General features: G+C 39.4%; 2 protein-coding genes across 5 annotated transcripts; one reads left to right on the top strand and one right to left on the bottom strand.

The window, feature by feature from the left end:
• Positions 1-24,194: 24,194 nt before the first annotated feature.
• On the top strand, positions 24,195-32,357 carry C1QL3 (complement C1q like 3). The gene is made up of 2 exons (XM_036908028.2): positions 24,195-25,525; positions 31,142-32,357. Exons 1-2 carry the CDS (start codon positions 24,938-24,940, stop codon positions 31,319-31,321), a joined length of 768 nt encoding a protein of 255 aa, XP_036763923.1. The 5' UTR covers positions 24,195-24,937; the 3' UTR covers positions 31,322-32,357.
• Positions 32,358-32,498: 141 nt separating this feature from the next.
• On the bottom strand, positions 32,499-118,260 carry PTER (phosphotriesterase related). Of its 4 annotated transcripts, XM_036908025.2 has the most exons (7): positions 118,178-118,253; positions 114,518-114,584; positions 56,751-57,218; positions 55,166-55,431; positions 38,663-38,803; positions 34,620-34,762; positions 32,499-32,898 (listed from the first exon to the last, which is right to left on the bottom strand). In XM_036908025.2, exons 3-7 carry the CDS (start codon positions 57,180-57,182, stop codon positions 32,777-32,779), a joined length of 1,104 nt encoding a protein of 367 aa, XP_036763920.1. In that variant the 5' UTR covers positions 57,183-57,218; positions 114,518-114,584; positions 118,178-118,253; the 3' UTR covers positions 32,499-32,776. The 4 variants fall into 4 exon arrangements, with proteins under 4 accessions (XP_036763920.1, XP_036763921.1, XP_036763919.1 ...); XM_036908026.2 differs by lacking the exon at positions 114,518-114,584 and having other exon boundaries at positions 118,178-118,260; XM_036908024.2 differs by lacking the exons at positions 114,518-114,584; positions 118,178-118,253 and adding an exon at positions 101,891-102,028.
• Between the last annotated feature and the right edge of the window lie 25,635 nt (positions 118,261-143,895).

Below are 143,895 nucleotides of genomic sequence, written 5' to 3'. Positions count from 1 at the left end.
ACTAGGTCCTTGCAAAATATGAGGACACATAAAGGAAGGATCAATTAGGACCTAGAGGAGAACTGAGCTGCACACAGAGAGAATCAGGGAAATGAGACTGGATACTTGAGAGAGCACATAGACGCAAGAATATCAAGCCCATCTTTGAAAACATCTTACCTCCTGATGGTTTTTGCTCTGGTCCATATGTGTTTTTATATTTTTATGATATGCATCCTTCTGCTTCAGTTGCTGCAATGGACATCTGTTCCTTCTTTCAGAAAAATCCTAGTCCCATAGGTACTACTATAAGCAACAAATAGCTTAACTTAATCCTAGGAACAGTACTGTCATTATTCTTAAATATCTCATAAATGTGCTCTTTTTTTTTCTCACTAATTTTCCCTTCACCAACTTTACCCATCCCTATTCCCCTCCCTTATGGTAACCACCAGTCCATTCTCTGTGTTTATGAGTCTACTTCAATTTTGTTTGTTCGTTTGTTCCATTTTTTAGATTCCACATATATGTGAAATCATAAGGTACTTGTCTTTCTCTGACTTATTTCACTTAACATAATGCCCTCTAGGTCTATCCACATTGTTACAAATGGCAAGATTTCATTCTTTTTTATGGCTGAGTAATATTCCAGTGTATATATGTACCACCTCTTCTTTATCCATTCATTTATTGATGAACACTTAAGTTGCATCTGTATCTTGACTATTGTAAACAATGCTGCAGTAAACATAGGGGTACATATATCTTTTCAAGTCAGGGATTTTATTTTCTTGGGGTAAATTCTCAGAAATGGAATTGCTGGGTCATATGTTATTTCTTTTTTTAGTTTTTGAGAAACCTCCATACGGGCTACACTCATTTGCAATCCCACCCACCAGTGTAGGAAGGTTCCCTTGTCTCCACATCCTCATCAACACTTGTTATTTCTTGTTTTTTGATAGTAGCCATTCTGATTGGTGTGAGGTGATATCCACTTTGACTTTAATTTGTATTTCCCTGAGGATTACTGATGTTGAGCATCTTTTTATGTGTCTGTTGGCCATCTTTGGGAAATGTCTACTTGGGAAGATGTCTGTTCAGGTCTTCTTCCCATTCTTAATTGGATTATTTGGTTTTTTTGGTGGTGAGTTGTATAAGTTCTTAATGTATTTTAGATATTATCCCCTTATCAGATACATAATTTGCAAATATATTCTCTCATATAGTAGACTGCCTTTTCATAAATAGACTCTTAAGCCTATGTGGAACAAAGATGACCACTTTTCATTTTCACTTGGTACTTTTGTAAACTTGATTTCTGGGAATAGATTATTTCTGCCATATCAGCACTTAACAGATGATTAAACAGATTTCCAAAGAATATAGTGACCTGGCACACATCACTTAGAGAACCAGGTGCACCAGAGACCTCAGGATGGTGAGACACACTGATATCTGTTTGCTTATGTATGACTCTTCTTTTTACTTAGGCATCTTTTAAGTAATATTGGAGAAAATATAAATAGAAAGATCACTAAGTTTAGATGAAAAGGAAACAGCAGGGGGCATGTGGCATTTCAATCCTGTGGGAGGTACGGGCACCAATATAGAACTGGTTTTGGATAGTGTTGCTGCCCCCTGGCCCCCAAACCCTGTGAATTGCTCATAGAAAATAAAGGAAAGCTATGAGGTAATTCTCGCCTTTAACCTGAGGACAGGTGGTACAATATTTGTGGAAGGGGGCCTGGTGTAGAACAATGAAAGGAGATCTATGTACATAGAATGGCATAGTGTCACATGCTTAGTTCACTTATTCAACAAATATTTACTGAATTCCTAGCACAGTTTCAGGTGCTGGAGTATAGCAGCGATGGGAATAAAGTGGCTTCCCTTATGGAGCTTATATTCTAATTCAAGGTATCTCAAAGTATGACATACAAAATGCTAGTCAGTGCAGGGCCAGCAGTCAATAGCGAAAAGGGGGTCCTCTGATTTTAAATGCTGGAAAATACTTGGTTGAATGAAATCAAATGGGTTGCGCTACAGCAGGTCCTCAAAGCCATATGCTAGGTCCCTATGCTAGGGCTGCGCAAACACAGCACCGCAGGCTGGGGGCCTCAACAGCAGGCATTCTTTGCCTCACATTCTGGAGGCTACAAGTCCAAGATCAAGGTGTGGGCAGGAGTGTTTCTCCTGAGGCCTCTCTCCTTGACCTTCTTCTCCTGGGCTTTCCTCTGTGTGTACCTGTCTTCATCTTCTCTTCCCCAGTTGTTATATTGAATTAAGGCCACTGCAGTGACCTCATTTCCCCTCAATTCCCTCTGTAAAGACCCTCTCTCCAAATACTGTCACATTTTGAGGCACTAGGCATTAGGCCTTAAGACTTCAATATATGGATTTTTGGTTGAGAAACAATTTAACCAGTAACAACAGCTTTGTTAGGCCTGAGTCTTGTAAAATGGTTCACAAGTCCATGCCAGTTCCATCCCTCTGCCTGTCTTGGGGCCCTTTTAATGCAAGAGGGAACCCTAAGGTTTAAACTATGGACTTTAGTTAATACTGTATCAGTATTGGTTCATCAGTGGTAACAAATGCACCCCACCAATGCAAAGGGATCAATACGGGGGAAACTGTGTGCAGGGGGAGAAGGGGTTTATGGGAATTCTGTACTTTCTACTTTATTTTTCTTTACACATAAAACTGCTCAAAAGAAGTACTTTTAAAAAAAGTACATCCTATATAAACATTAAAAAATGGCCCCCTGAATGGTGGCATGTTACCAGAGACTTTGGGAAGTTGTCCCTTCCTCCCTCCCTGTCCTCTCCCCACTCCCGCACCTGCCATTCAAGCTCACTGACCTTCCTGCTGCTTCCTGAGGGTCAGGCGTTGTCAGCCCCCGGGGGTCTTCCCCTGCCTATTGCCTCAGCCTGGGTTCTTCTTTTTTTTTTTTTTTTTTTATTTTTTTTTACTTATTGCTTCCTCAGACAGGTCCTCCCTGATCACTTGTCCTGAGCTGTCCCACAGGGCACTGCCCCATCCCCCTGCTCTTATATGATTCATAGGATTTATTCTTGCAGGTAGGTTTTGTTTCTGTGTCCGTGATCTATTTCTTCCTTCGATGCCCCTGGGTTCCTGTTCTCACTGAGCCCTCCCTGCCTGCTTATCCCTGTTTCCTCTGAGGCCTCCCAGGCTAAGGTGCCATCTGACCTGATCTATTGCAGCAGCCTCCTAACTGGTTATCAATAAGATATAAATGAAGATGGGTGGGAGTCCTTGAAGATGATTCCAACAATTTGGTCCTTTCAGTCCAATGTGGATTTAATTTCATACACAAGGATTTCCCCCTCCCCCAAACCTTTTTCTCACGAGAGGTGTAGCTGTAAACACAAGAAAAATAAATAAATGAACACCCTTCTTTCCACAGAGATCTTTTTTTAGTATTTAAGATTTAACATCTTGGAACCGTTAGGGTAACCACCTGAGTTGATCTCAGCTGGTATCGTTGAGAAAGGTGATCCTGAGAACAGCGAGAATTTATGAGGCAATTTAGAAAAAGATAGATTTAAAAACATTAAGTGTTCCTGGTGGATTTTGGAGCACAGGTGTACTTTCTTCTGTTTGGTAAGAATTGCAAGAAACGCTGTCCAACACTGTACATAGCTGAGGCATGACAGCAGCCCCTCAATTACTTCAAGTACATGGGCTGTGGTGGGGGATTTGAGAGGTAGGGGAGGAGCCAGGGATTTTTATGCCTCGGTTTTTTTAAGAGAATGACCTCCCTTTATCAGCACCTGTCACAGAGGTGAATGAGTTAATGGTTTTGTTTGTTTTATTTTATCTTTGTGTGTTTTGTTTTGTTTTGTTTTGCAAGAATTAGAAACAAACAAACCAATTTAAGCAAAGAAGGGGGCGTTGATGACGGGGCTAAAGGGCTTTGTGGTGGAAATGAAGCGTAGAAGTGAAGGTTGGCTCCAGGAAGCTCCTGGTAGCCCCGGGACCCCGTCGCTGCTGCTCTCCGCTCTCCGCCGGACTGCATACTCTTGGGCGCTCTCTGTGAACTGCCTTTACTTCTCTATGCCGCAAGGTGGGCATCAGTTGCCCTCCTTTCATTGCCTTGTATCCAGAGATAAGTCCTGCAGCCAGATTCATGTGTCTCATGGTCTCAGTCCACGTTCCTGGGAGAAGGAATCTAAGTAGCACAGGATCCGTCTCTGGTCCAGGTAACTGCGGCCAAGGGGAGGAGGGGAGAGGCTCATGATATAAACTCGCCTCCTTCCAGCTCCACGCTCTGCGCAAGATGGAGGAGAGATGAGGGGTAGGGAAGTGAGACAGCCCTCGGGAAGGGGAGTTGCACTGATATCCTCAGAGCTCTGCTGAGTATGTTAGTCATTCATTCATTAAAGGTTTATTGAGTGGTTACTGCCAGAGGGCCACCTTGCAGGCACTGAGGCCAATCCCTGCCCTCTAGAAGCTGGGAATCAAAACATATATGTGTGGAAATGGTCAGGAAACATGTAAATAGGATGTTTTTGGGTAAAATATTCATTGAGTACCTACTATTTGCAAGATACTGAAGGTCATTAGGGAGTGAGAGTGCTAATAACCAGTTCTCCTCCTCCTCGCCCAAGTCTCAGACAAGTGAGAAATAAAAATTAGCAAGCAAAGACTGAAGTACTACTTTTATTACTGGTAAAGGCTGGGTGTAGGTTTTTTTCTTGGCTAAACCCCAATAACAGGTAGAGGTGGCTGGAGCCAGGCATATAAAACAGTGTTCCAAACTCCATTTATTGAACATGTACTGTATGCCGGCACTGCTCTAGATATGGGGATGCAGCAGTGAACAAAATTTTCTGCCGTTATAAACTTGACTTTCTAGTAGGGGGAAAAAGACAAAATAAAAATGTTAGCTACTAATAAATACATCTGTATTCGTTTGCTAGGGCTGCCGTTTCAATGTACCGCAGACTGGTGGCTTCAAAATCAGAACACTTGCCTACAGTTCTGGAGGCGGAGGGCTAAGATCAAGGTGTCAGCAGGGCCAGTTTCTCCTGGCAGCCGCGAGGGCAGGATTAGTCCCGGGCCTTTCTCCTCGGCTTGCAGAAGGCTGTCTTCTCTCTGTGTATTCACTTGATCTTCCTGTGTCTGTGTGTCTGTATCCTAATCTCCTCTTATAAGGACATCAGTCTCATTGGACTGGGGCCCCCCCTAAGGACCTCATTTTAACTTACATCTTTAAAGACCCTATGTCCAAATACAGTCATATCCTGAGGTACTGGGGGTTCAGACTTCAACATCCAAAGGGGGGACCACGATTCAGCCCATGACAGTGCCGTAAAGAAACACAAAGCAGAGTTACGGGACTTTGATGGAGCACTGTTTTAGATGGAATGGTCAGGGAGGATGTTCGAGGAAGTAAAATGTGAGTAAAAGTTTTCTTGTACTGATTAGTAAGTTCCTTAAGAGCTAGGTGGGGTATTTGAAGACATTCCAGATAGGATAACATGAGCAAGGACTTGGGCATGAACCAAGGGGAAGAGAGGAAATTGACATGGGGGGCTCGGAGGAGTTTTTTCGGTAGCACTAGAAATTAGTCATCCACAGGGTGTAGTGAGGTAATAAATTGCACTTAGTGTGAAGTTAGGAATTTGGGATTTATCCTGAGACAACTAAGTTGAGGATCCTTTGAAGATTCCAGGAAATGACAGGAGCAGTGAACATGGTCTCTTGGGAGGAAGAATCTGAACTCCGTAAGCAGAATGAATGAGAATGGGGACAGGCTGGAGACCAGGGGATCATGCAGGAATCTGTTATGACAGTCCCAGCATGTGGTCACAAAGACCTGCTCAAATAGCAACTGGAGAAAGAAAATTCAAAATTAGAGATAATTTCAAAGGAAGAGCCAACTGAGTCAAAATCAGCATTCAAATCTCTTAGTTACATAAAATAAGTCATACTCATTAAACTCCCTGGAAATGGTAACCTGGAACAGAGCTATGCCCTTATCTATAGTTCATCTGTACTGCAATTAACATGCAGGAAGTGCAGCCACACTTGGATTGGAAATGCTGAGCAGGTCTCCAGGCTCAAGGGAAGGCAGGGTCCTGGCGTGCTCGAGTGGGGGACTGTCATTGCTCTTTGGTCTCTGAGGCATGCCCACACCTAGATCACTAGTTATGGGATGAATTGTTTCCCCCAAAATTTGTATGTTGAAGTTGTAACTCCCAAGTGCCTCGAAATGTGACAGTATTTGGAGATAGGATCTTCACAGAGGGAATTAAGGGAAAATGAGGTGACTGGGTGACCCTAATCCAATATAACTACCATAGTGTCCTTTTAAGAGGCAATGAGGACAGAGGCACAGACAGAGGGAAGACCATGCAAAGACACTATGAGAAGATGGCCAAGGAGAGAGGCCTCAGGAGAAACACTCCTGCCCACACCTTGATCTTGGACTTGCAGCCTCCAGAATGTGAAGCGATAAATGTCTGCTGTTGAAGCCCCCTGTTCTGTGGCAGCCTAGCACAAGAATATGCTGTTCTAGTCTGATGACTACTCCTGAGCATGCCAGAGATGTCCAGGAACCTGCCTCGATCATCTTTTTCTGCAGTTTTGCTCAAGGTCAATGCAGAGCCTCATTGCTCCAATTTAAGTACCTTTTTCTTGTTCTGTCTATAAATAGAAATAAAAGATTCTGGCCCATCCTCCTCATGGCTGCCTCATCTAGTGCATGACTGCTAGTCACTGATGGTTATTTAAACTTAATTAAATAAAATTAAAAATTCATTTTCTCTGTTGCACTAGCCACATTTCAAGTGCTCTGTAGCCACATGTGCCTTAGTGACTGCCTTCTTGGACAGCACATAGAACAGTCCACATCACAGAAAGTTCTCTTGGACAGTGCTGCTATAGAAGAAAGTCTAACCCTTCTTTAAAGCCCCCACCTGGTTGTGTTTGTTAAAGTTCTCCCAAGTGTAATCAACACAAACCCACTTGAGGCAGAATGAGTTTTAAAAAAGAAAAATGAAATAAGAAGGTGGTGGTGGTGGAGGTGGGGGCGCTCTTTGGCAGATAGAAAATATCCCAGTGATCAAAAGGGCAGTTGAAGGAAACAGGCAGAGCTCCAAGGACGTAGGCCTCTGTGGACCTTCCCTCATGCGTCCAGCAATTCCACATCCTTCTATTTCACATCTCAAAATCAGGAAAGAGAATGTGAGTGGCCCATTTTGAGACAAGGTCTGCGTAGCCAAATGTGGCTGGTAAAGAGATGGCAACAGAGGTGCAAGGACAGCATGCCACGTGGTGTCCACCCCATTGTCTTCCCAGTGATCCCAGAGGACAAGGCATCACTGTTCGTGGGGCTGCCACCTCAGCCAGCATCCACTGGTCTCAGTAAATGTGTCTCTTTAGTGGCTGATCCAGAACCTTCCTTTCATAGTAAGTGTTGTATATGCTTTTATCTTTACTTTCAGTAGGGCACAAGCAGCAAATATGGTGGTTCCCTTTACCTATTTTGACAAATATTTTTTGAGGATATACTTGGGGCCTGGGTGCTAGTATAGATGCTATGGGACATGTAAAACAAAACATAAAGTATGTTTTGTTAAAAATATATATAGTCTCTTAATAGACACGTGTTCTATACAAAATTAATTATTTTGAGAACTGAAAAGAGTCTGGTTTTCCTGGATTCTTTGTCCCTTATTTTCACAACCTCAATAAGAATTTTTATTCTTTTGTTGCTTTGTCAGTATGAAAAATTATACAAAACAAGTAAGTAGCCCTCAAACCTCATGCCCTCTCTTCCAAAGCAACCATCTCCTTTACTTTAACCAGTTCTTACTGCCAAGATCAGCTATAATGACATCTTGCAGAAGCCCACAATTTTATGTTACTGAGGAAAATCCTGTAATTCTCTACTTTCATGAAGAGTTCACCCAGAAAGAGTTCTCCAACTTCAATGTTGTACATTTAACTTAAGTCAGCATACATATACCGCAATCATACTATAACCCTGAGCTCTGTGATCACAGAGAAATTCCACGCAGACTTCAGATGCCACACAAAGACTTTAGCATATACTGACTACTATAAAAAGGCCACTTCACTTCAGAGAATTCAGTTAGGTTGAACTGTCTTGTACTTTCAATTAAAAATGTTACACAAATGAACCATTAAAATAATTGCATTTGTGGCTGAAAAATTAAATCACTAATGACTCCAACATTAATAATCAGGAAACAAAGGGAGGAGTGTATCAAATGGATGACAGCAAAAATGAATCTCCTGGCCAACAAAAAAGTGAAGATTTTAATTTGGAGTTGCCTACTGCCAGCTATCTATTCATAATGCACATCCATCAAGTTCCTGATGGATATGAAGGGCCACCATTTATTATGCCATCAGAGCACTAAGGATATCCATATGTTTTGAGTTGGTCAAAGGAAATGGCAGTCACCTATATGGTGACTGTCGGCCATTCCCCTCATTCCTCCCTATTGCTTATTTCCAATTGTACTGATAAATGGTATAATTGTCATTTCAAAGTGATTCCAGTTTTTTAGATAGGCCAACATTGCTTCAAAATTTTTCTGTGATCATGACTAAATGTTAATGCTGGACTTACATGGGCTGCCATATTTGAAACTTGAGTTATTCTCAGATGGCTGGTGCATAATGCCCTCGAAGGAAGAAGCCAGCATGTCATTTTTCTCTCATTCAGATTCTCCTTTATGAGTTTAAACCACTTATATTTATTCTTGCATTTTTTTCTCCCTGGTTCCATTTCCTTTTGTGTCATGAAAGAGTATTTATTTTTCCCCTTTGTTTCATGTACTGTTTATCATTTTGTAAGATCAGTTTGCCTTTTATCTTGTGCTGATGGGGAAGTACCTTTGGAGTGGTTTCTGGTCTGGGAATTAACTAATGTACCCATCACAGGGATGGCATTACCATCCACTGAACCCGTTTCAAGTTCATTTGCATTTCACTGTAATAGTTTCATATTTTTGTGTAGATATAGAAGGAGCTGAAAACCATTAAAATTCGTACTATACTGCATGCTCAAAAATCTTCAGAAAATTCACTGGCTTTCTCGGGAGTACTGGGATGCTTTTCTGTTGCAGACACTGTATTTTAGAGATTGTGAGTGAATATCCAATGACTTACTATAGACTTAATTAAGGAGTTACTGGGGTTGAAATACTCTACATATTAACCAATGAAATGTACAGGGAGAAAGGAACAAAACAGTAGCCAACTCACAGAACCCAAGAATGGACTAACAGTTACCAAAGGGAAAGGGACTGGGGAGGGTGGGTGGGAAGGGAGGGATAAGGGGGGAAAAGGGGCATTACAATTAGCACACATAATGTAGAGGGGTGGGCACGGGGAAGGCAGTATAACACAGAGAAGACAAGTAGTGACTCTATAGCGTCTTACTACGCTGATGGACAGTGACTGTAATGGGGTATGTGGTGGGGACTTGATAATAGGGGGAGTCTAGTTACCATAATGTTGCTCATGTAATTGTACATTAATGAGACCAAAATAAATAAATAAATAAATAAAAGAAATGTATGTGCAGGGAGGAAAATGAGTTTTGTATTTGCAGTAGACAGACCAGTGCTTGCCGTTCGTAGGGGTGCAGTTACAAAATTTTAATACAGATAGTTCCTGATGTTTATGAATATTGTTATTAATTGTACATGCAGTCATTTTCTATTCCTAAATATAGGTGTGGTTTAGTTATCATCGTATCTGCTTTCAAAGTTGTGTTTTTACTATATGAGCAGTAGCACTTTTCTATCTGTACTAATTCATGGGGCGAAATACTGTAGCATGACATGACTGGGGAACACATCTGTGAAGTGGGTTTAACTGTTTGTTTTTTTTCTGTAGCTATCATATTTGTCTGATCTTTTCAAATGATATACTAAAAATTTGAAACATAAATGTGGAATTTATTTGCATTGGTTATCCCTGAGCTGTGTCACTTCAGGGAAAGCATTTATTGCCTTTTGATTCTTATTTGAAAATGAGTTGCATCTCTTCTGCTGTAGACTCCACTCTGTGCTCTGCATCTCATTAATTGTGTTCTTGCTAACTGTGTATTTTCTGGGAGTAGTACTTGCCTCTTACTCAGTATGTCAGTTTTCTTTGAATTTCAAGACATACTAGAGTTGGTAACTTGAATTTGGTTTGGGCCACTTTACTTCCTCATTGGGGAACATTTCTTCATTTCCTGTGAAGCTGTCTTTGACTGTTATCCATGATACAGTTTCATAGTTTCACTTGATAAATCCTTCTTAGAATTCTGTGATAGAAAAATTCTCTTTCCCATGAAACACTGAAATGTTTCTTTTAGTAAATTGTACAATAAAGATAACTCACAGGGGAGGAGCCAAGATGGCAGCATGCGTAGGGCAGCAGAAATCTCCTCCCAAAACCATACATATTTTTGAAAATACAACAAATACAACTATACCTAACAGAGAGACCAAAAGATACAGTACAACAGCCAGGCTAAATCTACATCTGCGAGAACTCAGCATCTCACAAAAAGGGTAAGATACAAAGCCGTGACCCGGCAGGACCCGAGCACTCCCCCCACCCCAGCTCACCGGCAGGCGGGTAGGAGTCAGAGTGGGGAGGGAGTGGAAGCCCAGGACTGCTAAATACTCAGTCCTCGTAATCCGCACCGGGAGCACAGACACACATTGCATGGTATGCTGGATATTAGGGAAATGGAAAAGTAAAATCTGTGAGCGGGTCCCCACAGCTGGCTCCCCTGGGACAAAAGAAAATCGGGTGCTTTTTGAAAGTCTTAAAGGGACAGGAGCCTCACAGCTGGATGGAATCGTCCTGGCACACTCAGCCTAGGAGGCTGGGAATCCTAAAGAACTTAAGGCGTCCTGACCCCCTGGGTGGCAATGCACCTCTGAAGCCCCTCACAGTGATAAGCAGACTGCCATTCGTTCCCCCAGCCATCGCGGCACCACCACAGCAGCAGAGCAGCTGGAGAGCAGGGGAACCCACAGCAACCGCCCAGGATCTCCTCCCAGTGCACAGCTACCCAGGCCAGACCCAGAGGCTGCTGCCAGTGCACAGATGCCCAGCATAGGCAAACAAAGCTGGGGCAGGGCGCAAAGGGGCGCCATTCTCTCAAGAGAGTACAGCTGGCATGCCTGCCACTCCCCGCAGGGCTCTGGGCTACCCCAAGGGCTTCCCCGTCCATGGCAGCTCAGGGGATTAACCCAGAGGCTGCTCCCGGTATGCAGGTAACGACACAGGCAGCCGAGAAGGGCAAGGCAACCAGCAAGCAGGAAGGGACTTTGTTCTCCCAGCTGACACATGCGCCACCCACCTATGACTACCTCTATCACCATGAAAAGGCAGAAGAATTTGGTCGAGTCAAGAATCACCCAGACAACCCCAGAGAGAGGGCATGGGGACATAGATATAACCAATCTTCCTGGAAAAGAATTCAAAATAAAGGTCATAACCATGCTGATGGACCTGCAGAGAAATATGCAAGAGCTAAGGGATGAAGTCAGGCGGGAGATAACAGAAATGAAACAATCTATGGAAAGACTTAAGAGCAAACTGGATGAGGTGCAAGAGACTGTTAATGGACTAGAAATCAGAGAACAGGAATACAAAGAAGCTGAGGCAGAGATAAAAGGATCTCCAGGAATGAAAGAATATTAAGAGAACTGTGTGACCAATCCAAATGGAACAATATTTGCATTATAGGGGTACCAGAAGAAGAAGAAGAGAGAAAAAGGGATAGAAAGTGTCTTTGAAGAAATAATGGCTGAAAACTTCCCCAAACTGGGGAAGGAAATAGTCTCTCAGACCATGGAAGCCCACAGATCTCGCAACACAAGGGACCCAAGGAGGACAACACCAAGACATATAATAATTAAAATGGCAAAGATCAAAGACAAGGACAGTATTAAAGGCAGCCAGAGAGAGAAAAAAGATCATGAATAAAGGAAAACCCATCAGGCTATCATCAGACTTCTCAACAGAAACCATACAGGCCAGAAGAGAATGGCATGATATATTAAATGCAGTGAAACAGAAGGGCCTTGAGCCAAGAATACTGTATCCAGCATGATTATCATTTAAATATGAAGGAGGGATTAAACAATTCCCAGACAAGCAAAAGTTGAGGGAATTCACCTCCCACAATCCACCTCTACAGGATATTTTAAAGGGAGTCCTCTAGATGGAAGCACTCCTAAGGCTAAATAAATGTCACCAGAGAAAATAAAATCACAGCAAAGAAAGCAGAACAACCAAATAATAAATAAAGGCAAAAAATAAAATGAACTATTCACAAAAGCACTCAAAGGAAACATAAAAGGGTACAGAATAAATCACCTAACATATAAAGAATGCAGGAGGAGGAATAAGAAGGGAGAGAAATAAAGAATAATCAGACTATGTTTATAATAGCTTAATAAGTGAGTTAAGTTAGACAGTTAGATAGTAAAGAAGCTACCCTTGAACATTTGGTAACCATGAATCTAAAACCTGCAGTGGCAATAAGTACATATCTATCAATAATCACCCTAAATGTAAATGTACTGAATGCACCAATCAAAAGACACACAGTAAAAGAATGGATAAAAAAAGCAAGACCCATCTGTATGCTGCTTACAAGAGACTCACCTCAAACCCAAAGACATGCACAGACTAATAGTGAAGGGATGGAAAAAGATATTTCATGCAAACAATACGGAGAAAAAAGCAGATGTTGCAGTACTTGTATCAAACAAAATAGACTTCTAAACAAAGAAAGTAATAAGAGATAAAGAAGGACATTACATAATGATAAAGGGCTCAGTCCAACAAGAGGATATAACCATTATGAATACATATGCATCCAATATAGGAGCACTGACATTTGTGAAACAAATACTAACAGAATTAAAGGAGGAAATAGAATGGAATGCATTCGTTCTAGGAGACTTCAACACACCACTCACTCCAAAGGACAGATCAACCAGACAGAACATAAGTAAGGACACAGAGGCACTGAACAACACCCTAGAACAGATGGACCTAACAGACATCTACAGAACTCTACACCCAAAAGCAGCAGGACACACATTCTTCTTAAGTGCACATGGAACACTTTCCAGAATAGACCACATAGTAGGCCACAAAAAGAACCTCAGTAAATTCAAAATGATTGAAATTCTACCAAACAACTTCTCAGACCACAAAGGTAAAAAACTAGAAATAAATTGTACAAAGAAAACAAAATGGCTCACAAACACATGGAGGCTTAACAACATGCTCCTAAATAATCAATGGATCAATGACCAAATTAAAACAGAGATCAAGCTATTTATGGAGACAAATGACAACAACAACACAAAGCCCCAACTTCTGTGGGATGCAGCAAAAGCAGTCTTAAGAGGAAAGTATATAGCAATCCAGGCATATTTAAAGAAGGAAGAACAAACCCAAATGAATAGTCTAATGTCACAATTATCAAAATTGGAAAAAGAAGAACCAATGAGGTCTAAATTCAGCAGAAGGAGGGACATAATGAAGATCAGAGAGGAAATAAACAAAATTGAGAAGAATAAAACAATAGAAAAAAATAATGAAACCAAGAGCTGGTTCTTTGAGAAAACAAACAAAATAGATAAGCCTCTAGCCAGACTTATTAAGAGAAAAAGAGAATCTACACACATCAACAGAATCAGAAATGAGAATGGAAAAATCATGACGGACCCCACAGAAATACAAAGAATTATTGGAGAATAGTATGAAAATCTATATGCTAACAAGCTGGGTAACCTAGAAGAAATGGACAACATCCTAGAAAAATACAACCTTCCAGACTGACCAAGGAAGAAACAGAAAATCTAAACAGACTGGTTACCAGCAATGAAATTGAATTGGTAATCAAAAAATTACCCAAGAACAAAACCCCTGTGCTAGATGGATTCACCGCTGAATTTTATAAGACATATAGAGAAGACACAATACCCATTCTCCTTAAAGTTTTCCGAAAAATAGAAGAGGAAATACTTACAAACTCATTCTATGAAGCCAGCATCACTCTAATAACAAAACCAGGCAAAGATCCCACCAAAAAAGAAAATTACAGACCAATATCCCTGATGAACATACATGCAAAAATACTCAACAAAATATTAGCAAACCAAATTCAAAAATACATCAAGAGGATCATACACCATGATCAAGTGGGATTCATCTCAGGGATGCAAGGATGGTACAACATTTGAAAACCCATCAACATCATCCACCACGTCAACAAAAGAGGCATAAAAACCACATGATCATCTCCATAGATGCTGCGAAAGCATTCAACAAAATTCAACATCCATTCATGCTAAAAACTCTCAACAAAATGGGTATAGAGGACAAGTACCTCAACATAATAAAGGCCATATATGATAAACTCACAGCCAACATTATACTTAACAGTGAGAAGCTGAAAGCTTTTCCTCTAATATTGGGAACAAGACAAGGATGCCCACTCTCCCAACTGTTATTCAACATAGTACTGGAGGTCCTAGCCACAGCAATAAGATAAAACAAAGAAATACAAGGCATCCAGACTGGTAAAGAAGAAGTCAAACTGTCACTATTTGCAAATGACATGATATTGTACATAAAAACCCTAAAGACTCCACTCCAAAATTACTAGAACTAATATCTGAATTCAGCAAAGTTGCAGGATACAAAATTAATACACAGAAATCTGTTGCTTTCCTATACACTAATGATGAACTAACAGAAAGAGAAATCAGGGAAACAATTCCATTCACAATTGCATCAAAAAGAGTAAAATACCTAGGAATGTATGTAACCAAGAAAGTGAAAGAGCTATACTCTGAAAACTACAAGACACTCTTAAGAGAAATTATAAAGAGGACACTAACAAATGGAAACTCATCTCATGCTCTTGGCTAGGCAGAATTAATATTGTCAAAATGGCCATCCTGCCCAAAGCAATCTACAGATTCAGTGCAATCCCTATCAGAATACCAACAGCATTCTTCAACAAACTGGAACAAATTGTTTTAAAATTCATACGGAACCACAAAAGAGCCCGAATAGCCAAAGCAATCCTGAGAAGGAAGAATAAAGCAGGGGGGATCTCGCTTCCCAACTTCAAGCTCTATTACAAAGCCCCGGTAATCAAGACAATATGGTACTGGCACAAGAACAGACCTACAGACCAGTGGAACAGAATAGAGAGTCCAGATATTAACCCAAACATATATGGTCAACTAATATATGATAAAGGAGCCATGGACATACATTGGGGAAATGACAGCCTCTTCAGCAGCTGGTGTTGGCAAAACTGGACAGCTACATGTAAGAGAATGAAACTGGATCACTGTCTAACCCCATACACAACAGTAAATTTGAAATGGATCAAAGACCTGAATGTAAGTCATGAAACCATAAAACTCTTAGAAAAATCATTGGCAAAAATCTCTTGGACATAAACACGAGCAACTTCTTCATGAACATATCTCCCTGGCAAGGGAAACAAAAGCAAAAATGAACAAGTGGGACTACATCAAGCTGAAAAGCTTCTGTACAGCAAAGGACACCACCAAGAGAACAAAAAGTCATCCTACAGTATGGGAGAATATATTCATAAATGACAGATCCGATATAGGGTTGACATCCAAAATATATAAAGAATGCACGCACCTCAACAAACAAAAAGCTAATAATCCAATTAAAAAATGGGCACAGGATCTGAACAGACACTTCTACAAAGAAGAAATTCACATGGCCAACAGACACATGAAAAGATGCTCCACATCGCTAATCACCAGAGAAATGCAAATTAAAACCTCAATGAGGTATCACCTCATTAAGGATTGCCACCATCCAAAAGACAAACAACAACAAATGTTGGTGAGGTTGTGGAGAAAGGGGAACCCTCCTACACTGCTGGTGGTAATGTAAATTAGTTCAACCATTGTGGAAGGCAGTGTGGAGGTTCCTCAAAAAACTCAAAATAGAAATACCATTTGACCTAGGAATTCCACTCCTAGGAATTTACCCTAAGAATTCAGGAGCCCAGTTTGAAAAAGACATATGCACCCCTATGTTTATTGCAGCACTATTTACAATAGCCAAGAAATGGAAGCAACCTAAGTGTCCATCAGTGGATAAATGGATAAAGAAGATCTGGTACATATACACAATAGAATATTGTTCAGCCATACGAAGAAAACAAATCCTACCATTTGCTACAACATGGATGGAGCTAGAGGGTATTATGCTCAGTGAAATAAGCCAGACAGAAAAAGACAGGTATCAAATGATTTCATTCATCTGTGGAGTATAAGAACAAAGAAAAAAACTGAAGAAACAAAACAGCAGCAGATTCACAGAACCCAAGAATGGACTAACAGTTACCAAAGGGAAAGGGACTGGGGAGGGTGGGTGGGAAGGGAGGACAAGGGGAAAAAGGGGCATTACAATTAGCAGACATAATATAGAGGGTTGGCGGCATGGGGAGGACTGCACAACACAGGAAGACAAGTAGTGATTCTGTATCATCTTACTACGCTGATGGACAGTGAGTGTAATGGAGTATGTAGGGGGAAATTGGTGATGGGGGGAGTCTAGTAAACATAATGTTCCTCATGTAACTGTAGATTAATGATACCAAAAAATATATATATATATATACACATAGATATATGTGTGTGTGTGTATATATATATATATATATATATAAAGAAAACTCACAGTATTTCCCCTTTTGCCTTGGCTGTTGGGGAGCACCAAGCATTTTATTTTCTAAAGAGGTAATATCCTTAAAGTAATTCTTTTCCATGATTTTTTCTCCCTCATCGCCAGTGTTTTTTCCTGTCATACAGCTTTTGTTCTCGTATTTTTATTTTAAAGGAACTATTTGATATGTCTTTTTGTTTTTTGTGTTAAAGACTCCAAAACTTCTTTGAAAATAGGTGAATTTTCAAGGAATTAATATGCTCATGTTGTATTTTAGAAGAAATAGATTGTGTCCTTTTCTTCATCGCAAATAGCATATAGGAAGAATAATTTTCCACAAATCTTAAGGAAATGAGGGAAGAGCCCCTTAGGAGATCTGCTAGGGTATATAGCTTAGGTGGTTTGCATGGCCACCCTCTTGGGCAGAAATCCCAAGTAATTTATGTTCCCTTCAGTGATGAATTTTGGTTCCCTACCACGCACCTGATTAAACAAATCTAATGGTATTTAAAAATTATTAGAACTGCTCCTACAAATATCACTTCCTGCACTGCAAACACACATTAGGTCTGACATCTAAGGCCCTAGGATACTTGGAATCTCAACTCTTGGACAGGTTATTTCTCAGTTCTTCTCTTTGCTTCTTTTATAAAGAATTGAGAGTAGTCTGGCGCTACAGCTAACTCTTTTGGCAATTTAAAGGGTTTTCAGTCTTTTAGGGAAGTCAAGACCTTGGAAATGTCTAATTTCTAGTCCAAGCTTATTCACTATAGGCAGATTCCTTAAATCTTAAACAGTTCTTTTGAAAAAACAGTGCTGTTTATTCCCAGCTCTGCAATTCAAATCAACAAGCATGTATTTGGAACCTGGTAAATATGTCTTTAACGCCTGTGGGTGGGAGGCCAAAGAGGAGAAGACCTGGTGTTTTCCCCAGTAACAGGAGAAAGGACAGGGGCCTCTAACACAGCTAACAGAGAGACCCAACAAGCCAGAGGAGCCCAGAGAAGAAAACTGCCAGACAGTGGGAGCGACAGGGGACAGGGATAAGGAGGTGGCTTTGCCCTGGGGCTTTGAAAGAGGGTAAGTGTCAATAGGAGGAAGAGGGGAGGAAGGAGGCTGGCTGAAATGGTAGAGGAGAAGGCAGGATGCAGGGGGACATCATGAGGCCAGTTTCAGCCATGATTAACTGATAAGCAGAGAATGGATAAAAGAGGGGGCTGGTTATAAAAATGAAGGTTGGGAAGTTAAAGAGGCCTTGTGGCAATGTAAAAAGCCCATGCTTGCGTAGTTTCTGACCAGGCTGGCATTGAACATGTTGTTCCTGGGCAGAGTGGTGACACACCCCGAGCCAGCTGAGGGAAGATGATGGCAAATGCCACGTGTGAGGTGGCCTGGAGGTAGAGAGACTGGAGGAAGAGGAAATGCACAGCAAAGCCCAGTTCTTTTCTTGCATGGTTTAAATTAAATTGAATGAAATTAAACATATTAATGAGAAGATAATAGGAGTGATTCACCCAGAGAATTCCTTCTAACTAGCGCATTCAAACACTAGATAAAACATTAGGTTAGGGCCTTCAGAGCTTGTTCTGAATTTCTGAAGTTAAAGTTAATTATGTAGTTTAGATGCAATGCATGATGTTCTCTGAGAGCCACACTTTTCCTAAAATTCCTTTTAATTAGCTCCTAATTTATTTTCTCTTTTCTGTTCAAGGCTTTTTAAAAAAAAACCGAGTGGATGCCACCCTCAGCCCTGGGGGTAATGGACAAAGAGGGCCAGTCAGTGGTCCATGCAATGCTCAAACAAATGTGCACGTGCGCTGGGCTGCTGGTATGGGCTTCCCACGAAGAGAAAACGTCACGGTTCCTTGTAGTCCATATCTGGCTATTGATGCCTGATGCCCAATCACAAAAACAAATTCTTAAGAATACATGTAGAAGAAATATAGATATATATAAATGCATACTTATACAAAATCATAAATATGTATGTCTATATAAATTAAAAATTGGGAACATATACACATGACTATAAATACATAATGGCAGTGTTCAGATAATCCTCTAATTTAGCAAATAGTTTTAAAATTTTTCATGAAAGCAGCCATGGGTGGTAAAATGAGCAATTTTGCCTCTGCCCCTGCCCCTGTGAAGTTCCTGGCATGCTCGAATGCTCCAAACAAGGCAGAAGGAGACAATGAAAGGCTAAGACACCCAGAATGGCGAGCACCTGTGGAGCAGCTCACTGTCAGACTCTCCCTGCCTGCTGCTAAGCGTCTGAAGGGCTTCAGTAAAACCATAGAACCTTTCTCAATATTGACAAGTGGAAGGATGGCCACTTGTATCTTGAACTATACAGGAAAAACACCAAACCCTCATCTAAATAGGACCAACTTTTACTATTTCCACTTTTCAGAGCCAAAGATAAAGTAATTAAATTGTGAATTGTTACAACTACTTTAAATGAGAAACACTGAAATATTCAACTACTCATACTGAACATACAACTCCTTCCAATTTGTTGGTTTTAGTTTTTTTCCCTCATGCTTATTACAAATCTAAACTACTTCCATATTTTAAGATTATGGTTTTAGGATTTTTAGGATTATGGTTTCAAATCATGTTTATTTTTACATAGTTTAAGACTGTTCCCAAGAGATTGCCTACATTAGGGGAAAGCTAATGTATATTCACATATGGATAACCAAGGGGCACAGTATTTATTCCCAGGACATATTGTTCATAGTTGAAGATCTGCTCTGGGGTTACACTCATGTAGGAGTGGGACTGACTGCACCTGCCCTTGGCGTTCACATCTCCTCCAGCCTGATTACTCTTAGAGCCAGATTCTGGACAATCAGATGCTTTGGGCAGGGTCCAGCTCTGTTGGTGGCTCTTGGTAACCACTCTGTTAGGATGCATGCTGCATTTGATTTTCAAAACAAAAGAAACACAACAATAAGACTACCACAATCCTTATCGCTGCCAGCTCAGTAGATCTGACTGTGCCCCTCTATCTTTTGTTGAAAAATTCCCTGTAGTCGAATGGCAGCTGCTTTTAATTTCTTAAAACTAATCTTCCTTGTATGACTGATTTATCATGACCAAAACTTAGGAGGACTTGCTGATCACTCACATTTCATCCTTGGTAACTTTCCCTTCAATTCAACATCAAGAAGGATCATAGGCACTGAACAGTCTACCCATGGAAAACAAGGATAAAGTATCATATCCATCCTAGAGGTTTTATCCTTCTATAGATTGATGTAGTAAAAATCTGAATCCAACTTGAAGCTATACATTGTAACTGAGTCTCATGTAACATGCTAATTACCATCTCCTTCTAGCTATTTGATCATTTTCTGACAACTGACCTGCTAAAATGGCTTTCCAACTTGCTTTCTGTGGCGAGTTATGGTTATGACTTGGGTATCCTTCAGCGTGACGGCTCTTCCAGCCAACCATACCGAGCAGCCCTCTCTGGTGTGTTTGGGGTTTTTTTGAGAATTATCCACAGGAACAGGTCCTGAACACCCACCTTGATGATTTTTAAATACACTTGCAACTTGCTGACTTGGGTAACTTTCCAGAGGGCAAAAACACATTTTACTGCTTCCCATTAGGTTGGTCTATGATACTGCAGTTAACTCAAATGCTCTGGTTATAGAACTTTATTTTCTTTGGAGCAGGGTAAAGTGGTCCTTGTTGTGAGTTTTGCCTTACTTTGTTTTACATCACAGAAGAGTGCACACAGGCAACTCTTCTGGAGAACTTTGGTGTTGTTTCTGTTTTGTCTAAGTCTGTAATACCTATTGTCCATTTGATGCCTTTTGTATGAAGTCTGGCCCATTAGCTTAACTTCCTTTACTAAGCCTGTGTTCTACCACCCAATTCACAAACACATACACTACTTAGCAGTCCTACAGGATACGGAGATGAAAGTTGACATTTACTGGTCTCTGGTTATGAGTTGTGTATCATTGTAATTATATGCATTAACTCAAGTTTCACAACAATCCTATGATTTAGGCATTAGTGTTATTTCCATTTTATAGAAAAGAAAATTAAGCCTCAGGGAGATTAAGCAGCTTTCATAGCTTTTAAATGAGAAAACTAGGATTCAGATCAAGACCCATACTCTCAAGCAGACCCCTTCTGGCTGGAAATCTGCAGTTCTCCAGTCAAAGAAGTGTATCTTATGAAATACAAATTGGAGACCCAGAAATCAAAGATGAATTGTTGGTTCAGTCCCTTTTTGTTTCTTACATTTTTTATCTTTAGTTCTCTACATAAGCCTTGGGTTTGTTAATTTATTTTTCCACCCTTATAAGAAATGCTATTTCTGTTTAATGCTGCTGGATTTGGGAATCATTCTCATGACTAAATATCTGTTTGCCTGGTAAGAGCCAGCATAGGGCTAGGCTGCCAGTGGGTGCTCAATAAAGATTAATGGATGGCCCTGCATGTCTGTGTGGGAGTCATGTGCTTAGGATCTGCTCAGTTCTCCGAAAGAGGCAGAAATGATGTGGGCAAGGTGAAAAATCACAGGATAGTCACCCAGCCCAGATCTGGAGTTTGTGTATCATCTGAAGGTTCCCCAAGGCACAGGAATAGAAGGAATGAGTATATTTTCTTGAGAAATGATTGTGCCTTAAAAACTAGATTCCAGGGCCTTCTTCCAATATTAATATCAAATGTGGGAGAAAACTTGGTTCTATGGTGAGGACTGAAGAGAATCAAATATTTTTTTTAATTGACACATTTTCTATTATTATATACATATAGAGATGAGTAATATGCCATATCAGATGGCTTATTCAAACTGTCAGAATAAGGGCTGAAGCGTGAGTAACTTTCCAGAGAACCTTCTGAGAAATTCAAGCTGTGGAAAGTGACAATAACCAGCCATAAGTTCATTTACTACCCAGTCATCCCTGAACATCTTGGGGGAACAAAAAAGTGTCTTACAGAGTACATAGTGGGATATTTTTAGAGAGAAGGAAGGGAACAAATAATTTGAACTTACTTCACTAAAAAACCTAATGTACACACGCTGCCCAGGTTTGTACGCACAATAGAAAGACAGGTCAGCCATGTGACCTGGGAGATGTGGTCTTCATTATGAACAGTGACTTCTGAGCAGCTTTCCAAATGTCAGTAGAACTTGAAGATGTTAGTGGCCTCACTTGCAAAATCAAGCTCTGCTTTGGCCTTAGAGAAATTGGAAGGAGAAAAGCCTCAATTACTAGGCCCAATCCACAGGTCTTAGGCTGGGATATGGCAGTGTAGAGCAAAGTGTACCAGCAAGGACACTGGGTGACCCTGTGTCTACTCATATCTGTGTGTCTCAGACTCATCATCTGCAAAGTGAGCAGGCCAGTCCACCTTTCTAGGATCCACTCTGACTCTGCTAGTTCATGCTGTCTTAGATGGAGTCATCTTGAAAATAAGCATTTGTCAATGCAACACTCCATGTGTCATGAGGTGTGTGGTGAGAAATTATTTATGCATCTCTACCTTTTAAAAGGTCTCCTTTTATCCACTACTAGCCTCTCTTTAGCAATAAAAAGGGTCTTATGAATTTTGATAATTTGGTGCATCAAAAATAGCTTATTTCATTAATACCTTAACTTCACCACACTTTGCCATTTTGTCCCCCAAAGGAAAGGAGAGTTTTGCAAACCAGAAGGTGTGTTAGGAAAATAGATGTGGCCAGGAAAGAACATACTATGTGTTTGATGCTTAAATATATGAAAATAAAATAGCTCATGTGAACAAAATATATTCTGAAATAGATATGCAATTATACCCTAGACATAGATGCACATTAGTAGGACCACTACCCCACAATAAAAATTTAAGGTTGAGAAGTAGGAAAGACTAGTTTCCAGTAGCAGGAGCAGTGGTTCCCTGGGCAGCTAGAGGAAGAGAGAATGTGGAGACAATGGACGGGCTGAGCCCCACAGCCCAATGCCCTGGAGTTGATTTTCCCAGGGAAGACCTGGAGGAGCTGCTGACAATTCTCGTAAAAGAATCAATGAATCTTTGTTTCCTTTGGCCTGCTCATTTGACCTTATTTTGTCTTGAAACAGAGAAGAAGGAAAGAAAGAACTAAACTAGTGGGGTGGGGTGGGGGGAGGGCAGAAGGACAGAAAACAAGATATCCATCCTGTGGAGCTCCCGACAGGATCATAGGCTGCTGAGGGGTACCTAGGATGTTACTGTTGCCTTGCTGGAGTCTTATTTGTTTTCTGCCTCTCATTTCAGATTCTCACCCTGATGTAATAAGTCATCGTCTTCCCAGGCATCATCCCCATATTGACAAGCAAATGTCACCCACATTTGACTGACATCCATTGCTCCTGAATGCGAAAGTATGATTTACAAATCAATTCTACTTGTTTTTTTAAAGCTGTTCTTGTGTGTCTTATGTATTTGTTGGTGGGGTAACTTGCCTAATATCTACTCTGGGGGCTTTCTATTAATATTATAAATCCAGGCTGTTGTTTCTCCTCCAAGTTCCACTGCAGATGGGGCTCTTCCTTCTCATATTTTTCCCGTTTTCCCCATCTCTGAACATACATGCAGGCCGTGTGCTATGGAGCTTATAGGACTCTTTCCATATCTTAGGAAAAGATCTTAGCTGGGACTTTGTAAAGGCTGCTTGCTTTACCTTAAGACTTTTGAAGGCATTTTGACATGTGATATAGCATAAGTAAATGCAACTTCAGGTCCAGTAGTAGTATCTTCTGGAAGGTAGCTAAAATTGTAAGCTTGTATGTAGAGTACATATGTATACACTTACCATTTGCAGCATTTGTAAAAAGGACCCTCCGCCCCCTTTTCCAGTTAGCATGTCCATTTAAATTCCCTGAGAAATGTCCTTTGGCTTTTCAACACACCTTACTGTTCTCTGGGTAACATCTTATTTTCATTTTAAAAGGCTGGTGAGAAAAACCATAAGGTTAAAAAAAATAATTACACCTACCATCTGGAAAATTCAAAAGGGTCGTTGTTATGTTTAAAGTGGCATTTTGAAAAACACCTGAAGCCCTGATAGTGGGTGAACCAGTGGAGAAATACTGTCAACCAAGCCACCCTCCTTTCAACCTTCACCTCCCCCTTCAACTGGGGCAGCTGGCAGTGGGGAAATCGGGGGCTGCGGTGTGACCCTTGAGTTCCGGCACATCTGTCTCCCTCCCGCCAGGTATGCCCAGTGAGAGCGCTGTCATCGCTTGGGTTGAGCAAGGGAGTATTCAGGATCTCACTGATCATCCATGTGCGGAGATGGAAAAAAAAGAGAGGCCGGCGGGGGGGAAAAATCCCACACTGTCAGAGTAATGCCAAACTCTCTCTGAGTGGGATGAGCAGAGCAGATGCTGCAATGAGATGCCAAAGCGGCTCCCCTTCCTCTGTGCCTTGGGTGCCTATAAATTGCTCCGGCGCGCGTTTGTCAGCCTCCTCTTCTCCTGGCAGGTGGTGCCCAGGCGGATCCTGCGTGCAGTCTCTCTCGCGCTCCGCTCCGGCCGCGCGGCGCCCGCCGCTCGCCAGCTCCTCCGCTCCAGCCCGCAGCCGGGCCCAGCCGCTGCTGCTCCGCACCCAGGGGGCGGCCGGCGCAGGCTCTGCGCGCGCCCGTTTGAATTGTGGTGGTTGCAAAGGAGGGGGGAAAGGCAGGGGAAGGGCGAAGCGAGCGAACGAAAGAAGAGAGAAGGAGGCAGCAAAAGGCAACTTCAGACGGAAAGTTGGTGCGAACTGGCGCAGTCGGCAAAAACGGAAAAGTCGATCGCAGGCTGCGGTGGCATAAAAGTGTGAGCGCCCGGCGAGCACGACAGGCGGCCGCTGGCTCTGACCTCGGGTGGCGGCGCGGCGCCGGCCGCAGCTACAGGTGCGCAGGGGCTCGCAGGAGGCGAGAGGGCGCCCCGCGCACCCCGCCCCCAGTCCCCACCCCCAGCTGGGACTTCGGCTCAAGTCACTTGGCGGCCGAGCTCCCTCCCCAGCCGCAGCCGCAGGGGGGAGCGGAGCAGGAGCAGGCGGAGCAGCCGGCGCCCGCCCCGGGGACTTGGGGTTCGCAGGGGGTTGTTTTCGGCTCTGAGGAGGTCCCCGCCCAACCTTCAAAATTTTGTCCAAAAGCAGACAAGAGGATCGCCCCGCGCTGAGCCGGCTGGTGGGCAGCAGGAGGCGCCTAATCGCCGCCGGGGCGCTGGGGGTGGTGATGGTACTCCTGCTGGTCATCCTCATCCCGGTGCTGGTGAGCTCGGCCGGCACGTCGGCGCACTACGAGATGCTGGGCACCTGCCGCATGGTCTGCGACCCCTACGGGGGCACCAAGGCGCCCAGCACGGCTGCCACGCCCGACCGCGGCCTCATGCAGTCCCTGCCCACCTTCATCCAGGGCCCCAAAGGCGAGGCCGGCAGGCCGGGAAAGGCGGGGCCGCGTGGGCCCCCAGGTGAGCCGGGGCCGCCGGGCCCTGTGGGGCCCCCGGGCGAGAAGGGCGAGCCCGGCCGCCAAGGCCTGCCGGGCCCGCCCGGGGCGCCCGGCCTGAACGCGGCCGGGGCCATCAGCGCCGCCACTTACAGCACTGTCCCCAAGATCGCCTTCTACGCGGGCCTCAAGCGGCAGCACGAAGGCTACGAGGTGCTCAAGTTCGACGACGTGGTCACCAACCTCGGTAACCACTACGATCCCACCACCGGCAAGTTCACCTGTTCTATTCCAGGCATCTACTTCTTCACGTACCATGTCCTGATGCGCGGAGGGGACGGCACCAGCATGTGGGCTGATCTCTGCAAAAACAACCAGGTGAGTGCGGGGAGGACAGGGAGGGAGCGCGGGAAGGTGCGGGCGAGAGCGAGGAGACCCCAGACAGAGGGGTGGGCGCCCGCGGAGGAAGGGCGCGGCGGCCCAGCTCCGAGCCACGCCAGGGGCCACGCTGTGCCACCCGGAGAGGCTGGAGTCGTATGCCAAAGAGCCCAGGACCTGCGCTCGTTGTGAGCGCGACCCGCTTGGAGTGAGAAGCCGGGGCGCGCTTCCGGGGCCTCGTGTGCGCCCAGGAGCCCCGGAGCGGGAAGCGACGCCCGCTGTGGGACCCCGGGGAATAGGGTCGCTCTGAGGCTTTGCGGGGAACGGGAGGGCTGGGGGACCCCGGAAAGGGCGTGCCAGGGTGACAACCCCGGGGAGACATACAAGGGCCCAAGGGAGAAAAGAGGACCCGAAAGAGCGAGTCCAAGGGGGACAACGTCCAGGACCAGCCTAGGACCCAGGCACCGGCGGTCTCAAGGCCACTCTGCCTTGTCCCAGACCAAGGCACTCACTTGGAGTGAAATACAGATGCAAACTCCGGTTTAGTTTCCAGCCCGAGGAGACCGGGGAGAGGTAGTAAGTGCTAACAAAAGGAATAGTTGAGACTTCTGCATTTTGTCTGTAAAATACACGGCCAAACACGGAGCCCAGATTCCTGGTGACTGGAGTGGGACGTCCAGGCAGGTGGCAAGGAGGGCGGCGGCCCAGCGCATCCAGCACCAGGGCGAGGGTCTTCCAACCCAGCCGCGTCTCACGGGCTGCGGCATTGGCCCTGACTGGGAAATGGCCTCGGATGGGCCTCAGCCGGAGAACTTGCTCCCCCGAGCTGGCTCTGCTGCCACAGGGGCCACCGATAGGCAGTTTTGTGCTGGGCCCACTTCACTGTTTGCTTGAGAAATTGGCCGTCACTGCAAAACCAAAATGTGTCAGATCTCTTAGTCAGAAGAGGGAAATAATACTTATAACTCCCTAAAAGTGTAATCGGACCTTCTGCACGGGCTTGATCGGCAGCCGTTCCAGGGGAGGCCTTGCACCCTCCAGCCTGCAGTCTGGGTTCAGTTCTTGGATTTTAACTTGCTTTTCGGGCCGCACAGGAAATAGCTCCTATCTTGCCTCAGCTAACTTTGATTTAACAAAAGCTATTGGGCTTCAGGTCACTTGCCCCTTGAATTCAGACCTTTTTAGCTATAACCCAGGTTTCTGTTAAGCAGCATTAAAGCGCAATTTCTTCCAAAGACCTAGTTCAGTGTCAAAATTATTTCAAACGTCAAAGACAAATATCCAAAATGCATAAGAGAAAGGACAAAAAATCCCGTACCTCCCCTTCCTACCACCCACTTGTAAAGGAATTTCTAAGTAAATAGTGTAAGGGACAGACCCTCAGGAAGGATAAAACAAAACAAGGGAAAATGGCCACCAGGAGGCACTGACAGGGTTGTTTATTATAGTTAATATGTGTGAAAATAATATTAAGATAAATAAAAATTACTCATAGGGAAGTGGGATATAGGTAAACGGCTAAAAAGGGCATGAGTCATTGTACCAAAATAGAGCCATTGTGTCACCCTTACAAAATGGTTTTTGAACAGCCCCTCAGCAGGCAGCAAGGAGGCACCCATTTATTTACAAATAGGCTCTCTTCTGACGCAAAGGTTAGGTCTGGAATATACAGTCAGGCTTAAGAGATTGTTTTTATAGGTAAATGAAATAAGATTCAAGTTTTATCAACCAATGTGTAAAAATGCTTGCTTTTTAAAATATCTAGAAGTTGAAATTGCATGGAAAACCAGGGATCAATACATTCAAATTAGTTTGTATGCTGATAGCTAGACTGCTGAGCCCAGGTATATTGCAATGATTCCAAAAAAACCATTCCATATATATACGTTCTATATGTATTTTGTTTGGAGTGTAGAATGTTCCTTTGTGTCACCCTAGTATGCACAGTCTGTGAGGATCAGGGAAAAAAATAAGGCAAAACAGCTGACTTAATCATGTATAATGTTTTGCATTGGTATTACTAAGCTGCTACTTCTGAAAAAGGTGTGTGCAACAAGTAATTTAGAAAAATATAGTAGCAAACAATGTATTTTCAAGTTTATCATGGACCATTTTGGAAAACAGTTATTATAATATTACTGTTCAAGAAGTTTAGAAAAAATTACTTTGCAAAGTCTGTTCCTCAGGCAGTTGCAAATGAGAAAGCTTGTATCATACTTTTAAAAATTAATATTAAATAGTTTACCCTTAATTTTCAATTATGCTCTTGTCTGATCACTTCTTAGAATAGCAATTTCCCCCTCTGAACTGACCCAATTTGTTTTCATAAAACAGAAACTCAGAGATCCATGTCAGTGTAATGTTCTGTGGATTAAGTGAATTTGAGAGGCACAAAAATTAAGCTAAGAATGCACCTCATTCTAGGATAGAGGAAAGCCTCTGGGCCTCAATCATATGAGAACCATTTTATTTATGCTTTGTGCTCAATGCAGGATCACAGATGGAAACATCAAAGGCCAGTAAATTAACCTGATGTACCACTTAACCTTTTGTTTATGATTCCACAGAAATACAATGAAAATGAAATTATGAGAACATCAGTAACAATTACTTAAATTAGCAAATGTTACCATAAATATTGTGTCTAATGATCAACCCTCACTAATAAGATAATGCTAAAGCTATATATATAACCTATTATGTTCTCACAAACATGCCACTAAAAGGATCACAGTTCTCAAATTCCCCATGAAGCCATCAACCTAAATTTAATCTTAACCATTTTTTGAGAGCACATGGCAATGCATATTAAAGGTAAAAGTTGGATGCAAATAGCTTCACATACAGAAGAAATTATTTTAAACATTTGGATACTTTAGCAGAAAACTTTAATGAAATATATTGCCATTTGAATACAGTCACTATAATACAATAAAATAAAAACCAAAACTGGCTGAAGATGAGAACTAAAAAATAATTAAAGACCAATTTTTGCTCTAAGAATTTATGAGTTATAGCACCAGTGAACATGAGATATATTGGAAACAATGAATAGTTTGTGGGTTGATATTCATTTATTAGCAAGATCAATGAAGTGCCAAGTTAACTATCCTTTTAGGGGCTAGGAAATGTGCACTAAAGATCAAGCAAAATCTAAAGAGTTAACTTACAATATGAAAAGATATTAGAGTGCATTTAGGTAGAAATGGTTTATATCGGGCTGAGGAAGGGAAGCATCATATTCTTAAGAGAAAATGCTGAAATCAGTGTACATTTAAGAACCTGAAAATAGCCTCTAGGGTGGATGCATTACCTTCTTCAATAGTTTGATGGCTTCAAGGACGAATCAGTGGAAGTCACTGAGCTCTTTACTAGAGCTTGAAATTTCAAGTCCCATTAAACTTCAGGGTCCAATCAGGTGAGCAGGCACACAAAAGTCATGCAGAGTACACCTGAGTATGGCAGTTATTTCATTGGGAAAGTCTGTGGTCCAGGATAGGTTAAAAATCATAGAGAATCACTTGCATTAAAAAGCAGTCACACAACAAAGGAAGTGAAAACCATGTGGGTAACTGTCCAGTGTGTGAGATCACACTGATGCATCTGCAGGTTTTTGTGGTTACACCTCGTGAATACAAATGGTGACATTTACATGGTTTTGTGGTTGTACCCTATAGAATAAAACTGCATTTTATATGTATTTAAGATTATTGTCTCTAAATCAAGTGGTTTTAATAAGTCCTAGTTGCAAATGCCTTCGTGTAGAAAACAATGTTAAATAAAGCACAATACCCATTGAACCATATACTAAATACAGTATGTGTCTGGTTATTAATAATAACTGAGAAGCATATTATGGATTGATAATATATCACTAATATAGCTAACTAGTATTTTGCATTTTAATTTTTTCTCATCCATTAAAAATCCACACATTAAAAAGAATATCAGGTCATAATAGCACTTTACTCCTCCTCGTAGGTTTTTTTCCCTGGGAATTAATGACTAGGTGAAATTAACGAGTCAAGGCATTCAACTCCTACAAACTTGTGATTAATTTTTAGGAAGTATCACGGCATGACAATGTATTAGTAGTTAGTGGTCAAAATCGATCACCTCTCTAAACCGGTATACACACTTGGGTCAGTGCTTCAGAGCATTATTGCACGCTGCATTGCTCCTACTGTTATTAGTGTCAGTTAACACGGTTTCAAGCAATTCTAAATCCTTTAAGCCCTTTTCTCCTTTTGCTATATGATATCCAGAAAGAAATTTTTAAAACACTGCTCAAATTACTTTACAAGTTCAGCAGTGTCAAAGAGCCTTCTCCTTTTTTAACATTTCAGCATTAATGTGAAAACACACCACATGAAAATTAAATCTGAAAACCTATCATTTAAATTTTGAAAGGAATACATGGAAATTCTTGACATGTCTCATATCCCTCATTTTGTCAAGTGATAAAATCCAATATAATTTATTACATAGTACAGGTTTACAAAACCACTAAGTCACTTGCTATGTTATTCAAGGATATATCAATAGAGTGGAATAGAAACAAGCCACAAAGTAGAATATGTTTTACTGAAATAAATCAAATACAAGTCTGCCTACTGACAATTTTTTTCCAAGGCAGAAGCAAAATATAGCTAAATGAATATGAAGCTTAATTTGAGTTGAGGATGTGACAGAATGTCCATATTATTTGATATGCTAGGCAATTTGACTGTTTGCAAATGCCTGTCAACTCACTAATGAGATATAGGCTCAACATACCCGGATTATAAGCAACCTCCATCCTCAAAGAAAACCATACATTTAGAATCAGCTAAATGTAAAAGGGTATTCAATCCATCGTGAAAAAATCCAAAAAACTGAGCCCTCAAATTATGGAAGTTTAGTTCCTTCTATAACTTGTAGATATTTTGAAATGAAATAATTTAAGTACACACATCCCAGTTAAGTGGTAAAAAGGCACACATAGAAAAATTAACTCTGAATACATGGGTAATATAACCAAAGATCACTTGCTCAAACTTGTGGTAAAAAGGGCTTTACTTGAATTGGATTTCAAAAGCCCCAAACTGAAAAGCTTTCTTCCTTTTTTTCTTTCATACAGTAGAGTTACGGCAGTGGTATTTCTCTGAGTCTTTACCTATGGTGAATCTCAATTTTCCTCTAATTGTGAGGACCAACTGAAGTTTGGATTGAACTTCTCCACTTGCAAACAGAATATTGCGATTTGGCTTAAATTAAAATGCAAGAAGTTACTGTTATTTCCATTTTAAGAAGTGACTGGACATATTCAAGGAATTAGAAAAAGTGCTGATTTAGGAAGGCAACAGATTGGTATGCATTGTTTACAACATACAGGAAGAGGAGACTGCTGGAACAACCCTCAGGAAAGCACTATTTTCTGCTTTCCATCCCTCCTTTCCAGTAACACAGCTGAAACTGTTCCAAAGATATCCTCATAAAGCTCCAAGGCCAACTAGGCTTTCCTGTGCTGAATTCTGTGCTGTGGTGGCAGGTCAGCTCATGCGGCTGCGGGAATGGCAAAAAAGACAACTTGAGAATTCTCTTTTTCAACTTGTAATTCTTGTCTGTTTCACATAGGTGCGAGCCAGTGCCATTGCCCAAGATGCAGATCAGAATTACGACTATGCCAGCAACAGTGTGGTTCTTCACTTGGAGCCAGGAGACGAAGTCTACATCAAATTAGATGGCGGGAAAGCCCATGGAGGAAACAACAACAAATACAGCACATTTTCTGGATTTATTATTTATGCTGACTGATAATGCAGAAACGAAGCATATCATCCCAGTTTAGACACTGGATTCATATGGCCAACGTTGGTGAATCAAGGATCCCGCGGGCTGCCATCTGAAGGGCACCTCAGCTGTGTATATGTGGGGGAATTCAAATGCTACCTGACTCACATCTGTATTCTCAGAAACATGTAAAAAATATTAAAAGCAAGATAAGCAGATGTGTCATTCACTACCGCCAAAGCAAATAGTCCTTGTCGTTAGTGTCCATGTGAATGAAGTCTTGGATAGATCACACATTTTTATAGAAAAATCTAAGACACTGAATTATTTCTCCAATATATATGATACTTTGGTGTCCTGTGATCTTGCTGCTTTTATCCATATGTCAGCTTTGGTTCTTGTGAGTTTTCACGCTTATTATGGTACTTGGAGTCCATTCACAGAGTGGGGGGAGAGTGATTTTACCCTGCAGGGGAAGGTCTAATTGAAATTATGCTGCTTGTCCCCAAAGAAATTATTTGCCTTGTACTCTTGTGAACTTTAGAGCTAGACCTGGGAATGATTCAACTTCAAGCCTTAACCTGGAATTTTCTGGATTTGAGGGAATTCCCAAGCCTATGATCATTTTCACATTTTCTTTTTCTTATGAACTTTCCTTTCTCTCTCTTCTGGTGGTAGTCTTTAAAAATAGAGATTGAAATTGTATCATAGGATTACCCTCTAAGTGTGAAAATGTGTAATTATGTATGGTATTTAGAAAATCCCCTATGTGTCCATTTTGTCAATAGAATGTGTTTAGATTTACTTGGAAAGACAGAGAAATTTATTCTTTGGTGTTAAATCAGACTAAGGCTTTTGCCTTCTTTGGAACAAAACATTATTCATAATCCAATGCACAGAGGTTTAATTTGAGCTACTGCATGCGTCACCAAGGGGACCCTAAGTAAGGCCTTCAAATAGTTACTACAAAACGTGGCCTGAGGTTATTTCAAAATGAACTATTTCACATGTAACCAATATGACAACAAAATGTTTATATATTTTATATAAATACCTGCTACATATATATGTGCATATATATATGTTAGATGAAATATATATATGGCTTCAGATCATGGATGCAGTGGCTGGATAGCCTCAAAATTTTAAATTAAAAAGTTGTATGTCTGTACACACACACACACACACACACAGAGACATGCATATTGCATAAATTACTTGACTTATTTTGGGTTGAAATATATTTTGGATGACAAAAAATATATGGAGTAGCAAAATAATTTAAATGACTTCTCTTTTAAGAGTTATCCCAAACATTAACTTTTATTAGATGGAAATTCCCTATACATTGCATGTCTGTAAATTAACCTATGGCTCTTTATGACCACACACCAATCAATATTTTCACTGCATTCTGTGGCAGACTGTTAATATTAGAACTGCAGACACAAAGCGGCTCTCCTTTGCAGTGCTCCTGAATTACATCCGCCTGAAGTACGGTTTTTTTTTTTCCTCAGGTGGATTGAAGCTGACGATAAAGTAGATTTTGAGAATAATGCAAATCCTTTCTCTCTGGTGAAAATACACTGCCAAAGCCATCTCTTTAAGAAAAAGATTAAAACTGCATGTTGATATATCCTGTCAGACAACTTCCACTATTACAAACAAAAACTCTGCCCCCCTCTTAGTTGCCTTGAAGACTCTTTGACAAGTAGATTTCAAAAACAGATTTAAAAATCTGCTTGCTTTACTGGTGAAGGACATTTGCATTTTTTCATTTACAGGAATTAGTTTGTTCTCCTTGCTCATTGCTCGTGGGTACCTTCTGTTCTAATACACAGAAAGCTTGATCATCTTTGATCCACAGAAATATCTTTTATTTAGCAAACTTCCAACTTTCCAAAAGGCTTATATATGGCATTCCTATCTGAAGGTTCTGTTTGCTTGGTTAAAATGCCTTGATCTGAGTAACTGTTGTGATTTATATGATTAAACCCACTTAGCTCCATACATCAAGAATAATGACTAATTCTATTTGGCCTTTCTAATATGTAAGATAACTCATAAAGAAGTTGCAATGGATTTTATTTCTATTCAACAATATATATTCATCAAAGATGAACTGGCAGCAAGGGTTTGGAGAAGTTTATTTTGGATAACAACAGTGAGGATTCAACCAAAAGACTAATTTATAAAGAGCACTGCATGTCAACTAAGAGCTTTAAATAAGAGTTTTAAAAAAAGGCTTTATTAACACAAAATATCAGGGCTTGGTACTTCTTAAAGTGTAGGCTTTAGAATCAGACTGTCATTTCTAATAGATTTGACCTTTTCTTCAGAGAAATAAGCATTATTTTTCTCCATTTAGGCCCAAGGCAAAAGCAAATAATAGGTAAAGGAAATAAAGGGAATATATATGTAAGGAAAACATTTTTCTTTTTTTTGAATTATATATTATTAACTAATTAAATTGTGGCCTTTGTTATTATAAATGTAATGATTCATTAAACTATATTATATAATATATTTTGCCTTCTATGGTTTAATTTTTATAGTTCTATGTTATGTGTTCATGCCCCTTTATACAAATTTTTCAAAACACAACACAATTTACAGCAAAAATGGATACTTGGAAGCCACAGGCAATAAAAGTGATTTATTTTAAGTATATAGAGATAGGTGTACAGCATATAATTAACCTTCCATAACATCTTTGTCACTGTGAATTGGTGACTGTATTACAGTATCCTTTCAAAAAGAAGTCACAGAATGTAACTTCCTTTGCTGCAGAAGCTATTTTAAAGTGCTATATTATTCATTAAGCATTAATTAAAGAACAGCAGGAAAATTAGTAGGATCATCAATATTACAAGAAACATTAGATTCCTCCAGAAGGGGGTAATTTAACTAGAAACACTTTAAATTTTCTCAAGTAGTACAGCTGATAGATTAAGAAAACAAAACAAAACAAAACTCCACTAAGGGGATATAGAATATAAGTCACTGTTTGGAAATAGGTACTCCTGTATGTGTATTTTGTTAAGGCAAGACAATAGGGCTCAGTTAAGCTCAGTAACTCTAAAAGTGCAGATGTAATAGTCTCTGAAAAGGCAAAACTCTTCTAATCCTCATAAAAAGGATATGATCCGCCATTAGTCCTACATAGCTCTGATTAGTATGTTCCAGTGGGTTTGAAATCACTGAATGTTCTCTGCACGTTTTATACTCAAGGTATGAATTCATGAACAATTATCCTATTTGAAAGTTAGCCATAGCTTAGGGTTCTTTATTAGTATCTTATCCAGTGCATTCTCAGTTATACCTCTAAGCAGCATTTTAGGAACAATGTTGGTGAGAATATGAGAATAGCCGTGACCTCCGTATTTCATCAGCCGATGCTTCGTATGTATGTCATGTGCCATCAGGATTCGATCTTCATAGCCCTCATCCACCAGAAGATGTACCCTATGAAAAATGTGATGGCATTTGGCTCATTATGTGGCATTTGTCTCATTTAAAACTTTCCTGGTGCTTTAAACTTTTCACTCAAAAACCTATTGTGCTTGTCGTAAAGATACTGCCCTCCATGTGCCATGTGTACTTGGAGACCCTTAATAAACATTACATGGTGATGATAAAGATATTATTGAATCTGAGTAGGGACATGATCCTTATTCCATGCGCACAGAAATTTCTAGCCTGTGATATTTATGATAGCTCCTAATAGGATGTGCCAGTTTAAATGAATGGCCACTTTAACATTTCACTAAATAACTTCACTCTCGATTTGTGTCCAGCTCTCCACTCTAAGGTACTTTTCTTAGTGGGCCCACTTTTCAGATCTCATTCTCTCTCTCCTTTTTCTAGCAAACAAAAATCAATGACTGGTTAAAATAAGGAAACAAAAGGAATCTTTGTACAAGTAAGACATTCTGAGAGTAACATCAGGTTTGAAACTGAAGGGCATATGATAAGCTAGGTAGCTGGTTTAAAAAGGTCAGCAAAGGTGCCTCTCCATTTGGACATTTGTCCTTTGGAGTCTGTGAGAACTTTGACTTGATTGTAGTCTTGGATCACTGGATCAAATTAAACCATGAAATTTACTCTGTTTTCCTTCCATTTCAACAAAATTGCTATACTTATGAGTTGTTCCTTTAAATATGTAGTCACTTGATTAAAGAAAGGCTTCATGGACTATTATCTAAACATCTAATCCTCTTTGCTTTGTGAAATACAAATCTGTAGTGTGAGTCACCCTGACAGCCACCATCTGTACACATCTGGGCCCCAGGTGGTGTCCATCAGGGCTTCTGTGGTTCTCCAAGGCAGTGGATGCAACGTGGAGACATTGCCTCTTCTATTGCATCTTCCATAGTCTCACCAGTCTCCAGGTTCCCAAATGGGTCTAGACAGATAGACTGCACCTTCCGCCAAGGTTAATTATTTGAAAGGTATCCTTTTGGTTTCAATAGCATTTTGTGGTATGAGTCGTATTTAATGACTACGACAGTCAGCAAAATGTGGGGCACTAACTACACAAACAACTCCAGCACAAAACCCTGCCCTCTGAAAACATACCTGTTAAAATAAATGATAATTGAAGGTTAGATCTTGTGTTCTCAGGTCAAAGGAATACAACTGCCAGAGAAGAAGGGCCAACCTGGGCATTCTGCCTACAGAGTTGCATTCATGTTGCATGTACCCCATGCGTGTCCTACAGGTACATGGAATGCAATTTGTGCCAAGGATGTCTCTTTAAAATTTGTATAATGTCCAAAAGTTCTGATCTGAAGTTACTTTGGGGACAAACTCTGTTTTTAGGAATTCCCTAGGAGAGTTACAGGATCATTTAAGAAGAAGGAGAAAGATTTGACAGAATGCATGCACTGGGCTGAAACTACGTGGTAAACCTTGTTCCACAGCTGAAAAATGGTATCACATTATACGGCATTTTAGTGTCCTCACCCCCTTACATTTCCTGAGCATTTCCCAAAGTTTTTGTCTTTTTTCCTTGCCTGAGAAAAAAATGCCAATCCTATTCCTCCACATGGCGCATGGATAACAAATTCCTGTGGGAAACCTCGCATCATACTCTGCAACACAAAGTTATTGAATTGTGACGTAGTAAGGAGAGAATGTAATGGAGAATATACTCATGAAAATGGGAACTCTTAGAACTCTTAGAACTTAAGTCAAGAATCTGGAGACTAGTTATCTCATAAGCAAGATAATGCTATGGCTCTCAAAAAATTATTTCCTGACTCTCAAGAAAACTGCCTGGTCCCTCCTGAAGTAAGGGCTCATCTCTGTGCCGTGCCACTGCTGTTCCAGAGATCCCACCAGAAGGAAGGAGCCACTACAGATGAGAAGACAAAAAAATCATAGTAATTATAGAAATACAAATGAGTTAGTGTTTTGCAAACAAATATTAGAGAGAGACTACAAAGTGTGAAAAGGCAGAGATATAATAAGATTTGAGAAATGGAGCATAAGACTGGAAACAGGTGTTAGACCTAGAATTTCTGGTGCTGAAAACCAGAGGTAGGCAGAACCGTGCTTCTGTGTTCTGGTGCTTCAGAGCTTTCAGACTCCCAAGGCCCAGCCCAGGACTGCAGATGAAGGATGAGAAGCAAACGTCCAGGAGGTGGAGGACAAGGGGGTTCTGGGCATGCCCTTGACACACGCCAAAAAGTCATTCAGTAATTACTGTGATCTGTGCTTGAGTCAAGTGACATAATGCATGATTTTAATTTAGGGAAGATTAAGGATATATGCATGCACATAAACATAGATACACATAAACGTGCACATATACATTGTGTATAATTCTTCATGCATTTCCATACATCTTGAGTGTTTACATTTGCACAGTGAAAGCTGATCATAGTTAAGTTCTTGTTCTTGAATTAATAGCCAAAAGGAGTCACGAAAGGGATAGTGTAGGAGCTGTTGGTCAGGTCATGCTTCCCCATATCTTCTTCTTAGGTCTCTTCTGAAGATTCCCCCTCTTTTATTCCAGAAGATCTGAGAGCCTCATGGGAGGCATAGGAGTGCAAAAGATGCACCTCACTGCCACAGAAGGGCTTAGAGAAATGAAGCAGCTCCTGGGAGCAACTTCCTGTTTCCAAGCTGGATTGTAAAACGCGTTGAAGGCATTCATCAGGAAATCATGTTTTTGAGATTATGGAGACTGAGGAGGACCTACAACATCACCCCATTTTAAATTCCAGAGAACACTTGCTTCTGAGTCAGTCCTGAGCTCCAAGGGCCCTTTTCTATGGGGACCGTGCTTCCCGATCATGAAGTGAGCATCTCCTGACTGTGAAAGCCGACAGACACTTGCTGGTCCTCATCCCGCTTGATGCTGGCCTCCTATTCCAAGCATTCACGCCCTTCCCCTTTAGGCATCCTTCTCCACCGACTTCCATAACATATGTCCCTAATACGCTTCTCACTTGGAAAGCTTCTCTACCTGTCCTTGAGTGACTGCTCCTGAGCTCCCTCCCCCTTCAGTACTGGTGTTTCCCAGGGTTCTGTCCTCATTTTCTTCTGTGAGTGAACTCACTCATTCCGAGGCTCCCACAGCTATCACACACGAACCAACAGTGTCTAGATTTATATCACAGTGCAAATCTCTGCCCTGGGCTTCACTCCTGAACCCGAAGGCCCCACTGGATTGCAGCACTCAGATATCCCCAAAGGCATCCTTGTCAATCCCAGATCTATTTCTCCTTCTAGACTCCCTAACTTGGCACATTCAGTGTGTCTATCACCACGTAACCAAGACAAACCAGGTAGCCATCCATCCTTGACTCCTGGAATTTTTCCCTTGCAGAGAATGACTTGTACAATTGTTTACTTTCACCATGTATTAGACAATTTTGAGAGGTTGTATTTTATATGATGTTTGGCCTTTAGATATTATAGCATTTAAGTTGCATTTCCCTATGTAGTGCATATATTTACTAGAATGTTTTGAAACTTCATTGTAGGAGGTTACCACTTCAGTGTGGTCAACCTAAGAAAGAAACCACTTATTTCATTGGGAATAAAAAGAGGAAAATGTCTTTTGTTCTGCCATTGCCATGACAGGGGTCAAGTATTATCTAAGTTTCTTGTCAGCTGCCCATCTGCACTGAACTTCTAAGGCCCTGCTAAGCTTTTGCCTACTTCGGATGACTCATTTTCCTCTTGAAATAATATATAGAGATTTTCTCCCCAAGACATCACTGATACATTTTTCTCTGCAAGTCTCTGGTTCTTGCCTGCTTACTGTTTTCTGAATCTTTGCTAATATCCACCCACATATTAAAATCAAAAAGGGCTGGTAAAAGGGAACACTGTAAGAGATTTCATCATATTTACCTTCTAATTCTTTTATTATCATCGGGCATGTCAATATCTGGGTTGAATTGGTAATGAAGGAGCTCAGTACCAAAGAGATCATATTCCAAGTAACAGCCAAGCTGAGCAAACTCTAGCAATTCCTTCTTATCAAGTATAGTCCTAGAGACAAAAAGACAGGAATGTTGTCATTAGCAAAAATGTTATTTTCCACATATACAGATTAAAAGCTTTAAGTACACTATGTACTGGAACATAGTTTATGGAAAGTAACAAAGTTTTGAATTGGCTCTTCTGATGTGACTCTAAAATAGTATGTTCAATTTGTTACCAGAAATAAGACAATTTACCCATCCAAAAGGGAGTTTTCCCTTCTAAAGTACTTGGGAATCATAGACATTTTAATTGTCTTGTCATTACTCAAAAACACTTATAATTCTCCTCAGACAGGTTTTCAGGATATGTTTCATGTTCTTTTGAAGATCCCGGTGGACTGCCATGAACTATGGATACCCTCAAGGGACATTTGGCATCAGATCTGGTGAATTAGGTGAGTTATACTGATCTGGGTGAAAAATAAAGCTAAGGTAAGATGAGAGAGTGATTTTCTTGTGAAGACAGTAAAGTGGTTCTGAAGCTAATTCTAAAGCCTGTGTTAATATCACTGCAACTTCTTAAAAAGGGATAATACTCCTACAGCTATTTATGTTCTGGCATGCCTCTTTTTAAAATAGAATTTATTATTTTATGGTAACATCTATGGATCTCTTTTCATTTCAGTAGAGATCATAGTAAGAGTAACACTGCTTTATGATGTAAGACTGTGTAATTGCATGGGAAAGGAGGGATATGTGGGTAGGATAAGAGCAGGGGAGTATAGTCTGGAGCAACAGTAGACTACTTCAAGAAATTTAGGTTATAACAAGTAAAAAGGGATGTGTTAAGCTAACCCCAAAAATATCATGGTAGAAATTTAAACACATAGAGAAATAAGAAAGAAAAAAAATTCTATCAGAGGACTATATAGAAAAAATGTGAGGGAAAAATACAACCCCTTACACATTGTGTAAAGCAAGTTAAGGACCTAGACAAAGGAAATGACTGTTTGGGATTCAAAACTGGCCTGGGGAAGAGCGGGAATATCAGGGAATCACTGTTTTATTAGGCTGGTATCCACTCTGATATTCTATTATTTTGGCAATTCCAAGATGCAAGGATTAAAGCACTATTACTTGTCTATAAATCTGCTTCTAAGACTATTTTAAGGTATTTTCTAAGAGGTATTTTCTAAGTCTTTCTTCCAAACCATAGGAGGATAAATCCAGCTTCTATGTGTCTTGAGTGCAAGACGTTTCTGCTGTCCTGGGTGTTCCCCAGAGGTGACTACTGACTTTCACTCTGAGCAATCTCACTGTGGTTGCCTCCTTCGTATTCTGTCCACTGGTTTAGCATAACTTACAGTTCACGATGCTGTTTTAGGCAGAGAGGCTAACATATCTTTCCTTTATACTATAAACTGTGCATTAGTTCCATGTCTTCTATTAATACTCTTTTTCCATCTTCTTACCATGGAGACCATCTTTTGCTTCCAAAATTACTAGGCTAAAAGAATATGTGTTTTTCTATAGTAAACATGTTCTGTTTTCCTCAAAGGACCATGCTTAAAAACAAAATGTGCACAATTAAAATAACATAAGGGAAAGAGATAAGTTTAGTATTTTTCCTCTTGAGTCAATTCACTCAGTTTGTTAATACCCACATAGGCAAGGCCCTGGGGAGGTGGGGCATCAAGAAGGGGCCTGAAGGGTCCATGACAGATGGGATCAGTCTCTTATTTCTGCTCCCAGTGCCTTTTTTCCATCATTTGGCCTAATACCTTGAGACTAAGTTTTCTCAATTTTAAGTGATATATGAAGACATGTATTTGATGGAGAGTCAGTAGTAAATGAAAAGCCATAGGAAAATATTTAGTCTTAGTTCTAACTGAAAACAAAAAGTAAATTTGCTTCTCTTCCTCATTATCATAATTGCTAAAAATGATAAGAACTACACTGTGGCTGGCACTGTGCTAAGTCCTTTCTATTAGCTGAGTTCATATTCTCCATAATCCTGTCTGGTCTCAGTCTTACAGATGAGGAAACTGGGACTTGAGAGTTTAGTTACTTATTTAAGGTGATGTACTGGAATATAGACTATAACATGTATTTCAAGGCTAGGATCTACTATCTTAACCATCATACTATATAACTTCTCCTATTGCTAAATATTTTGTATTCAAAGGGCATTTTACAGAATTACATCGATTGTATGAACACATAGTGTTTTTTAGCTTTTATTCTGAAATTTAATTTCCTCCCCTCAGTACCCTCATTGAAAAATGGGGAATTGCCCATCAAAGTGCACCATGGGGGCAAAGGAATGATAAACCCAAACAGTAAGAGACGATTACTTTGTGGAGGTCTTTAATTTCTATCTCACAGTGTAACTATACACACTAGGCAGTATTTTGAACACACAGCTACTTTGAACAATTCGAATGACATGGTCAAAGGAGGACAAGGAACTATATTAATTACGACCATTGCTTATTTTATGACTAGGAGCCTGATATTGCTCTAAGCCTCTTTCAAGTATTAAGGGGCACCTGTTAAGGGTCTTCTATCATCAGTACAGACCTCTCTCCTGAAGTCCAGACTTGCATGTCTAATAGCTTGGTTGCCATCTCCACTTGGATGCGTAATAGACAGCTCATGTTTGACATGTATGGGACTAAACCCCTCATCTGCCACTTAGACAAGCTACTCCAACACTCTCCCCCATCTCAGTTGATGGTAACTCCATCCATCCACTTGCTCAGGTCAAACCCTCATAGTCACCCTTGACTGTTCTCCTCCTCTTTCACTCCACATCTAGCCTATCAGGATCGCCTTTTGACTGGGGCTTTCAAAATGTGACCCAAATCCAGACATGTCACCACCTCCCCTGCTAGCCTACTGGTCCAAATCACTACCATCTTTTGCAGGATCCTTGCTGTAGATTACCAACCACTCCCCTCTGTTCCACCTTTACTCTACTACAGTCTATTCAAATATGGCAACCACAGCCCTATTTTCACACCTAAGTCAGATCAGTTCTCACCAATGGCTTCCCATTTCCCTCAGAGAAAAAGCCAAGGCTTTATAATGGCTCATGAGGCCCTGCATGATTTCTTTGGATGTGGTCTTATAACCGCCTCATCAAAGACAAGAATGGGGATTGTAGGGACCTTGTTCTCCAGATGTCAATTATATAACAATGCTACCCATATTATAAATGTTACCTGAAGACTATCACCATATATAGAGGTATCTTTCTAGAGGAAACCTAACATGTTCATTAAGATTCATCTGTACATGTATGTTCCAAAAGTAATCCCTGGGAATTCTTATCCTGTAGAACAGCATATAGAAGGGAGTGTGATTTTGAGGGAAATTATCCCTCAAAGTAAAAGACTTAAAAATTTGACAATTACATGTAGAGGAGAAGATTTCTTCAGAAGAGAAGCAATTAAGTTGATATTTTGGACATTAGGAAAATATAGTTTAAAAAATGAGGCTCACAAATTTGCTGTCACTAAAAAGCCAGGAGACAGACAGACAGGTAGATATAGATGGACATATAGATATCTATTATATATAATTTTCAAACTAATATTTGGTGATAGACACCCTCTGGATAACTAAACATTAGTGAAGGCAATTAATAAATGAATTCACTTTAATTCTCCTTTCTGAAGTGCAAAATCTGGAGGGGAATGTAGTGTCAGTGATCATGCATTATTTTTCAGAGTCCTAAAAAAAATAGAACTTAGTATTGTTAATGAGGGCTAGAATTGGAGAGGTACTTTAAAACAGCCCTGTTTCACTGAATCCATTCAAAAACTATGTGAGGAGGGTACAGTCATCCCCATTTTATAGACAAGGAAACTAAGTCTCCAAAAAGTTAAGTAACTCAGCTTCCAAAATGAAGAGCTATGAATAAACCTGGATTAGTCTAAGAAGCCATGTTTATAAACTCCACTGCCCCTCCCACCCAGAGGGTCTCCATTCCCTCACACCAGCTGTTGCCCCTGGAGAAATAGACCTCATCACAAAGACATCTTTACACATGCTCCAAGATGTCTAACAAGGTGACTTAACTGCATTGAGTAGACATTCGGTTGGATGACATCCAGGGACTGTCAAGGTGCTACTGAAGTTGCATTTATGCAAGTGACTTTTTTTCTTTCATTTGGAGGAAGGAGTGACCCCAAATGTCAGAGTGGTACCATGGGAAAGTACAATGTGCTTGACTTCTCCCAGGTGAGGATTAAACAGAGGTCCTGCCCCCCCCAGTCTTCAGCAATCTCATAGCACTTCTCATATGCCTGGACGTGTCAGCTTCAGCCTGTTCTATTCATTCTATATTCTACATCCATGAATAATTACATTCTTTCTTATTCCAATCTTCCAAAGTCTTTAAGGTATGTATTTTTAGCCTCTTGCCCTAAACAGTCAGTCAGATGATTGTGAGATGCAGGAGAACTACTGCATTTCACACTAGACAAAGTCCTTCTTCAAGGTGGATGAAGTGATTGCAAAGTCATTTGTAAAGTCTCCTGGGACTTTTCAGGAGGAAAATGAGATTTTTGTATTAAATATTTGTTCTGGGCATTCATATTATAGTATTTCTTCTGTTGCATGTTTTACACTTTTGCTCCTCATCTAATAAACAAATTATACCTATGTAAGGAACCAGCATAAATTTATGACAAACATATTGCCATCAGCTAAGAAAATGGTATCTGAAATGAGTCGGCTATCTTTGTTTTCAGAATATGATTATCATTTAAAGCTCGAACTAAAATGCAAGACAGTTGATTCTGTTTTTCAAACTGCTTTATATTCTAGATCTTATCCAAGTGCTGAGGGGTTTAGTTTAATGTCAAAATGCACTCTGAGTAGGAGCAAGGAAGTCTGTGCAAAGTGATAATTTAGACAAGGGTCTGTGAGCCATCTAGTCAGAAAGTGCTAAGGAGCAGAGAAAAGGTTGTGATTCGTGGGTGTGATCACCATGATAACAATACCTAACATTTGTCTTGGGCTTTACAGTTTCAAAGAACTCTCAAAAGCATAGTTCATCTCATACATTCAGGCACACCTCCATGAATTAATTCAGCAAACCTACTGTCTTGTCCTGGGAATACAATTATGAATAAGGAATTTAAGTTGTTGATTTAGGAACTTAAAGTTTAGGGAAGGATATGGATACTTAAGCTAATACTTACAACTCAGTGTGTTGAAAGCTTTTTATACTACAAATAGATACAAAGTATTATGAAAGAATAATAAAGGGGTGGCCATGTGAGTTGAGTCTTGAAGAAGACTTTTCAAATAAAGGTTGTGGGTTATTGGGTGAGGGATGGATGATACAAAAGAAATCTGTTGAGAGGGGAAAAACATGAAATTGCTGTTTCTGAAGATAAAGCTGTAATTATCAAAGCTGAACTGCATGAGGGAAGAAGCATCCATCCATCCAACAAGAACTTGTTGATCATCTACTAGGAGACATGAGCTGGCAAAACAAAGACAAATAACATAGTTATCCCATCCTTCCATCCTTCAAGAAGTTCAGTGTCTATTAGGGAAAAGAGACATGGAAACAAATGATTTCTGTACAGTCCTTCCCAAATGTGTGGGATGCAAGGTAATAATAAATAAATTACAAGGAACTGGGCTGGCACAAAGGAGATAGAAAACACTGCTTGGCTCGCTCAGGAAAAGCTTTGTAGAGAAGAAAATCTCTGATGAATTGCACATTGAAGAAAGACTGCCATGTAGGAAAGGGAGAATCAGGTGCTCACAGCAGAGGGATTAGTTTGTGTTAAAGGCATGTGAGAACAGTAGCACAGGGCACTCAGAGACAGGGTTAGTGCATATACTAGAGAAAATGGGAAATGAGGTGGAGGAATGGGTGGGGAAAAGAGGACCAAGAAGTTTGCATTCTGTGAAGTTGAAGGGCAGCCATTTAACAGCTGCAAATCTGAGTGGAAGGATGTAATTGGATTTGCATTTACAAAGATCAAAATGGTGGCCATGTGGATGTTAGATTCCAGAAAAGGGCTTAATTCCTGTTTGGGGACTATTAACAGTAGTTCCGGTGGCAAATGAGACCCTAAATTAAGTTAACCGAGGAATGAATCAGAGGGGTTGTACTGGGGGTTTTAGCAACAAAGACTGCTCTTATCACTTGGAGGTGCAGGGAGGGAGGCATTTAAGCTAACTTCTCGTTAAATAATGTTATCACTGGCCAGCACTGGGCAAGCAGCAGGAAGAGTAAGTGATGAGGCACCATCCCCGCGGTTAACAGCGATAGAGAAGGAGCTTCAGGGGCTCGTCTTGGGCAGTTGATTAGACATTGGCATCATTAAATGAAACCAAGAACATGGTAGGAGCAGGTTTTGAAACTCACAATTAACTGGTGAAATAATTATGCTACATATTAATGTTATTGTATAAATGAGGAAGTTAAAGCCTGGATCTTTGAAGGAATCAAGGGCCCAGGTATTCCTCCTCATAGTATGAGTATGGCACACTTTCATTATAATGCACTGTGACTTTGTAATAATTCACCAGCAGTTCCAAGCCATGAATTTCTGGGCCTACAGAGTTGGCACTATCAGGGTAGCACTGATTCCAGACCAGCCTAGCTCAGGGCCTGGTGTGTACAGAAGCACGGAATACATTCAACGCTAAAGCTTATGAACTTGACCAAGTCATTTTTTTAAATTGGCATTCAAATACAATAATAAAAGGATGCTTATATACAACTGACTTATTAAAAAGGAAGTTGAATTTCAGTGGCTGATTATTATAGAAAATTGTTACCACAAAAATAATTCCCAAAAGCCTACTTCCCCACTGGTTTCCTCAATTTAAAACCAATGGATATTTGTATAGATAGTATTTTGTGGGATTATTTATTATTTATGAGGGTTTTACTTTTAACAATTACTGAAAAGAATTACTAAACTTACCTACAAGTATTTATATAATAACCTAAAATGGTTTTAAAATATTTATAATGCAATGTTTAAAAGAATTAGTATATAAACATAATCAACTCAATGTTAATATAATTCTGAAACACTATTCATGTATATTCCTATATTGCTTATGGCAATTCCACCTTAAATATCAAATCTGAAAAATTCTTAATTTATATATTTCAATTTACTTTTAATGTCAAAATAGAAACTAAATAGGATGACATAAGTTTTTCACATGTGGGCTAAACATTATCTATGGTTAGAAAGCATAATTTGTTACTTCAATTAAATATTCCCCAGAAACTTTGATTTCACACAAACTGAAAACCATCAATTAGAATGGTGTCTTCAGATTGGTATACTAGTTTATTCCCAAACATGTAGGTATTTAAAGATCATTTATATTTTTTAATAGGATCCTTTTTACATCAAGGCATTACTTTTATGGAACAATCTTTCAATATTAGGAAAATAATTGGGAGTGAAAAGCAATAGAAAAATAATTCAGCTTGCCATGTGTTTTACTTTTTTAACAAGCATCTTCCTTCCACATTAATCTGTCTCTGACTGCTTGAGTCCATACCATAGAGATGTTTAATGACATCATAGGAAGGAATGATGTCACACTTCCAATATTATGACTTAAGTGTAGGCTTATGCAAAAGGAACGGATGGCTGCAAGAGAGAAAAGCCCTTATTTAAATCAGACCAAAACGAGAAGTTGGCTCCAAATTGCAAAATGTAATTAAAACTTGATTTTAAAATACATTTCACAGTTTATACACCCTAGGAAGAGCTTTTTACCATATGAACTTTCCAGCTGCCACACAGCACACAGAAGATGTTGTGTTTCTCACATAAGGCAATACACAGTTCAAGGAATGATGGTATTGAGGAGAGTGAAGATAAATCTTATAGACATGGCAATCCTATTTGTTAAAATGTCACATTTTGTGGGAATGGTGTCAGAGTCATGAAAAATTGCTACCGAAGAGAAAAATTACTAGCGGAAGGTTATGGTGGGTAAAATGTACTAGAGAGAATATGTGGCCAGTGCCTTCTTTTGCCCTGAGATGGGATTGGTCTGCCCAGATGTCTCCATTGAAGAGTGCAGTCTGGGATACTCAACAAATACCAATCACCAGCATATCTTACTTGCATTTTTTTGGACACTACTTTTGTGCATTAAGAAGGTTTGCCACCTATCCGTTTCCAAACATTTGTCTGAATTTTCTTTTTAAAAAGGTCCTGTAATGAAAGGAAATCCATGATAAATGATAATAGGGAGCATCCTTACAAAATAATTTAATGGTTAAAAGTAATTTTCTTAATCCCTTTGGCTAGATGAGCAAAAGCTTAAGTAAAATTGCTCAAGGTCACAAAGCAAGTATGTCCTGGTGTCAGAACTAGTGCTTAGGCATCCTGACCCCTATTTCTCCACTGTCCCACATGGACTTAGAATATGCATTGCATTAATTAATAAAAAAATAGCCACTGCCAGTGTCATCAATTTCAACCTGAAACATATGGTAAGTTTCTGTTTCTATGTCAGTGAGTACTCTTTACAAACCAATGTAGATTTATATGTAAAATAAGCCACAGTCAAACCCAAGTATATACAAGTGGTCATGATGACATATTTAAATCATCTAGTTTTGCTTATATTTTCCTAGTCTGCCACAGTGAAGACAGAAGAAATGTCAGTGGACATTAGTACATGGAAAATGGGAAGTTTTATTAGTAAATATATTCTTCTAAAATTTTCCATTTGCGTATCAGGCCCCTACTTTGTTGCCTAAAGTAATCTCTTTAATTTTTCATTCTGCGGTTGATCCAAGCCAATATGACTAAATAAGTTGTCTTTAACATCATAATGCACACAATGTTTATATACTATAAAATGCATATGCATTCCTCCCATGGCCTATTATACATTGTGCACACAATGTAGGCATATACATGATTCTAATAATAAACTATTAAGAAATACTGCATTGTAGGCAAGGACTGTAAATGTTATAAACCATTTCTTGTGCAAAGCACTCCAGTTCTTTTCAAAAAGTGCTGTCATACTATTTGAACATATAAAGATGTTTTGCTCTATTTAAGTTTGCCAAACATTTGCCTGGAATTGTTTCTGAATGATTTCATATTAATTCACTCATATCCATAGGAATTAAAAGTGTACAGTTCCAAGAATAAGTTTTTTTTGTGGCTTTTCAAGGACCTTGAGGTTAAAAGTCACCATAATTATAATTAAATAATCATTTCGAAGGCAGAGAATGGGTTGTGCTCCCTGCTGCATTCCAGTGTCTGGTATATGGTAATTAGATACTCAATAAGTATTTGTTGAATGAATGAATGAATGAAGTGATGTTCTACCCTCTTACTTCATCTAATTAAAGGCATGAAGAAAATGCATCAAAATTGCGTCCCTTTACAGAATTGGGAGAATATGGCATGAATAATCAGAGGTAGAATGTCATCCCACTGTGCTTCCTTCTCTTTCAGAAACCCTTGGATCCAGTTTTTCTATCTTCCACAGGAAACATTTTGTAAAAAGAGAGCTATGCTCTTGTCCTGCACTCAATTATCATTGTGCTCCTAATCAAACTTTTAAGCCCCAAATTTCCATCAAAGCCCTTTGGTTTGTTAAATAGATAACCAAGTGTAAAAGGGAACCAGGCATAGCCCCTGTGTATTGCCCTCCCCTGGGCTCAAAATTTAATCAATAAGTAGTATTCATATAACTTCTAGTCATGTGGTTTTACCCAACTTTTCTTGGAAAGAATTATGTTGTCATAAAAATACATACAGCTACTCTAGAGTAACATTGAGAATAACATTTCCTTGGAGATCAATCACAAAAAGACTATCTGTGGGGTGTCTTCTTCAATCACATATACCTTGTATTAGGCCAGGGACAGAGTTGGTATTTCCAAATAATGCTGTCTGGAAATGTAGATGGAGTTTTAACAGGTAGTAAAATTATAGCAAATGATTAAAAAGCATAAATCCTTTGTGGATTAAAAACCTGAACAGAACACTTAAGTGCTGGTGTTATGTTCCACTAAATGTTGACTTTGGGTGGCTATAACTGTCAAGGGCAGACCCCCATGATGTTCCCTAGGGTTAAATTCAGAGCAATCCACCGGCAGGGCCAGAGACCCATATTTCTTAAAGAGAACAGATGGTTAGGGGAGGGACTAGATGCAGCAGCAGATTTACTTGTCAGGCTGTTATCTCCTAGTAAATGACCTTAAGCAGCCCACAGATGGTCACATGACAACACTGTGATTCAGAGGTGATGGCTGTTCATTAACTCTTCCCTCTCAGAGTCCCAGCTGCCCCTTTTGGATAGGTGTGTAGCAGTTGTGTCGCTGTTGCTGGTAGTGGTGGTGTGTCTGTGTATGCATATATTTTAAGGTAAAGTGCCTTATGCATGAAAGCTGGTGAAGATTTGTATACCTTTAAAAATATTTATTTGTTTCACTGTGATTGTGGACATCCGGGAATATTTTATTTTGCATTCTCAAGTGATAGAAATCCTGCATTTAAGGGAATAAATGAACCAATCTAACAGGTAGTCAAGGCCGAGTGTCAGCCCAGTGTTCTAAAAGGGTCTGCAGGCAGAGCGCCTTGACTTGCTACGTGCAATCAGTCTGTAGGTTGAGATCCTTCTCTTCTATGCTTAAAAAGGCCTGGTAGGCGAAATGAAATTATTTTCTGTTTTTTTTTCCTGGAGGCCCTGTTTTTAGGATGCTCTTCTTTTTTTGTGTATTGTCTGTGCATTTTATTGCATGAAATACATGTCTTTTTGTGATTTGTCCCCATTATAAAAGCTGAAATCCTTGCCCTTTCAGTACAGATCAGACTGTGTGTACTGCCCAGCAGACGTCACAGAGTCTGTGAAAGGCTGACCTAGTCAAACTTTAGCCTGGCAACTGTCTTGCTGTGAACACTCACATCAAAAAGCTAAAGTTGTCTGCATCTGCCTCCCTGATTTTTTTTTCTCTGTTACTTTATTTGGTTTGTTTTGCCAAATGAACTACATTTTCTAAAGCCATTTTCTCTAGTTGCCTCTGCACTGAAATGTTCATACTTCCATGTGTTTCTTTTTCAGCCACTGGATCCCTGCATAATACCTGACGTAGGTACAGAATGGGTAGCTGCTCTAGAAATGGTCTCAGGGTTTTTCTAGGATGCTGAGTTTGTCTGACATCAGGTCAACCTCTCCACTCCATCCTGAGCTACTCTACAGGGAGGCATTGAAATGGCAGCCCATGAGAATCAGATAGCATAGCTTTATTGTTTAAAAGACATATACATATGTGTGTAGACATATATGTCAACATATATATGTTATTTTTGTGAGCAAGAATGTCATACTGTGTTAGGAGTTAAGGTTAATTTCATAATTTCCTGCAATAACTTATTTTCTATTAATGGCAAGAATAAGTTTCTAACTTATCTCCATGTCTGACTGTAAAAAGAGTTAGATTCCTTAATAATTGTGCATGGGTTCAAGCAGTATGGCAGACTAAACATTCACAGGAAACCTGTCCAGCATATTACATGTAAAATACTGAATAAAATGAAAGGAATAAGAATTCATATATGTAAATGCTTGGTTAAGCTGATGGGAAAATGAAGGGCTTGCTTGCGGGGAGAAACAAAAAGAGAGCAGAGAAAATGGGGAGTAAGGGGAGACCCAGAGCTACCATTTGCCAGGGGTTATAGGGATTAATGGGCCAAGTGAGACAGAGCCAAGGTCTGGATAAGGCAGGAGATAAACTGGAAACACAGCCTCTGCCAGCACAGAAAGGGGGTGCTCCTCTCATCTAAGACAACACTCATGTGGTGGGCGAGGTACAAACTTGGTCCACAGAAGGAATCTTTGGAGATTATATGTCTTTGTCAGTCTTGTCTTCTGGTGAAAGGCGGCCAGGTTAAGAAAAATGTCTCCCCTGAGAATCTGTAACTACAAACCTGCACTCACTTGAGTTTAGGGTCCAGAATTTAAGGCAACTGTGCGGTTCTAACCCCTCAAAAGTTTAAGCAGTCACAAAAAGACAAATACTGTATGACTCCACTTTTATGAGGTACCCAGAGTAGTTACATTCATAAGGACGGAGAGTAGAATGGTGGTTGTCAGGGACTGGGAGAGGGGAAATGGGTAGTTCCTATTCAGTGGGTTCAGAGTTTCAGTTTTCCAAGATGAAAAAGAGTTCTGGAGATGGAGGGTGGGGATGGTTTCATAAAAATGTGAATGCAATGAACACTACTGAACGTTACACTTAATAATGGTTAAGATGATAAGTTTTATGTTACGTGTATTTTACCACAATTTAAACATTTCTTCAAGTTTTTAAAATTTCATTTAAAGAAGTCCCAGTTTGGTAGTAACCCTTAATTACCAATAAGAAACAAACAAAAAAATAGGAATCAAAATCCTCCAAATCAGAACTCATAATAATTTCTAAGGAATCTAAGATAACAATAAAGGATCATACACCATGATCAAGTAGGATTTATTCTAGGAATGGTATGATGATTCAACAATTGTCAATCAACCAACATGATATACCACTTTAGCAATAGGATAAAAATCAAATCATCATCTCAGTAGATACAGAAGTGACATTTGACAAAATTCAACATTCCTTTATGATAAAAACCTCTTGACAAAGTGAGTATAGAGGAAATGTACTTAAACGTAATAAAGGTCATATATGACAAACTGACATCTAACATCGTACTCAGTGGTGAAAAGTTGAAAGGCTTTCTTCTAAGTTCAGGAACAACAGAAGTATGCCCACTCTCACCACTTTTATTAAACATAGTATTAGAACTCCTTGACAGAGCAATTAGGCAAGAAAAAGGAAATAAAAGGCGCACCCAAATCAGAAAGAAAAAAGTTAAATTGTCATGATTTGCTGATGACATGATACCATACATAAGAAACCCAAAAAGCTCCATGAAAAACTGTTAAAGTAATGAATTTAGTAAAGCAGCAGGATACAAAATCAACATACTGTGATATTTCTGCATCTTAATAACAAATTATCAGAAAGAGAAATTAGGAAACTCCCATTTACAATTGCATCAAAAAGAATAAAATGCCTAGGAATAATTTTAGCCAAAGTAAAAGACCTGTGCACTGAAAACCATAAGGCATGAATGAAACTGAGGACACAAATAAATGGAAAAATATTCTTTGCTTATGGATTGGCAGTATTAATATTGTTAAAATATCAGTGCTGCTCAAAGCAATCTACAGATTCAATGCAAAATCTATCAAAATTCCAATGGCATTTTTCACAGAACTAGAACATATAATTCTAAAATTTGTATGGAACCACAAAAGATCCCAAATAGCTAAAGCAATATTGAGAAAGAAAAATAAAGCTGGAAGCATCACCCACCCTGATTTTAAATTATACTACAAACCTAAAGTAATCAGAACAGTATGGTATTGGCATTAAAAACAGACACACAGATCAATGGAACAGCGTTGAGAGCCCACAATTAAACACACACATATATGGTCAGTTAATTTATAACAAAGAGCCAAGAACATACAATGGAGAAAGGGCAGTTTCTTCAATAAATGGTATTGAGAAAACTGGACAGCCACATGCAAAAGAATGAAACTAGACCACTGTCTTACACCATATACAAAAATCAAAATGGACTTAAGACTTGCATGTAAGGCCTTAAATCATAAAATTCCTAGAAGCATATATAGGTGGTGATCTCCTCATCATTTGTCTTTGCAATATTGTGGAACTGACTCTAAAGGCAAGGGAAACAAAAGCAAAAATAAACAAATGGGACTACATCAAACTAAAAAGCTTCTTCACAGTAAAAGAAGCCATCATCAAAATGAACAGGCAATGTACTGAATGGAAGAAGATTTTTGCAAATTGTATATCTGATGAGGCATTAATATCCAAAATATATAAAGTAGTCATATAACTCAACAACAAGAAAAGGACTCAATTAAAAAACAGAGGATCTGAGTAGACAGTTTTTTAGAAGGCATACAGATGGCCAACAGGTGCATGAAAAGATGTTCAACATCACTAATTATTGGGGAAATGCAAGTCAAAACCACAATGAGATATCACCTCACACCAGTTAGAATGGGTATTATCAAAAAGACAAGAAATAACAAGTGTTGACAAGGATGTAGTGAAAAGGGAACCCTTGTCCACTGTTGGTGGGAATATAAATTGGTGCAGCCACTATGAAAAACGGTATGGAGGTTCCTCAAAAGTTAAAAATAGAACTACCATATGATCCAGTTATTCCACTTTTGGGCATTTATCCCGAAAATATAAAAGCACTGATTCAAAAACATGTACTCACCCCTGTGTTGACTGCAGCATTATTTGCAATAGCCAAGAAATGAAAACAACTTCAGTGTCCATTGATGGATGAATAGACAAATAAGACATGATATATACACAATGCAAAACTACTCTGCCATATAAAGAAGGAAATCTTGCCATTTATGATAACATGGATGGAACTTGAAGGTATGCTAAATGAAATAAGACAGAGAAGACAAATACCATATGATTTCATCCATATATGGAAGCTAAGCAAAACAAATGAACAAACAAAACAAAAACCAGAAACAAACTCATAGATGCAGAGAACAGATTGGTTACCAGGGGAGAAGGGGGCTTAGGGAAGGAACTAGGTGAAGAGGGTCAATCATCTGATGATGGATGGTCACTAGATTTAGATGGTTAGTAATTAAAGTTTAAGGGTTCTAACATTTCTATATTACTAGGAAGGATGGTAAAAATATTTATTTAAAATTTGTTATGTTAAATACACACATTAAATTTTCTATTATAACCACTAATAGGCTAAAAATAGTATACACGCCTTCCAAAGAATTAAAGGGGCAAATAGTATAAGGAAGTGAAAAAAAATCGACAAATCAAGATAGGATAACAATAACTTTACGAAAAGAAGAAATGGAACAAGCATAGCAGTAAACATAGTCAATGTAAATAAACTCAGAAGATGCCTGAAGATGGCCAAGGATGGACCTTGGTACCAGCCCAGTTGCCAGGAGAATTGCCTCTACTTTGATGTTCCTCACTTTCCCCATTAATACTGGCTTCTCTGTTCTGCCACAATTACAACTTGTTTTATTTTTTTGCTGTGCAGGATTTTACAATATTCCTATTAAGTAGAAGCATTTTGTCAATACATTTTGTAGTTTAATTTGTCAATACAGTTTGTTAGTTTATTAGACATCAGAATGTCAGGTGTGATGATGAGGATTTATCAGTCTGTTAATATGGCTTTATTCCTATATGCAAGAGAGAAGTAATTGTAAGGTATTATTAGTCTCATTGGTACCATGTTAAATCCTTAATTCAATCCAAAGGCTAATGTCTAGCCTTTGCAACACTGTTAGACTTCTGTATAAAACTAACTGCAGCCAACATCTGTTTATATAGTTAATTATTTTGCTGACCCCTATTACATTTCATATAATATGGAGGGTTGAGTTGTGGACTCCAAAGACATGTGTCCATAATTTAACCCTCTTCACCTCTAAAAGTACCTATTTGAGCAAAGGGTCCTGGTAGATATAATTAAGGATCTTGAGAGGAGATCATTCTGAATTATCTGGATGGGCACTAAATCTAGTGACAAGGGTCCTTATGAGAAACAAGAGAAGACGCAGACAGGAGGAAGTCATGCGAAGACAGAAGCAAAAACGGAAGTTATGTAGCCACAAGCCAAGGAATGCCTGAGGCAACCAGACAGTGAACGAAGCAAGGGAAGATGATCCCCTGGAGCCTTTGGAGGAAGCGCAGTCCTGCCAACACCTCAATTTCAGACTTCTGGCCTCCAGAACTGTGAGAAAATCAATTTAAGCTATTTAAATTTGTTACAGTGGCCATAGGAAACTAAGACATAATACCACCAAATTATATACCTATTATTACTTTTTTTTACAATTGCATTTTCCAAAATTCAGTCAATTCAAGCCACCAGTTGCAACAGTAAACTTGAGCATTTATTATTTGTGGTTTTCTTCTCAGGGTTAAACCATTCACTTTCCCTTCCCTTACTTTTGCAGATGAATTTATCACTCTAACTACTGGCAAATGCAGCTACTGTGACATCTGACCCTGAGACAAAGAAGGGAAGTACACACCTACTATGAAGAGTTATGAAGGGTTAAGTAAATTAAAAATAAATGACTTACACAAAATAGCTAGGATACTGTCCAGATGCAAAGTAGAGACACAAAAATGGTAGCACTGATGTTGATTAATGCCTATTGTAAAACTTTATAAATACCATCTTCCAGGTGGTTAGTGGGTTTCTCTTGGTGATGAGTATTTCATTGATCTGATGTTTTATTTATTTGATCACCCATAATCATCTGGGGGTTTGCACTACTTTGTAGACAGTTTGCTTACCTATCAAGATGTGACATAACGGTTTTGGAGATGTCTGCACCAGCTTCTTGCAACACTCGGATAATCTGAAATGGTGCCCTTGGACTCCTCCCAGGGTGAATAATAACAGGACAGCCCAGCTGAGCCTGGGCATGAGCTGTTGCCTGAAGGACCTTTCTCTCACTCTCAGTCAGAGGCCAGGAGCAGCCAATTTCTCCAATGACACCACACTTGATACTGGTTCCATCAGCTCCACAGAGAATATCATTAGTGAGGACATCAGTAAGCTGAGGAAGAGTGAGGATGAAAATAGTATATAGACTGTGGAATTTATCGACACAGAGTCACCACAGTATGTGAATTAATTTATTCAGTCATTCATTCTTTTAAAAATGTATTCAATATCCATTCAGTTAGTATTGGTTAATGAGAATGATGTTTTGCTAGGCAAATCTCAAACTGAACAAGTTATTCTAAATCAAAGATTCAAAAAAATCTTACTGTGATTATATCAATGAGAAACTCATGGCTTTAGAAAGCTACATGGAAAAAATGTGACTTAATGAAAGTACATTCAAATGAGAATAAGTCCATCATTTAACCTGAGGAGCATCTAAAACATAAAAAGACTGCCCTTGAATCTACATCTGCTGCATCAAGTAATTCTTTAATTCTCCCTTATTATGCAGTCCTTTATTCTGTACATCACAAAATACTAATATTACATTTTTTTGTTCATATGCATATTTGCTACTAATAGTAATTGGGAGAACATGTATTAGTGGACATCAGGATCATCTTCAAAGAATGTAAATATATAAAAGGTAAAGGTCTGATTGGAAAACAATGCCAATAAAATTTTGAAGTAGAAAGTATTTTAAAGATTAACAAATTTTTTGCAAAGAGTACAAATGATGTTCTAGATCCATCAAACAATGGAAGATAAATACAATGGAAGAATATATGCAATATGTACAAATACATATAGTTATGTATAGAAAGAGGGCACATACATGTGCAAAAAAGCTTTGTGGCTTTCTCCTTCTCTTCTTTCCCTCAAAGATTTACTTCCTTCTGCCCATTCTTGCTTAAGATCATATTATGTGTGACAAAAACGGGAATGGATTTTCTTCCACCCCTCCTGTTTTGTAAAAGGAGAAGGAAACATTTTAGCAAATGGGCCAAATCTCTGCCTGCCAAGTTTCTCCCTACAGTGAATTTTTATCTAGTTATTATAAAATCTGGAAAGAAAATCAAGGTTATATAACTGAAGCTTATAATGGAAAATTGAGGCTTATAAACAGACTGTGCCACCACTACTGAGCATGGCTCCGATATATATGAACCTAAATATTATATTGAGTTTTTCAGTGACCAATGTGTTAAGATCTCTTTCATAAACATTTTTCTTTATGAAATGAAATGTTCCTAGTCTTGGTCCCGATTGGCAGATATCTGTGCTAGCTAGCAAATTTCTGAGCATGCCAAGCTACCTCTGAGTCTATGACATTGCCCAGTGGAGATGGCATGTAAGGATAATATAACACCTGAAGTCTGGCTATTCTGAATTTACTCAAATATTGTCAAAGAACTTAGGGCTTTTTACCTGTTCCACTGACATGGCTCTGGTCTCTGAAGAGTGAGTTGCATCCACATAAAACCCAGCTCCGGATATGATATGGACACCAGTCTCCTCTGCAAGCCATTTCAGAGTCTCCACGTCTCGGCTGATCCCGATGGTTGTGTTCTCCACCAAAGCCCCTCCACCTGTGGCTTTAAAATGCAACAGCTCTTCCTTTACGGCTTCCATCTCCTGATTCAACTGAAGATTCTCTTTATGGGAATAAGGGTTTTTCTGAATCCAAAATAAATTTTTCATCATAATAGGTTCCTTAGAGGTAGCTGCATGATATGGAGGAGGTGGGCAGTAACAGCAGTCAAAGGTCATTGTCAAATGTTCATGGGTCAGGGTGCGGCCCAGTTTGCTTGGCTCCACAAGGCCCAAGACAGTTTGGACTTTCCCACTTAAGGAAGACATGCTGACTGTACCAGGATGCTCTAAAAAGAGTGTTTTCTGGAAAAAAGAAAGCTATAATCAGAAAATTTAACACACACATAAATTCTATCCATAGGGGAGGGGAGGCTCCATATGTATACCTGTGTAAGAAGGAGAATCAATGCAACTAGAGATATGATCTCACTTATCATCCTGCCAAAGCCAGAGTTTGTTCCTTCTAAATTGTGTAAGTTCACTGCAGCTCTAAGTGACATGCATGGTGTTAAATGTCCCCAGACCACTTCCACTGGGACTCCTCTGCCTGATTTAATCCCAACCTCATCTACTGGAAATATTTCTTGATATTCAGTTCACATTTTTCTTTTGCTTAATTTTATCTCATTAGTCAGAGCAATGCTTCCTTGGATAATTCAACAATAATCTCCACTAAGAAAAAAAAACTCTACCTAATCAATAACATATCAAAGCCAGCCATGTATCAGAACTGTTTCATTTGTCTTTTTTCAGCTAAATTAAACATACTGAAGCTACTGATGATTGCATTACTCATCCACTATCCAAGTGAATGAACTGCTGTGGAAGGTCCACCATATGCTGGAAATTGGAAGTACAAAGAGGCATAAGACAAAATTTCTGACCTTGATCTCACAGATTAGTTCCCCCAAAAAACAACTATGGTGGTACACCTAGGTTTAATAAAAAAAAAAAACCTTCTACATTCTGTATGGAATCTAGGGTACACAGTCAGAAATATACTTCCAAAATCATTAAAAGCAAAAATCCTCAGTCATAATGAAAGCGATTATGATTTATTAAACTGAAATCTATCTCTAAAAAGAGTAAATACCTCCCTATTTATCACTTATTTACTTTCATTTGTAACAAAAATGAGGTATTCACCAAGTTTCTATCAGTGACAGCAAGAACCCCAATTCCACCACTTTAATTTGAAAGTACGTCTCTTAAAGGAGGGGATTGCACCTGGAAAGAAAAAGGAGTCGCTGGAAGAATAAGACAAACACCAGCATCGCCAAGAGCAACCCCTCGCAGAAATCGTGCCCCCAAGGAGCACCCAGCAGATGCGGGCAGAGACCCGTGGGTTGGAACTGGGTAAGAGAAAGTGTGTAGAAGCTCTCAACTTGCTCCTTTAAAAGACATTCTGAAATCACTTCCACCCCCCGTCCTTTTGAGGACCTTCTCTGACTTTCTGAGCACCAGTTTTCTCATCTGTAAGTTAGAATAACAACGCACATTTCATACGCTGTCAAAGAATCAAATAAGATGCCCCAGGTAAGTGTTTGGCACAGAGCACACAGTCGACAAACAATGGCTTTGTTATGCTCACTTTAGGATATATTTTTTGAGTCCTAGGTTATTTCTTTTCAGAGGAATTTGTTGATTAGAGGGGAGATAATTTGGGGGAGCATAAGACAAGAGGAACATAAATCAGAATTGGAGAAAAGGTCGTATTCAGAGACCAAATTAAATCAAGCCACTACAATTATCTGGAACTCAGGTGTTTGATATTCATTGGCTCACAATATGGAAATGATTGATTTAGACTATTTGGACAGGGAACTTTAGGACTTGTGGTTAGCATGGCCATTAATTTTTGTTTGGTGGTGGTCTTTTGTTAGCCAAGCTTGCAACACCTAAATAATTCACATGGTGGCCCTGATGAAAGAAGGTGGTATGTGTTTAGAGAATCACTATGTACCTGCCAGTCACTATGCACAGCAATATTTTTCACTGATGCTGTCTAGGAACTCACTGTTAAATACTTTATTCCCTATTATTGCAAGCAAGGAATATGTTCAGTTAATGAAATCACAGATTTCATAGAATCTGTGATTAAGCAGCATCTATTTCATAATAGATTCAGCCTTCCATATGGGGTAATTTGCTCTTTCCTTCTTTCTGGCTGATAGTCTAACCAATGTGCTCTTAGAGAGTCACTGGGGGCCAGAAATATGGATAAATTGATGAAACACTATCACTTTTCCTAGAAAAGTACCAAACTGCATATTTAACTTATATAGATTTGAAAGAGCAATGTTGGTAAGTTTCAAGTTCACAACCTGTGAGTCTTTATGGGAAAAAAAATCACCTAAGAAATATCATCTCTTCTGGGAAATTCCTCAAGCTCTCTCAGGCAGAACTAGTTGGTCCTTCTTATGATCACACACTATGTAACCCCTACTTAAAGGATAAAAGATTAAAGAACAACTGTAGCCAACACTGCTCTATGCTGGAATTTGTCTTTTTAGGGGGATAAACTATGCATGTAGAAAACATGGTTCCTGTGCAGCTAGGGAGTGCTCTGTGGTCCACCTTGAGCCTAGAAGTTGTTTTCTTCTCAATATTCAGACAAGGGACTATTAATGGTCTTCAGCCAAAGAGATGAGTAAGGAGGGAGGTCAGGGACAATGAGCGCTGTAGTGTACAACCGTGCAGCAGAAGTGACCCCCCCAGCCAAACAAGCAGGCTTCAGGCATTGTGCAGAGCACCCGTGGGGAACTTTAGCATTGTGCACACCTGCAACAGAAGGTAGTAGGAAAAGGAGAGCTGAAGCTGTAAACACATTTGCCAAAAACTTTGTACTTCAAATGTGAAATCTGAGCAGTCGAGACTGAGGAGAGTCTGCAATTACTACCATAGCCTGGTCAAAGGAAACATTCCCTCTAATTGCAATGGATATAGAATGCAAAAATAACATAGAACTTTGATAAAATTTGTAAAAGTTAAGGGGAAGAGAATCAGTACTATGGCACTGAGCTGGAAACTAGTCTGTATGTAGCATCTGGCATTTTTGAAAATATATGTATTTATAAGTTAACTTTTATGAAATATATAGCAAATTTGCCAAACTATTGGAGACTGGGGATGGGCGGTTAGTTTATGGGCAATTTTAGTTAAGTTCATTGAGATTTTACCACAGTTACTTGACCCAGGCCATATGCTAAGATTTTGCTATCTACCTAGGTTGAATACCCATTTCAGTTACACTTCACATTTCAGAGGGTAGGACTTCCTGGTTATTTTACTATGAAAGAGTGGAATTTCACTTCAATGCATTACACTGTCCTTCCGATTTCATAGACTTCTGCCCTTTTCCTGCCACTTCATCACTGCAGCCGGTCCTACACCTGGGTCAGGGCACCTGCTGTACAATTTTACATGCAGAGGTCGAGTTGGCAAGCCTATGTTTGGTGAATTGATTTTCAGTTCACTATTCTAATAACCGTGCACATTCTAATCCCTGTAATAAATCCTTGTTCCATTTCACTTATAGTTGTTTTCTTTCTCTGATCAAACCTTAACATAAAAAATGGAAAGGCATTTCCAAGTTTTATGTAGGAGAAGATATGAGCTGAATAACTTGGCAGCTGTGTGTAGAGCGGATGGAAGGGGGCCCAGTGTGCCTGCAAAGAGACCAGCAGGGTGTTGCTAGAATCTGGGAAAAAATCAGGTGCTGGCTTAGTCTGAGATGACATCAGAGGAGACAGTGAGAAAGCAGAAGCCATTAGCAGTAGAGCAGATGGAAGCTCCTAACGGGACTTGCTGGTGCTACAGAAGAATCCCCTGAATAATGGACTTCTAAGAAAAAAAGGGTCTGTCTGGAGCAAAGATGTGGGCGCTCTTTTTATGGGTTACATCACACGGAGTGGTGGTATGCTATCAATGCTGCGCTTTAACCTGACACTTGATTTGTGACTAAAATATTTCTAAAACCACACTGTATTTCTTAAAGCTTGTCTGAATATGTCCAGCATGTGCAGATTCAGACATTTGATACACCTTCCCTCTAACAGCATGGGTCTGGTGGCTGAACAACAGTGACACAGGACTTCCTCCTTGCAGACATCTCTTGCCCAGATATTTATGGTTAAATGGCTTGACTGCATGGAGATTTATACCTTTTCATATTAAACATTGTCAAAAAATCAATAATCATGCCTAAATAAAGAGAAAGAAGTCCAACCACTTCAGTGCACAAAGCAATAATGGGGCCCACCAAGTTCTTCAAACTGTGACATAAATAAAACAAAGCCACTTTGAGATACAAATGAGCAGCTTGTATCTTACATTTGGAGGAAAATGCTGGCTTCATTCCCAAGCTTTTCTTTTGTTTGTTTGTTTGTTTGTTCCATTTGACTAAGAAAATAGAAGAGACAGTCTGAGGATATTTCCAAATTCCAGATAACAAAACACGGAGACAGTGATAGAGATGAACCCAGTAAATGGTGCTCCTAGAAATAGGCATTCACAGATGGGTCTGCCTGGGAAAGGTTCCCTCCTCTGGGTTGGCCCAGGCCTTCCCTATCCTGTGCTCCTGGATCTGAAGAGTTCATCTAAACTGATCCATCAATTCAGTCAAGTGATTTTTAACATCAGAAATCACATCAGGCTGCTCGACTGCCACAAACAAGCCTAGTATTTTTTTAAATTGAAGTATTATTGATATACAATCTTATATCAGTTGCAAGTATACAACCCATGGTTCAATAGTTACATGCAATATTAAATCTTCACCCCAACTAGTGCAGTTACTATCTGCAACCTAGGAAGACGTTACAGAGTAATTGGCTATATTCTCCTTGCTGCACTTCCATCCCCATGACCAACTTTCATTATGATTGAGAATTTTTGTGCACCTTTATCCACCTGCCACCCCAGCCTCTCCTGAGTGGCAACCACCAGTCACTTCTTAGTGTCTATGGTTCTACTGCCAGGTGAGAATGTGAACAGGATGTGGGAGGTGCTGCCATGGAGGGTCTTTGGTGGAAACTGAACACCTACTGTGTGCACATGGTAGGGCACCTGTAAAATGAGATGATGGTGCCCTGGGAGGTGAGTAAGGAGTGAAGTACCTTAGTTGTGGAAATTATCTTCCAAGAAGTGTCCCACCGTGACTGGGCAAGGGGAGGGCTTGGCATTTTTTGTTCATTTTGTTTTGTTTTGTTTTTAGATTCTACAAATAATTGAAGTCATATGGTATTTGTCTTTCTCGGCCTGGCTTACTTCACTTAGCATGATACCTTCTTGGTCCATCTATGTTGTCACAAATGGCAGCATTTCTTTCTTGTTTATGGCTGAGTAATATTCCATTGTACATATGTATCACTTCTTCTTAATCCATTCATCTACTGACAGACACTTTGGCTGCTTCCATACCTTGGCTATTGTAAATAATGTGGCAATAAACATAGGGGTGCATATGCCTTTTAAAATCAAGGATTTTTTTCAGTAGCTAAATGGGATTACTGAGTTATATGATATTTCTATTTTTAGTTTTTTGAGGAATCATTCCATACTGCAAATTACATAGTGGCTACATCAATTTACATTCCCACAAACAGTATAGGAGGGTTCCCCTTTCTCCACATCCTCACCAGCATTTGTTGTATCTTATCTTTTGGATGTTGGCCATCCTAATTGGTGTGAGGTGATATCTCATTGTGGTTTTAATTTGCATTTGCCTGATGATTAGTGATGTGGAACATCTTTTCATGTGCCTGTTGGCCATCTGAATTTCTTCTTTGGAAAAACGTTCAGGTTTTCTAAATCAGGTTATTTGTTTTTTTTGGTGTTGAGGTGTATGAATTCTTTATAAATTTTGGATGTTAATCCCTTATCATATAAATCATTAATGAATATATTCTCCCATACTGTAGGTTGCCTTTTTGGTCTGCTGATGGTATCCTTTGCTGTACAGAGGTTTTTCAGTTTCATGTAGCCCCACTTACTCATTTTTTATTTTGTTTCCCTTGCCTGAGAAGATGTGTCCAAGAAAAAAATTGTTCATGCTTATATTCAAGAGATTTTTGCCAATGCTTTCTTCTAACAGTTTTATAATTTCATGTCTTACATTTAGGTCTTTGATTTATTTTGAGTTTACTTTTGTGTATGGAGTTAAACAGTAATCCAGTTTCATTCTCGTACATGTAGCTGTCCAGTTTTCCCAACACCAGTTGTTGAAGAGACTGTCTATTCCCCATTGTATATTCATGGTTCCTTAATTGTATGCTAATTGACCACATATGTGTGGCTTTACATCTGGGCTCATTATTTTGTTCCACTGATCTATGGGTGTGTTGTGCTAGTACCATTCTGTTTTGATTATGGTTGCTTTATAGTATAGATTGAAGTCGGGGAGCATAATAACCCCAGCTTTGTTCTTCTTTCACAGAATTGCTTTGGCTATTTGGGGTCTTTTGTGGTTCCATAGGAATTTAAGGATTATTTGCTCTAGTACTTTGAAAAATGCTGTTGGTATTTTGGTAGCAATTACATTGAATCTGTAAATGGCTTTGGGCAAGATGGCCATTTTGACAATATGACTTCTTCCTATCCATGAGCATGGGACAGATTTCCATTTGTTTCTTCTTTAACTTCTCTTATGAGTATCGTATAGTTTTCAGAGTGAAGGTCTTTCACCTTCTTGATTACATTTATTCCAGATATTTTATTATTTTTTGATGCAGGTATAAATGGAGTTGTTTTCCTGATTTCTCTTTCTGTTAATTTGTTGTTAGTATATAGGAACACCACAGATTTCTGTTTATCAGTTTGTACCCTGCAACTTTGCTGAATCCAGTTATTAGGTCTAAGAGTGTATTGGTGGAGTCTTTAGGGTTTTCTATATATAATATCATGTCATCTGCAAATAGTGACAGTTCACCTTCTTCCTTACCAATTTGGATGATTTTTATCTCATGTGATTTCTGTGGCTAGGACTTCTAGTACTAGTTGAAGCAAAGTGGTGAGAACGGATATCCTTGTCTTTTTCCTGATCGTAGAGGAAAAGCTTTCAGTTTTTCACCATTGAGTATTATGTTAGCTTTGGGTTTGTCATATACGGCCTTTATTATATTGAGTATATACCCTCTATATACCCTTGTTGAGTTTTTATCATGAAGGGATGTTGAATTTTGTTAAATGCTTTTTCAGCATCTATTGATAGGATTGTGTGGTTTTTAACTTTCTTTTTTCTTAATGTGGATGTAGACTGACTTAGGTATGTTGTACCATCCTTGCATCCCTGGAATAAACCATGATGGCCATGATGGATGATACTCCCAATATATTTTTGAATTCAGTTTGCTCATATTTTGTTGAGGATTTTTACATCTATGTTCATCAGCTGTATTGGTCTAAAATTTTCTCCTTCTGTAGTATCTTTGGTTTTGGTTTTGGAGTGATGCTGGTCTCATAGAATGAGTTTGGAAGTATTCCCTCCTTTACTACTTTTTTTGTTGTTGTTGTTATCATTAATCTACAGTTACATGAAGAACATTATGTTTACTAGGTCCCACCTTCACCAAGTCCCCCCCACAAACCCCATTACAGACACTGTCCATCAGTGTAATAAGATGTTGTAGAATCACTATTTGTCCTCTCTGCATTGCACAGCCCTCCCCATACCTCACCCCCATATTATACATGCTAATTGTAATACCCCTTCTTTTTCCTTGCCCTTATCCTGCCCTTCCCTCCCATTCTCCCCAGTCCTTTTCCCTTTGGTAACTGTTAGTCCATTCTTGGGTTCTGTGATTCTGCTGCTGTTTTTTTCCTTCAGTTTTTCTTTATTCTGATACTCCACATATGAGTGAAATCACTTGGTATTTGTCTTTCTCTGCCTGGTTTATTTCACTGAGCATAATACTCTCTAGCCTCATCCATGTTGTTGCAAATGGTAGGATTTGTTTTCTTCTTATGGCTGAATAATATTCCATTGTGTCTATGTACCACCTCTTCTTTATCCATTCATCTGCTGATGGACACTTAGGTTGCTTCCACTTCTTGGCTATTGTAAATAGTGCTGCAATAAACATAGGGGTGCATCTGTATTTTTCAAACTGGATTGCTGCATTCTTAGGGTAAATTCCTAGAAGTGCAATTCTTGGGTCAAATGGCATATCTACTTTGAGCATTTTGAGGAACCTCCATACTGCTTTCCACAATGGTTGAACTAATTTACATTCCCACCAGCAGTGTAGGAGGGTTCCCCTGTCTCCACAACCTCACCAACATTTGTTGTTGTTTGTCTTTTGGATGGTAGCCATCCTTACTGGTGTGAGGTGGTATCTCCTGGTGGTTTTAATTTGCATTTCTCTGATAACTAGCGATGTTAAGCATCTTTTCATGTGTCTGTTGGCCATCTGAATTTCTTCTTTGGAGAACTGTCTGGTCAGCTCCTTTGCACATTTTTTAATTCTATTATTTGCTTTTTGTTTGTTGAGGTGCATGAGCTCTTTATGAATTTTGGATGTCAAGCCTTTATCTGATCTGCCATTTATGAATATATTCTCCCATACTGTAGGGCACCTTTTTGCTCTATTGACAGTATACTTTGCTGTACAGAAGATTTTCAGCTTGATGTAGTCCCACTTGTTCATTTTTGCTTTTGTTTCCCTTGCCCAGCGAGATATGTTCACAAAGAAGTCACTCATGTTTATGTCCAAGAGATTTGTGCCTACGTTTTTTTCTAAGAGTTTTATGGTTTCATGACTTACATTCAGGTCTTTGATCCATTTTGAATTTACTTTTGTGTATGGGGTTAGACAGTGTTCCAGTTTCATTCTCTTACAAGTAGCTGTCCAGTTTTGCCAGCACCATCTGTTGAAGAGACTGTCATTTCTGCATTGTATGTCCATGGCTCCTTTATCATATATTAATTGACCATATATGTTTGGGTTAATGTTTGGGGTCTCTATTCTGTTCCACTGGTCTGTGGCTCTCTTCTTGTGCCAGTACCAAATTGTCTTGATTACTGTGGCTTTGTAGTAGAGCTTGAAGTTGGGGAGCAAGATCTCCCCCACTTTATTTTTCCTTCTCAGGATTGCTTTGGCTATTCGGGGTCTTTGGTGGTTCCACATGAATTTTTGAACTATTTGTTCCAGTTCGTTGAAGAATGCTGTTGGTAATTTGATAGGGATTGCATCAAATCTGTATATTGTGTTGGGCAGGATGGCCATTTTGATGATATTCATTCTTTCTAGCCAAGAGCATGGGATGAGTTTCCATTTGTTAGTGTCCTCTTTAATTTCTCTTAAGAGTGTCTTCTAGTTTTCAGGATATAGGTCTTTCACTTCCTTGGTTAGGTTTATTCCTAGGTATTTCATTCTTTTTGATGCAATTGTGAATGGAATTGTTTTCCTGATTTCTCTTTCTATTGGTTCATTGTTAGTGTATAGGAAAGCCACAGATTTCTGTGTGTTAATTTTGTATCCTGCAACTTTGCTGTATTCTGATATCAGTTCTAGTAGCTTTGGAGTGGAGTCTTTAGGGATTTTTATGTACAATATCATGTCACCTGCAAATAGTGACAGGTTAACTTCTTCTTTACCAATCTGGATTCCTTGTATTTCTTTGTTTTGTCTAATTGCTGTGGCTAGGACCTCCAGTACTATGTTGAGTACAGTGGGAAGAGTGAGCATCCCTGTCTTGTTCCCTATCTCAGAGGAAAAGCTTTCAGCTTTTTGCTGTTTAGTATGATGTTAGCTGTGGGTTTATCATATATGGCCTTTAATATGTTGAGCTACTTGCCCTCTATACCCATTTTGTTGACAGCTTTTATCATGAATGGATGTTGAATTTTGTCGAATGCTTTTTCAGCATCTATGGAGATGATCACATGGTTTTTGTCCTTTTTGTTTATGTGGTGGATGATGTTGATGGACTTTTGAATGTTGTAAAATCCTTGCATCCCTGGGATGAATCCCACTTGGTCATGGTGTATGATCCTTTTGATATATTTTTTAATTTGGTTTACTAATCTTTTGTTGAGTACTTTTGCATCTACGTTCATCAGGGATATTGGTCTGTAGTTTTCTTTATTGGTGGGGTCTTTGCCTGGTTTTGGTATTAGGGTGATGTTGGCTTCATAGAACGAGTTTGGGAGTATTCCCTCCTCTTCTATTTTTTGGAAAACTTTAAGGAGAGTGGGTATTATGTCTTCTCTGTATGTCTGATAAAATTCCGAGGTAAATCCATCTGGCCTGGGGGTTTTGTTCTTGGGTAGTTTTTTGATTACCGCTTCAATTTCTTTGGTGGTAATTGGTTTGTTTAGATTTTGTGTTTCTTCCTTTGTCAGTCTTGGAAGGTTGTATTTTTCTAGGAAGTTACCCATTTCTTCTAGGTTTTCCAGATTGTTAGCATATAGGCTTTCATAGTAGTCTCTAATAATTCTTTGTATTTCTGTGGGGTCCGTTGTGATTTTTCCTTTCTCGTTTCTGATTCTGTTGGTGTGTGTTGATTCTCTTTTTCTCTTAATAAGTTCGGCTAGAGGCTTACGTATTTTATTTATTTACTCAAGGAATCAGCTCTTGGTTTCATTGTTTTTTTCTGTTGTTTTATTCTTCTCAATTTTATTTATTTTTTCTCTGATCTTTATTATGTCCCTCCTTCTGCTGACTTTAGGCCTCATTTGTTCTTCTCTTTCCAATTTCGATAATAGCGATGTTAGACTATTCATTTGGGATTGTTCTTCCTTCTTTAAGTATGCCTGGATTGCTACATACTTTCCTCTTAAGACTGCTTTTGCCGCATCCCACAGAAGTTGGGGCTTTGTGTTGTTGTTGTCATTTGTTTCCATATATTGCTTGATCTCTATTTTAATTTGGTCATTGATCCACTGATTATTTAGGAGCATGTTGTTATGCCTCCATGTGATTGTGAGCCTTTTTGCTTTCCTTACACAATTTATTTCTAGTGTTATACCTTTGTGGTCTGAAAAGTTGGTTGGTGGGATTTTTTTTAATTTAGTGAGGCTCTTTTTGTGGCCTAGTATGTGGTCTATTCTGGAGAATGTTCCATGTGCACTTGAAAAGAAGTGTATCCTGTTGCTTTTGGATGTAGAGTTCAATAGATGTCTATTAGGTCCATCTGTTCTAGTGTGTTGTTCAGTGCCTCTATGTCTTTACTTATTTTCTGTCCGGTGGATCTACCCTTTGGAGTGAGTGGCATGTTGAAGTCTCCCAAAATGAGTGCACTGCATTCTATTTCCTCCTTTAATTCTGTTAGTATTTGTTTCACATATGTTGGTGCTCCTGTGTTGGGTGCATATATATTTATAATGATTATATCCTCTTGTTGGACTGAGCCCTTTATCATTATGTAATGTCCTTCTTTATCTCTTGTTACTTTCTTTGTTTTGAAGTCTATTTTGTCTGATACTAGTACTGCAACACCTGCTTTTTTCTCCCTGTTGTTTGCATGAAATATCTTTTCCCATCCCTTGACTTTAAGTCTGTGCATGTCTTTGGGTTTGAGGTGAGTCTCCTGTAAGCAGCATATAGATGGGTCTTGCTTTTTTATCCATTCTATTACTCTGTGTCTTTTGATTGGTGAATTCAGTCCATTTACATTTAGGGTGATTATTGAAAGATATGTACTTATTGCCATTGCAGGCTTTAGATTCGTGGTTACCAAAGGTTCAAGATTAGCTTCTTTAGTATCTTACTGTTTAACTTCACTCGCTTATTGAGCTATTATAAACACTCTCTGGTGATTCTTTATTTCTCTCCCTTCTTATTCCTCCTACTCCATTCATTTATGTTGGTTATTTTGTTCTGTGCTCTTTTGTGTTTCCTTTGACTACTTTTGTGGGTAATTGATTTTATTTTTTTCCTTTAGTTAGTATTTGGTTGGTCTGCTTTATTTGCTTTGTTTTTATTTTCTCTGGTGACGTCTATTTAGTCTTAGGAGTGCTCCCATCTAGAGCAGTCCCTCTAAAATACCCTGTAGAGGTGGTTTGTGAGAGGCAAATTCCCTCAACTTTTGCTTGTCTGGGAATTGTTTAATCTCTCCTTCATATTTAAATGATAATCATACTGGACACAGTATTCTTGGTTCAAGGCCCTTCTGTATCATTGCATTAAATATATCATGCCATTCTCTTCTGGCCTGTAAGGTTTCTATTGAGAAGTCTGATGATAGCCTGATGGGTTTTCCTTTGTAGGTGACCTTTTTCCTCTCTCCAGCTGCTTTTAAAACTCTGTCCTTGTCCTTGATCTTTGCTATTTTAATTATTACGTGTCTTGGTGTTGTCCTCCTTGGGTCTCTTCTGTTGGGAGTTCTGTGTACTTCCGTGGTCTGAGCAATTATTTCCTCCCCCAGTTTGGGGAAATTTTCAGCAATTATTTCTTTAAAGACACTTTCTATTCCTTTTTCTCTCTCTTCTTCTTCTGGTACCCCTATAATGCAGATATTGTTCCTTTTGGATTGGTCACACAGTTCTCTTAATATTGTTTCATTCCTGGAGGTCCTTTTATCTCTCTCTGCATCAGCTTCTCTGTGTTCCTGTTCTCTGATTTCTATTCCATTAACAGCCTCTTGCACCTCTTCCAGTCTGCTCTTAAGTACTTCCAGAGATTTTTTCATTTGTGCAATCTCGTTCTGGACTTCTTCCCTTAGCTCTTGCATATTTCTCTGAAGATCCATCAGGATGGTTATGACCTTTACTTTGAATTCTTTTTCTGGAAGATTGGTTAGGTCTATCTCCTTCTCAGGGGCTGTCTCTGTTATTTTGGTCTGGATCAAATTCTTCTGCCTTTTCATGGCGATAGAGGTAGTTGTGGGGAGCTGGTGTGTGTGTGTCAGCTGGGAGAATGTCCCTTCTTGCTAGTTGTGGCCTTCCTCTCCTGGGAGAACAGTGACCCCTAGCTGCTTGTGCTGGGCATCTGTGCGCAGAGTGTCTGGTCCTTCCCTGGCCACTGTGTAAGAAGCTCTGCCCAGTTGCTGTGGGAGTGGCCACTTCCACAATGGTGGAGTTGTGCCACAGGGGGAATGGGCGGGCGGCTGTTTATTACCCTGAGGGGCCTCCGAGCTGTGATGCCGCCCAGGGGGTTGGGGTGCCTGGAGTTCCCCAGGATTCCCAATTACTGGGCTGATTGTGCCGGGGTGCTTACATCTAGCTGTGAGGCCCCTGTCCCTTTAAGATTTTCAAAGGGCACTCGCTTTTCTTTGTCCCAGGGGCGCCAGCTGTGGGGACCCGCTCGCAGGTTTTACTGTCCATTTCCCTAGTATCCAGCACACCACACAATGTGTGTCTGTGCTTGCGGTGCGGATGGCTAGGGCTGCATGTTTAGCAGTCCTGGGCTCCCTCTCCCTCCCCACTCTGACTCCTTTCCTTCTGCCAGGAGCTGGGGTGAGGGGTGCTCGGGTCCCGCCGGGCTGCAGCTTGTATCTTACCCCCTTCGCGAGGCGCTGGGTTCTCGCAGGTGTAGATGTAGTCTGGCTGTTTCCTGTGTCTTCTGGTCTCTCTTTTAGGAATAGTTGTATTTGTATTATTTTCAAATAGATATATAGTTTTGGGAGGAGATTTCTGCTGCTCCACTCATGCTGCCATCTTGGCTCTGCCCCCTCTTCTACTTTTTGGAATACTTTAGTAAGTGTTGGTATTAGCTCTTCTTTAAATGCTTGGGTAGACTTCAGCTCTGAAGCCAGCTGGTCCTGGGTTTTGTTTGTTGGGATTTTTAAATTCCAATTCAATTTCATTGCTGGTAGTTGGTCTATTCAGATTTTCTGTTTCTCCTTGGGTCAGCCTTGGAAGGTTGTATTTTTCTAGGAATTTGTCCATTTCTTCTAGGTTATCCAATTTATTGGCATATAATTTTTCATAGAATTTTCTAATAATTATTTGTATTTCTGTGGTAGCTATTGTGACTCTTCCTTTTTTGTTTTTGATTTTGTTTATTTGTATTCTCTCTTATTTTCTTGATAAGTCTTGCTAAGGGTTTGTCTATTTTGCTTATTTTCTCAAACAACCAGCTCTTGGTTCCATTGATTTTTTATATTGCTTTATTCTTCTCTATTTTATTTATTTCTTCTCTTATCTTTATTATGTCCCTCCTTCTACCAACTTTGGGTTTCATTTGTTCTTCTTTTTCTAGTTTCTTTAATTGTGAGTTTAGACTGTTTTGCAGAGATTGTTATTATTTCTTGAGGCAAGCCTGTATTGCTGTATACTTTCCTCTTAGAACCAGTTTTGTGGCTTCCCACAAATTTTGGACTGTTGTATTTTTGTTTTCATTTGTCTCCATGAATTGCTTGATTTCTGTTTGATTTGTTCATTGATCCATTGATTATTTAGAAGTATGTTGTTTAGCCTCCATTGTGTTTGTGGGCTTTTTGTTTTCCTTGTGTAATTCATTTCTAGTTTGATACCACTGTGGTCCTGAGAAATTGCTTGAGACAATTTCATCTTTTTAAATTTATCGAGGCTCCTTTTGGGCCTACTATGTTATCTGTTCTGGGAAATGTTCCGTGTGTACTTGAGAAAAATGTGTATCCTGCTGCTTTGCATGTGTTCTGGAGATATCTGTTAAGTCCACCTAATTTAATGTATTTTTCAGTGCTTCTGTTTCCTTACTTATTTTCTGCTCGATGTACTGATAAAAGTGGTGTGTTACAGTCTCCTATAATGAATGAGGTCCAATCTATTTCTCCCCTTAATTCTGTTAGTATCTGAGTTACATATTTAGGTGCTCTTATGTTGGGTGCATAAGTATTTATAATAGTTATATTCCCTTGTTGGAATGATCCCTTTATCGTTATGTAATGCCCTTTGTCTCTTGTTACTTTCTTTGTTTTGAAATTTTGTCTCATGTTAGTACTGCTACTCCTGTATTTTTCTCCCATTATTTGCATGAACTTTTTCTATCCCTTCACTTTTAGTCTGTGTATGACTTTGGGTCTGAAGTGAATCTCCTGTAGGCAGCATATAGATGGGTCTTGTTTTTTTACCCATTGTGCCACACTATAACTTTTGATTGGTGCATTCAGTCCATTTACATTTAAGGTTATTGTTGATAGGTATGTACTTATTGCCATTTTATTAATTCTTTTTCTGATTGTTTTTGTAGTTCCTCTCTCTTCCTTTATTCCTTTCTTATGCCCTTTTCTTGTTATTTGATGGCTTTCTTTAGTGTTGTGATTGGATTTCTTTTTCAATTTTTATGTGTTTATTATAGGCTTTGGGTTTGTGGTTACCAAAGCTTTCTAAATATGGATAGCTTCCTAACTATGTAACAGTCTATATTAAGTTGATGATTTCAAACACAACCCAAAAGTACTTCTTTTTTATTCTTCTTCCACCTCCACACTTTATGTATTAGATGTCATAATCTGCATTTTTTTGTATATCCCCTGACTGATTTTGGGTATAGTTGGTTTTACTACTTTTGTTTTTTGTTTTAATTTCATACTTGCTTGGTAGATTATTGGTCTATTACCTCTACTGTGGGTTTATTTTCTCACTGCTGAAAGCTATTTAGACTAAAGAATATTTCCATCTACAGAAGTCCTTTTAACATATCCTGTAATTTTGGTTTAGTGATTATAAATTCCTTCAGCCTTTGTTTGTTTAGGATATGTTTAATCCCTGCTTCAAATTTAAATGATAATCTTACCAGGCAGAAGATTCTTGGTTGAAGGTCCTTCTGTTTCAGTACTTTAAGTATTTCATGTCACTCTCTTTTGGCCTGTAAAGTTTCTGCTGAGAAGTCTGCCAGTAGCCTGATGGGGTTTTTCTTATAAGTAATCATTTTTCTCTCTCTGGCTGCTTTCAATACCTCTCCTTATCCTTAATCTTTGTCATTTTTATTATTATATGTCTTGATGTTGTCTTCCTGGGGTGGCTCTCTGTACTTCCATGACCTGGGTGTCTATTTCCTTCTCCAAACTGGGGAAGTTTTCAACAATTATTTCTTCAAACAGACTTTGCCTGTTTCCCTTGTCTCTCTCTTCTTCTTATGGTACTCTTATTTCTGTGAATATTGTTTCATTTGAAGTTGTCACACAGCTCCCTTAGCATCCTTTTGATTCTAGAGATTCTTTTTTCTCTGTTCCTCAGCTTTTTTGTTTTCATGTTCTCTCACTTCCATCTCATTGATTGTCTCCTCTACTTGCAGGAATCTCTTATTCATTCCCTCCTCTGTATATTTCATTTCAGTTACTATGTTCTTCAGCTTTGAGTGCCTCTTTTTCAGTTCTCCTTTCTTTGTATGGAAGTCCTCTCTGAGATCTTCAATGCTTTCCTGCAGATCAGTCAGCATATTTATGACTGTTACTTTGAAATCTTTATGAAGAAGATTGGTGATCTCTGTTTCATTTATCCCTCTTTCTGGAGTCTTATCCTGTAGTTTTTTTGGAACATATTCCTTTGCCTCCTCATTTTGTCACAGTTTCTGTGTTTCTTCCCTTGTGTTAGATGGATCTGCTACGCTTCCTGGTCTAAAGAGTAATGGCTTTATGAAGAAGACATCCTGTGGTACCCAAAGGCTCAAGACTCTTTACTCTCCAGTGCCTGGTTCTCCTTTGTGGTGGAGCCCTAGCTGCTGCTGGTGAGCTATGGCATGGCTGCCTTTCAGTATGTCTTCTGTCAGTGGTCTACCTCATTCTGCTGTGAAGAGCAGTTTGCTTCAGCTGGTCTTTTGTTAGCAGAGCAGCAGCACTTCTTCTGGGATCATTGTGAGCGGGGCCACCCTCTGCCCTGCAATGGTGGCAGTGCTGTTGGGCTAATGGGGTTTGCAGGGTGGTCATGCAGCTCTGGGGCATTAACTTGTGGCACATGGTGCAACAGGGTATGGGGGTACATGGTAGTGAGTTATGTGGTGGCAGGGCATGTGGCACCAGTTTGGGCCCCATAGAGGAGGAAGGAGTTCTCAGACCTGGCTCTTACAACCACCTCTCCAGCTGGGAGAGCCTCCCTCTGCCTTCCAAGCAGCAAAGTCTGACACTGGTGGGCCAAGAAGGCTGGCCAGCTGGTGATACACAGGGAAGCACCTCTGGGCTGGGTGAGCCACTAGTAAGGTGGATGGAGCACCTGTGGCTCCCTCAAGTTACCTAGCTGTTAGGCCAAGGGAGAGCTGGGGAAGTGCCATCCACCTGCCCTTTCTCCTGCACAGAGAGCTCTGTCCAACCCTTGGCCCTCTGGCACTCCTACCACTGCTGGCAAATCTTTCAAGTACCCTCCTGTGTTCTGAGTCTCAGTGGGACTACTGGAGCATGCCTGTCCTCCACAAACAGTTGGAGTCTCAGCCTCCCGGAGTGTTCCCACTCTCTCTGATGTCCAGCCTTACCAACCACCAAACCCAGTTTAATGTGGGGGTGTTCCCAGAGCCAATCTCCAGGGCCAGGTGTGCAGAGTTCCTGAGTGCCTGTCCCCTCCTCACTGCATTCCTATTCCTCCCACCTTTGAGCTTGGATGGGGGAAGGGCTTGGGTCCTGCTCAATCCTGGCTCTGACACTTTACCCTTCTCTGTGTGGTCTTCTCCTCTTCCTCAGATGTAGGTGGTCTGTTCCGTAGTCTTCAGGTCGTTTTCAGGCTTAGTTTTATTTGCTGTAGTTGCTTCCTTAGTGTGTGGGAGGGAGGTTTCCATCTTGCCTGCCTACTCTGCCAACATTGCCCTCCCCTTCTTAATGGACCCCTTAGTTGTGTCAAACAGGTGCTAACTGGTCAGCCTTTCTAGATACACTCTGACTTTGGTAAATGCAACCATTGTTACTGCTGCCTTTATAAATTTATCTGTTTAGTTAGCAAAAAGAACATTTTCTCCATAATAAATGAAAGGGAGGGAGGGGCAAGGAGGGAGAGGGAGGAAAAGCCAGTTCTCTATTCAGGTCAAAATGCAGTGTGACTCACTACTTGGAGTAACATTTGAGAGGCAGGACAAGTAAGATATTGTCAAATCATGGTCTGTAGAACTGACCTTTATGTTTTTATTCATTTGAAAACAGATCTAACTCATCTCAGGCATTCCTATTCTCAGAAGGAGATTCCAAAGTCAGTGCTGTGAGAATGTTTAATGTCAATTTCTCAACTTTGCTACTATATAATACACATAGTACATACACCATATAATCCTAGAAGTGAAACAGAAACCAAATTACTTGATATAACAGCTATAACTTCACTCTCTTCATAAAGAACTTTACACTGAAGTTATTTCCCAGATTTTTTATAGAGGGAAATTTTCTCTTCCATGGATTCCTAGCAATAGGTTGTCTCCCAGAGACAACAATATTTTGAGTAAATTGAACAGCTGGTACTTAACTGTATTTAGTCATTAAAGAACTTAAAATTTGTGTTATTTTTAATTCCTTGGTAAATCACAAATTAGTGTTTTAAACATATAAAATGTTTATATTCCTCACACAATTTCATTTGCAAGGCTATTCTTGAGGTGGCTTGATTTAGATGGAATAGCAGCAGATTCAGAGTCAAAAGCTCTTGGCTCTTCCACTAAATAGCTGTGTGACTCTGGGTAAGTAATTTAGGCACTCTGGGCCTGTTTGCTATCCATGAAATGAGGGAGTTGGACCAGATGACTTCCAGATGACATCCATGCTTTTATGATATCCTTTAACTTGAAATGAATATTACTGACTTTCTGTAGATCATTAACTATCAGTGAAGGTTATACTTTAATAAGTTTTAAAAAGGTATAGTTTATATACCTATCATTCATACATAAATATACTTGCAATAAGAGAGAATAAATGAACTTCATTCATTATATACCAGTTTCATTCATTAACTATCAATGAAGGCCATATTTTAAGAATGATTTTTAAAATGTATACTTTACATACATGTGAATACATACATACATGCACCTGGAGAGAGAATGAATGAATTTCAGTTTCAGATCCTAATAAGTTTATCAGAGAGCTCAAGGAGGGATGGGAAGTTTGAAGAAACCTGAACCTGGGAATTCTGGCTCCAGTGTTTCCTACCTGTGAGATAGTGGAAAATTTCTAAGTTTATGGTGAGTTCATTTCTTTACTTGAAAACTGTAATATATGTCTGATCTACCATATAAGGTTTCAAATGAAAAGCAAACAAGACAATACCTAAAGTCACCACTTAAATTATAAAGCACCAGACAAATATTCAGAGTTATTACTATATGCCAAAACTATAATTTTTTGAACTATGCTCCAAACATTTGTTGAGTATCCTTAGGCAAAGGAACCTCAACTTATTCTTCAAAAAAGAGAAAAAGCCCCAACAATAAGGGGCTAAAGTTTATTAATCAAACCGAGGCTCTAATTTGCTTATAAATGAATTCCTTCTCTTGACGTCTGTGATTATTAAAAGCAGACTGACTGTTGCAATTGATATCATGACTCATTAGGCCTTTGGAAATGACCCACCGAGGTGATTACAGCTATAGGAGACCCTCATTATCCACATATAACTGGTACTGGAAATGCCTTTTTAAGTAAAGGCATGTCATAAAGTGTGTTAGCTGGTCTCTGTGGTTGGTTTTTGGTGAACTGTGCCATCCGACATGCATGTCTTTGTGCAGCCCCCTTCCATGTTGAACCTGTGCTGGCCTGTGACTTGCTTTAAACAACAGAATGTGTTGGAAATGATGCCAAACCAGTTTGGGACTCAAATCTTTGGAAGTAGAGTCTGCTTTTGTGCTTTCGGGAAACTTGCATAGCAATGTAAGAAGTCTGGTTACTCCCTTCAAGCAGAGAAGGAAAGGCCCTAAGACTACATAGGGAGTGAGAGAGCCCCCGGTCTCCCGAAGTTCTCCACTGAGCTCAGCCTCACACTGTCCCTGTAAAGGTACCAGACAAGTGAGGAAGTCATCTTGAACATTCTACCCCAGCCAAGATCCCACAAGACTACAAGCCCAGTTACAGCCATCCAGAAGAGTCTTGCCAGCCCACAGATTTATGGGAGATAATTCAATGGTTGTTGAAACCCATGGTTTGGGGTGGTTTGTTACACAGCAATAGATGACCAAACTAAAGAAACCAACATGGAATATTAAACCAAATTTGGTAACGGATTCAAGATGGTGACATAACAGGTAAGACAGACAACTCCTCCCAAAACCACATATAATATGAAAATATAGTTAAGACAACTAATCCTAAAAGAGCAACAAGAAAGAAGGCTGCACTAGACTGCATACACCTGGAGAACAGACCAGACCTCAAGAAACAGGGTAACATACCAAAGCCTTGATCCAGTGGGACCCAAGCCCTTCCCCCACCCCAGCTCACCAGCAGGAGGAACAGAAATAGAGTAGGGAGTAGGTGGAAGCCTAGGACTGAACACCCAGCCCTGGAAATCTGCTTTGGGGGCACAAACCTACATTGCATGGTGCTCTGGAGATTAGTGAGGTTGGAAAGCTAAGACAGGTGGGATACTTGAAGAGAATCCACATCCAGCTGCTCTGGGACAAAGGAAAGGCAGGCAGACTGAGAGGGTTCCTAGCAGCGAGAGGTCTTCTGAAGGGGTGGGGTTTGCACAGAGCTTGCTGCGTGAGAGAAGGGATAGATGGACAAGGTTGTCTGGGTGTGCTCTACCCAGCAGGTTGGGAACTTTCAGGAGCTTCAGGCACTCCATCACCATGGCTGGCTACTCAGCTCCAAGGCCCCCGACTGTGATATGCAGTCTGTTGTGCCTTCCTCCTGGCAGGCCAGTACTGACTCACAAACTGGCAGTCCCTGCCCTGGTGTCAGGCCAGCCAGAGGGAGGCCCTGCCTACCACAGCTACAGATGCAAAGCTCAGAGGCTTACACCTGTGTGCTCAGCCCACTGGTTTTGACAGTGGAGACAGGTACTGCAGGTGGGAAGCAGGAAACAGCTCTTTCCTCCCCCCAGGCACCAGCACCACACCCTTGTGATCCCCAACATCACTCCAGGGGATGAGCAGCTCCAGAGGCTAGAATTCCTGGGTACTAAAGGGTGCCACATACAAATATGAAAAGTCAAAGGAACCTGGTTCAAACAAAAAATCTCACAAACGCCAGAAAAGGGCCAAGTGAAACTGAACTCATCAATCTTCCTGAAAGAGTTCAAACTTAACATCATAAACATGCTCATGGAGGTACAGAAAAATAATAACTCAGGAATGAATTTAGAACAGAGATTCAATCATAAAGAAATTACATATCTGAAATGATTCAATGGAGGGATTTAAAAGCAGATTCGATGTGGTAGAAGAGATGGTAAATGGAATAGAAACCAGAGAAGAGGAATACAAAGAAGCTGAGGCACAGAGAGATAAAAGGATCTCTAAGAAAAAAAGAATATTGAGAGAACTGTGAGACCAATCCAAACTGGACAATATTCACATTATAGGGATACCAGAAGAAGAAGAGAGAAAAAGGGAATGTGTCTTTGAGGAGGTAATTGCTGAAAACTTCCCCAATCTGGGGAAGGAGCTAGCCTCTCAGGCCATAGAGGTGCACAGATCTCCCAACACAAGGGACCCAAGGAGGAAAACACCAAGACATATAATAATTAAAATGGCAAAGATCAAAGATAAGGACAGACTTTTAAAAACAGCTAGAGAAAAAAGATCACATAAAAAAGAAAACCCACCAGGCTATCATCAGACTTCTCAGCAGAAACCTTACAGGCCAGAAGGGAGTGGCATGATATATTTAATGCAATGAAGCAGAAGGACCTTGAACCAAGAATACTCTACCTGGCAAGATTATCATTTAAGTTTGAAGGAGGGATTAAACAATTTTCAGAGAAGCAAAAGCTGAGAGAATTTACCCCCCACAAACCATCTCTACAGTGTATTTTGGAGGGATTGCTACATATGGAAGTATTCCTAAGACTAAATAGCTGTCACCAGGGGAAATAAAACCACAGGAAATAAAGTAGAACAATTAATTACTAAGCAGAAGCAAAATCAAATCAGACAAATGAGGAAGTCATCTTGAACATTTTAACCCAGCCAAGATCCCACAAGACTACAAGCCCAGCTAATAAAGTAGAACAATTAATTACTAAGCAGATGCAAAATCAAATCAACTACCCCCAAAGTAAATCAAGGGATAGACAAAGAGTACAGAATATGATACCTAATATATAAAGAATGGATAAGGAAAATAAAGGAGAAAAAAAAACAATATTTAGGCTGTGTTTGTAATAGTATACTAAGTGAATGAAATTAGACTGTTAGATAGTAAGGTAATTACCCTAAAGCCTGCAATGGCAATAAGTGCATACCTATTGATAATCACCCTAAATGTAAATGGTCTGAATGCACCAATCAAAAGACACAGAGTCACTGAATGGATAAAAAAACAAGACCTGTCTATATGCTGCCTACAAGAGACTCACTTCAAACCCAAAGATATACACAGACTGAAAGTGAAGGGATGGAAAAAGATATTTCATGCAAATAATAGGGAGAAAAAAAGCAGGAGTTACAGTATTTGTATGAGACAAAATAGACTTTAAAACAAAGAAAGTAACAGAGATAAAGAAGGACATTTCATAATGATAAAGGGGTCAGTTCAAGAAGAGGATATAACTATTATAAATATGTATGCACCCAACACAGGATCACCTAATTATGTGAAACAAATACTAACAGAATTAAAGGAGGAAATAGAATGCAATGCATTCATTTTAGGAGACGTCAACACACCAGTCACTCCAAGGGACAGATCAACCAGACAGAAAATAAGTAAGGACACAGGAGCACTGAATAACATATTAGAACAGGTGGACCTAACGGACATCTACAGACCACTCCATCCAAAAGCAACAGGATACACATTCTTCTCAAGTGCACATGGAACATTTTCAAGAATAGATCATGTACTAGGCCACTAAAAGGGCCTCTGTAAATTCAGAAATATTGAAATTGTACCAACCAGCTTCTCAGACTACAAAGGTATGAAAGTAGAAATAAATTACACAAAGAAAACGAAAAAGCCCACAAACGTGGAGGCTTCATAACATGCTCCTACATAATCAGTGGATCAATGACCAAATAAAAACAGAGATCAAGCAATATATGAAGACAAATGACAACAATAATTCAACACCACAAAATCTGTGGGATGCAGCAAAGGCTGTGCTAAGAGGGAAGTATATTGCAATACAGGCCTACCACAAGAAAGAAGAACATTCCCAAATGAACAGTCTAAACTCACAATTAACAAAACTAGAAAAAGAAGAACAAATGAGGCTCAAAGTCAGTAGAAGGTGGGACATAATAAAGATTAGAGCATAAATAAATAAAATTGAGAAGTATAAAACAATAGAAAGAATCAATGAAAGCAGGAGCTGGTTCTCTGAGAAAATAAACAAAATAGATAAGCCCTAGCCAGACTTGTCAAGAAAAAAAGAGAGTCTACAAACATAAACAGAATCAGAAATGAGAAAGGAAAAATCACTACAGTCACCACAGAAATACAAAGCATTATGAGAGTATACTATGAAAAATTATATGCTAACAAATTGGATAACCTAGAAGTAGACAACTTTCTAGAAAAATACAACCTTCCAAGGCTGACCCAGGAAGAAATAGAAAATCTGAACAGACCAATTACCAGCAAGGAAATTGAACTGGTAATCAAAAACTACCCAAGAACAAAACCTCCAGACCAGATAGCTTCAGCACTGAATTTTATCAAACCTTTAGTGAAGACCTAATACCAATCCTCCTTAAAGTTTTCCAAAAAGTAGAAGAGTCGGGAATACTTCCAAACTCATTCTATGAGGACAGCATCACTCTAATACCAAAATCAGGCAGACACCATAAAAAAAGAAAATTATAGACCAATATCCCTGATGAACATAGATGCAAAAATACTCAACAAAATATTAGCGAACTGAATTTAAAAATAAATCAAAAAGATCATTCAACATGATCAAGTAGGATTTATTCCAGGGATGCAAGGATGATACAACATTCGAAAATCCATCAACATCATCCACTATGTCAATAAAAATAAGGACAAAAATCATACAATCATCTCCATAGATGCTAAAAAAGCATTTAACAAAATTCAACATCCATTCATGATAAAAACTCTCAACAAAATGGATATAGAGGGCAAGTATCTCAACATAATAAAGGCCATATATGACAAACCCACAGCCAACATTATGCTGAACAGCATGAATATTAAGCCATATTTGAAGGACTTAATTGTGATTTCAAATTTGAAACATAAAATAAATACTATAAAAATAAGTCATAATTATAAATATATGCTAGTTTTTAGAACAATGAATTGATTAAATGTTGGCTTAAGGCGGGGACAAAATTATGTCATGTGACATCCTTTACTTGACTTTTGCCCTCCAGTGATGAAAAAATGTTATTTTTGCAAAAGCAATTCTGAAGGCTTTATCATTTTTTTACCAAAGTCCTCTCCTAACCAGCTGTTATGCAACTTATTCTCTTTTGAAATACTAATCTTGACACTGCCCATTCCATGTTCTCTTGTTGCGTTCTTATGGGTCTAACTCTGTCACATGCTCATTTGGCTTTGTATGCAGCTTAGCAATTCTCCAATACCATGTTCACTGACTTCATGACAGACTATCTTTTTTTCCCTAAGGTTTTCTATTTTCCTTCACAATCTATTTGTGTCACAGTCCTTGATATTTATGAATATTTACAGCCATCAGCCAGAGATAAAGGAAAAGATACTGAGATGCTAGGCAGGCACAGAAATTAGTATGAAGGAAACAGGAATGCTTGAATGAGAACTGGGTTTTGAGTGGTCAGTTCATTAGTGTATAGATTTCATTTAAGTAGCCTGGTAACTGAGGGGAGGGGCACTTACAATAAATATGTCATATAATCAGATTCAGCAGTATGTCCCAGCACATGTCACATTATACTGAATTTATCTGTTAAGGGACTTCTCTCTATTTGATTGTGTGTTCTGTGTGTGTACAGGTGAAGGGTTTGGGGGGTCTCTCTTTTATCTCCCATACTTTTATATAATATTTAGCACTTGGTTTGTATCTGTGAAACTTAACTGAACTGAGTAGAAAGAAAAAATAGAGAAAGAGCAGAGAAAAATAAAGTAATTAGCTTGTGCCTTATTTAAAGAGTAAGTGAAATAGCCAAAAGTTTCATTCTAAAATGAAAAAGTAAAATTTCCTATAATTCCAAAATTCCAGTAAGGTTAAAAATTCTCCTCTTTTTTTTTTGGGTGAGGTTTGCAAGTGGAACAGACAAATAATGTGTAGAATCAGACTTCAAATCCCACTGGATTAAAATATCCTACAAATAATTACTTTTTCCTTTGTATACAAACAAAAGTAACAGTCTAGTTTAAATTCTGTGTTCTTAATGATAAGTGAAGAGAGCAGCGGCTACATACATAAAATTCTCATGTTTACAAACTAAACCTAGAGCTTGATGTATTTTAATCTCTCTCCGTCAGACTTTGAGCCCCTTGAAGGGAGAGTCCATGTCTATTTCTCTATCCTCAGTCCCCTGCAGTGTCTGGCACAAAGTCATTACTTAACATGTATATGCTTGCTTCTTTGAATCCAGCCTTATTCCACAAAGAATCTGAGGCAATTTGCACAAAAGATATATAAAGTGAAGAAAACAACTATTAAAGCAGGAACAAGGAAACTATAAATGGAAATAGAATCAGGACCTGGAAGGAAAAAATCGGTTAACAGTCATTAGCCAAGGGCCATAAAATTATCTTAGCATGTTTATTGAATATATATATATATATATTTCTGACAATAGATAATTCTGAAATCAAAGCACACCCCTTTTATGGCATATTGCATTGTTTTCCTAAAATCAAAACAGCTAAGTATTAAAAACCATGGAAGATATTTCCCGAAGAGTTTGTGGGCTTTGAATTTTGAAGCCATGCTTTCCTGTATCTTTGCACTCCAATCTTTGAGCAGATAGTTAACATGCCATTTTAGCTTAATCTTCTGCAACCCAACACAGTACGATCAAGGAATACATATACTTTTTCTTAAAACTTCCCTTTACTAAGGGCAAGATACTTCAACATATAACCACAACAGCAAGTGAGTTTATCTTCAAGGACGTTTCCTACCTGAATTAGTAGAAGCCAATTATAAATCAGAAAACTAAAAATACTTAGTAAAATATTACAGCTGGTTCATGGCAGTAGCCACTCTTTTAAAGGAGTAAACTGGATAATGACTCTTAAGGCTAATTTTTTACATGTATAGACCAACAACACTCCTTTCTCTTAAAAAAAATTTTTTTTTTAATTACGGTATCATTGATATACACTCTTATGAAGGTTTTGCAAGAAAAACAATATGGTTATTACATTCACCCTTATTATTGAGTCCCCCCAACCCCATGCCCCATTAACACTCCTTTCTTTAAGGCAGTTTAGTTTTAAAACAATCTTCCTTGAATCACAGAGAGCCTTTCAATTGCACAAATAACTATGCATCTGTAAGCTATTTTCCATAAAATCATCTCAGGTCTTTTATTTTGAAGACCACACAGTGAACTTTCTTAAAGTCTTGAGTTTCGCTCCCTTGCTTGCTAGTCCAAAGTTAAAAAGAATCAGTGCCACGTATCTGCATTTTTTAGGTCAGGCCTTGCCTGACATTTTGGTATAAAAAATGGTAGTCATGCAGAGAAAGGTCTGAGGGCCACAGCAAGGAGGGCAAGAGCCTTCCAGCCTGATTCTGGCCATCCTTGTCTTGTTCTAGTGGCTTCCAGAACATGGACTGCTGCCTCCATGGACACTTTACTAGAAATGCTGCACCATGCTTGATGGAAAGGAGAGTCATACGTACAACCAGCTTTTGTTTAGATAGCTACTTGAATTCCATCGCCACATGCAGAGATGTGGGTGCCAACTCTGAGCCATGTTAGTGGTTGGCAAGAGGCGGATGCTCTAGAAGTGTCTGTTCAACCAGTGAACACTCTCAGTTCCACACTGGAATTGAATTTCAGCCAACGGCAATCTGATGTTTTCATTAGTATTATGGCTCTATATAGGCTTGTGACCAGCTGTTGTTATTCTCCTTTAAATTATTAAGAAAACTGCCTTGATTTATGGGTTTGAGAGGAGAGCTTGGGTCTCAAATTCTCAGAGCATAGGAAGGCAACATAAAGCAGCTTTCTTTCCAGACACCCACAAATTTCACCAGAGTACATTTCAATTCAGTGTGGCAAATGTTTGCTAAGTATCTACTATGTCCAAAGCAGGGTACTATGGGAAACAAAGATGAACAGGGAGCAGTCTTGCCATAGGAAGCTGAAGAGCCCCCAACACGGTGCCTGGCACATGGTGAGCATTCAATGTGGGGTTATTTATTACGTATTTGTGGGACATCTGTGAGATAAAGCAGAGTGCAGTAAATGTTAGGAGAGGTATAAAGAGTGTGCTCTGGGGAAATGCATGTAGATGACATTCATCAGCACTGGAGGCTGGGATGACCTCCTGGAAGAGGTGGCATTTAGGTGAGACTGCACAACATTAAGAGGATTTTTAAAAGGAGGCATTCTGGTGGCATGAGCATAAAGGGCACGATTCATGGTCTGCAGTTTGTAGAGACTCATACACAGGTGGCACAGCAGGTCCACAGTGAAAAACACTGATGTGTGGGTTGGGCCCACAAGACGAAGCCTATACTATGATGGTGGTTAAATGGGTAGTGTGAGTACAGGTGAGAGACCTGGAGACAGGAGGCCAGGAGATGAATTAGGAAACCAAAGCAATGTTCATTGTTGCATGGCAATTTTAAGAGGAGGACAACATTTCAGATCAAAGAAAGCCTGAAAGAGCACTCTTTGTCACCCTCTATCTTAACAAAAGTATTATAATGATAGCCGTGTACTCTACACAATCATAGTTTGAAAGCAAAATATAAAGTCTTAAATGTTGACTAAGAACAGCATAACTTGAGTACTTTTTGGCCTCTCAAATGTGTTCTTTGTTGATGGGAAAAAATTAAATCAAAATATTTACAATTAGAAAGCTTACAGTAATTGAACTTGGAACTCTCAAACCCAAATGATGACCTCTCCTAATATAACATTGTAGGAATGTGTCTTCATAAACCCCTAACCATACTGACGCCCCAGCTTTCTGTATTGCTGGCTTCTTTACCTTCAAGAGATTATGGAATATCAAAAATATTATCTACAATAATAACGCTATGTGTTTCTCTGAGAACCTAAGGCACTGTACACACTTTAATTAAATCTCCTAATGTCCTTGTGAAGTTGGCAAGGGATCAGCGGAAGGTGAGTCATCGAGAAGTATGCAACTCAGAAGACTGGACCATAGGCCATATTTTTATAATTAAATCCACTTTTATTATTATTGTTCCCACTTCACCGATGAGGAAATGGGGTTCGTATTCAGAGAAGGATGATGAGCTATCTTCCATTTTCACTGGAGGCAGAATACAATGCTGTAAGTTCCAAGAGCATCTTGTGAGATACCTTTACAAATAGTATAAAAATCATGACCTCGGAGGTTTCTCCTTTGAGAGGTAACCAACATTTATTAATGAACACCTAAAATGTGTACCAAAGAAAATATACATCGCCCTTGTCTTGCAAAAGAACATAGGACAAGAGTACCAATTTATCATGATGTATGATCTCTTAGTTTTGATTGGCTGGTTGACCAGGAGCTTAGCTGAGTTCTCCCCATAGTTTGCTCTCCTGAACCCCTATGCTTTCCCCAGCAACAGACAGACAAGTGGGCACTGGTTTTGCAGAGGTACCACCAGGAGTAGAGTTAGTTATACTGAAGACACAGTACAAACTACAGGGCTAGGCAAAATCAGCAGACCAGAAAATTGACCAAGTCCTGACTCTTGGTTCTACCCCTAGGACAGTGATACAGATTCTCAAGTCAGACTCCAAAAAACAAACAGTGCAGTTATCATACATGATCTAGTTTGTAAACCAACTCCACTTCTTGTGAAAGAAATGAAGTGGCCCAAACCAGTTTACCAGATAGGACACCACTCTCTCAACCTAACCACCTCTTGACATTTCAGAAAATACAGTCATGCTTTCATGCTTCCAGGGAAACAGATCCCCATTTGAAGGAGAAAAAAAAACTCTATCTATCTATCTATCTCTCTATCTATCATCTATCTAAAACAGATAAAGGCTTTTGTTTTGTTTCAGGTAATTTCCTATTGCTGAAGTCTTAAAAACAGATGAAGATGCAAATAATGAAATCCTATGGTAATATTTGGTTGTAAGATGGTTATATTGATCCAGAATATGCTTCAGTGTGTTTAATTATCATAAAAATGAAAACACAAAATCAAAAATTTTGATGAGAAGTTGTGGACGCTCAAGTCTAAAAAAAAAGGCTTTAGAGATAGCCTTTATTAATGGGACTAGGGAAGAAGGCAGGGTAACAAATTTTGCCTAGTCCTAAGAGAATGTGGCAACTGACTTAGAAACCTCTTTTTGGGAAAGACTAGTATTTAATATACTAGCAAACAGCTTATTTCTACTCCTGAAAGCTGATTTACTGCAATGGGATTGAGGGCAAATCTGTAATAACTGCATGTGCCATAACAGCAATAATCACTCTTTCCAATCTTTGAGATGACTGAAAAAAAAATGTTCTAATGGAATTCTAAATTCTCTAGATAAAAGGCCTCACAAAATTAGGAAAATTCTCTACAGCTAAATAATAACTTTTTAATTAATCCCTCATCACATTTATGCATTTAAATTAAAGGAATGTAATTGGTTCTGTATTTTCCCCATAAAAATAAGGTGTCCTAAAAGATTTTAAAAGCTTTGTCTAACACTGTATTTTAATTTGGTACCTGGATCATTGACATCACCTGCTTTCTAAGAATTCACAGAAAGCATATATTTTAAATATTATTCAGTGCAACTATTTATTTATATACTTATACAAGTATGTAAGCAGGAGTTTCCTTTCATGTTACTTCAAACATACTTTAACAATATTGCAGGTAGGCTAACGAACATAATTTTAATCTCTTATTGGGATTAGATTTCTATCTGTAACTTTAATCATTTTAATATTTCCCAAATTTTAAAAAAGGCATTTTTAAATTTAGATTACAAATCTGCTAAAAAATATTAAATTATTAAATGCTTCTCAGTAAAGTATGGTTTTGAATTTAGATTGTTTTAAAGCAGGTAAAATAAATATTTTATTAACTATTATAATAATATTCATAATTAAAATATGTAAGTTTCAATTAATGTTAAATGCTATTGGATGTCAGAATTTCTGAGCTGAAAGGGACATGGAGTTCACTGAATTCAATGACTTCATTTCTAGATGCAAATACTGAGTCCTTGATCTTTTCAAGGCCACACAGACTAGAACTCAGTCTCTGAAACTGTCAGGGAAGAGTTCCTTTTTATTCAGCCATGGAGATATTAACTACAAACACCACATTAAGTTATCCTAGTTTCCATTAATGCAGAAGTACTAATCAGAGGTAATGTCATTCACTGGTTGGCCTAAGGAAGAAGCTACAAATTATCTAGGACCTGAATATCTAATCCCATCTCCACTGTTGACTAGATGACATGAAGCAAGCCACTTAATTGCACTGTGCTTTCCTTTTCCTAATTATAAAAATAAGGACTAGAGTAATTTAGACTTCCGTACTTAAATTGGTTGTTGTAAGAAGTGGCAATAAAAATAACTCTAAAGCATACAGCACATCTAAGTGCAAGCTAAATACTTAATACAAATAACTCATCTTAACTATATTTAAACCAAGAAGTAATGACCACACTGAGTCGTAATCTGGAAGGGAGTATATATTAGCTACTGTGTGTCCTTAAACATATGAACAAGCTAATGCGGTGCTATACCTAACAAGTTCAGCAGTGCCTGCATATTCCTAGTTTTACATAATCTATGTTGACCCAAGCCTGATAGCAATTATCAGTTGACAAAAAACCAGAACTCTGACTTCTCAAATGCACCATTCTTTCCTAAACAGAGAGAAATGTTAATGACCTATAACTATAGTGTTGCTAACAGAATCTGAAAAATTTACTACAGGACCATCCTGTAACTGATATAGGCAGAGCATAAATCCTGCCAAATACTGTATCTGAATACAGTAAACCATAATTTCCTGTGTATCATGTGAAATCATCTAGTTTAGCAGACCTTTAAAAAACAAACAAAAACTTACCAACTCTTGGATAAGAAATAGCTCTTACAACTGGGAGGGACGGGAAGAATTAATAAGTACGTTTTAAAAGTATTGTATAATACAAATTCTTGAAGAAAACAAATGTATTTACTATGAGGAGAGAGAAGTCTGAAAGAAAACACCCAGAGATGCTTATCTTAAAGGTCATTTCCAGGGGGTAGAATTGTGGTGGGTTTTTTTTCTTTTTCTCCTTTGTGCTTATCTCTTCTGTCTGATTTTGAACATGGGTTAATTCTGTTGTATTTTTTTTTTAAAGGTTACTTTAATAGAAAAAATTGCTTTAGTCTCTTGTGTTGAGGGAGGCAAGGTAATGTCAGGCCCATGAAAAATGAATGAGAAAGCTTGAAATTTCAAGTGATATTAATACGAGATGGATCTAGGGTTCTTGTGTCCTGTTACTGGTTTTGGTTACTTTAGAGGGCCAGCGGAGAAGGAGAAAGTCTGGGGATGCCACGGGGATGGGAGCTTTTTTGCCTGGTAAGTCCTGAAGGCCAGAGTTGTGAACAGTTTGTGACCCTTCCTAAGCTTATTCTTGGTGTGCGTTCTTCACCCAGAATTTTCATTTCTGGATTGTATGCCTCCATCTCAAAATTTAAACAAGCATTGCTTTTAGTGTTTAATTACAATTTAATGGAAATACTACTTGCATTCAAATTAGCTTTTAGTTTTCACATCACGAATGTGCATCCAAGTTATTGTGTCATTATAATCTCATGTCATAATGGCTTCATAATGCAAGTCCCTGCAGAGTGAGATTCGTAGTTTCCTATGGTAATTGCCCATCACTATAATATCATAATCACATAAGCACAGTCCCCACATGCTTCCACTGCAATCATTTTGACATTGTAAAAGCATTTTAATAGTATTAACATAGATTCTCCAGAGAAATCATCTCATTGTCACTGCATTACCATATAAGATTAATCGTGATGGAACCATGTTGTTGCAATAAAAAAGCATGGGAAAAAAAAAGTGGTGCTCAACAATAAAGCATTTCGCTCCTCAAAAGGTCACTGCATTCTGCAGTGAGGTTTGCTTTACAACCCTTAATTGAATAGATGTCCTTTCACACGGTGTAATTTTTTTGGTTGGGTTTTCCTTTTTGTTTGGTGAAGACTCACACAAATGTAATAAATTACATCAGTCCCTCTCTGTGGGATAGAAAAAAAAAAGTAGGCATGATCTCTCTTCAAGAAGTTTACAATTTAATCAAGGTTGCAAAAATTATATACAGCATATAGGTGAATATAATTAATACTCTTATGATAAAGTACTTCAATATAACTGGCATGAGGAAAATGTGAGAGCAATCAAACACGATGCTCTTGAACAGAGCATGTTTGTTAATTATAAAGGGTTAAACACAGTCATCTCAAAGACCATGTGGCAGAAATGGAGTGCATGTTACCAGGGTTCAGAAGACCCTGGCTGGTATCGCTGTACTTCGCTAGCTCGGAGAAGCATGATGACCACCAGGACAGCGGGAGCGGACACGGATGGCCACCGCCCTGCCCCAAGGAGGAAGCAAGAACACGCAGCGGGCAGGAAGCCTCTCCTCTGTATGTGCCTCTACTGCTTTCGCCGCAGACACTGGAAGTCAGACTTTGTTCTTTATCGCTATGAGAATAAGCAGAGATGGCCTCTCAAAACATCAGATCACGGGCCAGAAAAAGGGCACTCCTGCTCAGAAAAGCACTGCCCAGCCCCCAAAATGCTCATTGGTTTGAAGCCACTGTATAAAATGACTGTGTTGTGTCAGTGACAAATGGCACACACTGCCAGAGACAGGCAGGGTATTGTGTTCATTTGAGGGGCCTCTAATCCTCTGGTACTCTCTGGGGATGCTACGGGAGAATTGCAAACGACTGTCATAACTCTCAAGGAATCTTCCCTGCTCAATATTTAAGTAGAGAACAGGGTCACGGCCAGCATTCAGCCCCGTGACTGGCCCATAGCAGACATTCAATAAATGCTCATGGATAGAAGAGTAAATTAACATGACTAGAAAGCACACACAGGTCTCTGAACCCCTGGGGTTGGAACACACAGGCAGCAGATTTGGAATGCGCACTCTCCAGAACCTTGAGAGAGGAGGAATGAACAACCGGCAGTGTCTCTTGTATCACTAAAGACAGGCCACCTCCGCACCATTGGCAAATCACAGCACTCTGCGAGGTAATGGTCGCTAACTTTCCCTTTCTCGAATTGTGTGTGCTGGGAGACCTCAGAACTACTCCGTGGTTCAGTTTCTGAAAAGAAGTAATGCCACTTTTTTAACTGGAACACAGTGTGGATAAAGACGTGCTCTCTATGCATGGAAAGCTGCCTTTACCAACAAACTGTGGAGCAATGTAAACATACTGCATAAACAAAATTAGCTGTCATTCCTTTAGAAGTTATTTTTCATTTCATGGGTAAAGTCTGTGGCACTTGCTCCCTTCTTCCCCCAAGCTGTTGCTTAGGCATCTCAGGAAGTTAAATTCTCACTTCTTTGGCCATTCTTCACAGTAACTCATTTCACATATTTTTCATTATGAATTCAAATCAAAACTTACTTTTATTTCATTTGATTATAATTTATTATTATGTACTCTGTTATTAGTTATACAGATTAAAAATCAAGAATTCAGGATGTTTCTGTCCAAATGTATTCACCACAGGACCAGAAATTCTATTTATTTTGTAAAATGTATTTTGATGTTGCTTAGAAAACTATCATAGTTTTCCTCTCTCATTCAAGGGTACTAAAGGCAACAAAATTATTCCTGATAATATTCAATAGCTTAGTCTTCCATTTTATACAAACAATAGCCAGTAGCTATAAAATATCTTAAGTGCACCAAAAATTACTGTTAACTTATTGTATTTCAAAAATGGAAGAATGCACATAGACGGGACAATGTAATGCTCTTCTGAACACCACTATCTTCCCAATACGAAGGAAAGTTAGAACTTTACCAACTACATAAGTGTTTCAGAAAGTTGATATGCTGAAGTGTGTCTTCAGGCAAACTCAGTCTGTGGGCCTCAGTTTTCTCCATGATAAAGCGAAGGAGTTAAACTAGGTGATCTCTAAAGTTCCCTCCAGATACAGGTCCTCGGATTCTATGGGAAAGGCACTAAATGGCCTCTAAACAACCTCTGCTGCAGCCCCCCATCAGTGTGCCCTGTTTAAAGGGTAAGTTAGTAGGGATGTATGTGTGGTATAAAGTCAGGCAGAAAAGTTCTGTACAAGGAATGTGAAGCCTAATGATGTCTTTCTAATCCTTTTTCTGATCTTCCATCAGAGCAAGTCATACTCTAACAAACCACATTCCAGTATTCACTTTACTAGAAACTTCAAGTTATTAGTAACAGATGAGTGAAATAAATACCTCATGGCCCACTGTCTGCATTATTACTTTATTATTATCACCCTTTATACTGCTTATTACTAAGAACAAAGTAGAGGCACTACTATAAAATAATGGTGGATTTATTCATCCTCAGATAAATGATGCTGACTGTCTAAGCAACTGAAAACTCTTGGCTGTTCCCCAAATTACAGCTAAAATGATCCAGTATCTATCTGTATGTATATGTACATACATATATGTATAAATATATACATGTATATACACATTTTTCACATTTTCTTATCATCCCAGCACAAGTACAGAAACTGTTCTGAAAATTGTTTTGTGCCAACTTTACAACCAAGAATTATGTTTTCTTGGGTGTTGAGATAAGTAAGAAGTTAATAACCTGCTTATCAGTGTCTTCAGAAGGTGTGGTATATATCCCACTGTGGGTTCAAACTGAATTTAAGTGATAAATGGGCATTTAAACATGTTTTAAACAAGTGTTTATTTATTATAATGTGTTTTAGGAAAAAAATAATAAACACTTCAAGCCTGGGATTTCATGACTACTATACTGTAAGATGAGCTGGGGTAAAACAGTGCATTTCAAAGAAAAATATTAAGTAATTAGTATCAAAGGTAGTATCTAGGCAGAGCAAACACTCTTAAAACATGGTAAGAGAATGAATCAAATTTGGCAAACTTGATGAATATTAATAAATGATGAATTAATTAATTTTGATGAATATTATACTGAATTTATAAAAATTAAGAAGCATTTGATATCTTTACAATATCTTGTAGCACATTTATTTTCTCTGGCCTATTAAAGAACTAACTCCAGTTCTGGAGGTAACATCCCCCCCTCATCCAAAATACAACCCTGACTTCTAATTAGGCAGAGAAAGCTATTATCCAGTTTTAACTCTCAGACTTTTTTATTGATCCCATAATTGATGACATTATTTTAAATGTTGATTTAAAAATATGAATGATATAATGGCATAAAGAATATAGATCAAAACATGGTCAGACATAGCTACTTAGTAATCTTTCTAATTTTTATAGAATAAAACTCTAAATATCATTCTTTGTATAGAAACAACATATAAAGAAACTCTCCTTTATTGTTAATGTTGTAAATCATTACATCACATAGGAATAATTAATGAAAATGTAGTTTAGTCAAGGTATTACTAGCATAAAAACAAAAATAAAGAAGTAGAAGCATTAAAAACTACAGCACCCTACATAATGCATTATAAAATTCCACCTAAAATATCTTTCACAATTCTGATTTGGTCTATCAAAAAGAAAAGGAATTTAAAAATTAATCCTTTTGACTTCACTCTAACAAGAAGTAGTAGCAAAGGCTCATGAACAAACTGTGCATATTCTTTTATATGCTTTAAATCTAACAATTAAATGAATTCAGTAAACAATATATAGAATTTTCACAGAGACCATTTTAAACTTGGATCTCTTACCTTGAAAAATTTTGATCTTTCTACTGTAATACGCTAATAAAAAGTGAAAAGATAATGCCAGGAGGAATGATGAATGTCAAAGGGGGCACTCCAGCTCAATTTGCAGGAATCCACCCCCTCACTGTTCACTCACTAGTTCATATATGGCTGCAAGGTCAAAGGCTCAGGCGTGTCAGCACCTATAACAACATGTTCTTTACTTTTTATGCACTGAGTAGCTCCAAAATGTTTAGGACATAGAAGAAAGAGGAACACCTTGCAGATGTACTTTTCTGAATGATAGTGGGGCAAGTTCAAAGCAACACAAAAGACAGGGAATCAATGTCAGGTCTTAGACTTAAGCAGAAATGTGAGTGAGACTCACAAGTGAGGCCCAAGACAGTTCCTGATTCTACCTGTGGGAGAAACTGGAAGCATAGTGGCGGTGACAGGCAGGAGACAGGGTTTTGGAGTAACAGTCCTCTGATGTACACTCAGTGGAGAGCTTTTCTTGTCCAGTGTTAGCCTGTAAAAATCCCTTTTAATGGAAAGGGACATTTTTATGGAAAGTGGAGGACATTTTTCATAGAAAGTACCAGGCATGGTGCATTGGAAGCAAGTGGCCTCTTCTCAAATTCCTGAGTTAAATGGATAGGTGCAATGGCAAAGGGAAAATCTCTGAAGTTAGACGGAACTTGGAGAAACTACAGCCTAGGAAGCTCTGTAACTGGTAGAAAGGCACTACTCATGAAGTGACGGACATGCCATATGCCAGGAAGCGATAAATAAAAACAAGAGTCAAATAACCTAGGTCAAAACTACCAAAAATGCTCTTGTAGCTTTTCCCAGATAAGGGTTTCAACAGTACTTTTTTTAGTGAAAATCACTTTCTGATTTCACATGTATTTGCACACATATGCACGCATTCCTCATTTCACAAATTTAATCTGTCTCTGAAAGCATGATGTCATTAAACTTTGCATCACAGGAAACTATATCATTCAGTTCTTTTTTAAAAAAAATTATTTAAACCTCTTAATATGGACATTGTCAAAAGTTCACAAACATAGTAGCGTAGTCAATCCCTATGTATCTATCAAAAATGCCAATTTTTCAACAATAATTATTGCTTCAATAATAATTCCAATTAAAGACAGTTTTTGAAGGGAAAAGTAATGTTCCACAGTTCATTCAAAACTGTCAATTTATCCCAAATACTACTAACATGCTCTTATATAACCACATTACAATCACTCCTCTAAGGATTTCTGGCTATCAGTTTACTACAAAAAATATTTCTTTAAGAATTAAAAAAAAAAGACTACTATTCTATTCTGAAGCTGAACATTATAAAGCTTTCTAGAATCTACTGTAGTAAACGTGGTACATGTGGACAGGTCATGGTTAAAGTGCACTGAGGTCATGGATGATTTCACATTCTCAGTGTTTCTTCAAATATAAGGACTTTCCTAGCTTCTGAGGTTCATCACCTCTTCACATTCTCCTCTGTTTTTTTAGACACTTTCAGTTGATAATATGGAGAGGGAAATGTGCAACACATTTAACAATGGGCATAAGACATTGCCCTGTAGGAAGATCCGATATAGGACCCAAACATATTCTCTATCTTATTGCCTTTTTTGATGGCACAAGTGTGTGGACTGATCATAGCAAGTTTTTGACTCACAGAGGAAATTTTGATGAAATTGTTCGTGAGGTGGCATAACAAATATTTGGATGGTAGTAGTTCAGATAGCAAGATATACTTTATTATGTACATTTTATATTAACAGTTTATAAACCATACAGAATTCATTTGATAATGTTTATCTAATTATTTCAATGTTTTAAGTCACAAACATAAAGCTCTCCTCCAAATTATGTTAAGAAGTTGCTGAACTGAGTAGACCTTCCAAAGAGTGTAGTCATGATTTACTTCATTCTATAAAGAAAATAGCTCTAAATACAATATTTTCCAGAGACCATTATTATTATAGGTCCATATTACAGGCTGAATTCTGTCCTCCAAAGTTGACATTGAAGCCCTGGTACCTTGGAATGTGACTAGACATTGGAGATAAGGCCTTTAAAGGAATAATGACATTAAAGCAGGGTTGGGGTGGGTCCCAGTCCAATATAACTATATTGTGTAGTTGTAAGAAGAGATTAGGACCCAGCCAATACAGACAGAAAGCAGTCCACATGAGGCTGCCGGAAGAAGGAGAAGATGCAGCCACCTGAAAGCCAAGAAAAGAGGCCTCATAAGAAACCAAGGCTACCAGCCCGTTCACCTTGGACACTCACCCTCAGAATCGTGAGAGAATAATTACCCTTGTTCAACTCACCCAGCCTGTGATATTTTGTTAGGCAACCCTGAAAAACCAATACAGTCAGTAATGGAGGCCATCTAATCCAAGCTACAAAAGTGGCCTTCGACTACACCTGCGTGCTCTGGGTCTAACACAGTGAGCAGAAAATTTGTCAAAAGATCTGGCCAGGCATGTGCAATTCAGTCTAACCTTTGACAAATTTTGATGACAATCAGGTGATAGCTCAGCATATGGACTCAGAGTAAATAAATCATTATTTCAGTTATGTGTCAGGGCATAATAGGAAAGCTTGCTGAAAAGTTAAGCAGATATCACACATAACATGTAGAAGCTGTGTGATGTGAAATGCTTCTCAAAATGGGTGTTGGACTTTCTATTTCCTCCAAGCTTTTAGACAGCAAGACTATTAACACTTAATTTTTCAGATACATAAAGAATGTAAGAGATGAGACATGCAGATATGTGATGGTCTGAACATGATAGCTTTGAGAGTTTATGAAATTTTAAACATTTCAGAACTAATACATATATAATTTTGAAAACAGTAAGCAGTATTAAGAAATAAATCTTTGTCCATACACAATAATACTGAGGATTTTGTGGTTGCAATGAACTTTCAATTACACAAAAGCATTAACTTAACAATATTTACCAGTATTCTCTTCGAAGTGCTTTTCAAACACTAAATAATTACCAAGTTAAAATCCTGGCAAGATAAGCCATTTTTATTCTGGATTTAGTGAAAAGGATTATAATTACTGTTTTAACAGTTTCTGTAAAGAAAGACTAAATGTTTACTGAACACTACTGTGAGAACAGGCTATCCTTCAAGCAAGTAGGAAAGAGAGAAAAATGAAAGGTCGGCTAGCTAAATGAATTCAAAAGAAGGCAGAGATGATTCAGAACTGAAAACCATGACCCAAGAAAACAGAGAATTTAATATGCAAAGCAGTGACCAAAATTGGCAGAAGACTATTTATGAAATACTGCCAATAGTTAATGCTGCAGGCTGACAATGGAGAATCTTTGGTCATGCCCTGAACAACATAATTCATCAACCTAGTGCTTGGAGCAGTCATGTCCAAGCAATTCATCATCATCATATCACTCGTCAGAGTGAGAAGGAGGGGTGAACTTTGACTGTTACCCTCTAGGGAGAGTGGATTTATAGCCAACATCCCTAAGAATCAGCATAGCTCCAGCCAAAGAAAAATGCGCCTTCTGCACCTCTCTTTAAGTCAGTAAGACAGTGAACACACTGCCCCCAGGGCACTGAGAGCAAAACCTAGGTCTGATACATCTGAAATGTGTATCAGATAGCCAGGAAATCATATTTAAAATATTCTTCATGGCTGCTTTTAAAAATGGTAAGTATAGATGATTCATTTCAAATGTCCAGTGACAAAATAATTTCTGAAATGTGTTCATTGATAACTACATTTGGGCAGAATCATCTCTTAACAATGAACATTCCTCTATTGGAAAAGTTGGAAGTGCACTGAAATATTTTAAAATATACATCTATATGTGCATACACACACACATACACACACACACACACACACACAGAAATTGTCGCTTTCAAAATAAAAATGAGAACCTTAATTCCTATCCCTCTGTGAATTGAGCCTTTATGCATTTTACACTATGACACTGCCCTTACGGAGTGTAATTAAACACCTAATGCCACTTTGCCCATTTGATAAAATCATGTAGCTGAGTTGAGCATTATGGAAACCAGTGTATCTGCTATTTCACCAACAGTAAGAGGAATATCAGTCGTAACAGCAAGCCTCCCACTACACCCTCCTAGGCTCCCAAGGCATTTGGTAAGCTGGAAAAAAGTAATCTCTGGGTCCAAGTGGCTCAGATCTTATCTGTGTATAGGAGTCAGGATAGGCTAGGTTATGCTGCAGTAACAGCCAAATCCCCAAATCTTGTGATCTAAACACAACAAAAGCTTATTTCTAGCTCACACTATATGTCTGACACAAAGGGACAGGGGGCTCTGCTCAGTGTCCTCATTCTATCACCTGAACTGACAGAACAGGCACTATGTAAAAAACTGGTGGTCTTGTGGCAAGGGAAAGAAAGCATGACAGATTTCTCACTGGCCCTAAGCATCCACCTGGAAGTGACACATGTCATTCCACTTACATTTTACTAACCAAAGCAAGTCCTGCAGCCATACCTAACTGGAAAGGAAAATGAAATGGAGAATGCTCATGCTCCCACGTTGAGCAGGCCGAGCACTGGTACTCAGGCACAGAGTGTCTTCATGAAATAGGTAGTCATAACCATGGAGCTGGTGTATGCCAGGTGGCCAGCTGGAAGCCAGTATTTTATTTGTCTTCTCTTTCTTCTTTCTTTTGTTTAATTTTTAGTGAGGGAGGATGTCTGTGAATGAGAGGCCTTTTTAAAAAGTGAAAGTCATTTTAGAAAAATTTGGACCACTGAAAATACACTAAAAAAGAGCAGCTAAAGAAAGTAAGTATGAGGCCACATGTGGTGTATGAAGAACATATTCGACAACCACCTCAGGTCTTCCTATGAACACTGAAGTTCACAGGACTGCTGAGCAGGACACAGCTTACCCAGGAATTTTGAGCGCTGTTGCTGTACGGTTTGCTTAGGTATTTAAGACATTTGAGAAGAAAGACTCCTCATCTAGTAATACTTTAAAGCATATGGAAGCAAGGATGGGCATTTTCCAAGGGCAGCAGTTCATCCTATGTTATACAATTCATTATTTTGTCTTAAAGCTTAATTCAAAAAGCAGCCTCTGAAATTCTTACATAGGGTTGTCTACCTACTATAATCCCAGGACTTAATAACCACGCTCCAGACCCAGAAGGCCCTAAGTACACGGGTATAGACTTTTCAAGATTCTCAGTGTCTATCCTGTATATGTGTTCACTTGCTCCCTGCCACTTTCTGGGTCCAGATTTCATGACTTACACTCTAAATTTTAGTAAATTGTACTTTTCAGAAATTCTTTCCACTTCAGCCATATTCAAGGTATTTTCTGCCCTTCATGGGAAACGGGATATTTGTGCAGGGAAACCTCTCTCTCACGTAAGTCACTCCTAGAGTCAGGACACTTGCACGGTGTCCTGATTCCCCTCCCACACCACTGGCCAGCCTCCTTTGCTGGCTCCTCCTCCACTAACCTCTAAATGTTGGGCTCTTCATGACTGGGTCCAGGGCCTTCCTCCCTTCTCTATCTCTGTTATCTCCCTGGGTCTTCCTACATCTCCAGCAGCTTGATATATCACCATGAATGACTTCCAAATAATTATCTGTAGCCCAGGTCTCCCCTATGAGTTGTAGGATTGCATACCTGACAGCCTATATGACTTACAGCTCACTAACCAAAGCAAGGCACACGGCCGTGGACATCTCACAGACCTTGCGGCAGGCCCCCAACAAGTCTGCCCTTCCCGGCACTCACACCCCTGTGCACTCCCTGTCCCCCGCCCTGCACCAGGGTAGACTGTTTGGTCAGCAGCACACAGCAGAGGTAATGGTATGTCACTTCCAAGGTCAAGTGCTAAGAAAGACTGGAGCTTCCATCCTGGGTTCGTTCCCTCTTGTGACATTCACCCTGGGGGGAGTCACAATCATGAGTAGCTCTATGGAGAGGCCCACATGGTGAGGAACTGAAGTCTCTGGCCAGCAGCCAGCTAAATCTGTCAACAGTCATGTGAGAGAGCTAAGAAACAGATTTTACGGCCAGTCAAGCCTTGAGATGACCAGAGCCCTGTCTGACAGCTTGACTGCAACGTCACGAGAGACCCTGAGGCAGAACCACCCAACCACTCCATGCCCAAACTTCAGACCCACAGACACTGAGGTGATAAATGCTTATTGTTTTAATCTGCTACATCTTAGGGTCATTTTTTAATGTAGTAATAGATAACTAGCCCACACATCACAGAGTTAATAGGCACCAAATAGAAATTTCCATCTCCCCTATCCCAATTCCTAATTAGCTCTTTCCCAAGCCTTCCTCTAATTGACGTTGACATCTACCCAGCTTTTAAGCCATCATATTGATAATAATATTGCTTTCTCCTTTGCTTTTTCGACTGTATCCAATTCAACAGCAAGTTCTATGGAGTTGAAATCCAAAATATGTATCAAGTCCACTCCTACAAAATGGATTAAGAGCCCACTTTGCATGAAGCACAGGATCAAGTGCTGGAGAAACAGCAGTAAACAAAACAGCCCTCCCGAAGCTGACATTCCTATGAGCTGGAGTAAATCATCTACAAGCAATATATGTAGTAAGTCGTATGGAGGAAAACTAAAGTGAATAGGTGGAAGGGGGATGTCAGGAAGTTTGAGGGGGTTAGACTGTTATTTTTAATGTGTTAGGAAGGCCCCATTGAAAAAAGCGACATTTGAAGGCTCTACATTTTCTGTCTCTACTGCCACTGTCTCAGCCTGAGCTACCACCACCTTTCGTTAAGGCTTCAGCACAGACACCTTCATGTCACTCCCCTGCCTCCACCACTTCAGAGGCTTTCCACTGCTGTTAGAAGAACACCTGGAGTCCTTGCCAAGCTGCACAAAGCACTGCACGACCTGGGCCCACCCTGTGTCTCCAGCTTCATCTTGATGCATTGCACCCAAGCTCCAGACACGAACAGGCAATTTCTACAGCAAGCCGAGTTCTGTCCTGCCTCCTTTGTCCTTACAGGCCCCATTGCAAGGAATGGACATCACTAGGTCCTTCTCATCCTCCTAAATCAGAGGCCTTGGTGAGACCTCCTTTTCAACACCACATTCAAAGTGTCCCTGCTTCATTTTTGTTTATCACAGCCCCCTGTGTATAATTAATTGGTTTGTTAGTTAACTCATGTGTTGGTTCTTTCTTTGTCTCCTCAGACTCCTCCATCCTGAATATAAACTCCAAGAGGCTAGAATCCTCATCTGTCCTGTTCTCTCTTGCAGCCCCAGTGAGTGTCCAGGTACACAATAGACACCGACTGAATGAATAAATGGACTCTTCCTGACTAGCTTGTAAATTCAACACCATATGTGACCAAACATATTTTTGAATGGTAAAAACAATCTTATTTTCACAAGCCTAAAGCCTTTTAGATCTAGTAGAGTCTTACAGATCAATTACTTTTATGTGCCTAGAAAAGATAAGTAATTGTACAAAGGCAAAGAGCTGGAGTCAGAACTAGCATCAGTCTCTCTCCACTCAGGGGTCCTCAGAGTTCTTTAAACCAGCAAGCTCTCTCCCTGCCTTATCTACCAGTGTGCCTTTAATCCCTGATGGACACAGGGCAGACTTGTGAGATGCAAAGTCTGTGGTGGCTAGCAGGTAGAAGCACAGGTTTTGGAGTAAGAAAGACATAGATTTTTCTGCCTTAAACTTCCCAGCAGTGTGGCTTCACTCTTCTGTACTTTCTTCTATAACATGAGAAGGCCTCATAGGGATGTGGAGAGGATGAAATTAGCCAGCATAAACCTCAGAGAAGACTCCTGGTCATTAGCTTTTACAAACTGCCAAAAAATATATGCTCAGGCATTCCTATAATGTTTCCAAGATGAAGGAATGCAAAAAAAAAAAAAAAAAGATGCATTTTTCAATTTTATTCCAAAACCTGTATTACATATATTTTGTAACTTTTATAATATTAAAGCAACATCTAGCCCCCAAGAAATGAAAATATCATTTCATAAAGTATTCATGTGAACTTTGTGATCAAATTTTCCTTTTAAAAATTAACTTGCTATCTTGCTATCGACAGGCAAGAAAGATGTCTGATCTTTTTCTTGGCAATGTGCAGTGTGATTTCTTTTTGAAGGGGGTTGTTTATATCTAGAATTATATCAGGTCCTTAGGATAACTGCTGTACACCCTTACTGTCTATGCAAATTAAATGTGACTGGCCAAGTAGGTGTCAGGAGTCTTACTGACATTCATTCCGTATGACAATGAATGTCATGATCCTTTAGGACAGGAGTAAACGCGTGTCAGTTTCCTCTTCTGCAGCAGTGATTTAAAGACCAATGACATGTTTTTACACAAGGCGTAAATTCTCTTCCTTAAATGTGCTCCCCTCGGAGGTGTCACTGCACCTGAGGCGTCTTCACAAATACCAAAACATCACAACTGCAAACACCAAGCACCTACCTGAAGGGAAGGCGCACCTACATGTGTTTGGAATATCTTTATGATAGAACCATGAGACGGTAAAATAAAGGGCAAGGCTGAGGCCCAAGGCTTAGAGTATGGCTTCAAAGCTTATGAAAGGAGAAAGGGCATGGAAGCGCCGCCTCCCACCCTGCCGCCCCACGACTGCCCAGGGCATTTCGGTCCAGCAGCCGGAGCTAGCGCCGCGCCCCTTCTCGGCCTGGGTCCCACGCCAAGCTGCGCTGGACTTCAGACCTGGGGGCCACCGGCCGTCTCCCCGACCAGACCGGCCTCCTAGGCCTCGCGCAGCCGTACGGTCGCGTCTTTGCCGCCTCTCCGGAGCCCTGGGGACAGGCGCCGCCCGCCCACGCGAGGGCTGCTTTAAGCAGCGGTCTCCGCGGCGGGGCTCCGCGGGCTCCTGCGGGGATTAACGCGCTGAGCTCGGCGCCACCCCGGCGCGCGGCTCCCGGCGTGGGACCCCACCCTTCCTACCGGGCCCACAGCTCCCGCAACCGCTTCGGCTCCTGGGCGCCTTCCCTCCGCTGCTGGACGAGGCCTTCTCCCCGGAACCCTCGGCAGGACGAACTTTCCGGGCCTTTGACGGCTCCCCACCCCCGTCCCCTTTTAACCCTCCAGTCTGGTCTCCTCCCCGCCCTCAGGTCCCGAGGCCTCTTCCGCGGGCCCAGCCACGCCTACCTGGGCCCTGGACCACGCCCTGAGCCCCCAGGCCACGCCCAGCAGGCTCTTTTGGGCCCCGCCCACGGCCCTAGAGCCCCCCTCCCAGGCCCTACCTTCGGCCTTAGGCCACGCCCCGCGGGCCCCGCGCCTCCCCGCCCACCTCCCGGCCAGGTCTGGACTCAAGCCTGCGGGCGCCTGCCCTACCCCTGGAGCGCTCAACAAGCTCCTAGCTGCAGGATCTGCTCACCGGCCCACTTTCTTTGCGCAAGAATCTATTGTAGAGACCCTCCAAATATCCTGGAAGGCGATGTTTCTTATCTCTTCCTAATTCTGCTGAGACAAAAGGAATAAGATTGGTGAATGTGAGTGAGTCTGTCCAAAAAACAGTGCTGGGAGCAGTTGTGACAATAGAGTAATACCTATGAGTACCTCACTGTACTCAATTTTATCCTGAATTCTGAGAAAAAGAAGATGAACACTTAGATGGGAAGAACCTCCAGGTTCACATGAAAGGAAGGTAAACATTTAATCATCATCATCATCAAATGTTTCCGGAGGCCAACTCTGCTATTCTTGGCACTCTGTATATGTTTTCTTAATTATTTTTTGGAACAACTTACATGTGGTAGGATCAATTTCTCCACCAATTACAAGAAAACTGACATAGAGAAGTACCTTGTACAAGGCCCGGATTAGAACACAGTTGGTTGACGTGACTACACACACCTTGGAAGAGAGCAGGACACTTTGGTGGGAGGCTAGGAAATAAGCGAATGTATTTAAGTCAGAAAAAAAAAGTAAAGTTTTATGTGTGAGTTTTTTGTTGTTGTTTAAGAAGGGTAAAAGTAAAAGTTGATAAGGGGAAGGCAGAGAGCAATAGCCCTTAAGGATGGTGTTTGCCTAAATCCTAGGAACAGGAAGGGGATAAAATAGGGCCCAGGGGTGGGAGAGACAAGAATATAAACGTAGGTGCTGAGAACCCCAGAGAGAAGAGTACTAAGAGACTAAAGTATCACTAGGAATGACTGGGGCTCATTCTGAGGCTTCCAGAGTGATTTCAGTGCGGGCTACCACTTTGATTCCTGTGCCGCAACCACGAAGCTGTATAAATGTGTACCTGACCATGGTTGTTAAAGAGAGACCTAAAAGTCCATTATTTATAATGTTATGTAATTTCTAGCCCATGCTGCCAGATATGAAATTATATACAAGATTCATGTTAAAAAATGACTTCAGTTTTTCTTTATAAAAGTTACTAAATTCTCCACTGCCCAATTACACCCATTGTGCAAGATCTCACATGCAGGCTTTTATTTCTATGGCTTTACACCTTAAAAAGATAGTGTGAAAGAAAAACTGGTCTAGATTTTCTCTTTGAAAGAAGTAGCTTTAGAGAAACGTCCAATTAATATATAGGAGATTTATTTCAGGAACTTTATCAAACTATTGGGAACATGTGTATTCAAACAAGGGGAGAGGAATTCATGTAAATACAGTGCACAGCAGTATAAAGCTTTGGTGGCATACAGCATTTGAGTATATACTGCAGTTCCATGTCATGTTATAAGTGACTCAGGCACTACTGTTGGCTAAGCACCAAATGCTATCCTATTTTTAGAAATTAAAATAAACATTCTTCAGTACTGGCCCCCAAATCTACTAGCCCTGAGGGCAGGCAGACAAGAATGGATGGAAGAGCTCTTTTATGATGTGCTGCTGTCAAAAAAGATAATCTGGCATCAAGCCTTATGCCTAACTTCATTTTTTAGCCTTTCTTCCTGCAAAGGCTTAACTTGGAGATATTTTTTGAAACCTAGAATATCAATGTACTGTCATATGTCTGTGATGAAATAGCTGAGTTAAAAATTGTATTATTAGGGAACCAAAGGTTTCCAAATCAATCTCTTAGTTCAGGGTTTAGTTCAAATGTGCTCTCGTTTCCACAGTACCCTGCTTTTCATTTTTTAGTATCTTTGAATTTTGACAGTACCTGTGCTCAGGAACACTAAATTGGAGGAGAGAATGAAATCCAAACCAAACATCCAAAAACGCTTGCTGTTTGGGTTAAACTTCTGGAAGGCACTCAGGTTTTCATCACCGTTGTTAGTTGTTTTAAATATTTGCATAAAAATCATCTACAGAAAAAAATCTGGAGAGGACAAACTATAAAGTCATCCAGATAATTATCAGATGTGCTGCAGAAAAAAGCACAGCTAATACCAATTCATAAGTGGTGTTGCTGTCAGGTTTCAGTTGTTGAATGGAAGTTAAAATTCACAGTGCTGCAGAGATTTTTCTTGCTTTAATTTTTAGTCATCGTGTGATAAACCAATCCCATTATTTCTAAGAAATCTATTAGAACACCAACATCACAAGAGGGCTAGGACAGAACTTTCAACACACATTTATCTATCAAATTCCTATTCTTTATAACTCCCCAAAAATATAATTAACTACTCCATATATTTTATCACTTCACTTAGGGGCAAAGGAAAATGAAATTAAAACTATTCTAGTTCTTGAAGAGCTAAATTGAAAATATATAATGTGCCAATTCAAGGAATCTTTTAAAAGGGACTTTATCCTTACAAATGACCCATTACAACTTTTTGTAGAAGCCAGTTTCAAGTGTCGTTAAAACTATTATGACTTTATAGTCACTGGGAACACAGTAGAGCAGGCCCTCAAACAATTAAACATAGGGTAACTACATGATCCAGCACCTCCCTTTCTGCATATATATCCAAAATAAGTGAAAGCAGGAGCTGATGATTGTACATCTTTGTTCATAGCAGCATTATTTACAATAGCCAAAAAGTCAAAACAACCCAAGTGTCCACTGATGGGTGAATGCATAAAGAAATCATGGTATAGACATACAATGGGATGTTATTTAAACATAAAAAGGAATACAACTCTGATAATGCTACAACGTGGTTGAGGCTTGAATACATTATGCCAAGTGAAGTCAGACACAAAAGGACAAATACTGTACAATGCCATATATATGAGGTGCATGAAATAGTTCCATTAATAGAGACAAACTAGAATGGTGGTTGTCAGGGACTAGGGAGAGAGCAAACAGGGAGTTAGTGTTTAACAGGCACAGAGCTTCAATTTGGGAAGATGGAAAAGTTGTGGAGATGGATAGCAGTGAACGCTGGCCCCACAATGTGAGTGTTCCTAATGTTGCTGAACTGTACACTTAAAAATGGTGAAAATGGTAATTTTATGTAATGAATATTTCACCACAATATAAAAATACTTTGACTTTAGACTAACAGTAAATGATTTCTAAAAATGACTTGAATACTTGTTACTCTCAGTAATTTGCTTGCATAAATAAACATTATAATCTTAAATTATATTTTCATTAATTTTAAAGAACTTTGAAACTGAATTGCCCAATTTTTTTTCTGGCCTAGAAATTTTTTTTGGTGTTTATGAGAGTCTCAATGATATTTGGGATGCAGAGATGACTAGCTTTGTGGAGTGAGGAGGCTTTCATTGGACTGATTCGGTGTCATTGTATCTGGGTATTCGCCAATAGGTCAAAATGCAGATCTTTGTGAAGACTCTCAACGGCAATACCATCACCCTGGAGGTGGAGCCTAGCAATACCGTTGAAGAACCTTTAGAATGTGTTTGTAAAAGCATATTAAGTAAGTTAAGTTAGACTCTTAGATAGTAAGGAAAGTAACCTGGAACCTTTGGTAACCACGAACCTAAAGCCTGCAATGGCAATAAATACATATCTTTCAATAATCACCCTAAATGTAAATGGACTGAATGCACCAATCAAAAGACACTGAGTAACAGAATGGATAAAAATGCAAGACCCATGTATATGCTGCTTACAGGAGACTCACCTCAAACCCAAAGACATGCACAGACTTAAAGTCAAGGGATGGAAAAAGATATTTCATCAAACAACAGGGAGAAAAAAGCAGGTGTTGCAGTACTAGTATCAGACAAAATAGACTTCAAAACAAAGAAAGTAACAAGAGATAAAGAAGGACATTACATAATGATAAAGGGCTCAGTCCAACAAGAGGATATAACAATTCTAAATATATATGCACCCAACACAGGAGCACCAACATATGTGAAACAAATACAGAATTAAAGGAGGAAATAGAATGCAGTGCATTCATTTTAGGAGACTTCAACACACCACTCACTCCAAAGGATAGATCCACCAGACAGAAAATGAGTAAGGACATAGAGTCACTGAACAACACACTAGAACAGATGGACCTAATAGACATCTACACAACTCTACATCCAAAAGCAACAGGATACACATTCTTCTCAAGTGCACATGGAACATTCTCCAGAATAGACCACATACTAGGCCACAAAAAGAGCCTCAGTAAATGCCAAATGACTGAAATTCTACCAACCAACTTTTCAGACCACAAAGGTATAAAACTAGAAATAAATTGTACAAAGAAAGCAAAAAGGCTCACAAACACATGGAGGTCTAACAACATGCACCTAATAATCCATGGATCAACGACCAAATTAAAATAGAGACCAAGCAATATATGGAAACAAATGACAACAACAACACAAAGCCCCAAATTCTGTGGGATGCAGCGAAAGCAGTCTTAAGAGAAAAGTGTATAGTAATCCAGGCATATTTAAAGAAGGAGGAACAATCCCAAATGAATAGTCTAAAGTCACAATTATCAAAAATGGAAAAAGAATAACAAATGAGGCCTAAGGTCAGCAAAAGGAGGGACATAATAAAGATCAGAGAAGAAATAAATAAAATTGAGAAGAATAAAACAATAGAAAAAAATCAATGAAACTAAGAGCTGGTTCTTTGAGAAAATAAACAAAATAGATAAGCCTCTAACCAGACTTATTAAGAGAAAAAGACAACACACATCAACAGAATCAGAAATGAGAAAGGAAAAATCACGATGAACCCCACATAAATACAAAGAATTATTAGAGAATACTATGAAAACCTATATGCTAACAAGTTGGAAAACTTAGAAGAAATGGACAACTTCCTAGAAAAATTCAAACTTCCAAGACTGACCAAGGAAGAAACAGAAAATCTAAACAGACCAATTACCAGCAACAAAATTGAAGTGGTAATAAAAAAACTACCCAAGAGCAAATCCCCAGGCCAGATGGATTTACCTTGGAATTTTATCAGACATAAAAAGAAAACATAATACCCACTCTCTTTAAAGTTTTCCAAAAAACAGAAGAGGAGGGAATACTCCCAAACTCATTCTATGAAGCCAACATCACCCTAATACCAAAACCAGGCAAAGACCCCACTAAAAAAGAAAACTACAGACCAATATCCCTGATGAACGAAGATGCAAAAATACTCAGCAAAATATTAGCAAACCAAATTAAAAAATATATCAAAAGGATCGTACACCATGACCAAGTGGGATTCATCTCAGGGATGCAAGGATGGTACAATATTCGAAAATCCATCAACATCATCCACCACATCAACAAAAAGAAGGACAAAAACCACATGATCATCTCCATAGATACTGAAAAAGCATTTGACAAAATTCAACATCCATTCATGATAAAAACTCTCAACAAAATGGGTATAGAGGGCAAGTACATCAACATAATAAAGGCCATATATGATAAACCCACAGCCAATACTAAACAGCGAGAAGCTGAAAGCTTTTCCATTAAGGTAGGGAACAAGACAGGAATGCCCACTCTTCCACTGTTATTCAACATAGTACTGGAGGTCCTAGCCATGACAATTAGACAAAACAAAGAAATACAAGGCAACCAGATTGGTGAAGAAGAAGTCAAACTGTCACTAAAGACTCCACTCCAAAATTGCAAGAACTAATATCGGAATTCAGCAAAGTTGCAGGATACGAAATTAATACACAGAAATCTGTGGCTTTTCTATACACTAACAATGAACTAATAGAGAAATCAGGAAAACAATTCCATTCACAATTGCATCAAAAAGAATAAAATACCTAGGAATAAACCTAACCAAGGAAGTGAAAGACCTATACCCTGAAAACTATAAGACATGCTTAAGAGAAATTAAAGAGGACACTAACAGATGGTAACTCATCCCATGCTCTTGGCTAGGAAGAATTAATATCATCAAAATTGCCATCCTGCCTAAAGCAATCTACAGATTCAATGCAATCCCTATCAAATTACCAACAGCATTCTTCAACGAACTGGAACAAATAGTTCAAAAATTCATATGGAAACATCAAAGACCCCGAATAGCCAAAGCAACCCTGAGAAGGAAGAATAAAGTGGGGGGGATCTTGCTCCCTAACTTCAAGCTCTACTACAAAGCCACAACAATCAAGACAATTTGGTACTGGCACAAGAACAGACCCATAGACCAGTGGAACAGAATGAGACTCCAGACACTAACCCAAACATATATGGTCAACTAATATATGATAAAGGAGCCATGGACATACAATGGGGAAATGACAGTCTCTTCAACAGTTGGTGCTGGCAAAACTGGAAAGCTACATGTAAGAGAATGAAACTGGATCACTGTCTAACCCCATACACAAAAGTAAATTCAAAATGGATCAAAGACCTGAATGTAAGTCATGGAACCATAAAACTCTTAGAAAAATCATAGGCAAAAATCTCTTGGACATAAACTTGAGTGACTTCTTCATGAACATATCTCCCTGGCAAGGGAAACAAAAGCAAAAATGAGTAAGTGGGACTATATCAAGCTGAAAAGCTTCTGTACAGCAAAGGACACCATCAATAGAACAAAAAGCATCCTACAGTATGGGAGAATATATTCATAAATGACAGATCCAATAAAGGGTTGACACCCAAAATATATAAAGAGCTCACACACCTCAACAAACAAAAAGTGAGCAATCCAAAAAAAAAAATGGTCAGAGGAACTGAACAGACAGTTCTCCAAAGAAGAAATTCAGATGGCCAACAGACACATGAGAAGATGCTCCACATCACTAGTCATCAGAGAAATGCAAATTAAAACCACAATGAGATATCACCTCACACCAGTAAGGATTGACACTGTCCAAAAGACAAACAACAGCAAATGTTGGCGAGGTTGTGGAGAAAGGGGAAGCTTCCTATACTGCTGGTGGGAATGTAAATTAGGTCAACCATTGTGGAAAGCAATATGGAGGTTCCTCAAAGAGCTCAAAATAGAAATACCATTTGACCCAGGAATTCCACTCCTAGGAATTTATCCTAAGAATGCAGCACCCCAATTTGAAAAAGACATATGCACCCCTATGTTAAGCAGCACTATTTACAATAGCCAAGAAATGGAAGCAACCTAAGTGTCCATCAGTAGATGAATGGATAAAGAAGATGTGGTACATATACATAATGGAATATTATTCAGCCATAAGAAGAAAACAAATCCTATCATTTGCAACAGCATGGATGAAGCTAGAGGGTATTATGCTCAGTGAAATAAGCCAGGCAGAGAAAGACAAGTACCAAATGATTTCACTCATATGTGGAATATAAGAACAAAGGAAAAACTGAAGGAACAAAACAGCGGCAGAGTCACAGAACCGAAGAATGGACTAACAGTTACCAAAGGCAAAGGGACCGGGGAGGATGGGTGGGAAGGGAGGGATAAGGGTGGGGAAAAAGAAAGGGAGCATTATGATTAGCATGTAAAATGTGGGGGGTGGGCACAGGGAGGGCTATGCAACACAGAGAAGACAAGTAGTGATTTTACAGCATCTTACTACACTGATGGACAGTGACTGTAATGGGGTTTGTGGGGGGGGGGACTTGGTGATGGGGGAGTCTAGTAAACATAATGTTCTTCATGTAATTGTAGATTAATGATACCAACAAAAAATAATTATAGTAATACAAAAAAAATTATATTTGCGAGCTAGCTGCTCACTAAATCCATTTCCTCCTCCTCCTGGGCACATAGCTCCACTGTATTTCCTGCACTCCCTTTCACTGCACTGAGTGGCAGCCAATGGGTTGAGGAAGAAGTGACATGTGTCTTCCAGACCCCGCCAATCAAAAAACTTCCCACCCACCCACCGTCCTCCATTTTTTCACCATCCACACACAGGATGGAGAGATTTCCTAGAACCTGGAGAATGGAGCTACAGGGGAGAAGAGGCTGTATCTGAATGGCCATGTGGAGCAGAGTGCTCCTACCAACCCTAACTATTTGACAATGTGAGTGAAAATTTTACTTTTGTTGTCTTAAGCCACTAAAATGTGGGGGTTATTTGTTACAGCAGATAGCCTACCCTGATGAATATAATATTTGTCCTGGTAAGAGAATTGAGTGGTTTTGTTTGCAAGTTGAAAACCACCCTTCTTTAGCCAGCTATTAATAACTAATATTAAATGTTTCCCATGATGGCTTCCAAATCCTTAGAAGAATTATTTAAGTTTTAGAGCCATCTATTAGCATACAGATTTTTGATCTGTAATAAATACAATGTTAAGAGCTAAGTTAAACAGAATGAAATTAAACCCAAAAAAGTCAGCAGGGAAGCTATTCACAGACTCTAGGCCCAGACATGTGTCTTTGAAGAATACCAAGGAGCAGTTTTCCCACTGTTGTAAAACAAAACAATATGTACTTGAAGCAAACACCAACAGGATGACTTGAATTTATAATTCAAATAACTTGACTTTTTTTTTCTTTAAATAATATGATAATTTCCCTGTTTGCATTTTGGGATCTTTTTAAATTACATGTTTGTGGGATTTTTGCCATGGAATTAGTTTACATTACTATTTAGAACCTTTGTTTAAATACTGGTTTTAAATGTCCTGTGAAAGGAGCATAGCCTTTGAAACTTTAGTCTCAAAAGAACTCTTTTGTTATGTACTTAGTAAATTTTGTTAAGAGAAGTAACAATATACAAGGGTATATGAAAATCATGTTGTAGCTAAAGTAACTGAAAAGGAGAGTTTACTCCCCTCTTCTAGTGGGGTAAGGGGGAGAAGCAGGGCCTTCTGTTGGAACAAATAACCTGACAGAGTGTGCTGAAGGCAGGTACACTCTCAGTGAACATGGGGAGCTGGGCAGCACTGGCTGGTCCCTACAGAGTCAAATAGGCCTGACTTCAGGTCCTCGTCCTCTGCTTTCTTGCTGTGGGACCTCTTAATTTCCCCAAGCCATGTGTCCTGATAAAAAATGAAAATACCCTTACTTCCCTCTGGCAACTTGCTGGTTGCCCTGAAGAACTTTTCTCATTTCCTTGCACACTCGTAAGTTATCAGGGTTCACTGCCACCCCATTAAAGAGTGCACTTGGCAGCCTCCCTTGCAGCTAGGAGTGGCCATGTGACTTAGCAGATTTGATAAGTACCCTGTCCTGCTGGGAGATGGTGAAAATTGAAGAAACTGCCTTGGGGCCAAAGATGGAGTTTACATGTGCAGAATGGCAAGGACCCTGTCCCTTCAGTACATGGGTTATGTGATGCACTGTATGAAAGAAAATTATCTCGAGTCTTCAGAACAATGCTGGAAGGTTTCTTAAACAGGAGAGTTAGTCAGGGTTTAAGTATAGAGAAGTAAGAAACAACAAGTAGAATGAAGTAAATAGTGTGTTTTTAGATATGAGGGTAGGTGAGCCACTGGGTGCAGTTTTTAAGAGACCACCTACATGAGGAGCATCAGACAGAAGCCCAGGATACAAAAGGTCAGGAGAAGGCATTTTACACCCAGAATGTGGGCAGGAAATTCAAGTGTCAGAGGAACCTAGGAACCTAGAAACTAGGATTTAGGAGTATTGGCCAGTGGCACTGACAATAAAGCTATAACAATAATAACAACAAAAAATAACTATCATTTATTGACAGTTTGTGCCAGTCTCTATTCTAGTAGCCCTTTGTAAACATTTTTAGATTTTATACAATATACAATGGTATATGAAAATCATGGTTATAATTAAGGGTTATACTCCCCATTTTATAGATGTGGAAATTGAGACTCAGAGATGTGAAGTCTTTTTGCTCAAAGTCTCATAGCTAATAAAGGGATATGTAACAGATGATACAAATCTAGGACTAGCTAACTCCAAAACCCAGATGCTAAGGACTAACTACCCAAGCAAAGTGCATAGCACAATATGTAAAAAAGGGATCAGTAAATGCCGGCTGTTATTTTTCTAGACAAGAGAATGAGTATTGGCACAAGATCTGCAGAATCAAGATTAGGCCTAAACTGGAGGCTCTGTGAGGCCAGTTTCCATATATACTGTGTGTGTGTGTGTGTGTGTGTGTGTGTGTGTAGGGGGCAGCTTTGGGAAGGTGGGAGAATATGGGGGTGGGTGGTTCACTGGTGATTCACATAGGAGAGTACACAATTGGGAAGTCAGGGAGCAAAGCAATTCTTTTTCTTCATTTACATGGAGAAGGAACTGAATACTCTGAGAATGGGGAAGCTGGAAAGGCAAGCTAACACTTCCCTGGATTGTTCCAGAATCACAGATTTTTAGAGGCAGAAGTTCTTAAAAGCAATCTAGTCTCCAACATTCTCCTCTTAAAAGGAGACAAAGGACATTCCCTGGGGTTTTTAAAAATCATTGACTCCTGGGAAAAGGGCTTTTAATTCAGAGAATCTGAAGTCCCAGAGAAAGGTTTCAACTTTACAGAAGCAGTGAGTGAGAGAGAACTCCACAATCATGGCATATGTGTGAGATTAGGGTTAGAATATGTGTTAATAGTAACAGATGTAATAGGAAAACTTCTATCTTAGGCTTTGGCATTCTTTTTCTTAAGGTTCATTAAAATAGAGTACTTCATTATTCTGATGTTTAGATGGTAATAGGAAGTGAGGATGGTGTGGTCATTTTAATAAAGAACTATCGTTTTTAATGTAACGGGCATAAATGTGTGGAAGCTTTAATAGACAGTCTTATTTGAATATTAGGCACATGGTATTTTTAACTGATACAGAGGAATATATTTAATAGATACTATGGAAGCTATAAAGCCTAGTAACAAAATGAACAATGTGAACCCATCACCATACGTTACCAATACATAGATGCCCCTTGCATGCTCTCCTCTTCTGTCATCATCTGCTTCCCTCTAACGCCCTGCCAGAGGCAGCCACTCCCCTGAACTTTATGTTCATTATTCCCTTGCTGTTCTCAGACGCCCAGTATTTCAGGCATCTCCTTGATGTAGGATGCTAAGGAGTAGGGAGAGAGTTATCTATACAAATCATAGTTGCAGAGTGACAGCAAATGTTGTATTTCTTAACACATTTTTGCCCAAATTTAACTCATCTTTCAAATTAGCTAATGATGGTACTTCTCATAGAGAAAATGAGGCAGAAGCCACTTATGAAGGGTCCTTCAGCAACAGAATTAAACACATAGTATACTAGATAAACTCCATAACAGATTAATAAAAGTAGGTCCCAGGCTTCCTGGGATTATAATTCCTCAAGGAATAATGTCTACGATTGTTACATATTGACAGACTATTTTAGCATTAATACTCCAGATTCTATAATGTTCAGAGCATGACTGTACAGAGGCTTAACAAACTCACAAAATATATATTGCAAGAAAGACTTTTGTATTTGACAGATTTTGAATGAGGATGAAGACCTCCAATATACTCTTCTTCTTAAATCAGAGATCCCCAGCTTTTCCCGGTGAAACACTGTATGGTACTTCTCACACAGACTCCCTTTTTATGGGTGTAGCGTGGAGTGAGCAAGTTTGGCAGAGAGGATAACAGATTGGCGGGAGCAGTTGTGACCTCCCTGGCCTCCTTGCTAGAATTGAGATGGGGCATATCTGGGAAGCCTGGGCTTGAAGGGGCCCTGAGGAAGACAGGTCACCTTGGACCTCAGTTAACGACTAGGTGCTCCCTCCTAGTACTGCTTGGACTCCCTGGACTAAACGCCCTGGCTCCAGGTCATTCAACAGAGAGAAATCTGGTAGCCAGAGACCCAGACCCAAAGATGACTTGAGATAAGAAAGCATGTGACTTTGTAAGGGAGAGAATGGGAATGGGCAAGAATGCACACAATTGCTGGCTTTGTTTTTTGCTCCAAAACAAGGAGCAATGATGTGAAATAACTTGTTTCCTTAGTTTGACTGGAACCATATTTTGGTGCCTGTGGTCTGAAAGTTAATGTTGGTTGTGTCTTATTTTGCAGCAATTTTTGGTACATTTCTCTGTGCCTTTGGTTGTGTGCCCTGGAATGACGTGCCCATGAGGAGCTTTCGGAATGGAGATGCTCAGGGTTAATTAATGTGTGCTCTAAGACAGTTGTTTCTGTTTTGCTTTGTTTAAAAGCAGTCATGTGGTGTTAAGAATGTGCTGCAAAATCCCTCTGCCTGATCAGCAGATTGGATAGAGGACCCTCTGCCGTGTTCGGGAACTACTTCTTGCTTATGAAGTGCACAAAGACCTAGTCTGGCTCTTCACTGCTCATACCTGACCTTGCAGGTGCACTTACCCAGAGCGATTCCTGTGGCTCTGCTCAGATCCATGAGCCTAAACCAGTCTTATTTAAAGATGACTTCCTAATCGGTGGGGAATAGACAGAAAGGCAAAGAGGAAAAAAGGTGGAAAAGACAAGATTTGAGATTAATCAGGGACTGAATTAAAAGGAGAAGCTACTCTCAGTCACATCGTTCACTATAGTAATAGAAAAAAACTTTTTTAAACATCAGGTAACCTCAGTATTTTGAAATAAATCATGTAGGAATAAAATATCACTTAGACCCCTCAGAGAAGGCATTATTACTTTCCTTCTGCCTTGGGCAAAGTAGTGGGAATGTTTATTTCCTTAACTTTTTTGCTTGCCTCCTTTCCTCTTTCAGATAACAGGCGGTCTGACTTACCAGCATAAGAAATATTTCTGTCAGCATCCAGAGAACACGGCGTAAGTGTAAATGGAGAATAGTTATGTCACCCTGCACTATTAACCCAAACCTAGACACCAAGAGCTGCAGTAAATTTTTGAAAAGTTGCAGGCTGTCACACTAATTAACAGTTGATAAGGTACAATTATCTTAGCACATCATATAACAGGCAGATTGAGCCTTTTGACATAGAGTACAAACCTCCCATAAAAATATTTCATTGAATGTGAGTATTAAGGTACAAAACATGACTTTAAGTGGAAAGAAGAGAATGTGCCTTGCTACGGCAAGACACATTTTCCCTTCAGTCAGAAAAGGATGAAGTTCAAAGCTACAGGCCACACACGTATCAAGTCTTCATGGTGCCGATGTGCCGATGTTCATCTCCTAAAATAAAACCTCTGTCACCACTTTCTTTCGAGCTATGCTCAGTTATAATGAGAGGTGATGTACAAAAAGCTGCTTTTAAGTTCAAGTGAATCCCTTATCCTTTAAAATGTTTGAGAACTTTGATTTTAAAATTAAAGTGGTGTTTACATGTTAACTCAGAGTCTTGAGTAGAACTTCACTTTACAATAGACATTGTTATCCCATGGGAAACTATTTTTTAATTCCCTAGGAGGTTACTTTTCCCATTTTCCCTGAGAAGAAGGGAGAAGTTTAAAGGTGATTGGTCTTACACCAGAGCACTAGAGAATCACAGTATATTGAATGTTGTTCATGCACTTTCCATTCCTGAAGATCTCCACCATTTTACACACTGTAATTTTACTAATTTATATTTGCCTCAGGATAACATTTGCAGGACTTAGAAGCAGGGATGACTATCATGGCTGGCTGCCTTTGGAAACAAGAAATAGTGTTTTTTTGTTTTTTTTTTCCGTTGTAAGGGTAGCCTTAGGCAGAAGATTTCCATGAACAAGATTGTCTTTAATGTCTCCCACCATTCTCCCTGGTCTCTTTCATTTCAGTCTATTTGGGATTGTCAGTTGTGCCCTCCAGACCCTCCCATAATGCACTATCTCCTCACACTGGGGTTTGTAGGAACTCTTCTCTGCTGTACCTGGGCCTCCCTTCAGCATTCCTCACCACCACCAGCCCCCTCTGGCTATCATTCATTCTCTTTCAGTCACAGCAACCCGTAAACCCCTTGTTGCCACAAGTTTCTGTTCTCTGAAGCCAGTTATTTTGATGGAAACAAAAGTCCATGCCCACCTATTCATGAATGATAATGGGTTTGTGAACTATCTGTCTAATTAGGGTATTTGCATACTATTAGGGGATCTTCTGGAAAAGCATTTTCTAATTTGAGAAAAATCAGTCTAATAAGATACATTGTGAAAAAATATTGTCCCATGGCCAATCAAGTTTGGAAAATACTTCCTATGTACGTCCATTCTGGAGATGCATACACTTTGTAATTTTTCCAAGCACAGGTAAGTTCTACAGTAAAGACTGCTGTTTGTTTAAACCTGAGACTTTCCCCACAGTAATGAACATTATCTGTCCATTTGTGTTTTTTTCTTAGTGTGACACCTATTAATGCTTCAAGGAGAGCACACTTAAAGATATACTTCCTTAATCCAGTGTAGTGCTCTGTCTGATGATGTGAATTTCAGATACCACAGTGGCACCTTGGCTAAGCACTCTGGATTAAATTGTGTTTCAGAACTCTAAAGTCACACTGTGTGTGAATAGCTGTCATCTTTATTTATGAGCATTTGGCTTTCTTATCCAGTTCACTGTAAAAGATGATGAGTTCTGGTATTAAGTTTACTTAGACAAATTATTTACCTGTCCTTTACATCACCACTAAACTTAAAGGCCTTTTCAGTCGCTTATCAAAGACAGAGGAGTATGTATTCTCCTTCTACAAAGAAAGCACGTATTTTCTTTTCTTTCTACAAAGAAAGTTCTTGTTTCTTCTTGCCAAGTGTTGACCGTTCACCCAGAGTAGGGGATGTGGATATCAGGACGTTGCTTTGAGAATGTAACGCCTGAATCATATCCTGAAGGACCAGTAATCATCATTGATCAGAAAACTGAGATAAGTAATCATGCATCAGCTCTGTGGATGGTGGGGTGGCTGCTTCTCAGGGCATCAAGCTGACTGGTCAAAGCTGAACTGTCAAGTCTGCATGCATAGGAAATGGCTTGCTTTTATTTGGGGCAGATTCTTTGCATTATTTGGAGTTAGGATGGAGAGGCTATGTGCAGAAAATTACTTCTCTCTCCTGTGCCTTTGGCAGAGCCGTGATAGAGGCACAGCTTTTCCCTTAGGATCTGTTTTTTTTTCCTCCATCAGCATCAGCGTCTGGAGTGCGCACTAACTCTTTACCTAAGGAATTAGTGTCACTTGGTGAATTGGAACCTTACTGGAGATGGAATCAATTACGTTATTCCTCTGTAAATTAAGGTGGAAAGAGGTTGGAAAGAGGTTAAACATAAATCTTTATCAGTTTAAACTATTGTAGAGTGTATAATTTCTAGAGGAAAGCCTGTAGTATGCACTGATTTATAAAGGAAATAATACTATAATAATTTATGGAAGAAAGGAAGATCCACCCACCAAATAATACTTTTCTTGAATGTTATTGAGAATTTATGAAGGGAAATAGTTTTCTCCAGAAGCAAACCAAAACTACAATGAATTAAAAGCAAACAAGAATCAGAGAAAAAGACACTCATTAGAATCTTAATGTTTGTCCTAAAATAATGTAAAAGGTTTATTGTTTCCATAGCCTTTAGCATGATTTTTTTTTAAAAGTCACTCAGAAATTTCAAGTGTTACCAGTACAAACAGATTAGAAAGCTTAATTTAAAAAATACATAGTTTTTAAAAAATTGAAAATAAATATTTAAAATTTAAAATGTGTAAGTACTCAACTAACTGAAAACTTTGAAGAGCTCCCGAGTTTCAGTTTACCCCTTTGTAAGAGGGAAGGTATCTGCCTCATACAGAATGTTTATGGGTTATAATAATGTGAAAGTATTTTATGACAGAAAAATAAGCCAATCAAGTTACTGTCATTATAATTCAAATTGCTTTTAAGGGAAAGTATTAAGAAAGCAAGCCATTCTACTTAGAAAAACATAATAAAACCAAACCATGGCCCCATGCCAGTACACCACCAACCCCTCCATGCCTTCTACACCCACGTTTCAGCACAAAACTACAGTTCTGAGTGGCTGTCCTAAAACACTGGCAGATCCTGGATTAATAAGAACAAAGTAAAGAACATTTTGCTTACCTTCTAAGAAAAGAATTGATGCATTTTGGAAAGATGTTCAATAATAAGGACTGAAACAAAAGTGTTTTCTGCTTAACCTGGAGTTAAACAGAAGTTAATGGTTTACTGTCATTGAAAATTATCCAACACATTCACACTGACCGCAATGCATTTTAGTGAATGTTTACTCTGGTCCAGGGGAATTGTGACCTTTCGGAAAGGGGTAACGACATTTTAATCCCTTTGTTTAACAATGGAGAGTGAAGGGCACAGAGCAACCCCCCTGGCCTTAAGCAGTTCTAATTTAAAGTGTTTCCCCTGTATATTCATGACTTAGAGGCACACGATGTTTGAAGAACCTCAGAGTGCAACATGCCCCTAAGAAAGGCTCAACCTAGAGGAGTGGTGGTTGTCTTGGATCCCTTTTCATTCTTAAACGTTATTGAGGACTCCAGAGTGCTTTTATTTATGTTGGTTATAGCTCTCAATATTTACCATTTTAGAAATTAAAACTGGGAGGTTTTTTTTAGATTCAAAATGCCCAGCACACTTCCCGTGAGCTGTCAGCACAGCCCGTTCATCACGCAGTCCTTCTTTCTCTTGAGGAGGCATGAAATGTGGACGGCTAGATGCCCAGAGGCCTGACTGTTGTGTAATCTTCCAGGGTCCCTTCATTTACTTGGGTTCCAGGTCCCTCGTATATGAGGTGAGGTAATCTCTAAGCTTCCCTTGATCACTACCAAATAACGTAGCACTTTTGTTCTCCAGGGAAAGCAGCAAGTTGAATCAAAGGCTAAAATGGACATGAAGATGAAAGTTCTCTTAAGCAATAAACACAGAAGATGTATATTGATTTACAGCCAAATTTCTTTTCTACATTAAAAAAAATAAATAATGGAGCAACACCATATAGCGGTGTAAAAGAATAAAATATAGCTACTCATGTGAAGTCGAATGCCTCTCAGAAAATAATATTGAGTGAAAAAAACCAAGTAGCGGAAGAATTCAGTGATGCCATTTATATCAACTCAAGACATTCATGGCTAAGCTACACAGTGTTTGAAGATATCAACACATGTGGCAAACTGCACAGAGAAGGAAGCAAACAGTAAACCCAGATGCAGGTATTGGTTTCCTCTAGGGAGGGTTGGTAGGGCATCATGCAGTGGCACAGAGGAGCTCTCGGAGTGTCCAAAACACTCTAGTGCCTATCCTAGGCAGGCACAAGGTCATCGATTTCATCGTAATTCATCATACCTTAAATGCATGTTATTAAGTTTTATTTTGTATCCATTCAGTTTTTAATAAAAACAGTTAAAAATGACTGGAGAATGTGCACTATCCTGCTATCTACAGTAAAGTTTTCTCCTTTTTTGTGTGACTCCATGCTTTCTCTATTTCTTGACAGACTTCCATGTTTAAGTAAATAGATGATTCTTGAGAAACATGAAACAGAACTCCGTGCTTTGGTAGTTCTTATATAAAAACAAAACAGCATCAACAACACAAGGTAAGAGAATGTCAACAAATATGTAACAGGTACCTCTGCTAAAGTAAACCAGAACTGTGTAAACACGGATTGTGTGAGCTGTACATTTCTGCCAACAAAGAAATTTGGTACCACATTTGCCAAGCATCATCCTCTGGAGCTATTATTAGCGCCTTCCATTTGAAGAACGCAGTTCCTTTTAGTCACCTTTATTAAAACTTAGGGCTTACTCTTCCCCATCTCCTTGATCATGAATGCAGTTTTTCATTTTTAAATATCCTTATCCAGGCACTGTTTTGCAAGGACGATTCTTCAAAAGAACACCAGGTTGTGTGAATGTAGAGTCTGGCTTTCTTGGCTACACTGTTGAACCCAGGATTCTCCCAAGAATAGATCGGTGAATCTGAGGCTTTATAAAGTGTTGAATTAGTCATCCTGCTCCCTTACTGCATTTGGCCAGGCTTCTCAGCTCATAGGAGATAAAATGTCTATTGAGGCAGGGAAAACAAAGCAACAGTGAGGTCTGAGATTTTAGAACGTGTGAACTTTCCCCCAAGTATAAATAAACACTCAAAAATTGCCCCCATGTTCCCCAACATAGAAACACACCCTAGCTCACTCGTTCCTCCACCAAATCCCAGCCATCATGATTCAGGCCCTGGAGGTCACATAGCTGTGTGTGTGTGAGAGAGACAGAGAGAGAAAGAGAGAGAAATTGATCAGCTTCCTTAAACACCTGTCTAACTTCTCTCTCTCTCTCTCTCTGAATATAAGAAAATAATGTCGTGTCTCATGTGAGTACATAGAACAAGAATTTTATCTTCCTGACGTTCAGTTTCTAATGTTGGTCACAATTTAAAATAGTCAGAAAATAAAAATAATTTACTCAGTTTGTTTTGAGCCACGCACGGTAAGTTCTGGGTTTTTTCCTACCTGTGAATGTAGTGGGAATGCATTTAAAATGCAAAAATCAAAGTAGCCCACAGCCGTTTATCCTAGAAAATGCAAACAAAAGCCATATCCTTTCTTATATCTTGTTGCTATGGAAAGTTTCACAGTCTGGATATGTACCCTAAACTGTTTTCAAAAATGGAATAGACTCCGCAGTAAAAGAGGAATTCATTGTTGTTCTAAACACTTAAAGCAGAGGGAGCATTTGATAAAATGATGTAAAGGATTTCTCATCTGTTAAGATGGAAAATAGTTGTCTCTATTTGTAATTTTATAGAGGCAAGATCTCTTATAGTTGTTGGAAAATGGAATGATAAAACCAGATATAACAGAATAACATACATGACATCTAAAAATGGATTCGGAGAGAAACGTACATAGCAACTGAAGACACATGGCTGAAAAGATGCCCACAGAATACAGACTTGAGGAACCTCATCATTCAGTGGGTTATAACAGATGTGCATTTGTTTAAAATGAAATGAAAGCAGAGCAACATTTAAGCATGTAGAGAAATAAGATAACATCTTGTAGGAGTCCAACCCTACATACAGTCAAATGAAAGGATCGCATGATCATGATCAAAAGCAGCTGACATTTCCAACACCAATAAGATCTGAAAATTTTGGTGGAATTGCTTATACTTCTGTTCAGACTCCCAAAGAAAGACCCTATTAAGTCAAACTAAATTGCACCAAGTGCCTTAAAGAAGTGCCTGTCTGTTTTAATTTTCCTGACACTCCTCACTGAGGGGTGGTCTAAATAGTGGTTGTATAGCTATTAGGAATGCATCTGATAGAAAGATGCAGTTGTCAGCTACTGCTTTATTATTGTGATGCTATACAATATTTTTTCTCATTACTCTTTTTACATAAAAGGGTATATTGACTACCATCTCAGCCCCTAACTGACAATGAAATTTTATACTATAATTTTATACTGATATTGGATTTAAAGGGAAAATGTAAATTCTATCTTGAAACCTTACTTATCATTAGTGTACTATTCTAAACATGAATCCATTTTACATATGGATTTATCAATGCCATGCATTTTGTATTCTTTTTTTCTGGAATTTAATTCTCTAAACTTACTAGGTTTTTTATACTTACCTTCCCTTTAAAAATACAGACTAGAATGACTTTATATGTAACTGAGATATTTTTAGGCACCTTTTTTTGTTTTTGCATGTATCACATAGTTGGTGCTATAGAAATGTCATACTTCATTAATAATGTGTTTTGATTGTAAAGGGATAAACCAATTAGAGAAAGACTGAGCAGGTAAAATTCAATCAAAAGGAAATAGGGAGTTCTTTTACAGACAGGTGACCACTTCCAAATTAGTGAGAAAATCTATGAGATGAAAATATTTGGCTAGTGAAACACAACATAACCAAAAAAAGGATTGATCACCGATCTACCTCTTGATTCATTTGGGTTTATTTTAGGCACATATGGTGTTTTCTGTCAACACCAGCTTTTTATTTCCATCTTTGTTCACCATCACTGGCTTTTTTTTCCCCAGCTCTGACCACCGTAATCATTAAGCTGCTTGCAAATGCCCAGGTGATCTGTACCCACCTATGCTCCTGCCTATCCTTCCTGACCATGCCTTCATTTCCCAGTACTGCTGATTTTGATTCTTTTCCTAGTTAATAAAATACTATTTCAGCTCCAACTGGCTTGCTGTCATTATCCTGTTGTTTCACTGTGTTGGAGCAATGTATTTCCAATTTTTTAAGCCATCATGAAATAAGTATCTCTAGAAGCAGATAGTGGTTTTATGTACCATATCATTTCTTCAGCAAGATTGCTATAGAGTAGGAAAGAAAATGGCGTGCTTAAAGCCTCAGCTTTCTAAGTGGCAGCAGCAGGATTTGAACACAGGAAGAGCCAATTTGGTAACAAGTTGGTTTTCTCTCCTTTTAGGCCACACCCTCTATACAGAGACCTTAATGCAGTTTGGGGGAGTTGTCAGCCCAGTGACCAAGGAAGCAAAGAAGCCTGTGCAAGGACTGTCTCAGGAGAAAGTAAGGGTGAGAAGCTAAGGATAGGGCAAGTTAGGTGGGGCCTGAGGTGTTTGCGAAGTCGGTGATGACAGAAGATGAGTCTTATGGTATGTGTGAGTGGACAGCACACTATGGATCAATGAAAAGCAAGATAGAGTTTCAGGCAGCAGTTCTTGTCTGGAGGTTATATTGTGTTCATGCCTCCAGTGCTGTAGAAACATCTGGCAACATCTAGAGACATTTTTGTTGATCGCAACTGGTGTGTGGGGGGTTGCCACTTGCATCTAGTAGTTAGAGGCCAGGCTGGCTAAACGTCATACAGTGCACAAGACAGCTGCCCACAGTGAAGAATTATCTGCCCCCAAATGTCAGTCAACTGGGGGAGTATTGCTTCAGTGTGGTCCATTTCTCTACACTGATTTTTCTTTGTGGGTCCAACTGTGTTTACTTAATTATGCTCGATGAGTTGGATTTTAATTATTTCAAAATGAATGAAGCAATTTTCAGCTTGCTCACTTCTGATGGGTTGGTAGCTGATCCAAGTTGTGCTATAGATGTAGTCTTTAGTAATCTGTCTGCTCTTAGTGGTCTTTGACCCTCATGTCTTAGAAGTAACTACTCACCTAAAAATAGCACTGTCTGTCATGGAGGGAATGTCCTCACTCTTTCCACTGCCTCTTAGCCAGAGGTTAAAAAAAAAGGAGGAGGGTGCTTTTTCTGCCACCCCTGCTTTTGTTGACATTGAATCCTATAGAAATCTGGGATGCTATTATGGCTGGCAACAGGGGACAGCTTCTCAGAATGTGATATCACACTGTCTGGCCTTCGGTGGAGACACTTCCTCTTCAGTCTCTGTAGGTTTCTTTTCAAAAACACCACAATGAAATCATTGCTTTTCTCTCCAAGATGGAAACTTAGATATAGCAGAGTATTAACAGCTCATATATTCATCAGACTTATTTTTTTGAAGATAAGGTTTCTTTTCTGTTGAATATGAAAAGGCATTTTAACACTATCTCTCCGACTTATTCTCCAGTGCTCTTCTCTTTACATGTTCACTTATTCAAAGCAATATCCACTCTTCTTTCTTTTTAAATAGTGTGGTTTTGAAGCTGGGCGGACCCTGGTGGAAATGATCAGGGAGGCTTTCATAGAAATACTGCTTCTATGGCAGGGCTTTAGTTCTCATCCTAAGAGATGGAGGGAGAGCAGGGATTGTCCTCTGTCAGCTCCACACCACACCAATGTTTACCATGATCCCTGATCAAAATCCCCTCCTCTGGAGTTCTTGAAAGACAAATCAGAAATTAAGGATTTGGGGGGGGGGGGTTGTTTTTTTGTCTTTTCCCTATCTCAGCCATTGATAGGCCATTTAGGGCTAACAGGAATTGATTACAATCTTAGAGCACAGGCAGAAGGGTGCGTGACACAGGGGGACAGTTCTCAACAGTGTTGCTCATTTGCCCTCCGATAAGCTGCTGCTTCACAAAGCAGAGTCACTCAGCGGCATCTCACCGTGGGCCTGTGTCCTCATTTGCTAGAAGTAAAAGGAGCTGCCCCTCTGGCCTCCTCCATCTCTATACAAGGTACTTGATGCTCCACAGATAATGGTGCAGAATAGCTATAAGATTATCAGGAAGATCTGCTATTCAACCAATATTTATCAAGCACTTACAAATAACTAGAGTAATGAAGACTGTGCTGCCCCACTTGTTCCCAGGCAAAGGGTGTGGTGTGCCCCAGATCTATGCCCACTGTTATTGTCATCATAATTAAGTTCAAAAGGCCAGAAGCCGTGAAAAATTAAGGATCCAAAGTCAAGAGGAACTACACCGCACTTAAATCAAAACGTTCTCATTTCCAGGTAACCCCACTAACTGAAATTGGTATGTGGGAGCCAGAACCTGCTGGGGCAGTCCCATCTTGTTTGCTTTCCCATGCCACTCTATAGAAGTTCCCTCCCTCTGCCTCTCCCTCCTGCAACCCCCAAAAAAGATTTGCTGTAAACAGAACAAGTACTCTCTCTCCATCTAACATTTACCCTTTACTTGATTTGTCTCTAACAATGTTTCCTATTTACACTAGTAATATCTGTTGAGCACTGACCATCTGACACTTCCAGTGGGAGCACTGTAATTAGCTCTCATTGCACAGGTAAGATACTGAGATTTGGATAGTTAGCAACTTGCCTAGGGTCACACAGGGAGGAAGTGGTGACTCTCAATTTTGAACCCCTGTGATTTAACTTCAGACTCAGTTGTGTCTACTCTATCTGACAAACCACAACAAGAGGAATGAAGTGGTACATGGACATCTTGCTCTCTGAACCATCCTGGTCATTATGTCATGAGGACCTACAAACGGCTTGGCCCACATCCCTGCCTTCATGGATTGTTGAAGGTCAACCCTACTTACTATATCAAATGGATGATTTTTTATTTTCTAGCAGAAAGAACCGAGCCCTGACTTATAGTAAGGAGTCGTGAGATTGGAATCAAAATAACAATTTGGGGAAAATGTTGCATTCTTTTAAAAAACAAAGTTCACCATAAATAAATAATTCCATTTATTTACACACTTGTAGTTAACATTAGGTAAAAGAGGAACACAGAGGCTTCTGGCTGGAGCCTGGCTTCCTTGCTATTCCCATCTCTAAGAGAGAGAGGTTTGAGCTCACTTTCTTCTCTGCTTCCTGAGATGCCTTTCCAGGGTTTGGTTGCCAGGAAGCTGCACCTGGATGGTCTCTCCCTGTGCACTAGGTGAAACCTCAACCTGGATGGGGGAGGGTCCTTGACTGAATGAGAAAGAATTCTTGAGCAGGTCAGATGAGTGTAGGTAAGGAAGGAATTCGTTAAAGTCGGAGTAGCAGTGAATGACAGCAGCCATTAAGGCAGTAAAGAGAAAGGAAGAGCAGAGGGAGGAAAGGAAAGTTCATTGAACCCTGCTCAGCATAGGAGAAATCCCTTGCCGACAACTCCTGAAGCCAGAACCACATGGGGTCCAGCATCTGCTTGAATGCACAGCATGGGAACTAAGCCCCTACCATCTCAGGATTTGGGGGAGCCACAGAGCACTGGATGGAGTGAGATTATGTTCTGAGAACTTCCCAAAGGCAAAGAAAGGAGATTTCCAGGCAGGCTACTAAGGAGCATGATCGTACAGCTGCAGTCCTCTCTGGGACGGGAACTTGCAAGCCCAAATCAGAGATCTCAGTAGCCCTTCCCTACTTGTCTGAAGTGCTTAAGTTAGGAAATTGAAAGAAATAGCAAAGTAACAAAAGCACTTACCACTGCAACAGTGCAGAGACAAAATGCATTAAGTTGAGCAGCAAAAAGTCTTTATTTAAGGCAAGGTACACACTCGAAGAAAGGAGAGTGCAGGCAGCCTCAGAGAGGAGGCATGCTTAAAGGCTTATGACTCCTGTCTTTTAAGGATTTCAAGAATGGGGAAAGGGTCAGGGGGTATAGGCTTGACATGTGGTCTCATGATGTCTATCTCTGGTGAGAAGCATTATGGCATCATAATGTCAGTTCTCTAGATATTCTGTCAGATAAACTTCACAGAAGGAATTTCTTGATCCTGTTCTTCTCCAGATAATGGTGACCCTCAAGCAGTGGGGACATGTCATTTAGGGCGCTCGCCCTGCCTTAAGACAGGTTTGGTTGTTGGCTTATTACTGTAAAATGTGTGAGGAATCTTACCCCTTAACTCCCTGGTTTTTATAATGGAATCTTAGCCTTAAGATGGAGTCCCTCCTGTTCTTAATATACTATTTGTATCTAGGCAGGAAGAGTTAATCATGATGCTTGTCCTATGTCCCTGCTCTACCTCAGTTTCAACATTTTATTTTCTGGGAGTTTTTTTGGACCCTGGGCTATTGTCCCTTGCTTCTTACATGTGTTTGTTTTCTGTGATGCTTAAGTGAAGTGATTTTTTTTCTTCTTTGGTCCCTGAATAAACTTTCATTTTGCTTAGAGAAAATTGAAGGCTCCTGTTGCTAAAAATAAGAGAGATGAATCCATAGCTAAACATATTAAATAAAAACATTATACTTGGCTGAATGTGAGAATAGCAAGACATAAAAAGTACCATTATAATATATTCCACTTCTCTTAATTTGACACTAAGCTGCTTGCTTGCCTTTATACATAGGCAACATCAGCTCACCAGAAGGTTGCTAGTTAAGAAACAAGCTGTTAAATATTAAAGCTGCATCCATGTAATTGAATGTTTTTGGTATGGCTGTGTTCTAAATATATGCTATTAAGATACTGTTTTACAAAGATATTTAATTACTGACATCTAATCATGTTACTGCTGTTTCTTTAACCAAGCAAAAATATGAAGTGCTGGAAAGAAAACAGTTTCATTTTAAACAGCAACATTTTATTAATCTCAGCAATAAAACCAAACTCAAATCTCCAAATGAAATCATCCCATTTTTAAAGATAGCACTTCTCAGTTTGGTAATCCTTGTGTAATGCTGAGATAGATGGCTATACTTAACATGGAAAAACATTCTCACAAATAATGCACACAATAAAAGTTAATTATGCTCATTTATTACATCAAAATAAAATCTAAACTGTGAAATTCACAAGAAGAATTTCATAGTCAACTATGGAACATTATTACAGATGTTTATGACCATAACATTTTTAATACCATAGACAATTTGGGAAGACATTAAGGCTACAATCAGATAATAATAATAATAATATCTTTCACTTGAATAGTGTTTGTACAAGTTCACAAACATTACCTCATTTTATCATAACAGCAGTACTATGAATTAGGCAAGGAAGATATTATAATAATTTCACATACGAAGAAATAGAGGCTGTGGAAATTCATGTGCTTATAGTTTACATGGCAAGTTAAGAGGCAAAATTGGAATTATGACCCAAGGCTCTTAATTTCAATTCCTGAGAATTAGAAAATAGGTTAAATTGTTGGTAGTTTTATAATAGAGGTTTCTGATGTTCAATATTTCATTATTTTTAATTAAAGGGGTATTGTTTAAAATGATATGGTAACAATGACCAATATTTTCTCTCAGGACAAACATACTGAATATTTTAATTTCATGCATATAACCACAAATAGTGGCTTTGGTTTTTGTTTTTAACTACAAAGCCATCATTGTTAAAAGGTAATATAGAGAAAAAATTTTTTCTTCCCCACTTTTCTTCACATCATCATTTTATTTCCTCTTACATATAGGTTAATTTCTATTAACAGAATTGAGTGGCTATTTCTCCCTGGTGTCTGTGAATGCTTTCAGAAGAGGCAAATAAAAAGCAGAAATGATGCATCTTAAATACTGAAATCATTTTCTAAGGGTGCCTCTATTAAGCACTGACAAGATGTTTGGGTCCACATTCATAAGGAAGGAGTTAGGAAATTTGAAGTTTGATGACTGAGTAAGAAATTGGATATAGCACTGTCTTATATCAGCTATCATTAAGATATTTGAAGTAAATCAACTGACTAACTTCATAATTTCATGACTGAAACAGATTTCCAGCCTACTAATCTAATAGGTAAGAGGGTATTCTTACCTAGCTGGGTATTCAGCTGCCACAATGGGATAAATACGTGAGTTCAGTTTTCAGAATGGTTCATCTGCCCTGCCCAGAACAAAAAATTCTGATTTAATCTTTTTCATTTTCTAGACCAGGAGTCAGCAAACGCTTATGTAAAGGGGCACATGGTAAAAATTTTAGGCTTGCAAGGCATAGAGTCCCTGTTGCAACTACTGAACTCTGCCACTGGAACACAAAAGCAGTTGCAGCCAATATGTAAATAAATGGACACAGCTATGTTCCAAAAAACTTTATGTACAAGAACAGGTGGCCACAGGCTCTCCTTTGCTGGCTGCTCATCTATATCAGTTGGAGTTTGCTGTTCTGTGATTGTCTATGAAACATTAGTCCAAAAGGTTGAATTTGATTGGGTTTTTCCAACCATTTGTTTTGGCATCTGTGAAGAGGCAAACATTTATTATAATTTAGTGTCAGATAATATCCTGACAGTTAAATTGTCCTTACTGTTCTGGTTTTCTTTTTTTTGAGTTTCTTTTCCACAAACATTCAATTCAATTTACTAAACAACTGCTAAGCAACAAGCAACATTCTAGGCATTGAAGAAACAGGTTAGACATAAGATACCTCCTGCCTGGAGACAAGAGCCTGTTAGGGTGACTTTTATAAACAAAATGTACCCAGTGTGATGCAGCTAACCATGGGTATTTGAAACAGGAGAGTAGGACTTCAAAAGGATGTGGGACAGAAAGAATAATGGCCCCCAGGGAGGTCTGTGTCTGAGTCCCCAGAACTGTGAATATGTAACCTTATGTGCAAAGGGCATTGCAGATGGGATTGAGTAAGAATCCTGAGCTGGGGAGAGGCTGCTGCACAACCCAGGTGGGTCCTGTGAAATCAGAAAGGTCCTGATGAGGCAGGGGAGTCAGTGACCAGGAGAGAAGCCAAGGTCAGAGTTCGAGTCCAGGGTCATGAACCTAGAAGTGCAGGCAGCCTCTGGAAGACCACAGAGCAAGGAGACTGACTCTCCCTGGTGGCCCCCGGGAGGAGCACAGTCCTGCTGAGCCTTGAGCTGAGGATTTCTGACCTTTAGAACTGTAAGGTAATGCTTGTGGTGCCCGGGGTCAGTAACCGAGGAGAGGAGGTCATTCCTCTGAGGTGAAGCAGGGATGTCGAAAGCGCAGAGGTGGCTTCTGAACTGGGTTTTGAAAGAAGCGAACTGGGGAAGGAGAGGCCTTGGTAGGCAAAGCCAGGGGTGTGGGAACACACTGAGAAGCACAAGAGGGCCTGGTGTGTTTGGGCAATTTTGAGAAATCTCATTCACTTGCTAATTGGGCATCAAGGGTCTATTCAAGCAGTTGTGGAGAGGGAATGAGCAGACGTGTGTGGAGATATGTTCGCAAGCCTTTTTTTTTAAATACACTTTTTATTGAAGCATAGTTGATATACAGTATTATATTGGTTTCAAGTGTACAGTGGAGTGATTCGACAGATACCTACATTATTAAATGCCCACCCCAATCAGTGTAGTTACTGTCAACACAGAAAGATGTTTTGGTATTACTGACTGTATTCTCTGTGCTGAACTTTCAGCCTCGCGACTAATTTACATTATAATTGAGATTTTCTGTCTCTTATTTTGTGCTGGTTAGGCAGTACTCCTTCTCTCACATGCCCCATAGCCCTCAGCTGGAAGAAAGGGCAGCAGCTCAGCACCCCTGCTCACTGTCGCTGAAATTTGGTAGCCAGAGGCCACCTGCTGCCAACGCACCCTTGCCATCTTGGCTGTACCTCCAGGGCAGCTTGCAGCAGCAGGGTTGGCGAGACATGTTGCACAAAGTGTATTCTTGTCTTCATGTTAATTTATTGAATAAGCTCTTTTAGACTGGAGAGTGAACTCTGGGAACCCACCTTACAGGGAACATAGTCACGTGCCAGGAGAGCTCTTACAGTTTAACTACTACGACTTTACTCAGAGCGAATTGCTGCCCCTTAAGCAGAAAAGGCTAACAGGTGTAGGTATTTTTAATCAAGCACACTATCAGATATTTAGTAAAAATAACTATGTACCTTACACTGTGCTCATATATGAGGTATGTCCTGCAAAAAAGGGGCAATCTGGAGTTTTGGGCATGTGTGTAAAGAGGTTTGTTTTCAGAGAGATGCCTCTTATCGTTGGTTATTTCCATCTGTCATAAAAAATGTGTTAAAGTCTAATCATTTCAGAAATGGCTTGGTCTGTTTATACTATTTAAGAAATGAAAGTGCATTAGAAATTTTGCTTTTCAAGCCAGGGACCTGATCCCGGGAAAAACGAATTTCAAGTGGTAACAGCTCTGATCTAGGCAGATACCACCAAAATAGGAGGATGAAGAAAAGGATAATTTGTTAATGTTTAGCTCAGACGTATGTTCATTTTTCCTTTATAAAGCTGGAGTTCTGCGTCCCAAAGTTTGATCTAGTAGTGTAAATTACTTGAGGATGAGAATCATATCTAGGTTTCATTGTTAGATCTTACAGAATTCCTAATACATCTTAACACACTCTAGATCTTTGAGACAGTGAATGAATGAGTGAAGAAATGAATTAAGAAAAAAGGAATGAGTGGATCTCTGCTTTATACTGGCAGAGTTGTAATGGAGAAAAGAATGGAAACAAGGATAGTATTTTAATCTAGTGTTTACTGGCATATTTTCCAAATTATCCTGTTGAATTGGATTTCTTTTCTTTCCACTTGCTTACTTCCTTCTCATAAGACTAGGATTCACTTTTCTAGGTACTGGTGAAAAAATGTCATGAGGTTAACACCAGGTTCACAGGGCTTTAAACAGGAATTTAGTCCAATCCTAGCAAACTATTGAAATTCTGATCTCTTTCCCATCCATGTCTGTGCTGTATGGGAGGACATCATACTGCTGAACTTGTAATAAGATTCAGTCATTCTGATAAATATAAATTATTTATCACTTACTTCCCATTTTATGGCCTTGATGGTATTTAGAATTTATTACCTGGCATCATAATGCTCACTTTTCCAGTTTTCACAGTATTGAGCCCCTTCCCTCTGCTAAAAGGATAAGATGGCAAATGCAGAATAAGAGTGAAAGGCTTTCGAACAGATAGATAATGTGATTGTATAATTTAATCCCAGCCACTTACTGCATAGAGCCTTTATGAAGGAGAGAATTGCATTAGCTATTTTTCCCCTTCGAGGATATAAGCAAAGGGTCATACATCTTCTATGATTGAGGTATTGGTTTGATTGCTTTCCAGGAATGCAGCACCTTTCACTAAGAGTGGAGTATATAGCATGAGCTATGTAGGTTGTTAGTCTCCTATAACAGCTTGATGAGGAGCCCTCAGATAGTTCAAATTAGGGACTATCTGAAAAGAGGTCCCCTGGCAGATGGCTGAGCATCTAATTGCAGGGAGAGAAATATGAGTGCACGAGGAGACTAGAGATCAATGTGTTGTGGCTTGCAGAGGTTATTAACTCAAACACCCTCACAGTTGACCTCCAGACCTTGACAAGTCTATTCGTTGAACAAAAACTAGAAATAAAAGCAGAAAGAATGCAGGGGGTTTACTGATCATGGAAGACTCTTAGAGCTAGAGCCATTCACTGCCAAGATGCCTGTGGGTGATGAAGAGATAGTCTATCTTAGAAGATGCAAATTTACTGAAGCAGTACTGGAACTAGGATTTGACAAGGCCAGCAGAGCCAGGGTTCAAGTCAGAGTAATAGCTACAAGAGTTAAGTGGCTGAATATGTGATTTACATGGTTGGTATGGTGTTGGGAACATCAAAGACGTACCCATTGATAGCAGCAACAATACATTAAACAGAAAGGAGGTTCTGGCCAAAAGACAAGAAAAATGAAATAATCAATATGTCGAAGGGAAATTGTTTGCAGTGAGGGATGTAACATCTGGTAGGTGTTGACTTCCCATAAAGATGTCAATATTGGTAGAGTTAGATGGTCGTTTGTGGATGTTAAAAGGGGATGGGGCCTGAAATTGTGTCCTCTTAGTGAATAGACTGCAGTGCTTAGGAGAAGCCAGTGAAATCGTAATAAAGGGATTTCACTGATTAGCAATCTTGGGATTTATGTAGACTGAAAAGTATTCATTCCCATAACTCCTTTTTGACACAACTTTATTTCCTTTTCACTCCCCATATTCCCTTTTACTTTATTCTGTGTTCTTTTAGCAGGAGGAATTAAACCACTTTTTATAATTGCCTCCTAATAGAATATAAGCTCCAGGAGGGCAGGTTTTTTTTTTTCTTGGTGTATCCCCAGTGCCTTGAGTAGTGTTTGACACTTCGTATGCTCCATACATACTTACTGAGTGTCTGTGTTCCCTCTGTTTTTTCTTTCTGCTCTTAGTTGTTTTCTGCACCATTTCCTGCTTCAACTTGCTGCCAGAACCCTGAGCTAGCTAAGATAATCAAATCTTTTCTATAGAGTTGAAAGCATTTCAGATTTATCTCCTCCCCTTTTCAAACAGTTTCACTAGGGAGAATCCATTTTGTAGCAGTTTGGCTGGTTCATAATTTAATCTGCAATTGATTATCTTCACAACAGAAAGCTCACTTTCATTCTGGGTTTTTCATTGCATTTTCAGAAATATTTAACTGTTTCATTATCTTTTCTTACAATTAATATGCTGTCTTCCAACTATCACATACTTGTGGTTTTGCTTAGCACCAACAAGGTGAGTCTCCAGGCAATCCGTTATTCAAAGAAAGACAAGTCTTTATTTGTCCTGAGCTATCGTATGGAGTATATATTATTTTCTAGACTCTTCACTCTCCTGGCAATCTCCTTTGTCACATGGTAATTTGAGGATGTCCTCTTTTAAAATATTATGCTTAGAAATGAGTCTGTTACAAAAAATACAGTTTAACCAGTACAGAAGAGAGTAGAACTCTTCTCTTGCAAGAACTAAAAGAAAAAAAAAAAGAAAGAAAAGAAAACACACATAAAAGAATAGCAGTAACACATAAACAGTATTTTACTGTTGGCTCAAACAAGACTTGTATTAGTGATACCCTCCTGAGATAGTCCTTTTCTTTTCACTCATGCTTCCATCAGTTCCATCAGTTCCATGATCTTATTTGTGTTTGGTTCTCATTCCAGCCTGTTGGCATTACTTTGCAGCTTGATCATTATCCTTTTCTGGGCATTTATTCCTTCCATATTTTTCATCACTTGCATATTTGTAAACATGCCTCTTAGTTTCCATCTGAGTTACTGATAAAAATTTTAAACAGGCATAGTGAGAAAGCAAGCATTTTCTTTTTCTTCTAGAAATTTTTTTGAGGCTTTTGTGGCTGTTAATTCACCCTCTTCAGGAGGGTTGCATCTGTGTGCAGTAGATCCACATTTAAGCTGACATGAAACCACCTTATCCTTAAGTATATAAAGACATACCTGATTTCTAAAATCATGGTATTTGTTTGAATGGTGTGCTCTTTATCTACAATTATAGTAGACCTATTAAGAAAGAAAATGTACAAACCAGACACTCATCTCTAGCTGTGGAGGAGACTGGTTGTGGAAACCTGGTCTTCTGAGCTAGGCAGGAATGTATATGGAATCCTAAATACATGGTCAGTTGTTTATTTCAGGTTCAATCCTTAAGCAGGGGTTTTGAAACAAAATGGAATTCAGACTCACTTGGGTAGGGTAGCTTGTTAAAGAAGCAGAATCCGGGGCCCTGCCTCCAGAGGTCCTGATGTCATTGGCTGGGGTGAGGGTGTGTTTTCACTGAGGTCCCTTAGGTGGTTCTGATGCAGAAGAATGCCAGGTCACATAAGGACGAGCAGTATCATACTGAGTCTGTGGGGAGTGTCAGTCTTGGTTCTTGTTCATTACCTACCCCCACTCCAGGTCTTCCCTTGTGACCCTTGCAAATGGCACCCTTTGTTCTGGACTTATATATATTGCATATTATATATTGCCTATTATACATCTCAGGATCAGTCAACTTAAGGATCTTATATTTCTTCCTCGATCCTTAAGTTGACCCATCCTGTGATGTATTTGCTTGGAGCCTAACTTCCTAATATGCTCAAATGTGATTATGCATTTTATACGAAGGTTGAAACGTGTTGCTAGACATTGGTTCAGGCACATTCCCCAGTTCTGGTGTGGCATATTTTAGAATGGGTTAGCCTTTGTATAACCTATAAACAATTTCATTATGTGGTAGCCTCCTCTACATTTACCTAATACCAGATCCAAGCATATTAGGATCTGGCAGGTCTGGTGACATCAGTACCCTTTATTAGACAATCATTATGGACCAGTTACCTTATATTTATTATCCTGTTTAATTGAAGATCCAGGATTTGTGAGGTTTGAAGTTTATACAAGTTGAGGGGCTCTCTTTAAGCAAAAGACTAAAAACTACAAATACAGCATTAGGTACAGGGTTTTGAAGAGACCCATGTAAGTAAGTCTTGACAGATTGTTAGTGAATGGGACAGATATGTAATTCTTATTTTTTTGAGAAACTGTTACATGCCAAGCATGTAATCCTTACTGCTAATCCCTGGGAATAGGCACAAGAATCTCAATTTCTTCAATAGTTGAGGAAACTGAGTCTCAGATATTAAATAAATAGGTTAAATCAATACTATTGTCATAGCAAAGAAGAGACTATTTATTTTAGATGGCAGCAGTCTAAAATATTCTATAAAACAATATGTCAAATCCACATTTATTTTAATTTAACACACAATAGTGGTTTTCTGAAAAAAGAATGAAAAAGATGAGTTTTATTTTCACAGATAGGGATATGATTTATCCTATATGATATAGCATAGTTGAAATTATTTAATGGCAATCTATTTAAGGCATTAATTAAAAAGAGTTTGAAGGACCTATTAACACCCAGCACAAAAATGTGACAAAAAGTAAGAGCATAGGCAATTTCAACTTTTGTTTGTGAATTCTTTCTGTATTTGGGTTGAGTGTGATTGTCAGCAAGCTCATTAAAGTCCTATAAGGGACTATCTCTCTACTTAGAACTGATTGTAAGCAATCCCCTGAGAATCAGTCTGACTGCTAGCCTGGCCTTACAAGGGTGGGAGCTTTCCATGAGGGCTTAGAAAATATTTCTCTCCCTTGATTATCTATAGAGAACTCTCCCTAGATGATTCTCAACATTAAAAGTAATGGTTGTGATTACACACTTTGAAGTCTCTGAACGAGCATTGCAATCTGAATAAAAGTGGGTATGTGGTTTATAATAGGTAATAATGGGAATGTATACATTAACTTATGCCTGGAACAACTTTATCCCAGTTTTGTGCAGTATGAACACCCCAACTTTACACAAGAGTAGGAAAATAGGAGCCTGTTTCTTGGATTTACCTCCTACTGTATTGCTAGAAAAGTGTCTTACTGATCTCAATCCAATTATATTTCTACAAGTATCAGCACCCCTTCTTGTGGCTGCACTGGTCTTATTCTCAGGGTGCTAACCCAGACCACCTGAGCAGAGGCAGCCTGGCTGCATTAGAAGTTGGCATGTTTTCCTCACTCGTTTTCCAACCATATGCCTCATTCCACATTCTGGCACAAGCCCTGTGTTCATGTGTAGGAACAGCTTAATCGGCAACAGCAGCCTGCACTAAGGAGGCAGCTCTTCTGAGATAATCAGATATGCTTCCTCCACGGTGCTGTGGATTTTAGCTGCCCTCTATAGGGTGAGAGCCTCTGATTATTGCCATGGTGATCAATTTGTCCCCCCAGGAACCAGCCAGAGACCATCAAACTGACTCTATGCAGGCCATTAGGTAATGCAGAGAGTCTTGGAGAGAATTGCATTTTTCTATGAAAAGAATCCCTGTGGACGACCAGCGCTAGGTTTAATTGGACTGTATAGTTAATACTGACTGAGAGAGGACAAAAGGTCTGCAGAAATAGTCACAGAAGTGACCTCACAGATGGGTTAGTGATATTCTGCTCCATTGTTTTTTTCCTCCCTTTTTAGATATTTAGCAGGAAAGAAGTGAATCTCAGTGTTTCAGGGCCAAAAGCTATAAGCTATTTGCAAGTAATGGATTTGCAGATAGCAAATAGTTGGGACATTTTTAGAGTACAGCATGTATTTAGGTCTTCATTCACAGGACACCTGAAAAGTAATTGTTGCTTCTTAGCAACCAATTACTAGACATCAGCCCAGCTGGACACCAACCACATTCCCTCCTTCCACAGTTTGGCTGTGATTCTGCCTTGGAGAACTAACCATTCATGAACACCCTTATAGAACTTAGGAACCTTGCCCCTGTCTTTGCAGATAGCCCCTAATCAGCAGTGTTCTTAGACCAGACAGTGCCCTGTGGGTATGAGCACCACAGCCCTCTGTGGGCTGCTACAGCTGTCTTCAACAGTGATTTCAGAGTGGATGCTTAGCTGTGACTGAGCTTAGGTGAATGCACAGATTTGATTGATTGATTGGGAATATATACATTAACTTCTGCCTGGAACAACTTTATCCTAGTTTTGTGCAGTATGAACACCCCAACTTTAGGTACATGCTGCTTCATGCTGTATCAATTGGCCCTGAAGGAAAAGTCATCTGTGACTTGCCCTTGAGTGGTCACACAGCCAATTAGAGGAAGGGGTAAGACTAGTATTATAGTCTTTTTGCTTAAACCAAAAAATGCACTTGATGGTCACAGGATTATATGTGCTTGGTTGGTATGTGTGGATAAAGTGAAGGTTCCTGTGGCCAGGATTCTCACCTGGTCCTGGTTGGCTAGCTCATTACACACATGTGGGCAATATGTTGTTATTGACTCTAAAGAGCTCTGCCCAGTGCTCTTGGGTGCTGCATAGCCTCATGGCTGCAGGAGAGCAGAGACTGTAGTGGTGGCAGCACCAAGGACAGATACTGAGATGGCTGGTCAGGGGCAGAGAGGCCCAGAGGCAGAGACCAGTTTGCTGCATGCAGACTTGCTCTTGGTGGATGGGATTCTAGTAATTGACTTGCCACTGTGGGAAAAAAGTTGGGTGTAAACCCTTTCACCCCAAGAACATTCCACTGTCATTTTTTCTGGCTTCACTGAACCACAGTGGACATGCCAGGGCTGAAACCCATTGGCAAGACAGTATTTTTTTCTGTTCAGATTTTCCAGTGCAGAGGAGGTTGAACTAGTGGTACTTAGTTCCAGCTATGCTGACTCTTGTGTTCAAATGCTGCTTTCCCATTGGGATCTCCATGCCAAAAGAAAATAAAACTGTCAGCAAAGAAGAGCATTGTAGTTTGGAGTATTTTAATCCACACTGCCAAATTACACCCTCACCCCGCCTCCCCCGCCATGTGGATTTCTGCAGTTGCTTTAGTCTTACCTCCATCTTCCCCATACCTTCCTATATCTCAGTTTGCAGCTTCCACACATAGAGGGTTAGTCATTGGCACACCTGCTTAGGCTGGCTGAGGCCCTGCCTGGAGCCCTCCTCTCCCCAAGGATACCAAACTCTCTTTCATCCAATCCCTAGAAATGCTCTTGAATTTCCTCTTTCTCCCCTTTGGCCTTGCAGAGATGAAAATAAAGCTCACTATTTGCCTCACAGTGAGCATGTTAAACTCAGCGGCTACTTTCCTAGATGCTGTCTTTGACTATGTGCACCTTAACATATATTTCCCAGGTGCATTCATTTGAATAACTTCTCAGTGACATGTTGTGGACCATTCCTGATTATTATTTGATATACAGTCTAACAAAACAACTAGCAAACTATTGTGCACTTACTGTGTACCAAAGCGATATGCTAGATAAAAAGTAAAAATGTGAAATTTTCTACCCCCCAAAAAAACAGGATCTCACTAATCATGCACAATTGACTAGATGCTTCTGGAAAGTGATGGTGACGATTTATGACATTTGGTTAGAAAATCACACCTGCTAAAATGTGATTGAATAATTACCTAATTTTAGTTGATGGCCTCAAAACACTTTGAATTGTGGCTTCTTCTATTGCTTATTATTTATTCTTTGTCATCCAGAAATTTATTTCATTTTGTTTAATGTCTGTAAAGTTTCCTTCTTTCTCTTAAAAGTCCAGCTTTTTTGAGTTTTTCCTCTCCTTTAATATTCTGGATGTTTTTTCCTTCCTAGGACTTAATTTCTATTCCACATTCATTTTCACATAGTTCAGTACTTTCTGCAAAATGTTTTTGCCATCACAACATCCTTCCATCACTTTGCTGTATTCCGGTTGCCATAGTATTTTTTCTCCTGGTGCAGAGACTTTAAGCAGCAAAGGAAAAAACAAATTCTTCACTCATTAATCATTTGCTAAGTCTCTAAGTCAACTGGGTCCATAGCAGAAGTTAGTCATGAAGCAGATGCCCGTCCATATAGGACAGTGGTTATAGACAGCGGTCTCTAGTAAGTCATCTCTGAATTAAGAACATTTGTAGATGACTATTTGCTTCTTAAGTAAAGGTCAGCAGTTTGGATTAAACCACTGGTTGAGCTGAGTTGCAGAAAGTGGTGCACGGGTCAAAACATGGATCAGTAATGTAGAAAAGTGAGTTTACAGGGGTACTGGACATTTACACTCCTCAAAACTGTTTTTCTTCTAACATGCCTTTCTATTTCTTTGTCAAAGCATTCTTTGGACTGATAGCTTTAGGTAGCCCTAGAGTTTCACTTCTACTATTTCATTAAGTCATACTTAAGTTTGTTTTATACTTTATGAGAGTCTCTGTTTTATGAAAATTTCATCACTTTTTAAAGTTAATTCCATTAATCTTCCAAATCATTGCTCGATCTTAGATATGAACTGTTGTTATGAGTCCTTCTCAGTGGAGAAATGTTTATATCTCTGCTTAGATTCCTTGTAAATTTCTATTGAAATATGCTTACAGTGTTGAAGTAGGAATCTGAAATATGAAAATACTGAAATATGCTTAAAAGTTTGTGGGTTTGCTCTCTTTGGAGTGCTGGGTTGCAGAAAGAACTGGGAGCTGGGAGTGGGTTTTGAATAGTAGAAGCCCTTAATTAAGGGGAAGACAATTAATTAAGTTATCAAATCTTTCCTCCAAGATGCATAAATCTAATGGATTCTTGCATAGCAAGTGTAATTTCCCAGGAGAACTTATAGTGTAATTTTCAGCTTTCCTTCCTTTTCCAATCCATGGTTTTGGTAGTACCTACAAAGTTTTCTAATGCAATACTTGCAGCTATTGGCAGAAGAATATTTTGTGACATTAAATAATTCATACCAATCTTAAATTTGTATATGTGTATGTCTAAGTGTGTGAAACATGATATCAGCTTTTATGGTAGCAATTAATTGAACATTGAACCCCAGAAGTACAAATACAAATTACAAATTTTATTTTCATAAATATATTTAATGGCATTTAATTAAATTTTCAAAAAAGAAATAAGCATTTAAATAGTTTTTCTTAAAATTTTCAGTAAAATGGATCAAATTATACCCTTAAATTATTTTGCATTTTCTTTTTAATTTAGTAAGTCTATTATAGAAAAAATATCTTTTTAAAAAGCATATGAAAAGGGCATAGAAGCCACAGGGCATAAATCTGCAAAGAAGTAAAAAGCTAACCTTTTCAAACAATATTGCTTCTCTCTCACTTACCAACTTTACATTTCTCTGTATGGCCCCGGAAGATGACTGGTTAGCCAGAGACGGGTAAGATTCCTCAAGGGAGGAAGAACCTAAGACAGGCACAGTCGCAGGGGGGCCATCAGGTGAGAAATTGGGGATCAACAGAGGTGAGGCTTAGAACCTCACCCCCCCTGTTTTGAGAGAAATCTTCTGCATCCGTGGATGTTTTGTTGCCCTTGTCTAGCTTGGATTAATACTTAGTCTAGAGGCACACACCTGATCATCTACATTTCCCCTCTTACAGCACTAAACTATGTTTTCTACCTTTATCTTGCATCTACCTACCACTTCAGCATTTTATTAAAAATAAAAAAATAATAATAATAACAAGGAAGAAATGTGGGATTCACATATAAATCAAGTATAAAAATCAAACGAATATTCACATTTGACCTGATTGTTTATAGTTCATAATGTGTGATCAAAACCGAAAGTTTCTGTGATGACTGCCCTTGCACTGTTCACCATGTAAGAACTTATTCACTATATAAGAAATTGTTCACCATGTAAGAACTTGTTCGTTATGCTTCAGAAGATTGGAGACTGTTGAGAATTAGGCTTGGGGTTGATTAATGATTGTGCATTGAGTCCCCTATACAGAATTTTATTGTTGTTAACAACCATTTGATCAATAAATATGAGAGATGCCCTCTCAAAAAAAAAAAAGCATATGAAAAATGGTTTTGGAATTTTTATATATACATTAACTTATATTTTAGATAAAAATATGCTCAGATTTTGTCACTTAAACCCGCTGCAGTAAATAATTTTTCAGGTGGTTACCTGAATGGAACAGGTATGAAACAAAAATTGTACAAATATCTTCATTATAATAATATAATTATTGATTTTGTGGAAAGGAAAATAAGAGAAATAAACTCTATGGAATTATTTATAATTGATGAGTTATGTCTTTATCGTATTACTGATTGGTGCATCAACAAAATATACTGACATATACAGAAATAATTAAATTTAGTTCTTTGCTGTTTTACTAATTTTCACTGTTACAAAAAGCCATGTATATTTTTCTGTTTTGTTATTATGAAGACATATTTGTTAAGGTGGTGGAACATACTTTATTTCATAGTTTTTAGCCTGATTTTTAATATTTAAATGTTTAGACAAATACATGTCTGCATTTGTCATCTTAGCTGCCTATCCTGCAAATGTTAGGGGCAGGTCTAGACTGAAGCAGAGTGGAGCATCCACAGGGAACCGATTATTTCCATTCCCCTCCTGAATTCTAGAGATGACTTAAAGAAACATCCTTTTAGCCAGAGGTCAGAAATTGCTTCCTTTATTCTGACCTCATAGAATCTATGATCCTTTGCTAATAGAACTGTGTCAAATACTGATCTATGAAACAAAAAGGAATTAGGGGGTAGAATTAGTAGTACCCACTCTTTAAAAAAAAAATGGAATTGATGTCCTATTGTGGGAAAAATTAGAAGCACTTAAATGTCATTTTACCTAAAATTGTGCTTACATTTTGCATCATTTTGGGGATGAACATATTTATGTACTGTTCTCATACAAAAATATTATGCACCTACTTACTGTGGTATTTAAATGAAAAAGGAAGCGTAAATGGCGTTAGTAAGTGTCCTCTCTTATGAGGTATGCATCATACCATTATTACGTGAATTCAAGATAAAAATACATTCAAAGTGAATTTTTTACAGAATTTATAATTTCAGTTCTATTTTTTCCTCAAGTACTTCAGAAGTAAAAACAGATTTTTGTATGACAAAAAATACATCTGTAAAAATATGACTCTGTTTGAAGTTTGCTGAGTTTTCTCACTTTACTCTCTTTTGTTAGTGAAACCTGGAGAGTACTAAGTGGAGGCCATGTGACTTGCCTTGAACAAGTCCCAGGGAAAAGCCTTGAACTTTTGTGCGTAGCACCCGAGAAAGTGTCTTTCTGTCTTTCCCCCTTGCTTTTCTCATTCTGTGCGTTTTCACTGTTCAAACTTTTCACTCTGTCACTTTTCAGAATGAAGAAGGGAGCAGTTAAATCACTCTGGGAAGTGAGTGGACCCCTCTTAGTTACTCCTAGAACTCCCCTCTTTCTGCTACAAAAAAAAAGAAAGGATCACTGAGCAAAACCGGTCCCTTAAACCCGCCAGCTGCCGCCTTTATGAGGATGCCGCTGCCTATGACCTCTGGTGACTATCATCTTACCTTTTGAACAGTTAAGTAGCTTGATGTTATTGAGTTCTGCTGTTTCTTTTCACCTTCAGAGCCGCTCTCCAGGAAGCTTCAAGAGTAAAGACCTGGGTAGTAAACTCCTTAACTCACAAAGAGGAAGGAGCCTAATCCTACCTTCCCAGGTGTCCCAGCTACAGCATTTTGCCTCCTAAGAGTCATTAAGTAGCTCTTGCCCATGGTATTGGCTCCCCTAAGACTCAAGGAGAGCAGGCATTATAAATATTCAATGCCTTTTTACGTCATTAGGTGAGTGGAACCTCCAAGTAGGTATTAAAGAAATAAATAAGACTACAGATGGAATCCCACGAAATTTGTGTCTGTGTGTCCATATTACAAATTTTATATTTTGATGATTAACACAGGTTGTTTTGTGTAGTGATTCAGGCATTTCCTGATCATTAGGATCATCTATCTAGCTTTTAAAAAGTCAGATTCCTGGGCCTACTGTTGACCTACCAAATAAAAAATAGGAAGCAATAAAAAGGGTTGAGGGAACAAAACAACAGCAGACTTACAGAACCCAAGAATGGACTAACAGTTACCAAAGGGAAAGGGACTGGGGAGGGTGGGTGGGAAGGGAGGGAGAAGGGGAATAAGGGGCATTACGATAAGCACACATAATGTGTGTGTGGGACACGGGAAAGGCAGTATAGCACAGAAAAGACAAGTAGTGATTCTATAGCATCTTACTACACTGATGGACAGTGACTGTAATGGGGTATGTGGTGGGGACTTGATAATAGGGGGAGTCTAGTAACCATAATATTGTTCAAGTAATTGTACATTAACGATACCAAAGTAAAAAAAAAAAAAAAACTGCAGATGCAAGAACTATTTTACTTTGACCCCAAGTCAACCAGGAAACCATGGGCAGCAATGAGCCTGAATCCTGGACCTCCCACCACCACCAAGACCCTTTGTGGATGCAGCCCTACACTCTCAGTCTTTTCCCCAGAGGATGAAAAGAAGACTGCTCAGTGCCTGCCTCCAACATACCAAATAGGTGGAGCACGGCTGAAACGGCTTCTTCCCCAAGCCTGCCCTTCCCTTTGTCCTGGGCCCTCTATTACTGCGCCCTGAGGGGCCACAAAGGGGGCACAGCTCCCTCAGCTTTTTTCCTAGGTGCTGGCTCACAAAACCTTCACTGCCCACCCAAGACATGGCAGTGCGCAAGCCTCATCCTGAGGTCTTCTGGTCTTTGAATCCAGTCTTAGAAAACCCTGGGTTTTAAATATAAGCTAAACCGAAATCCCACAGTGAAACAACACGAAATAAAGTCTTCTTTGCTAGATCCTTTTGGTTTTACTAACAAGGAAGGGAGACTGTGGTGGCAAGAATTTTCTGAAACTTCCAGGGCTGGACCCAGAGCAGAGGGTCTTGGTAAAGGGGGAGGGGCCTATGCAAATATGTCCATTGCTTGGGAGCCAGGAGCCTGCGCCAAACCAAGGGAGAGGTGGCAGCCAGCGCTGCAAGTCAAGAGCGTGGAGTGTGGTACTCAGGGCAGATGAACCAAATAAACTGAGTTGAAGATTTGCCGACACACAGCTGGGGCATTACAATGTGAGAAGTGATTTCAGTACACCTCAAGGTGAAGCATCAGGGGGAAACGGGAGAGCATGGGGTCTTCCAAGGGCAGCTAATATAGCCTGTGCCTGCCTCCCAGTTCCCATATGGGAACACAAACGCTGGCCAGAATCCAATTCAAAGGATCTGAAAGAAGGGTGGCACCTATTACCTCAGAAGTGGACTTTTCCCCCAAGCTCATCTAGCATCTTCTTTGAATTCTTGAGAATCAAATTCACACTTCAAGTTTAAAAACCTGCGGATGCAAGAACTCTTATACTTTGACCCAAAGTCAACCAGGAAACCATGGGT

Source organism: Manis pentadactyla, chromosome 3 (genome assembly GCF_030020395.1).
Source record: "Manis pentadactyla isolate mManPen7 chromosome 3, mManPen7.hap1, whole genome shotgun sequence".
Taxonomy (NCBI): Eukaryota; Metazoa; Chordata; class Mammalia; order Pholidota; family Manidae; genus Manis; species Manis pentadactyla.
This window is presented reverse-complemented; position numbering and strand designations above follow the sequence as displayed.

Coding starts and splice junctions, on each gene's coding strand:
- C1QL3 (XM_036908028.2), top strand. CDS start 24,938: ATGGTACTCCTGCTGGTCATCCTCATCCCGGTGCTGGTGAGCTCGGCC. Junction 25,526..31,141: donor ATCTCTGCAAAAACAACCAG/GTGAGTGCGGGG, acceptor TGTTTCACATAG/GTGCGAGCCAGTGCCATTGC.
- PTER (XM_036908026.2), bottom strand. CDS start 57,182: ATGTCTTCCTTAAGTGGGAAAGTCCAAACTGTCTTGGGCCTTGTGGAG. Junction 38,804..55,165: donor GTTATGTCACATCTTGATAG/GTAAGCAAACTG, acceptor TTTTGTCTCTAG/GACTATACTTGATAAGAAGG. Junction 32,899..34,619: donor TCCTAAAATGCTGCTTAGAG/GTATAACTGAGA, acceptor TTTTTCTTAAAG/AGATGGCTTTGGCAGTGTAT.